The 144,179-nt window shown below is 41.9% G+C and overlaps 2 protein-coding genes across 7 annotated transcripts; one reads left to right on the top strand and one right to left on the bottom strand.

Annotated features, from left to right (window-relative positions):
- Positions 1-13,072: 13,072 nt before the first annotated feature.
- On the bottom strand, positions 13,073-28,012 carry pwwp2b (PWWP domain containing 2B). The gene is made up of 3 exons (XM_061837494.1): positions 27,420-28,012; positions 23,106-24,834; positions 13,073-14,582 (listed from the first exon to the last, which is right to left on the bottom strand). Exons 1-2 carry the CDS (start codon positions 27,557-27,559, stop codon positions 23,106-23,108), a joined length of 1,869 nt encoding a protein of 622 aa, XP_061693478.1. The 5' UTR covers positions 27,560-28,012; the 3' UTR covers positions 13,073-14,582.
- A 13,680-nt stretch (positions 28,013-41,692) lies between these two features.
- LOC133509485 (serine/threonine-protein kinase 32C-like) lies at positions 41,693-132,857 on the top strand. 6 transcript variants are annotated; one of them, XM_061836528.1, is made up of 13 exons: positions 41,693-42,078; positions 70,208-70,263; positions 97,492-97,575; positions 102,890-102,936; positions 110,313-110,486; positions 112,589-112,626; positions 113,829-113,918; positions 115,453-115,556; positions 116,075-116,191; positions 119,505-119,630; positions 120,753-120,881; positions 123,174-123,241; positions 130,284-132,857. In XM_061836528.1, the coding sequence occupies exons 1-13, from the start codon at positions 41,997-41,999 to the stop codon at positions 130,465-130,467; spliced, it is 1,299 nt and encodes a 432-aa protein (XP_061692512.1). In that variant the 5' UTR covers positions 41,693-41,996; the 3' UTR covers positions 130,468-132,857. The 6 variants fall into 6 exon arrangements, with proteins under 6 accessions (XP_061692512.1, XP_061692513.1, XP_061692511.1 ...); XM_061836529.1 differs by lacking the exon at positions 102,890-102,936 and having other exon boundaries at positions 97,492-97,643; positions 130,284-130,440; positions 130,547-132,857; XM_061836527.1 differs by lacking the exon at positions 102,890-102,936 and having other exon boundaries at positions 97,492-97,643.
- The last annotated feature ends 11,322 nt before the right edge of the window (positions 132,858-144,179 follow it).

The raw sequence follows: 144,179 nt of genomic DNA, 5'->3' as shown, positions 1-144,179 counted from the left end.
GCTGCTTTTCCTATCTAAAGGAAACATGTCACCTTTGCCTGGATACTGTTTACGCGAGACTACTGTAGCTTTTCAAATCCATATGTAGCCACCCACAGAGCCATCTTACCTTTTAACCACCCCACTTTTTTATGCAGCATTTTATTCCATAAGTGAGTCAAGGGAACACTATTCTTTTCGTGTGCTTTCTTTCTGTGGTGACACTCATACGCTGCGTCAAAATAATTGAAGTTGTTGTTGTTTTGCTCGACTGTGGCTTCAGAAAAGAATGTGTCTACAGCATGATGACAATGCAAGAGTGATGAGAGAAGCAAACAGGAAGTTGATGAAGACACTACATGAGAATACTGAAACAAAGCGCATTCCTGTGGGAGAAGATAAATGAATTACACAATTCATCATGATTAAAACGAAAGGAGATGACGAGACATTGTCTGTGTTATTATGTTATATCCCTCCACATGGATGCCCATCCCCCTTCAGGCCTTGCAGTAATCAGGCAGGCTGGTAAAATCGGGGGCAGGGCGACTCCCTTTCTTTGGGTCTCCAGAGCCCACTGACAGCTGCTCAAGGAGGCCTGAGGCTGCTGCTTGCTGGGCAAAGGCACAACCACATCCTGGGGGAGGAATCATGCATGCTCACGGCCACGCAGCAAAGCAGTTGAAATGAATGCATCAGCAATGTTGACTCAATCTGTCCACTTATGGAAATATTTGAGGAGCTGCTAAAGGGAGGAGAAGAACAACATGACACACTGTTTAAAGGTTTTTGGAGCAGTGTGAGTGACGGCTGTTTCTTGCAGGCCCCACACTCTCATTATATCGGACACATGGCCTGACCTACGATTTGTGTCATGTAAATAGACCACCGCACCCACATCACTGAAAAATGTATCAAGTCTCCTCCTGGATTTGCTTCAGGCAGACTGTTGTAGGTTGAAAAAGAGACTCTAAAATGAACTAAGAATTTTTAAGAGCTCACCCCCAAGCCTGTCATTTTTTTAACCTAATGATATGAGCTTTCAAAGTTCAAAGAGGTGCCTGTTTCAGCAGTTCTGTTAACTTTTGTTGTCACACTTCCTTGCTTTATTTTTAGGCCATTGTCCATTAAAATGTGATACATACTCAGACGGTGTCAGGTTGGATGGTGAACATTGGTGGAAAGCCATTTTCAGTTCTCTCCAGAGAGGTTTAAATCAGGGCTCTTCTGCAGTTTTATGTATCTAGTGTATGTATGCATGAATCACAACATTTTTTACAAAGCATAATCAATGTGGTGGCATGGTGGTTAAGGTGGAAAGTGTTGGCCTCACATTTCTGAGGTCCCGGGTTCAATCCTGGTCCTGCTTGTGTGGAGTTTGCATGTTCTCCCCGTGCCTGCGTGGGTTTTCTCCGGGCACTCCAGTTTCCTTCCACATCCCAAAAACATGCAACGTTAATTGGACACTCTAAATTGCCCCTAGGTGTGATTGTGACTGCAACTGCTGTCCGTCTCCATGTGCCCTGCGATTGGCTGGCAACCACTTCAGAGTGTACCTCTCTATCAAACTATTTCTAAGTAAATCTTACTTAGTCCAGGCTTTAAATGTATAGAAGTCTCGAAATGTTCCTGGTTGGGGTTGGGGAAAGTTTGTCGCAAATTATTGGATTTTACAGATTGACACAAAGACTCAACATAAATGTGATTATTATGTTTTTTATGCAACATCATGTCATAGATTTTGTTGGGCACAGTTAACTGAGATAAGTTTTAGTATATTGCGAGTGTGTGTGGATGCCATTCTTCAATATGAACTCTGTTTTTTTTTTTACCCAAGCTGATCTGAGCAAGCTTAGTTTTTCATAAAAGAAAAAGAGGTTACGTCTGCAGGTTTGGTTTCGCTGTGGATCCTCATACACAAATCAAACCAAGAGAGAAACCATACCCAGTATTTACTAGATAAAACAACTAGTTAAGTCTGGAACACGTACTATGTAAGACACGAACTGACAGAAACCTCACAGAAGAAGGAGGTGGAATAAGCAGTGGCGTGAGAAACGATTCAAAATGGGCTGATTTCAGGTTAAAAGCTAAACTAAGATGAAAAGTCTTCTTTCTTCATCCTAGGAGTATTTTTGAAAAAAAGCAATAGACAGAAAATGTGGAAAATGCACAATGTTTGATAATGGTGTAGTAGTTCTTTTTCCTGACTTCTGTGTAGGCAGCGTAGGTTCAGTTCTGTCAGTGACAGTGTGAATAGCTGTCTGTTTCTATGTGACCAAAGATAAGCAATTATAGCTAATGCACAGATGTTTTATTAAAAATACTATCCATCCATCCATTACCCAAGTCGCTTATCCTCACAAGTGTCACAGAGAGGCAGAGCCTATCTCTGCTAGCGTCGGGCAAAAGGCAGGCTACACCGTGAACTGGTCACTAGTCAGTCGCAGGGCAGATATCAACACCCTCACTGAGTGGGAATCGATCCCACGATGTCAGAACTAAAGTTAGGCGTGTGTACCACTACATCATCATTCTACACCTTCATTTAAAATACTAATAATTTTGTTGTAATGCAAGCCTTTTCAAAAGTAAGTCCATTTCTGAGTATGTGAAAACCTTCATAAAGGTGCTTGAGTTGCCGAAATAATCTAAATAATAAAGAAGAAACAGCTATTTGACTGCTTGGGCATAACTTTAGTTAAGCAAATAGTACAGCATGGCTAAAAATTTCAATGAGTCTACAGGACATGCATGAGGGTACTCAAATTATTCGCTGCCCCCTTTTGCTTCTTAGTTATTTGACCTCTTACCCACATTTACAAAACAAGTCAATATAGAGGCTGTTGGAAGGATGATAACCACTACGACGAAGATTTACAGAGAACGGATGCAGAGGTGGCAAAAATACACACTCTGTATTTAAGTTGAAAAGTACCAATGGTTTTTACTGTCAATTTTGATAACTTGGCATTACATTAAAAAATACACGCAAAATATGACTTTTTTTTTTTTTCATTTAATGCTGTGAACCGACTACCAAAAAAATGGTGGAGTAGACCATGAACTAATGTTTTGGGTTTTTTTTCAGACTGAGGATTTTTGAACAAGAAAATGTCACAGTATTTAGAAAGCCCCAAGACAACGTTTTTCACAAATCAATCTTAGAGTTGACATCAAAAATTATCTTCAAGACCCACCAAAATTTCCTGTAAATTTCACACGAAGAGTGTTTAATTAACAAGCAAGCCCATGTATGTAAAATAAAGCTCTGAAATCTCTTGGCCTCGAGCTGCAGGAATGTGTGGGTGTGTTCACTGACGGCGTTGGAGACAGGCTTTCCCCTATCAGTCAAATACATTCATTCAGATGTGCTCAGTGTCTGTAGTCAGCTTCCAAGCGAATAACATTTGCCGCTGTGATTATGTTATGCGTGTGTCCGTAGGCACACACCCTTGGGACTTTCACTGGGTGTGGGGCCACTCACTTACCACGACAAATAACTTCTGAATAAGCAAATTACATGTGTATCCCCTCACTTATACTTCCGTACTTGAGACTTCGTTCATTCACTTAGTCAACCCCATCACATTTCAGTTGTACAGTTGTAGAACCCTTGTCCTCCAGGCTTCTCCTGTCCTTCCCTCACAGGGTGTAGCGCTACAGCCCCAGGCAACATCTACATTTAATGTCTCCTAGTTCTAGATAAGTAATGATTTACTTTTTCCATCCTGTTTATAACTAGTGCTTTTTCATATGTCTTTGATTCTCTCTCCCGTCTACAAAATTTGTTCTGGTAGCTGCACGCCGGCATCGAGAATGTTCGGCTGAAACCAGGTCTCCTTATTACGAGGACTCAGCAATAACAAACACATAGATTAACGACAAATTATAATCCCAGATCGTCCATTTTGTTGGTGATTGCTCTTGTGTTGGTGAGGTACAGGCATGGAAGAGGTTGTCTGTGTGGGTTGTGCTTTAGAATGAGCAGGCGGGCGGACTGACAGCCCCACTTCTGCTTCCTCTCCCGTCTCCACTGCTACGCTGGCCGACAATCCATGGTGACTCCGGCGTTCTTGCTAGCTCATATGGAATGTTGTGTTTGTGCTGAGTCACTCGAGACTGCTATTTTTGTTGGTATCTGAGGTTAAGAAATTCCTGGCGGGTGTAGCAGTACAGTGCAGAGGCGTACATGAGCAAGGTGCCCCAAAAAAACAGAGACAAAACACACAAAAAAAGCACTGATAGGGAGACCCATAAACCGCTGCATCTGTGCGCGCTGCCATCATTTAAGCACGATAAGAGAGTATTTGTACTTGGTTTCTTGGATCACTGAACGAAAGCACATCGATCCTTTGACTTATGTTAAGCATTTGAATTGAAGGTCCACAAACAAGGGCAACATCTTTGTCAGTTATGTTTGGTTGGTGACCAGTCCAGAGTAATCCTGGCCTGAACTGGGACAGGCTCCACCATACCACAACCCTAATGAGGAAAACCAAGAAAGAAATCAAGAAATTTTAGCCAGGATTGTGGAGAGAACTCAGAACTCCATTAAAGCGAAAGTTTGACCGCTGGGACAAAATAATTTTACAATGTGAACTACATCTTCCTTATTTTTTAGGCTAAAAGATATTTTTTCCTTTTTCTTTTTTTTTTTTTGCATCCAATTGAAATACACAATTAAGTGCTCTGTCACACTAAATCAATTTTGAGGATCTAGATTTATTGCTGATGACTATTGCAACAAGCCAGTTAGCCGACCAGGGAGGAATGTTGTTTTGTGTAACCAAATCTAGATAATAAACATTCATCATTTTCAAACCTCAAAAGGTAATCCTTTTGCCATTCTGCAATGTGCACAGGCAGATCTGTTTGTACTAAAGTGCCATGGCATAACACTGCCTTCACAATGTCTGACACGGAGCAGTATGCTTTAGATTATCAGAGATTCTTTTCCTTCACCACACTCTTTCCTTTCCATCGTTCCAACAAGTTCATCCTTATGAACCTTATTCTAGCACATTAGGGTTTTAAAGTTTTCTGAAACATATACTGTCACTTTCCTGGACATAGTTTACTAGATTTGATGGATATAGTATATTTTGAGGCAACCAATGCCGCACAATGTACAGACGCTTTCCAAAAAAAAAGTGAATATTATGGAAAGGTTTATTTAATTCCACAATTTCATTTAAAAAGTTGAACTTTTTACATTATAATTATTAATATTATTTATTCATGATTATTACAATTTAGGACCACAATTTAAACAAGTCCAAGTGTTTATTTGTGCATCTTTACATCATATAGGCATCCAGTTCATGAAACCTACAAAATCAGGAATTCCAAAAAATTGAATACTGTACTGTAAATAAATCAGCCAAAATTTTGCAGGCCATAAAGATTTCAATCTGGGTGTCACACACTAATCCTCTACTAAACCATAAGCACCTGCAGAGGTTTCTCCAGGAGTCATTAAATATCTTCAGTTTGGTACAGTTGTCTTAGGTGGGTTCAGTATGGGGAAGACTGCACTTGACAACTGGCCAAAAGACCATTATTGGCAACCTTCATAGGATGGGAAGTCAGAAAAGTTCATAGCTAAGGAGTCTGGCTGTTCACAGAGTGCTACGCCCAAGCATAGCAATAGAAGGACAAAATGTTTCAGCTGGAGATGCACCAGGAAAAGAGATGCCGTGGGCTTCAGTGGATTATTAAATAGAGAAGATTCAAGACTCTTGCAGAGATCCAGAAAGAGTGGAATGAGGCAGGAGTCAGAGCTTCAAAAACCATGTGTCCCACAAGTCACTATAGACCTCGTGTACGTGATGTCACAGTTTGCACAGCGCCATATTGCCGGTCAATCAAAGCTGCTCGACATTGTGGGAGTCATTGAACCGGAGGAGAATTTTTACAATACCCGAGACCTGCTGTGCTGTTGGTTGTCACAAAAGACGAGACAGATATTCACAGAGCTCATTCTATAGAATACCAGCTGAAAATACTAGAAAAGATCAATGGATTTCGACATTTAAACGTGATGGATGGTGCCCAACCATATGCACACGCCTGTGTAGCGATCGCTACATTTCAGTAGGAATTATTCTTCTCAATCTCAAATTAATTTGAGAACAATGCGTATGTAAAAAAAAAAATATATATACAGTCTGTCACAGATATGCATCCGTGTACGGAGGAGCCGACTTGCTGTCCTCTTTTTTATTTTTTTCCCCAATCATAGTTAATGAATGCGAGTTTGTGTAAAACCAAGGGTCATTTATTTAAATATTGGTATTTGTATTGAAAAAAATCTGAGTGGCTCCATCACTCTGTGGGATTTATTCTTGATTGAGAACAGATTCAGCAACAAAGTACTTGTGTTCAGGCTTATATATACTTTCAAACTTTTCCGTGTAAATCTCGACGACTTACTCACCAGATACATGTGTATATCCAGCTCTCCAAGACAAGTGGAAGCAATTTCACAATTCAATTTCTTATCAGCAAAAACATCGACTTCAGCATTAAATACGGGTCCTCTACGCCGAGTTCATCTAATTTTTCCACGCACCTTCATTTATTTTCACCTTCTAAATGTCTAACAGTGTCAGACAAGACTCTGGGTGTCGTGCTCTAAGACATATTTTTGTGTTGTCTCCCTCCGAATTAGCATTGAACAATGCTTTGTTAGCAATATGGCGACGTAGACAAAAGTCACGTAATTTTATGACGTAGGTGCACAAGCTCTATATACTTCCCTTTTATCTATTTGTTTTTGGTATCATTCAGACGGATGTGAGGCCATCAGCATCTGACAGCATAGACTCTTCAGAGCACTGCACTTGAACTCAGCACCAAAAAAAAGCTAAATTCAACAGATACTTTTGAGTATCACACTGATGAATGCTATTTTTTTTTTTTTTTTTTTGCAAATATACTTTCAATTTGAATTTAGTTCCAGCAACACGTTCCAAAAAAGCTGGGGACAAGAGAAACATCAGACTGGGAAACTTGAGGAACGCTAAAGAAAATCTGTTTGGAACATTCCGTAGGTGAACGGGCAACTTGGAAACAGGTTTGTGTCATGCTCGGGTATAAAAGGAGCATCCTTGAAAGGCTCAGTTGTTCACAAGCAAGGATGGGGCGAGATTCAGCACTGAATGAAACAAGTGCATGAGCAAATACAGTGGTACCTCTAATTATGAACGTCTCTAGTAACGATAAATTCACGTTACAAAACGCCTACTTGGAAAAATATTGTCTCTAGTTTTGAAGGAAAATCCAGGACACGATAAGCGCTGGATTCACAGCCCCCAAATTCCACAGAACATAAACATCTTGTATCTTGGTTTGAAAGTGGCGTGATAGAGTTCCTCTCCCATTGGCTGTCACCGTAGCATCTTCTTGCCATTCTATTGGCTCAGAGCGACATCAATCTCTACCCATTATTCTTTTCATTCCCCCATCTTTCTTCACCATGGACCCCAAGAAACCTTTGTGGAATTAAGTTGTGTGAGACCGTTGATTTGTACGTATGTTTTCTCTCAGCTGTCAAACGTTTGCCTCCTCCGTCCCCCATGCCTTTTGGAAAGGATATTACTTTATAGGCTCAGGAACACTTTGGAAAACCATTGCCAGTCAACACAGTTCAATGCTACATCTACAAATACAAATTAAAACTCTAACATGCAAACTGAAATCTATAAGCATCCAATCTTCTCTGTGTCCAAGTTCATCTTAGATGGACTGTTGCAAAGTGGAAAAGGTGTGCTGTGGTGACCTGACTAGAGTAGAGTGACCTGCCAGCAGTCAAGATCCGTCTTCCACTGAAAATGTATGGCGGATTGTGAAGCACAAAATACAACAATAGAGACTCTGGACTGTTGAGCATATGAAATTTTATATCAAGCAAGAATAGGAAAGAATTGTAGATTATTTGAATTTACATCCTTTTCATGTTACCTCTCACACTGAGCCACCTATTGTGCCTAATTTAGGGAGGCAGCCATGTCCTTTGAATGTCATCTAAGGTTTGCCTTCTTCTCTTTTGCCTCCCAGACCTTTCCTGTGACAATCTTCTGAGACAGGCTAGGCTTCCACTAAAGTTAATTATGGCCACAGCTTGCATGCAGGCATATCATTAGCAGTAATTGCATACTGCATCCCTCTGCCATTTGCCGTTCCTTTTTGTTCCAGATTTATGCTGCACTGATTCATGAAGGATTAAGCACAATTCTCCTCATACAGGGAACGGGGAAGGGCAAGAAATAAGTGACTGTCCATGTTGCCTTGTGCAAGTATCTGTCTGTGTCCATGTCTTATTGACAGGAAATCGGGTCCATGACTCTCAGTGTGCTGTATTTAATTAATGTTGCACATGACCACAGAGACCACAGGAAACATAGGGATGACGGTGTTTGCTATCTATGTGCGCAAACATGTTTCTATAGAAATATAGATGTAGTGGAGAAGCTGTGCTGGTTCATATATGCTGAAAATTGATCTGTAACTTTTTAAGAATCCAAACAGTAAATACTGAAGCAGTACATAGACGCTCAGCACCTGCATGGAAATGGGGTTGTGCCAAGAACTGAAGTCTGAAGATTAGAGTCCACTCACTGGGCACAATATTAGGTACCTGTACAGCTAATTCAAGCTAATACAGTATGTAAACATTAACAAAGCACACTAAAACCACATCAAACTTTTACATGAGCACTTTGGGTGTCTGGCATGTTAACATCAAAAGGATTCATACTCTAGCCAAATGTTTATTTTGATGAATTGGGATTCAGATTCAATTTCCACTCAGTAACTGTGTAAATATAAGCATCAAAAGTCATCTGTGTCTTTATTTGTTATGTGATCTGGTCACTGGTTCAAAGTACTCTGCCTTTCACTTAAAGTCTGGTATGGAAAATTAATGGATGAATGGCTGGTTGGCAGCAAAAGAGACAACAAAGTGGTGAAAAACTTGAACATTTCACTTTGGAGCAAGCACAATCTTTTGTGCCATTCTAAGGGGTCCTAGTAATTCATAGCATAATCATGAGGATTCTATCCATCCACTTTTTACACATTAGGCTTGTGGATGAGCTGGAGCCTATCCCAGATGCCCCCCGCCACAACTGCTATGCTTGTACTGAATTTAATTTATCAGGGGTGTCAAACAAGAACATTAAATAGCAATATTAAGACAACATCAGCCAGAAAGCTAAAACTTAGGTGCAAATGGTCCTTCCAAATGGACAATGAGCCTAAACATACTGCCAAAATGGTTGAAAAGTGGCTTGAGGATATCAAAGTCAATGTCTTGGACTGGTCATCACAAAGATTGAATCCGAATCTCATCGATAATTTGTGGGAAGATCTGAAAAGCCATGTGCTGGCAGGGCAATCGACAGCAGTTTTTCCACGAATGGACCAGGATTCCAGCAGAGTACTGTCAGAAGCTTGTGGAAGGTTACCCAAAAGGTTTTATAACACTAAGTCATGGACTTCAAAGGAAATGCTATTCGATACTCAGGAACTGTATGTAAACTTTGAACCTCAAAGAAAATAATATATAATTATCTAAGGAATTCTCTCTCTCATTATTGTGGCATTTCACAAAATTAAATAATTTTGTTGATCCTGATTGACCTGAAACAGGAGAGGTTTCGTCTGATTTGGCTTCAGATAGTGAGACAAACAATTAAATGTGTTTTTGCACGATGTATGCTAACTTCTGGCTTCAACTGTATATATATATATATATATATATATATATATATACACACACACACACACATACATACATACATATATATATATATACACATATACACACACACACCTGGAATTTCGGCAGCAAAGCCTGAAGACATTGATTATCCATCCATCTATTTTTTTAGCCGCTTATACTCACAAGGGCCACAGGGGTGGTGGAGCATATCCCAGCTGTCAACGGGCAGGAGGCAGCAAAGCCTGAACTGGTTGCCAGGCAATCACAGGGCATACAGAGACAAACAACCATACTCACAATCACACCTAGAGGCAATTTAGAGCATCCAATTTATGTTGCATGTTTTTGGGATGAGGGAGGAAACCGGAGTTCCCGGAGAAAACCCAGGCAGGCATGGGGAGAACATGCAAACTCCACAAAGGGAGGGCCGCGATTGAACCCTAGTCCTCAGAACTGTGAGGCCATACACACACACATTTACAAACACACATCATCAGTTTACAAAACAAATGTGTTCTCCTATATTTATGTTGAGATTGATTTGATGGGGGATGCTTGTAATAGCCCTAAATAGTGAGGATAAATTGGAATGTTGGTATATTCTATTAAAATGAAGGAGAAAATCAAAGAAACAAAGTCGACTTGATTTCTGTCAGTGAGCCACAATAAAAGGGGGGGGGGGGGTTGGATAAGGCCTGATCTGGACTGTGGGCCATGGGTTCGATACATGCATTAGTCTATAGACAATATTGTTGTGACACATGGGTTTCTAGCATAAACCTATAAGTGAATCAGGAAATCATTAAGGCAAAAGCAATTCAGGACCATTTTCACTGCCCTAATCTGTTGTTAAAAATGCTGTATACTCCTGCCAGTAGCACAACATAATGTCTGAAAGAGAATTATTGCAGCTATTCCTTTGAGGGTGTTTTACCCATACTTTGAAGACAATCTAATCCAGTATGTCAGATAAAGAACGGTAAATCAAAAATCCCACAGATAACGAACAGCATTAGCCATTTGGGTATGTTAAGGACTGAAACTGGAAGGTGATTTGTTGCTTGTGGCTTACCATCACTGCCGCTCTATGTCTCCTAGGAAATGGTGTCAATGTTCAAATATGTATCAACAGCCACTGAAAATGAAGCTTGCCCATCTGCTCTACTCACCTGCACATAACTGTTCTGAGCCGAACAACCCACTCAGATAGCGAGGCATTGCCTGAAGGAGGCTTGACGCTATTGCTGCAACTAAACAAACAATGAGTGCAGTAATAAAAACACTGGCGCAACCAGATGGGAACTGTAACAAGAATTCTCTTTTAACTTCAAATTCACAGTGTTGCATTCCATGCTGTAAACACTCTCCGGGTTCTGTTTGATATTCAGGGATTTACCAGAGAATGACTTTTACAACAGGTCAAAGAGCCTTGATGTTCAGTGGAATATTCTGTCAAAATTAAGAAAAGGCAAATGTGCAGAAATTACAATCAATGCAGTATTCAATAATGGATAGATAACAGTAGATGAATGCTCATCATGTTTGCCTGGGTTTCAGAGTTCAAATGTATGATGAGGCCTCGCCTGTGGAGTTTGCATGTTTCCCCTTGATTCTGTGGATTTTTTGCAGATACTCTAGTTTCCTTCCAGATTCCAAAAACATGCCTGTTGGACAGTGGACTCCAAATTGTTTTAAGGTGTGAATGGTTGCTTATATGTGTGCGACCAGTCGTGTTTACAAAGTACAAAAGGAACAATTGTACATGTACTCTGCATAAAGCTATATCTGCTCACCAATATAGTCAATTCATTTAAGAACATTAGGACAATACCGCCTTTAAAAGATCCCAAAAATATTTAACAGATACTACCTGTTAGCCTATATAGTTGTTTGAAGCCCTTTAAAAATGCACACATTAGTCTGTTCCAAGGTATGCAATCTATTTTTATAATCTGTAAAATAATGGTTGTTGTTATGTTGTTATCTTGTCAAGCAAAATGGTAGCAATATATTACCATAAGAGCAACTTACTGTGGCCCCAGAGATTTTTCCATCTAACGGGGCTAGCTTTGTGCTCATAGTTGCAATGTATGTACACAGGAGCTATCCATTTTCTATAGCTTTCACTTTGGGCGAGAGGCAGGGGACATCTTGGATTGGAAATTGATGTGATATCATCGAACGTTAGTCGGACTGATCCCAATCACTCTACATTGGGTCCTCTGATTATGAGACAGTTTCAGGTCTTACGAGGTTAACTTAACCGGAAAATATATGCAAATCTGATCTACTGAAATCTCTCACGAGTAGTAATGTAGTTATAATTTCCCTAAATAATTGTATGGTCATCACTATTCGGCCTTAAAAACAACTGTGCATTCCTTCTTATGCAGTGTGATGACGTGCCGTTACACCACTCCACACTAGTTTGTGTGCCGTTCATAACCGCTGAACCTCATTTGTCTTCATAAGCAGAGGATCTCCAGTATCGTGATCAAATAGATAACTATTAAATCCTTTATCTGCAACTTTGGTCCAAAATGTCAAGTTTTGATTTCCTTGGTCTGTGTAGCCAATTGGTGGTAGTTTGTCTGTAATCACGCTGCCTAATAAACAGTGTACGAGACAAAAATCTGAACTCTCCCACTGGTGACTCAACACTTGCTATGATGCGACTTTGCTCCTGGAAAAACTGAGCAGAGTGTTACGAAATGCATGACAGGAGGAGATCAAGTCAGAGCTATGAAATAAGAGCCGGTTTGCAAGGAGGGGTTCGCGTACAGCTGAGACACTATCGCAAAATGCTTAGATCAAGAGATAGCAGGGCAGGGACACGTGGGTCAGCTCACCTTGAATAGAATGTCCACTGAGCTGCAAATGCACACACATGCCTTATGAAACTTGAATACCGCTATTTGTGGCTTCACATTAGCAAGCATGGCTGAGCATGGGCAAGGAGGATAGCTGATGAAAGAAGATACAGGAAAAGAAGAGAGCGCCCAAAATACAGCCTAAATGTACTCAGAGTGCTGATTTTCCTACAGTAATAAAGTAAGGGTTATGTAAAGGCTTTGATAATCTCCATATTTTTTTATTTTTAATGGGTTTGAATAACTACTGTATGTCATGCAAGAGTGAGAATTAACTCAGCTCAGCTTTAGTAGTTTAGGGACAGCAGTCTGGCGACATAAGAGCAGAGTTGTGCCTACATGAAGATCTGTACGGTGAAGTTGATTTCCACCAACACCATCTTCAATAATAAGAAATTTACATACAAAGGTGCCAAACTTATTTTAACAAATTTTGCATGAAAAAAGTTTTTCAGTCATGCTAAATGTTAACTATGAGCCAAGATAGCCACACCAATTCACAACAGCAATGATATTGCTTGTATATTTTATTTTATGCACTGTACATGTAAAAAAAAAAAGTAACCAATAACATTGACCAATATGGGCAACAGTTGATAGCCATGTTGCACATACATGGGACGCATTTCCCCTCTCAGGCATACATACATTTAGAATCTTGTGTAAGGCTGCCTGGAAAACTAGCCGGGCTTGATGGCAGTCAAAGCACAGAGCATCACAATGGTGGTCGTCTGCTTCTCTTTAAAAAAAAAAATAAAATAAAATACTTCTCTCGTTGGCAATCAATGAGCCGTTTTTCTGCCTTGATCACAGCTAAGCTTTTTGAGCCAAGCGGAAATTAGAAGGACTGGGTGCAGTTTTTTTCAACTGTGCTTAACAACAGCCATCTCTGCTTTAATCCTGCTCCCTCCCTTATTCAAACAGTGCTGCTTTCAACACTACGAGCAGTTGAATTCACAGTATTCTTACAGCATGTTATTTTACTCCTTCCAAAGTCATCATAAAGCTTCAACTGATACTGCATAGGGAGTGTTGACACATTTTACCCATTTCTGTCCAGTGAAAATGTTACATGGTACTTTTGTAGTGTGTGTGTGTGTGGTAGATGAGCGGACGTATACAGTGTACACAATGATCCAAAACGGGAAAGACTTGTAGACATGACTGAAATAAAAAGATTTTTTTCCTATCACCAAGGCCATGGATAGTCAACCACAAATATTTCCTAACGCCCCTGCTGCCTATCAGGGCTGTATCTCACAATAGTGTTTCAGACAGTGAGCTTACAGCAGGCCACCGAGGTACAGATAAAGTGCTTTTTTTTCTTAATGCAATGCTTTAAATAATTACAAGTGACGGAAAACAAGGAAAAGGAGAAGTGGACATATCTAAAGTTCAAAATGAAATGTAAGGGCGACAAAGGATGACGATCAGTATAAACATGCACTATAATCTAAGTCATGTCAGATGGAACACTGGTCACTCTAGAGTAAGAACAGTTAATGTCATCGGATGGAGCTGTTCACATTTTGTAGATGTTAAACAAAAGGGTAAGACTTTTTGAACCGTTATGTCAAATGTCCTTGTACAAACGATGGGTTGGTGGCGCTCACATTTTAGTCATGTCAGCAGCACACTAGGATGTTTTTGCAGCCAAAAAGATGGACTTTGAAAATATAATAAATACATTCTGGTTTTTATGTCGTTCGTTGTTAGGTTCTATCGAAATATGATTGGAGAAAGAAAAAAAACATACAGGAGTAGTCCCAGAAGACCATGAAGTTCATGGCTTATTTTTTTTTTTGTTCCCATGTCCTAACATCCCTCCACCTAGGCAGCCATTTTACAACAGTCTTGTGAAAAATAAATGAAAGAAGAAGGGGTTGGGGGGGACAGCATATAAATAGTCACTGAGGCAACCGCACATACTCCCTCCTGGGTCTTGATGACAGGGTCTGAGAATTCACAAAAAAAACCTTGGAGATCTCCCTTAAGCGCACAGCCTCCTGGACAAGACGAAGACAAAAAAAGAGCACAAAGTAAAGACGATGAGTAAACAAGGCAGGTTTCAGACTTTCCTTTGCTGGAAGTTTCAACATGTGAAACCTTGATCTGATAATTCAACAATAGTCTTGTGTTTTGGAGGGGGGGGAGGAAAAAAAAAAATCGAGTACACAATTTAAATGCTTGTTGTGAGTAACAGAATCAAATCTCCACAGAAATGCACAATTCTGTTATGTTTTTTTCCCGCTTGTACTTGATGAAGGAAACATTTCTATCAGTCAGTATGGTTTAGCTGCATCACCATAATACAGTACAGTTTGGAACAATAAACTCGAATCCATCATAGCTAATCAACCATTGAGAATACATGCAAATGAAGGTTACTGTCAGCTTAGTCCTGTCAGGGGGTCGCATCATTTGTTTGGCACAGGTGATTAGCAGCATGACGACTACACTACCAGTGCGAATGAATGTTGTAAAACTAGGTTTTAAATAAACAGAGGCCAACGGACTTCAATACGTGGCTAACTTACGCTTTGAATACAAACACAGTGGTACCTCTACTTTTTTAAATGGAAATTAATTCATTCCGGAAGTTATTCTGTAATGTGATTTTTTTGTAAGAAGAAGCGCATTTTACATGTGGATAGCGTAATCTGTTCCAAGACACCGTACACCCCACCCCAGCACCCAAAATAAGCATTTGAAGTACATAATGTAAAAAATAATAGAAAAATGATATTTATTTACCTTTGCCGTTGGGCGACTATGCAAAGAGAAGGGTGAGGACAAGCAAAAGGCATGGTGGGGGACGGAGGAGGCGGCAAACTGACAGCCGAGAGAAAACAGACGTTCGAACTTATGCATGGACACAACTTTAAAGTTTCTTGGGGCCTGTGGTGACCAAAGATGAAGAAACTTGCAAAAAAAAAAAAAAAAAAGTTGTACTTTTCCAATGTGCGTTAGCTTGTGACACTGTATGACAGTACTAGTGTGCAATTGAGTGTCCAAGGAAATCAAAAAGCATCATGAGTAAAGAATGACATCCCTCTTACCCAGTGGGATGCCAGGAAGATGCTACGGCGATAGCCAATGGGAGAGCAGATCTATCGTGCCACACAAACCAAGATACAGGAAGAGGATCATAGAGAAGAAACGTTCGTAAGTAGAGGTACCACTGTAAACTGTTGCCTACATTCATGCAGATCTCCACTACGGGCATCTTCTGATGATATTAATACAAAACTCGTAAGGAAACAGGAGTCTGGAATATTTACAGAGACACTAAAATATTTACAGAAAAGCTGACATCACTCCTATACTACTGGGTAGACTTTACACCGATCTGATTGGGCTGATCTTTATCAGCCGATATTTAGCATTTTATGCTGATTGGCTTTTATTTAATAATTCTCCGATCCGATCATTGGCTCGGCAAATTATGAAACAAAAGCATAAAATGTTAGAAATATTGGCTGAGGCCGAATGGCAGAGCTGATCAATGATGTGTTTGAAAAAGACATTTACTTTGCGTCGCCGTTGTGGACAGCACATTTGAATACAAAAGCTAGTATGTTTTAGCCTTGTGGCGAGTCTTTTGATGTTTACAGTAAATATCTGACGGCCAGTGAAGTTATTTAAAAAAAATGTCAGCAATGTGGAAGACAAAATGTAATGCCTGTATCCGGCTACAAAACAAATTTTCTCTTTCATGATTGTACCATGTCAGACTACTGCAATAAAAGCTTGTATACCACCTCATCCATTTTTTTATGATCATTGGAACTTCAATTCAAATGGGACCAGATAAATTCATAACCGTGGGGACGTCAAGGCATATGGAGACCTATATGTCGAAGGTGGAAGCGCACCGGCATCCAAGAGGAAAGACATTGACCTTGCAAGCCTGTGAATTTATGCTCCCTACCCAACAAAATGGACATGCTACATCTGACAATTTTGGACGTTTGTCCTGCTGTGTTTTACAGAGACCTAGCTTTGTGTACTTGTCCCCGATGGTGCTGTAATGCTTCCGCCTTCCATCTTGACTGGGGAAACTGCGCGTCATGGAGTTATGGAGGTCAACAGAAGGAGGCAGGATATGTTTATCAATGAAAAATTGTGTCCTGGCATCACAGAGCTCAGCATACACTGCAGCCCAGCTAGAGAATCTGTATTTTAACTGTAATCCATTTTACTCGTCTCGAGTATGATTCTTTCATTCTTGCCAGTGTTCACTTAAGTGAACACAAATGCCACACTGTGAACACTTGCTGAAAAAGAGTCAGATCCATATTGCCGGCAGTAAGATGGACTAATTTCTGGTGAGGGCTAGACTCCACTAAGGCTGCTCTTTTTCACAGAGTCTGTTCAAAATTTTTATTAACAGAATTTCTAGAGGGTCCGGTTTGATGACCTCAGTACCGCATCTCTGGCTATTGCAGATGATGTGGTTCTGTTGGCTTCATCATGCCATGATTGCCAACTCTCACTGGAGCGGGTCACAACAAACTGTGAACGGGCTAGGATAAAAACTAGCACTTCCAAATGGACTGTGGTCCTCAGTCGGAAAAAGGTGGCCTGCCATCTCCAGGTCATGGGGATGACATTCTGTCCCAAGTGGAGTACTTCAAGAATCTTGGGGTCTTGTTCACGAGTGAAGTAAGAATGGAACGAGAGATCGACAGCTGGTATCGGTGCAGTGTCTGGAGTGATGCAGACTTTGTTTCAGTCCATTGTGGTAAAGAAGATGCTAAGCCGGAAGGCTTAATCTATCTTCCTACCCTCAGCTATGGTCACGAGCTGTGGGTCGTGACCCAAAGAACAAAATCCTGGATACAAGCGGCCGAAATGAGTTTCATACATAGGGTGCCTGGGTTCTCTCTTAGTGATAGGGTAAGAAGTTCGGTCATCCGGGAGGGTCACAGAGTACAGCTGCTACTCTTCCACATTAAGAGGAGCCAGATGAGGTGGTTGGGGCATCTGATTCAGATGCATCCCTGGTGAAGTGTTCCGGGCACATCCCACTGGGAGGAGTTCCAGGCAGGGGACGACCCAGGACACGCTCGAGGGATTGTGTCTCTCGGCTAGCCTGAAAACACCTCGGGAACCCCCAGATGAAGTGGCTGGGGAGAGGGAAGTCTGGGCGTCCCTGCTAAAGCTACTGTCCCCATGACCCAACCTCGGATAAGTGGTGGAAAATGGATGGTTGGATAAATTTATCAGGCCATTTTATTAAGTGATGTAGTGCTGGTGACGTATTAATAATCAATTTACAGCTTTCGTTTCCTCTACGGTTGTCTTGCACAGTATATTAACATATTTTCCTCTACAAAGATGTACAAATTTGAGTGCTCTTTTACTCTTCAAAGTTAGCAAATCTGTGATGCTGTTTCAGTCAGACCTATGCGAGAGGTGGACTATTCCACCCAATAACTTTTCGTCACAATAACTTACACATAACAAGGCATCCCAGTCTTATTCTCCATCCGTCCTTTGTTTCGTTATCACGTTACTTGTCTAAAACTATTTTTTTTCACCGTCATGGAGAACAAATGTGAAACCACCCCATCCAAACAGCAGAGAGCAGTTAGGCTGGGATGCTCCACTTTGTGCTCATCATTAGCATGATAACAGCAAGGCCACACAATCCATTCATTTTCCAAGCCACTTATCTTCACAAGGGTCACAGGAGTGCTGGAGTCTATCCAAATTGACTTCAGGTGACACGATTCCTACAACTCAATGTGATATGCAAAATTCAAATACTGCAGTAAAAAGAAGTTAAACTAATTTACTATGTAGCCCAAAATAGTGACCTCCCAGTCAATTCAAATGGTGAGTCAGCAAAGCTCTATCGGGCATTCCTTCTAAATTACAAATCTTATATATTCAGTATACACTCATGTGCGCCAGCCGTGGCAAACCTAAGAACTAACGGGGGGAAGAAACATTATTTCAGTGATAAAGTCTTTCGGTCCAAAACTAAAAATGCACTTTGAGCAAGTTTTGACCAAAACATTTCAGTGACCGAAATTTTGGCTAGTCAATTGTTGGTTGATGTAGACACACCATATATATGGCGTTTGAGCATAGTTCTGCCTAACTCAAAACAGTAAGACTCAGTAGGTGGTGGTTTAATACACAGTAAAAAATTTTCCTAAATGAATCAAGCCTATCCAAATGGGATGTGAAACACGGACATGTATTTCAATGCTACGTCAGTCAGAGTTGATGAAATGTTGAGCAATGGCCATTGGTACACACAAGGTCAATAACATAATAGTTATAATACCTAAGAGCCAGCAGCCAACTGGATAGTTGCTATTATTGTCAAAAGTAGTTGTTTTTCTCTTTCACATCATACCCTTAATTTGTTGTTTAAATTTTACACATAACACAAACATTTAATACACAGTTTTATCTGCAAGGTAGCATTATTTTCACATTACTCATTTAAAAGTTAAGTGCCAAAAGGTCACATGCCATCAAAAAAAATGTTTTCCCCCCACGGTTTATTGCATAAAATAAATAAAAGTATCAGTGAACTGGTTTAAGTTTGACATCAATGCTATTTGTCTGTTGTGTGCAATAGCCAATGAAAGTCAAAAGGCAGAAAAATGAGCTGCTCTATTTCAGGTGCTACATACAGTGAAGAAGAAAAGTATTTGAACACCCTGCTAAAGTATTTCAACACCCTGCTATATTACAAGTTCTCCCACTTAGAAATCATGGAGGTGTCTGAAATTATCATCATAGGTGCATGTCCACTCTGAGAGATATAATCTAAAAAGAAAATTCCAGAAATTACAACAATTTGTGTTATGCAGGTGCAAATAAGTATTTGAACACCTGTCCATCAGTTAGTATTCTGACCCTCAAAAACCTGCTAGTCCGCTTTTAAAAGTCCACCTCTACTCCCATGTATTATCCTGAATCAGATGCGCCTGTGTGAGGTCGTTAGCTGCATAAATACACCTGTCCACCCCATACAATAAGTAAGACTCAAACTTGTAACATGGTCAATACCAAAGCGCTGTCCAAAGACAACCAGAGACAAAATTGTACAACTATACACGGCTGGAAAGGGCTACGGAGAAATTGCCAATCACCTTGGTGAAAAAAGGTCCACTGTTGGAGCAATCATTAGAAACTGGAAGAAGCTAAACAATCTCAACCAGAGTGGAGACCCATGCAAGATATCACCTCGTAGGGTCTCAATGATCCTTATAAAGGTGAGGAATCAGCCCAGGACTACACGACAGGACATAGTCAATGACCTGAAAAGAGCTGGTACCACCGTTTCCAAGGTGAGTGCTGGCAATACACTAAGACGTCATGGTTTGAAATCATGCATGGCACGGAAGGTTCCCCTGCTTAAACCAGCACATCTCAAGGCCCGTTTTAAGTTTGCCAATGACCATTTGGATGATCCCGAGGAGTCATGGGAGAAAGTTTCCTGGTCAGATGAGACCAAAATTGAACATTTAGGTCATAATTACACAAACCGTGTTTGGAGGAAGACGAATGATGAGTTCCATCCCAAGAACACCATCAATATTTGAAGCATGGGGGTGGTAGCATCATACTTTGGGGGTGTTTTTCTGCACATGGGACAGGACGACTGCACTGTATTCAGGAGAGGATGACCTGGTCATGTATTGTGAGATTTTGGGGAACAACCTCTTTCCCTCAGTCACAGCATTGACGCTGGGTCATGGCTGGGTCTTTCAACATGACAATGACCCAAAGCACACAGCCAAAAAAACCAGGGAGTGGCTCTGTAAGAAGAATATCAAGGTTCTGGCATGGCCTAGCCAGTCTCCAGACCTAAACCCAATAGAAAATCTTTGGAGGGTGCTGTAACTCCCTGTTTCTCAGCGACAGCCCAGAAATGTGTCTGATCTAGAGATTTGTGTGGAGGAGTGGCCCAAAATCCCTCCTGCAGTGTGTGCAAACCTGGTGAACAACTACAGGAAACGTTTGACCTTTGTAATTGCAAACAAAGACTACTGTACTAAAATAACATTGGTTTTCTCAGGTGTTCAAATACTTATTTGCAGCTGCATCACACAAATAAATCGTTAAAAAAAAAAATCATACATTGTGATTTCTGGATTTTTCTTTTTAGATTATCTCTCTCACGGTGGACATACACATAGGGACATGCACATTCAGACCCCTCCACGATTTCTAAGTGGGAGAATTTGCAATATAGGATGGTGTTCAAATACTTATTTTCTTCACTGTATCACGGTACTTGTTATTCAAGCACTCATCCACCCACTCAACTTTGGAAAATGGCTGAAGGAAAGAGTCTTGCAAAGCTCAAAACTTGTACTTTACATTACCTGTTGACCTCAGAGAAATCGAGGAATAACTGCATTTGATGCATTTTGGGATAAAATCGACAGCATTTCAGAACCACAACTGTGCTGTGTTTGGCACATTTGATGAAGGATAACATCATAAACTTTGAGGAGTAGAGCGAAACCTGGAGTTGTGCCATTATATCGATTACCCATGTTTCGACCAGCCGTAAGTACTTTTATGTACACGAGGAAATCATAATGAAAAGTAATATTAAAATAACATCAACACATTTGGACAATGCAAGCATGAGCAGCCAAAGTGGGTTGTTCAACTCAGGGATGAGAATGACCAATTCGGAAAAACACTGAAAATGTCTGTCGCTTGGGCTGGGGTGGGAGGGTGTGTGTGTGTGTGTGTGGGGGGGGGGGGGTTGTCGAGTTTCCTCCTGGATACTTTTTGCTCCTATCGGAACACAGAGTGCACAGCACTTTGCCGGGAATGTCCACTTTTTGTATGCGTTCGGTTAGACATGTTGATACCGTTTTCCATCCTATCTGCACAGTTACACTTTTTTCAAGCCATGCCCGTCTGAAACAGTTTTTGATTCCAGCATCCTTGTCAATTGCCGTCGCTCGATCTTCATTCTTTTTTTCTAACACTTTCGCCATCGTAAAACTTTGAACACCACGTCACTCAGTTTGCTCTATCTAAGTCCCACTTGCCATTATTTGGCTAACTAACAAGTTATACTGCGATTTCTGAGAACCGAGAACACATGCACATTGCAATGGTGAAAATTGATTAACCACTAACACGATTGGATCGTAATACTGTATAACTCTGTTGTCCAATCGAGTAATCTGCCGCAAACATGTTTTAATGTTTATTTCGCAAAATGCAAATATTTACACTACCGAGCAACTTAGAACGGCTATGATAGTCGTGGTTGTGCTAGCACTAAGCTGAACTTGCAGCTCGGAGACCACCATCGAGAGCCAGGGGCACGATACCCCACCCCCGAAATTTTCTCAACGGATTTGCGCTTATCTCGAGAATGGTCATTTTGGTCTGAAAAAGTTGGAAATTCGCTGATCGACGGAAAATTCTCATCCCTGTCAACTACATAGTTATCGGTATTCAGATTTAGGCCATATCTGGCAGGTATCATGATCACTATTGCGACATCATCAGTAAAGTAAAACTAACCTCTCTCATGATGGTCTCGCAAGCTATTTCAATATTCAAATTAAGGGGATCAACGATTCAATTAGAGAAAGGCTCATTTACATATTAAATATTCTTTTCATAAGAATCCAGTTTCATTTGCCTTGCATTTTGGACCATCTCAAATTACTTGGGGAAAAAAAATTGATCTGGGCATGTCCTAACCAAATTATCTTGAAAACCCAATAACATCAAAGTTTTTTTTTTTTTTTTTTTTTTTTTTTTTTTTTTAAGTGTGGTGTTGGACGATGACAGTTCATGCTTTTATTATGGAAAGTTTGACTCTGGAACAATTCAATTTCAATCATTTCCTAAGAGAAAACCAGCGTTGCATGCCCTGTGACTAACTAGTGAGGGCAACCTGCCTCTCCCCTATTGTGAAATGGGATAAATTCCATCCTCAATTTTAATTCAGCATTTATAGTTTTAGAAACACATCTCTTTTAGAGAACAGATTCAACTTTGGCATTATACCACATTGGTGGCAAAGGCACAATGATGTTTCAATACTGATAAGCAGTTATTTGGTTTTGAAAATTGTGCTCTTATACTTCACTCAACATTTGAAGAGCCCAACTATTATTGAATTTATTAAATATGTTTGGTTCTGCATAACAGACTCACGTCACATGGATTTTCATGGAAAATACCAGTGACGCGAGACTTGTTTTTTTTCAGCTCTTGAAATAAGTGCATTTCCATCATGTGACATTATAGTTGTAAACCTGGTGGAGTATTGCTTGAATAGTATAGCATAACAAATGCACTGAAACATTCACTGTCTGTCTGAATGTTTTTAGCTTGTCCTGTCAAACCTGTTTCATGTGTTTGCCTGAACTGAACAAGACCCGCTTGTAAAATGGATTCTTAATCTCAGTGAGGTTTTGCTGGCTAACCACACGTTTTTTGAGAATCGAAAAATGAAATATACTAGCATATGTTCATATAACCACACATAACCTCAAATGGTTTTCAACGTGTCAACTAACCTATGTGTCGCAGTGAGAAAGTAGAGATGTAATCTCTGGGCTCATGTGTCCAACAGCTTTGGCTGCCTCCAAGATGGCTCTCCGGTACATCCCTTTCTTTTTGCGGTTGAAACGGGACCTGAATAGCTCTCTGAATGGGGAAAGTTTGGCAACAGAGAGCTGGGATGTGGTAGGGGAACCAAACCACGCCACCTTTGCCTCGGGCCACTGGGCCTCGCAAGTGGCAGTTTCCTCTTTCCGGGTGCCGCTGATACTGAGGACACGTGCAGGCCACCAGGGGAAGCCATGGATTTTCCCCCATACAATATCTCCCACCGCCACAGCATGACCTTCTTCTGTCACACATTTTGTCATGCTGCGAGTGTGTAACCGCACAGTGAGTGGGGGCACTGTCTTGCAATCGTCCCGTGAAGGTATTGAAGATGAGGTTACAGAGAGGTCTTCACCAGGAGCCAAATCACAGAGCTCTGGTGACGTGCCATCAGAGCTGAAGGACTTCGACTCATCTAGGCTGTCACTACTGCAAACTGACAGGCTAGAGGAATCTGCTTTTCGCTTACGGAAATTGATGAGAAGGGTTAGGTCATTGTGGCCGCGCTCTGCTTCCTCTCCAGAACTCCCTGACCAACACTCCAAAGAGTTCTTTCCTTCCCCCGAATCCTCAGAGTGGGTGAGGCAGGGTCCTGGTGCCCTTGGACTTCGTCTTCTGGCATCTCCTACAAGTTCAGCCTCGTATTCAACAATGCTCTCGTCATGCTTCCTCTGTGGGTGTCTCAAGCGAATATTTGGAGATGGTAAATCCTGACACACTGTTGTGAACGGCCTTGTCAGTTTGAGTTTGGGAATGGATACTGTGAGACCAGACCGTCGAGCGTCTAAAATGTGTCGTTGCTCCTTGGTAGGATTAGAAGATAGCTTGCCATTGTCTCCCAAGCCATTATGCGCTAGCTGCTTGGGACAGAATGGTTTTACTGAACCGTGGACTCGCGACGGGATCTTCATGACCTCTCCTTTGCCCTGTGGAGTGCTGTAAGAAATTTTTATGACTGGACTATGGGGTATAACGTCACCTCCAGGGAATTTATCCGCTTCAACTTCACTTCTTTTGTCTTTCCTGAGGCGCTTGCTGTCAATGCTGGTGCTATTTTCCCGTCTCTTATTGTCCTTGGATGCAACTACATCATTTTTCTTTGAGAGCTTATTAGGTGTATCTTTGTTATCGCCATCATCGTCACTGTGTAGTGTATTCTCTTTTCTGGAGTTCTTTGTGTTGTTCAAACCATCTTTGCTGTCCTCATCACTATTCAAGGTGTTTTTGCACTTTTCACAAAGTACTTGCCGTGGCCGCAGACGGATAGTACTCATCGTCATCCGGCCAGGCTCTCGTGTCCGCCTCTTCTTTCTCTTAATGGGTCGGGGAGGGGGTTGTGGTACCCATTGGCTGTAGCTATGGCGTACCCATAATGGATGGGGGAAGGGGGCTCCTTCAAAATAAGGAGGGTAGAGCGTCTGCCCAGCTGGCACTGGTGTGGGAACTGGACAAAGCGGAGGCGCAGTGGGTATACTGCTTTCAGGGAGAGTATTTTCATCCTTTGGTCTCTGTGATGCCTGGCTGGGAGATTTGGAATCTTGCTCCTCACCCTGAACATCTGGTATTTCACAAGTTTTTTTAGATACTGCGAAGTCAACTGGTTTTGTTGCAAAATCTGGTAGACAGAAGAGTCCGGTCCTGAAATGATGAAGAGAGGAAAGAAGAATAAATTAATTACGAATTTAGTGGTCTTCCAGCATAAAAGTTAATTCAGCTTTGCCAAACCTTTGTTGTTTCACAGAGAAATTACATTCAGAGCTTGAGTGCTTTTATTTCACCACATCCATTTGCATGTGAAATAGTTCAAACATATATAATATTGGTGTTTTATCTAATCTGAAATAGAAACAGCCCAATTTACAGACGATATAGTATGGGTAGGTTTGAAAAAATAATTATAATTTAACAAGAAACCTATCGTATCATAAAATAATATCTGCAACACTGTTTCACAAAGAAATAGTCAATGTTTTCACACACATCATCGGCATCCTCAATACAGAGGGTTATGACGGGACAGTTTGATGATTTTAAGGTTAAAAATGGCACCTAATGAACTTGTATGTGCAGCGGTGCGAAAATACTTGTCACACGGCACAAGAAGGCAGTTACCATTGTACTCACTGTTTTGCATTGGCCCGTGTTAACAATTATACAGTAGAAGTGTTTTCCATACATATATTTTACTGTAATTATGACCAGGGAGTGCGGCAAGCATGCAATGAACTAGTTTGTGCAGTGGTCTAAGGATACGTCTTCACGAAGCACAAGGAGAAACACTCCACTAGTTTTAGTGTTTTTTTGTATAAATATTCACTTTAATAATAATTATTATGCTATGAAAATGACAGATTTAAAACACATTTGATTTTAGGTCTGTGAAATGATTTTGACATTCACTTGACGTGTGTAATGTGTTCCCTCTAAATGATTATGACTTTTTGTCCCCATATCATTTTAGTTTTGTAACTTTAGAACTATGCCAAGTTGTAACCAACTTGAAGTTTACTTCCTGGAATTTGGCTCTTTTCAGAACAGTCATTACATTTCTTTGTACAAATGTAAAGTTCAAAGGGGAAAAAAAACAAGGGGCATGTAGGAGCATCTATTTTACCATTTGTTTTACTTTGACTGGGCTAACTCTCCAACCCTTCTTTTTACCTGTATTCTGAAAATTCTTGACCAGCAGGGTTCAGGGACACACATGGAAATGTCAAACTATTTGGCAATGCATAGAAGATATTTTGTTTTTATTTTCATTCATATCTACCCGAATACAAGTGTTATTTCTGTGCTGCTTTCATGAGTGGACAAAAGTACCGAGGGATGTCTCGAAAAACCAAATCTCCTAGCCTCAACCTCTTAACAGCAAAATAAAAATAAAAACAAAAAAAACATGAATCACTTGGGATTCTGAGGTATACTCTTAATAAGGAATCAGGAGATTGTTTCTATTTATTTACACATCCCTGTCTACCGAGGGGGTTTTGTGAGGTGAGAGTATTCATTAGTGCACAATTAGGAAGCTGGGATCCCCTGGAGAAGAGGCAGTCACTCCTGAACAAAAGTCTCTTGATGCTTATTTCCCTCCATTGATGGAGCACTATGGAATAACATTATTCACCTTTACAGTGACTTCACAGGACGCACATTGCTGCCTGTGAAAGAGAACAGGCAGGGCCCGGTCAAGTATACCACAAGGACACAGTGTGTAACTCAATAAAACATCCTTTCACGTAGTACACATGAACTGGCCTATGTAGAGTTAACAAAAGGTAATGTTATTCGGACAAAGTCAACATATTTTATAACTTCAAGTCAAGACCTATTTAAAATGACTGAATGGTTCACAGGAAAAGCAATTTTCACATACTTGGGAGCAACTTTGTTCTAATCTGATTCTGCTCATCTATTAATAGTCAAATACCAGGCTCTTTATAAAGGCGCACAACACGAAGAAAAATGTTTGACACACACATAAAAAGAAGCAGAGAAAAAAATTACACATTGGTCCATCGCAGCAATTGTATGCCTTTATGGCCCTCACATTTCAAATGGGCTGCCTTTTACCTGTCAAAACATCAAGTTGATCAAAGAATAGACAAAATGTCTCTTGGAAACCAAGATAGATTAAATGTCAATGATCTGGGATTACATTAAATCACATTATTATTTTTTCACGTCTCCACAGTTGTATTAGTAGAATGATCAAAAAATATGGCTATTTATCAGCCAGGCTACAATACCTCAAATATTTGTAAGAGAGGTTCACCAAAGAGAATCAGTGATGGAAAAAGAAAAATGTTTTGAAAGATCACATATGTACTGAATGCCGATGATCAATTCCTTATTATTAGTGAATTAAAGAAGCTGATCTGTATGATAAGGCTAACAATAAGCTATAGATGAACTCACTGACATTAGCTATTATTCCTATGAAGCCATTCTCAATCTTAGTAAATGGAACGTCTATCTTGACAAACATATGACACCCTTGTGGTGAAAACACAGCATTCGGTTATATTATTGTCAGCTGTTATAAAAACACGACCATGAGCTAGAATGCTAGGAAGAGAGCTACAATGTCAGCTACAATAATCCCATGTATTTGTAATGAGGCCCAGGCGGCTAACTAGCCAGCATCCACGCTATATTAGCTTCGAGCTAAGTCAAATTAATGTGAGCCACAAATGATCAAAGTCAAGATAAAAAATGACACTCACTTTTTGTTGCAGTCAAGTAATATCCCCGTATAGCTCCTATCTCGATAGGTCAGCGTCACCAGTAGCGTATCGTTAACGATTTGATCGATTGTGACAGGTAGCCGAGAGCCGGCCAGCAGCTCCTCGGCCGCAGCCTCCATGTTTCCCGTGGTGAGGTGTCCGGCTCGGCGGTGCTCGATCCGGGCCAAGGGAGCCACGGTCGCGTCGGCTAAGGATCCGTCTCCCCTTCGCTATTGAAGCAGGAGGCTACAGCGGGGCATAAAATGACGCCATCACCCCTACCGAGTCAATTACAGCAGCAGTGCCACCGCTGACATCACACTGCCTGTGCAAGCAAGAGAAGCAAAAATCTCTCGAGACAAGCCAGGCCTTCCTTTTCTCTGCCTCACTTTTGCATGATCGCGGTCATTAGTGGCCACCTTTTGCCTCGAAAATGTCGGCAGCTTGACGAACGCTATGGGATTTTATTCATTGTGTTTCACGCAAAATGTATGAACATTTATTTAAGTAACATATAGTACACTTACTAGTTTGCTCAAGACCAATTAGCATTTTGCTCTAAAATCAACTTTTGACTCCATGTTTTGTCACACCTGATTTAAGAAAATAAATGGTGGGTCAAATAAGGTCTTAGTTACTGAATGTAAAGTTAGTTTATTATCATTTTTGTAGCCTTGTGGGTCTCTCTCTCTGCTCCCATAGAAGGTCAAAATGTCATTTTTGCATTTGTACTCGCAGACTTACCATAGATTTCCAATATTCACCCCCTTGGTAGGTTTATCTGTTGAAAGTATGACAGTATTAAAATACAGCAGCCACACACCAAGGTTTGTATAGTACATACTGGTATTCTTCATTCTGAATAGAGATCAATAAGTGTTTCCTGTGAATATTGCAAAAGAATTCAGGCCACTTCTGCAATTTTCCCATTTTCCATTAAGAAAAAGACAACAAAAAGAAGTTTCAGTTCAATATATGATGACTTCAGTGTGGATGCTTGTGTGAATCAATTAGGTCAGACGCCTTCCATATCCAACTGATGCAATATCCTCAGCAGCTCTGCCCCTCGGGTCTTTGCATGTTCTCTGCATCTTTTTGTTTTTTGTCCTAGGATGGCCATTAAGCTGCCTTTTCAGATCTTTCTGACAAGATATGGAAGACCAAAAAAGGTCAAAGGCCTTTCATAAAATAATTCATGCCAGTGATTTCCCACCAAGTTGCTGTAACATCAGCCTTGAGAGAGCAGCAGGGGAGGGGTGCCATGGGAAATATCTAATTTCACTTAATTTGCTCGGAAATTATGACTAATTAATTAAATCTTTTGTCATCCATTTATGCCAGTGATGTAGCCTATAGGGCAAAGCAGAACACTTTAAATGCTCTCCCATTAGATGGCAGAAGGTACAATTAACCTGGGTATCTACCTATTGCCATTCATAAGACAGAATAAGTCGTGACTTCTCTTGAGTGTATTAGCTTCGTGTTGCATTAAATTAGTATAGACACCTGCTTGTGAGTAAATTATGCTTAAATTGGGCTAATAAAAGCTGGGAAACACTGAATTATGTGTACATCAAGTATCATAGCCTTTCTATTGTGAGTTGGAAAGATTTAATACATGTGATTGATGTGGCCGCAGGAAAAATATTGTCTATCATGAACCTAAGGTGGTTTTACATACTGTATGTTTATTATTTGTTTTCCCCTTAAAAACAATGGTAAATGGCACAAGGAAGAGTGCAGGTTTTCTTTAGCAGGTGTAAAAAAAAAGCCCACTGGGTATCTCCAGTTTCCCACAGGCACTGAATAAAACCTTTGGATTTTGCCAAATATCTAGCAGGTTACAAACGCTGCACTTTTACTTTGAAGGGTTTTGTGATGTACTCGTTTATTTTACTGTTTACTGCACCTCTGTCAAGATTAAAACTGACATGTCAAATAGCCCAATATTCAATACACAGCGACACTAAAGATCAAGACATACTGATATTATGAATCAACAAATGTGCGTCTTTTGTAAGATTGTTATTGTATTTCTGGTTGCAGATTGTTGCAAAGGAACACAGATGATTCTGTGTTGTCCATGATTTAATATTTGTTATTTAATATGCCACTCTATGTGGAACATATATTTTTAACTTATGTACAAAAATATTATATAATAAATCTTTAGGTGGCCTGATCATAAACGTTTTATTGTCCCACATGCCCTAATGGATACATACTGGTCTACTTTAAGGCTCCATTGGAAAGCTGTCATATAAAGGAAGCGGAACCAATATAATGACCACTCGCACCATCCAATAAAATCCAATACTGGCACGAGAGCAGTATGATAAAGTCTTTTTCCAAATATACTCCAATTATCTTCTGTTGCAGCTGAGTATTTGTTTACACAAAATATCTTGGTTTGGTTGCATTTTCCGGTGTTGCTGTGTCATACTTGGAGTTGTTAAGAGTTGTTTCTGATATTTTGGTTACCTCATGTTTTTGCACAAGTAATGTACAATTCAGCATGTCCTCAATTTACGATAATTTTGTACATAAATTGGAGCGTTTCATAGTCCATCACTAATAACTCTACTACCATGTCACAATGAGAAAAACAAACACACAACAATACAATAATCCAAAAGTGTAATAATAGAACAGCACATAAATGTGCCATATACATTGTCTGGAACTTTTCAGAATAAATATAAATCTAATGAAATGAGGAAAACGTGACATATTGATATAAAGTATACCATAATCACCAGATGCTGATTAATAAATGTATTAATCTGTGGAGAATAAAAGGCATGTGTTTTGGTTGACAAATTTGGGTGTAATTAGTTTTGGTTTTACCAACAAATAAAATGATGGCAAAATTCTTTAACATTGTTGGCCCTTAACATTCACTACTGAGTAAATAAAAACACTTTCATGCCATATGTAAAAAAGACTGAAAACTAAAATCACTAAGTACTGTGCATGCCTTCTTGTGGCGTGTCATAATGTACTGCATACTTACACCGCTGCACAAACTGGTTAATCGCACTGTTCATAACCCCAAATCGCTCCAAATCACGGAACCCTTTAGAATCCCCTGGGTGCAGTTCTTTACTGAAGCTACTATAACTACGATATAATGAACGAAAATACAACAATATGCACTGGAAGAATATTGAAACACACCCTCTGCCAGATGATATCAGACTGTACTTTAAATGTAGGGCATGAATGGTACCAGCTCTATTTTAGCATTACAGAAACTTTTTTTTTTTTTAAATCTTGTGTTGGTTTATAGTGACTATTTAAGCGTAATTTGGGGGTTGTAGGGTTTGGCTGCCCCCTTGTGGTATGCAGTTGTCAGCTGGACTTTAGTGTTTATCCATTCAGATACTGCAAGTACAGTGCTTTTTTTATCTTCTATGAAAGTGCTCAACTTGGTTTTTCTATCCTTTGATTTTGAATACTCTTTTAGAAGTCTGAAGCTTCTGTGGGTGTGTCAGATCCAGCGTCTTGCAATACTCTATAATATGATGAAAAAGAAACATCATAAGACCTCCAGGCTCCAAATGCTTACGGAGATTGAGATTGTTCATCTTTCTTTGTATTAGGACACAATAATGGTGAGTTTCCAGGACAGAATATTGTGAAAGCAGGATGACATGAATAGCCCAGGATACATCAATACTTTTCCCTGGCTCAAGAACAGCATGTACTTGTTATCCAGTCTCATTGCAGACTATGTCTTTGTGTTACAAACCGCACACAGAGTCAGCTCACACACATGCAGCCATGCAGTGAATGATTCAGAGTGAAAGAGACTGCACCACTTGAGTAGGGGTGGTGCGGACGTTGCCTTGCACAAAAGCACACCAACTGTAGGCAGCAAGCAGAATGGCATCTCTCCAACAGCTAGTTGTCATTTTTCTATAGTGGGACTTACAGACTGAACTACCGCCATCCCATATTGTGTTCTATGTTCTCAAGATTCTGAGAGTTAGAACTGTCATATCTTGTAAAGTTCAACGATTAAGAACTATTATATTCTTTGGAATGAAACCGTTACCCTGCGAACCCTTGCTAATAATGTAATGAAGTTGCTTTTGATACTGATATTATTTTTCTGGATTACTTTAGTGATACAAAAAAAAATAATAGGGCTCCTTTAAAATCATTTGATTGGGTATAAGAATAATTTACAATAATTTTCGATTAACACAATTACTTAAACGGGCTAGAAACATGCATGTTTTTGTTGTTGTTGTTTTTTTTACCAAATGATACCCATTCAACAAATACATTGACTGTTAACTACAAATTTGGCAATATAATTAAGTAAATGACTATTTATCTTTTGTCGCAATGCTTCTAGTAATACATATAACATTGAGAAGCATCTTCTTCTTCTTCTTCTTCTTCTTCTTTTGGCTTGACCCAGTTTATTTTTGTTTAATAATACTGTTTTTGTAAAGCTGTTACATTTGTGAGTTGAACATAACCAAGTACGTGCCTTGTGCTCACATTAATTCTGGCAATTCGTTACTGCCAAAGCCAAACTGCTTGTTGCAGTCTCATTTTACGTACTCTTCATTGATTGGACTAAAGGAAGGGACAATGGCAGCACAACAGACAACTGGTTAGAGCACAGGTGTCAAACTCGAGGCCCGGGGACCAGATGTGGCCTGCCGCATGATTTTATGTGGCTCACGGAGGCAAATCCTGTCTATCAACTTGCATGATTTTTTTGTTCAAATCTGTACCAAAATTCAAATTGCCATATCATAAATGATAACGTTGAGATATTACAAGCATTTTTGTGTTACCAAACAACAATAGTTGGAAAAACCCATTACCCTTGATTTCTGATTCCAAAACTAGTTCATAAATTTCATGTGTAAATCTGATGAGGCGAAGAGTCACTGATGGTGTAGTGGTACACACACCTCCCTTTGGTGCGGGCAGCGTGGGATCGATTCCCGCTCATTGAAAGTGTCGATATCTGCCCTGTGAAGGACTGGCAACCAGTTCAGGGTGTAGTCCGCCTTTTGCCCGAAGCTAGCTGGGATAGTCTCCAGCTTTCCTGCAACCCTTGTGAGGATAAGCGGCTTAAATAATGACGTGACAAATATGATGAGGCGGTTTAAGATTTGTATTGTTTCACAGCCATAACGGCCCTTTGAGGGAAACCGTAAGTACAATGTGGCCCGCGACAAAAATGAGTTCAACACCCCTGGGTGAGAGCGTCTGCCTCACAGTTCTGAAAACTGGGGTTCAAATCCAGGCCCCGCCTGTGTGGAGTTTGCATTTACTCCCCATGCCAATGAGGGTTTTCTCCAGGCACTCTGGTTTCCTCCCACATCCTCTAAACATGCATGGTAGGTTAATTAAAGACTCATGACCATAGGTGTGAATGATTGTTGCAATTGGCAGATTCTGGACCCATTGCTGAATACAACATTCTTTATGGAGAGTGACGATTTAGTGTAGTAGGTGCCAACATATGACTAGGAATACTGGAACCTCAAAATAAGAGTCACTTGCAACAGGAGAGTCGGCAGTTTTGCATAAGCAGGGAAGTTACCTCAACAGTGCAGCACACTACTGTGAGGTTCTTCCCATAATTGTGTGTTCTTTACATGGTGCATCATGAAAAAGGAGCTAATTAGACATCTCATGTCAAATATGTTTTCATTTTTTTCAACTTTCCTGGGTAGAGAAATGGAACTGCTGCATCAGAATGTGCAAGTGCTCAAAATGTAATTTATGTGAGATATTTCAGTTAGAAAGGTTTGAACGCTTGAGTCAAGGTATAAAAAAAAAAAAAGAGATAACTGCTTAGGTGTACTGTAGCTTATATTCAAATCTTACAGTTCAGGTCTAAGTAAATTAACACAAGTCAGCAGATTTCCCCTTGGAGACTGCAGGGCTGTATTTTGTAATAACCTTGTCGGTTGTGAGATGAGCAGGGTGACTGCTCATTGTGCAGCAGCAGGCCTCTCCTGTGGAGGGCTGTCTTGGCCTTCTCACAGTGACCAGTCGTCACAGACAGCGTCTGGCGAGAGTGTGCTTCCATTTTGAAGCCGCAGGTTATCGATCTTTTTCATCTGGCTAAAAATATTTCACGGTTGTATCTAGGAAGACTCAACTGTGGGGTACATGACGTCTCCAAGGGAACAGAGGTGACACTAGAGAAAGAGGCCGGGGAGCTATTTTAGTGTCCACGTATTTTCTCTTTGCAGAGGGAGCAGATGGCAAGGACACACATTCATGGTGAGCCAATCTTTGCTCAATGTTAAGGTGGCTTTGACTCACCTGGAGGGGTCCCATATAATGGCTGATAGTACTCTTCAGGTAATGACTGAAGGCCCTCATGCACAATGTCATGTGAAGAGAAAACCATGGGGCACTTACTCAAGTTTGGTGCTTCAACGCTAACCACATTTCCTTGTAAAGCGGAATAAAGCATTTACAAAACACTTTTGCATGTTAAACAACAGTAAAATAACTTCCTTGAACAAAACGGTTTATACAGTGGTACCTCAACATTTGAAATCCATTCTGGAAGTCGTTTCATAACGAGAATTTTTCACAAGTAGAAGTGCATTTTTACATGTATAAGGTTCTTTCTTCTTCCATACTATGACAGGAAATGTTCAATTAGAAGCTCTACATATTTCACAGAGAGCCTTTTGACACCTTTGTGCACTGTAGAGTGGCCTGCTATCGTACTCCCCATAATTGCACCTCAAAACCATTTTGCTGGTGGTGTCCATCTACCAATCATCCAGAACCTTCCAAGTACCTCAGCATTGATCATTGCACACAAACAAAAATAATAATATATTATTAGCTATTATGAAAAAACATTATTATTGCTAGTATTATTAGTACAGTAATACAATAAATTAAATTGAAAATCAACTGTCATGTATTTCTAAATCCATTGAAAATGTTTCTTCTTCAGAGCTTGGTAGGGTTGGGCAAAAGATTACTTTATAGATGATTGCAACCCCCTGGGATCCAACAAATATAGTCACTGCTCATCATTGAATTTTTAACAGTTAATCTCTGAATGAACCTGTTTAGTCAAGGCATTGGACCATTCGTTGCATGCTTTTATTCAGATTCAGAGAAATATTTTCATTCCAACAAGTGCAATGAAAAAACAAGGTACAGACCATTCAGTACAAAGATAAAAAAAATATGTAAAATACTAATAATACAAATCAGATAAAAAAGACAGTCAAGATCAAAAATTTAAAAAATGAAATAAATACACACTTACTGAAGTTGTCGCATTGGTATATTTCACATATTATTGAGCGTGATTGTTTAGGGTTCCAACGGCAGTTGGAGAGAAACAGTTTTTCAGTCTATTTGGTCCTGTACCATCTGCCCGATGGTGTTACCACAAACCATTGATTGCCCCGGGTTGTAGAATTCCTTCAGGGTAGCACTGGCTTTCCTGAGGCAGTAAGAAATGTGAAGGTCTTCCAATGTGGTCAGTGGGTTCCCAATGACCTTCTCAGCCATATTGGTAGCCCCCTGGAGTTCCTTCCTGTTTTCCACTCTGCAGCTGGGAAACCACAGGCACAGGCCATTGTTGTTGTTCCTTGAGGATTCTAAGAAAGTGGAGTCTTATTCGTGCCTTTTTAGGGACTTGTTCAGTGTTCTTATTCCAGCTACTCCTTGATGTGTGGTCCCAAGAAGTAGAAGTCACTGACCCTTTACGCACAGGTCCCACAGATTTAAATGGGCTGAATGTCTGTTTAGTTTTTTTTTCCTGAAGTCTATGATGATCTCCTTTGTTTTGGATGTGTTCAGCAGCAGGTTATTTCTACACCACATGGTCAGCAGCTTCAGATTATCCATGCTAATATCTTCCCCACCTGTAATGCAGCCTACCACTGCGGTGTCGTCCACATACTTAAAAAAGACATTGCTGGTGTGGATGGCGGAGCAGTCTGAAGTGTGGAAATTGAAAAGCACAGGCTTCAGCATGCAGCCTTGAGGGGTGCCGGTGCTGGGTGTGAGGGGTGCGGAGGTGTTGGGGCCAATGCTGACACCTTTTTGAGTGTTCTGTTAAAAAGTTGTTAATCCAGAGGCATGTGAAATAAGGTAGATCAAGGTTCAGCAGTTTCCCTACTAGGCCAAATTGCAGGATTGTGTTAAATGCTAAACTGCAATCCATGAAGAGAAGACAGGCGTAATTACCTTGTTTCTCTAGGTGGGACACGGCATCCTCATCCATCCTTGTAAGCAAACTGGTATGGTTCCGAGCTGGGTGTTCTGAAAGTTATGATATGTCTCTTAACCAATTTTGCAAAACACATCATCACCACAGGCAAGAGTATGACTGGCCGGCAGCCGTTGAGGCTGGTTGTGCTTGGTTTCTTGGATAAGGGGACAACAGTGGTGGTCTTCAGGCAGGATGGGACCGCAGACTGCGCCAGTGACAAGTTGAAAATCCTGGGAAAGATTCCAGCAAGCTACTTTTTTAATACGTGCCCTGGGATGCGGTTGATGCAAAGAGCCTTCTTTTTTCTGTTATGCATGCACATTTTGACTCGCTGGGTAATAATTACACTTGGATGGAACGGTTATTATTTCTTTCCAAACATCCATCCATTTTCTGAGATGCTTATCCTCACAAGGTCCGCGGGAGTGGCTGATCCTATCACCGCTATCTCTGGGCAGGAGGCAGGGTACACCCTGAACTGGTTGCCAGCCAATCGCAGGGCACATGGAGACAGACAACAGTCGCACTCACAATCACACCTTGATTTAGATTTAGAGTGTTCAATTTACATTGCATGTTTTTGGGATGTGGGAGAAAACCGGAGTGCCCGGAGAAAACCCATGCAGGCACGGGAATCACATGCAAACTCCACACAGGGAGGGCCAGGATCGAACCCGGGACCTCAGAACTGTGAGGCCAATGATTTACAGCTGCTCCACCGTGCCGCCCATTATTATTATTATTATTATTATAAACACATTCAATTGAATACACTGTGGTGTTTACATAATTCACCCGCGGGACCTCGAGTTGGGGTGCGGGGTTCCGCACGGACTGTTTTTGTTGTTGCGCTTCCGGAGGAAAGGTTAACAGAGTTCCCGCCGTTATGCGAGTAGTTTGGTGATGTCGAACAATAAAGCAAGTTCTGTTTCTGTGTCCGACACTCCGCCTCCGACTCCTTTTCTCCGGCGCTACACTGGTGACCCCGACGTCAGTCCCGGCGTTTTCGAGACTGAAACGAACATGGCAACCGCCATCCTCAAATTGCCGGAGTTTTGGGAGACGTCCGCGGCAGCGTGGTTCGCACAGACTGAGGCTCAGTTCGCCCTCTGCGGGATCTCAGATGATTCCACGCGTTACTACCACGTTGTCTCAGCACTCGGGAGCTCAACGGCGGCCAGAGCAGTGAACTTCATCACCTCTCCCCCGGCCCGAGATAAGTATGCTGGGATCAAGGCTCACCTTCTCAAGGTTTTTGAACTTTCACGGCCGGAACGTGCCCGACGTCTGTTGGCTATTAATGGACTGGGGGACAGCAAACCTTCCGAACTCATGGAAATGATGCTAAACCTGCTGGGCACGGAAGAGCCCAATTTCATTTTCATGGAACTGTTTCTCAGGCAAATGCCACCGCATGTTCAGACGGCGCTCGCGAACAGTACTATCACTGAGCCCCGGGCCCTGGCCGAGGAGGCCGACCGTTTCTTCCTGGCAACCCAGCGCTTCTCCCCTGAGACGCTGGCCGCGACGCGCAGTTACTCACCTTCGGGCGCGGGGGTGGCATCCAGCAGGGGCCCCTTCGGCACCGACGGCCGTGCTGGCACAGGCTTGTGCTACTTCCATGCGCGTTTCGGTGCGAAAGCGAAGAGGTGCCGCGCCCCTTGCAACTACGACGCGTCGGGAAACGCCAAAGCCCACGCTTCGCAGCGGCCGTGAGCGTGGGCGCGAAGAGCCGGCTGCTGTTCGTCAAGGACAACCTTTCCGGGCGCAAATTCCTTTGTGACACCGGCACCCAGAGGAGCGTCCTGACGGCCACTGCGGAGGACGCCGCTGGCGGGACTCATGGGCCACCCCTACTGTCCGCTAATGGCTCCCCTATCCGCTCTTATGGCATGAGGACTGTGGACTTGTGTTTCGGGAGTCAGCGCTTCACATGGGACTTTGTCACTGCGGATGTCTCATTCCCTCTCCTCGGCGCTGATTTTTTTTGTGCCCACGGGCTGCTGGTGGATGTTAAGAGGGGCCGTCTGGTGGATGCACTGACTTTTTCCACGGTCGCCTGCGTCCGCAATGAGGCGACTTATGGTGGTCTCTCCAGTTCGCTATCGGACGGCACCAAGTACCAACTCCTCCTTGGTGAGTTCCCTGCCTTGACACGGCCCACTTTCTCCTCTGCCACGACTAAACATGGGGTCGAGCACCACATTGAGACCAAGGGCCCCCCGATCCACGCGAGGGCCCGACGGCTTGATCCCGAGAAGCTAGCAGTCGCTAAGTCCGAGTTTGCCAACATGGAGCGTCTGGGCATCGTCCGCCGCTCGGATAGCCCGTGGGCCTCGCCACTACACATCGTCCCTAAACCGAGTGGTGGGTGGCGACCGTGTGGTGACTACCGCCGCCTTAACGACGCCACTACGCCCGACCGCTACCCTGTTCCACACATTCAGGACTTCTCAGCCCACCTGGCAGGCAAAATCTTGTTCTCCAAGGTCGACCTGGTGCGCGGGTATCACCAGGTTCCCGTGCACCCCTCAGACGTTCCCAAGACAGCTGTAATCACTCCGTTTGGACTGTTCGAGTTTCTGAGGATGCCGTTTGGTCTTAAAAACGCGGCACAATCTTTCCAGCGTTTAATGGATTCTGTGCTCAGGGACTTGCCATTTGTGTTCGTCTATTTGGATGACATCCTCGTCGCCAGCTCCTCGGAGGATGAACATCTGATGCACCTCCGCGACCTCTTCGCAAGACTTGAGCAGCATGGCCTGATCATCAACCCGGCAAAGTGTGTTTTCGAGGTGCCCTCTATCCAGTTCCTCGGGCACCTCATAGACAAGAACGGCGCCGCCCCCCTTCCGGCAAAGGTGGAGGCCGTCTCCGCTTTTCCCCGACCTCGCTCGGCTCGGGGCCTCCGGGAGTTCCTGGGGATGGTGACTTTCTACCACCGGTTCATCCGCCGGGCGGCCCACATCATGCGCCCGCTCTATGAGGCTCTTAAAGACAAGGCCCCCAACCGGGACGTTGAATGGACGGCCGAGAGGATGGAAGCCTTCGAGGCTACGAAGGCCGCACTGAGTCGTGCCGCTATGCTGGCTCACCCGACCCACGGGGCCCCTGTCGCTCTCACTACCGACGCATCGGACTACGCTGTTGGAGCCGTATTCGAACAGTGGGTCGGCGGCGCCTGGCAACCGCTTGCCTTTTTCAGCCGTCAGCTGGTCCCCAGGGAGCGCAAATACAGCACGTTCGATAGAGAGCTCCTCGGGCTCTGGCTGGCGATCCGCCACTTCCGCTCCCTATTGGAAGGCCGTGAGTTCACGGCATATGTGGACCATAAACCCATCACTTTCGCCATGTCCAAGGTGGCCGAGCCGTGGTCCGCCCGCCAGAAACGCCAACTGTCGTTCATCTCTGAGTACACTACGGACATCCAACACATCGCCGGCAAATCCAATGTGGTCGCGGACTGCCTCTCCAGGGCGATCGTCGGCACTGTGCATCTGGGTCTCGACTACTCCCGCATGAGCGCAGACCAGGCCTCGGACCACGGGGTGCAGGCCCTCAAGACTTCTGACACGGGTTTGCGCCTGGAGGAAGTCGCGGTTGGTGACTCGGGCGTCAGGTTGCTGTGCGACCTCTCGGCTGACCAGCCTCGGCCGCTGGTCCCTGCAAACTGGCGAAGAGCTGTTTTCGAGGCGGTCCACAACCTCTCCCACCCCGGAAGGAAACCGTCCGTGAGGCTGGTGGCCCAGAAGTTCGTGTGGCGCGGTCTCAAGAAAGATGTGCAGGCCTGGGTCGACTCGTGCGTGGCCTGTCAGCGGGCTAAGGTGCATCGCCACACAAAAGCCCCCTTGGAGCCCTTCGCTGTCCCCGAGAGGAGGTTTGACCACGTCAACGTTGACTTGGTAGGTCCACTTCCTCCCTCGCACGGATTCACCTACTTGCTCACCATGGTGGACAGGACGACCCGCTGGCCCGAAGCCGTTCCCCTCTCCTCGACAACGTCGTCAGACGTGGCCCGGGCGTTCATCGGCACGTGGGTTGCACGCTTCGGGACACCGTGCGACCTTTCTTCAGATCGTGGCCCTCAGTTTACCTCTGAACTCTGGAACGCAGTCGCTGAGAGTTTGGGGGTCAAGCTGCACCGCACTACCGCCTATCACCCCCAGGCGAACGGTCTTTGCGAGCGGTTCCACCGCTCCATGAAAGCAGCCCTGCGTGCCGGCTTGACGGACGGCAACTGGTTGGATAAGCTCCCGTGGGTCATGCTCGGCCTCAGGTGCGCCCCCAAGGAGGACCTGTTGTCCTCATCCGCCGAACTCGTCTACGGCCAGCCACTGCGGGTCCCCGGCGAATTCATCCCGGACGCCACAGCGCCCTGGTCCGCAGCCAGGCAACGGTCCTCCCTGCTGGAGGCCGCAAAAGGGTTTGCGCCGGTTCCCACGTCGCAACATGGCACCCCAGCTGCCCGGCTGCCCCGTCACCTGCGCTCTGCGGATTTTGTGTTTGTTCGTCATGACGCCCACCGTGGACCTCTCCGCCCCCCATACGACGGGCCGTTCAGGGTCCTGGCGCACGGGGATAAGAGCCTGCTCGTGGACATTGGCGGCAGACCCGAGACTGTTTCCGTGGACAGGGTCAAACCCGCGCACCTGGACATTGCCCAGCCTTTGGGGTTGGCCCTCCCCCCGCGCCGGGGTCGTCCCCCTTTGCCCTGTGCCCCTGCGCCCGCCGGGGTACCCTTGACCCCGCCTGAACCCTTGTCCCGTGACTCAATGGACAGTGCGGCCCCGCCCCCATCGGCCCCTACAGTGCACACTCGCCGGGGTCGGGTCATCATCCCTCCACGGCACAAGGATTTTGACTATGGGTGAATTCTGGGGGGGCTTGTGTGGTGTTTACATAATTCACCCGCGGGACCTCGAGTTGGGGTGCGGGGTTCCGCACGGACTGTTTTTGTTGTTGCGCTTCCGGAGGAAAGGTTAACAGAGTTCCCGCCGTTATGCGAGTAGTTTGGTGATGTCGAACAATAAAGCAAGTTCTGTTTCTGTGTCCGACACTCCGCCTCCGACTCCTTTTCTCCGACGCTACAACACTACAAATACAAGATATTTATCATTCAAACTGACATTATTGTTTTTAACAAATATTTTCTCATCAATTGGAAGTCTGGTTCTTAAGAAGTATCACCATAATAAGTATATTTTTTTCAGTCTACTTTCAAAAGATAACCACTGTTCTGTTCAAGGCGGCACAGCGTTGTCTCGGGTTGCCTCACAGTTCTGAGTACCGGTGTTAAAATTCCGGGCCCCTCATGTGTGTGCATGTTCTCCCCCGTGCATGGGCTGCGTTGCTCCAGCACACTCGCGACCCTCGTGTTTAAAAGCACCTCAGAAAATGGATGGATAGATGTTCTGGTCAATGCATTTTGACAACACAGTCGCACACGGTTCGACAACGTTGACTGGAAAACGGTCAAGCCGCTCAAACAACTTTAACTTCCGGTTTTAAATTTCAGCATAAAACAATGAGTGACGAAAAACAAAGCTTTTTTATTATTTTATTCTTATTGTTTTTATTCTGTTACAAAGTCACGCGATCAATTCTGGAATAGCAAAGTATTTAAAATACAAAACAGGTATTATAAATATAACTTCCTCGTTTCATGGTCATTACTGTTATTTTACGTTACTTTTTCTTCTTTTCCTTTCGGCTTGTCCCGATATGGGGTCGCCATAGCGTGCCATCTTTTTGCATCCAAGCCTATCTCGTACATCCTCCCCTCTCCTCATGTCCTCCCTCACAACACCCATCAACCTTTTCTTTGGTCTTCCTCTCGCTCTTTTGCCTGGTACCTCCATCCTCAGCACCTATATAATGAGAATCAGATGTGATAAACTTCAAGTAATAAAACTATGTATATGACCCCCTGTGTTTATATTTTTAATTGGATTGAATTCAACAGCTTTTCAATACATGGTAACTTTTATTCGTAAAACTGAATCGAACAACTTCCGTTGTCTAACCACGTTGATCTTAACGCAGCTCTCACTGTAAAGTCCGACTACGGAAGAAAACCGAACGGAACCTACACCGGGAGGAGAGCCGAACGTGTCGTTGGAACTTGCTCAAACATTTTCACGCCGTAGCCGTTGCTCCCTTCTCCTGAGGCACCAACAAAAGATTTTCATTCGCTCTACTCCTACATTCGCCAGACTGAATCATAGTAACACGAACGAGTGGTATTTAAAAACATATTGCAACCCATTTGCTCGTGTTTACCATTTAAGAGTCTGCCACTCCGAGGTGTAGTTTCTCTTCAAGAGGCGAGGAATGCTATCGGAGCATCAATGTTTCACTGGGGAAAGTGGAAGAAAAGGATGGGAGCCAATAGTTCTTCAAAAAAACCCGTTTTCGACGAAAAGGAAGATGGTAAGTGACGGCAAAGTGGTCATAACTATCCTTTTGGGACTTTTTGCTCATTGTGCCTTTGTGAACGTTTTATGGACATCGGCTTCTATGCTGTCTTCCCACTGCAGTTAATTAGCCTTGGCTTGGAACGTTTTTCGCTACACTTGAGTTGTTCAAGTGTCTTTTCAAGGAAGAGAAACTGCTCAAGCATTGTTTTGTCTAAGGATAGGTATGGTCGAGTTTCATTTTTGCTTATACAATCAAAAGTGGAGCATTAGTCCCCAGGCACTGTAAAGAATGTCCACTCTTGAATTAACCCTTTGAGACAGGAACTCGTGGAAGACAGAGCGTTAGTTGCACAGTTAAGGCAAGATTAGTATACTGCATGGAGGGAATGTTAATTCACTCCAGCTTGTCAATGTAAGGATAATAAGCCTTTCACTGTCTTTTGTCTCACTCTTTCTCTCTCTTTGCAAATTTGTTTCAACTCGGCTATATTGGAGGCTTTTCTAGCATAAACTGCCTGTTTAAGGTTACACCACAGCACCTCAATTGGATTTAAATTCGGACTTTGACTGAGCCACTCCAAAGCCTTAATTTTGTTTCTTGGATCCATTCAAAGATGAATTTGTTGGCGTGTTTTGGATTGTAGTTCTGTAGCATGACCCAAGAGCGCTTGAGTTTGAGGGCACAAACTAATGCCCAGATGTTGTCCTTCAGGATTTTCTAGTACACATCAGAATTCATTGTTTCATCAATCACAGCAAGTTGTCCTTGTCCTGTGGCAGCAAAGTAACCCCAGACCATTACACTGCCACAACCATTCTTCACTGTTGGCATAATGTATTTTTTGATCAAATGCTGTGACATTTTTATGCCCAATGGGACGGGTCGCACACCTTCCAAAAAGTTCAGTTTTTGACTCGTGAGTCCACAGATTGCTTCTCCAAATGTCTTGAGGATAATCAAAATGATTTTGGGCAAATATGAGATGAGCCTTTGTATTGTTTGCTGACAGCAGGGTTTTTTTTTTTTTGCCTGGGAACGCTCCCATTTTTGGCCAGTGTCTTTCTTAAGGTAGAGTCATAAACTCTGACCATAAATGAGACCAGTGAGTCCTGGAGGTCTTTAGATGTTGTTCAAGGTTCTTTTTGTGACATCCTGAATGAGTCGTCGTCGCACTCCTGGAGTAATTTTAGTTGGTTTGGAAGGGTTGCCACTTTTCCCATTTTTTTTCCATTTGTGATTAATGGCTCTGACAGTGGTTTGCTGGAGCCAGAAAGTCTTGGAGATGGGTTTGGAGCATAACGTTTTCCAAACTGATGAATTTCAAGGACTTTTTTTTCTCATTTTTTCTAAAATTTATTTGGATTGTGGCATGATTCATTGGCTCTTGAGATTGAGATCTTGCAGCCTACTTCATGTTCTGACAGATTCTATTTAAGACATTTCTTGATTCAACAAGTATTGTGGTAATCAGGTTTGGGTGTGGCTCCTGAAAATGAACTCACCTTTCCAAAATTTGTGAATAGTCACAGTGACTTTGTGATCAAACAGGAGGGTGGGTGTGGGCAATTAACTTTTCACAGAGGTTCAGAAAGTTTTTGATTTTTTTTTTTTTTTTTTGATTTTTTTTTTTTTTGGCCTTAAAGGGCCACTGTCATGAAATGCATGATTTTTAATATGTTATTAATGAAAAAACGGCAGCTGACATGGACCCATGTGTTTTTTCACCACAAAACCTGATTTTGACGTATACAGCTTTTTGTAACTCCCGCCATGAAAATCCTCTGAAGGGATTTGTTTTCGAGAAGAAGCAGAAACTGACGTACATGGCAGGACCGCCCTCAAGTGGACTCGTTTGTTTCTATTAGTTTTACCTCCGGGAAGGTAGCTCGTTGTTCCTTCGTGTTAGCCAAAATGCCAGATTGTTGCATTGCTGGACATTGCTTGAACACTTGGGAGGATGGATTTACCCTTCATAAGTTTGCAAGAGACCCGTTTTTTGTGAAAAATGGATTGCACGGGTGCAAAGGACGAGAGCTTCGTGGGTTCCAAATGACAGTTAGGCGTGTATACAGTTACTAAAAAAAAAATAATAGTTTGGGGCGGACCACGTAATCCGTATCTCATAATGTAACAAAAGATCCGCGTACGTATGACAGCGGTGTTAAATATGTCTGTGTGCATCTGACGGCTTCTGCTTCGGCGAAGGCTGCTGCATCCGCCGGTCACTGCTTTGGCTGGGGTGGCTCATCTTCGGCGCCGAGGTGGCTTATCACAGTGCCTAGCCGGGGAGCTTTACGGTGTTGTCATCGCACGTGGTTGAGTGGGCCATTGGCGACAGGGTTGTTCATAGCCACTGCTGTTGTCCGTGATGAACAACACCGCTGATGGCGGCAGCGATAAACAATTGTTTATGGCGAGGGATGACAACGCTGTAAAGCGGCCCGGCTCGGCGCCTAGATAAGCCAACTCGGCGGCGAAAATGAGCCATCCCGGCCGACAAGGCCCGCGCAGAAGTGGATCGGACGGGAGGCGGTTTGGCCGTGATCGCATATTATCTAAATATCACTCAAAACAATAGGGTAATATTGCCCTGGTAACGTCACTCTCTTCTTCAAAAAGAGCTTCCGTGTCAGAAGGGGCGTGTTCGTCTCCCATCGTAGGGTCCACAGCGTGTTTTCAGTGGCGAATGTCTGGAGTGACATCACGGACAGGAGATGCAGTCTATATGGCGACCACTTGGATGTTGTCGAATGACACTTCCGCAACGTTGCCCCTGGATGACGCGCTCTCCACTCATTTATTTTTTCGTATAAACATTGAAGTGAATAATTTTATGTGTTTTTCATTAAAACGTCTATTTTAGAACGTTTATAGGGATGACACTTGACCTTTAATAAATTGATTTGTCATTTAAAAACTGCATTTTGTATTTCAATGGGTTGTTTCTGAGTGATATTAGAATTTGTTTTGAGGATTTAAAACCTTTGTGTGTGATCGATATTCCCCCCCTAAAGAGAAAAAAAATGAAATCAGGAAAAGCACAAATATGTTTTCACAGCTCTGTATATAATTATCTAAATGTAAGTTTTGTTTAAAAGTCACTGATGGTGTACTGGTACACTCACCTGACTTTGGTGCATTCAGCGTAGGTTCAGTTCACACTCAATAACTGTGTCGATAATGTACCCTGTGTCTGACTGGCAACCAGTTCAGGGTGTAGTCTGCCTTTTGCCAAAAGTTGGCTGGGGAAGGCTCCAGCATGAGGGCATGACTGCTGCACCACACCTGTAACTTTATATCTGTGGGCATGACTGACCACACCCGTACATTTTTCAAATGCGAGTGACTGATGCAGGACAGCTTGCAGCAAACATCAGTTGCAGGATGAGAAGGGTCTGGCTCAAGTTGGAGGCCAAAACCAAAAGTCAAAGAAATGTGACATTTAATTTTCATCTTAAATGTATACGTCATCATGTAACATTATATACTTGAGCGGTGTAAATGTTTTTCTGAGCAAATTAAAAAAAAGTGCTTTACTATACTCTTCAAAGTCTTCCAGATTGCATATTTTATGTTAAATTCAAAACAATTCACTCTGAGGATCCCCCCCCCCACCAAATCATCCTTTTTTATTTATTTATTTTTTTTTCACCAGTTTCATGCGTTTGGTGTTTGCATGTCTGTACATATTATGTTGCCTGCTTGTGAGCATACCTCAAGCTCTTCTTGGATGGACAGCTCACTCCCGAGCACCGGTGACGACCCCCCCCACCCCCTTTCACAATGTAACGTTGGCATGAGCCATTGTTGTTATTGTTGCCATGGTAATGGGTGTGTGTGTTAACATTGACCGGTGACACGTTTTCTGGTTCCCCCTCTTCAACAGTGTTTGTTATACAAGATAAAGTCCAATGATTGTACAGGAAGGGATATGGTGTTGTCGGAATAGTCGTGTAATGTTGCCACTGTCTCCCCGGCAATATTTTTTGGCAGCAGCCTGACATTGTGCAATTGTGAAAGACCAAAGTTGTTTTTTGTAGTGTGATCCAGTCATTAAAGGGACACCTTAATGTCATTACTCCATATCGATATGGTCATATTGCGTTTACAGCTTTTACGACTGCAAGTAGGAATAACCGATACAAATTTTTTTGTGTTAGTCCCCTCTATCATGCAGTATGAAAAAAGTATTTTTATAGTGAAAATATGTTAACTGTTAAATGTGAAAAGTTTCACGTGACACAGACACTCCTAACATTGCCTGTTAAAGAGAGCAATTTTTCAACATCCCCCCGTGGGTAGCAGTTCGGTGCGTTATGTACTGACGCAGAATGCAAAGTAGAAGTCAATCACAGATTTGTCAACTCTACAGTTTATGTCATATCAGGCATGTTTAAAAAAAAAAAAATCTCATCCCTACTGTCACGTCTCTGTAAATTTTGCACAATGTTTGTGTGAAAGAGACTTGTGAAACTGTATATGTGCACGGATGGTCCATCAAACCAACCAACCTCCCTCCTATTTAATCTTTGTGGAGCTTGGAGTATCTTTGATAGGGAAACTGCTCAGTACAATAGACCACACAGGTATACTGAAGTCTACCAGTTTTTATTTTATACATCAGAATCACATTTATTTGTCAAGTATGCAAAAAACACAAGTAATTTGTCTCCGGTAGTGGGAGCTGCTCCCGTATGATGACAGACAGACATTTGACAGAAAATAATTAAAAAAAAAAAACATGAAACCAAAAAACCCATAAAAACACAGTATGGAAGGTCACTGAGCAATTAAAGTAATATGGTAATACTGATATGTACAGTTTTTTTTAATGTGCAAATCATGCAGTGCACCATTTATGCGTCCTTGAGCAATTTTGAGGAGTTTGAAATGACTAATCGCAATAGTCTGGTACAGTGACCATTGTGCAAATGAGGCAGAGATTTCAAGAAATTTAAAAACACCAGAAGTGCTATAATTTGGACTACTTTTAATTGTGAAAATTGTGCGGATACTTCTCAAGCACAAGAGAGGCCAATATTGGTCAACAACAGATATGCAAATAGTAGCGTGGCGAGACTACTATTGTACAATGGGTCCACGAACAATGTATAATTGACTTGACAGAGATGTGACAACAATTTCAAGACACAATTAGAAATACGTTACAATGGGGTTGTAAGTAAACTGTTTAAGATGTTAATGGAAAAAGGGAAGAAGCTTTTTGAATTCCTGCTATTTTTATTTTACATTGTTTGATAGCACCTATCTTAGGCAAGGAGCTGAAAGAGGTGGTGACCAGGATGGAAAGGTCCAAGAGTAATTTGCATGCTTTTTTGTCTTAGTGCTGGCAGTGTGCAAGTCTTCAAGGATAGGCAGAGGTTTATAGACATTTTTTGCTGTAGTTTTGATTGTCCGTTGCAGTCTCAATTTGTCCTTTTTTCAGGCACCACTAAACTAGAATGTAATGGAGGAACACAGGACTGATTCACTGTAGCTGTAGCTGTAGCCCGAACCCTACGCGCCCCATGTAATCTGTTGTGAGGTGTATTCCTTACACACTGAACTGTGATACATTACAGCAAATTGTGCATTTGTTTCCTCAGCATTAATAGTTACCATACCTGTTAAAAAGCACTGTATACATACTGAGCTTCTGTTTGTTGTTTAACCCTTATAGCCGAAACATCTATGCTAATTTCTGTTAGTACGTTGCACACTTTCCACATAATGTTAGCTGAAAGGTAGCTAACATTCATCCTTTCTTAATTTTACATGTCAGTGTTAAAAACCACAACTGCAGTGTCAAACGTTTTGGCTCACCTTTGGAGAATTGTTTTCCATCTATCAAACTCCACAAACCCATTCTGAAGAACATAACACTAAATAGACAGAGCTACTTTAAAGGCAGGGTACCACAGTACCTCTTAAGACACTTATACAATGGGATGACGATGCTCAAATGATAAATTGCGCAGTTCTTCTTCGATACAGGTTAAACACAATTGTACACCCTCATAATTTAACTTTAGAAATGCACGAAGCAGGTAGTGATGAATTTGCACAGCAGATTAATTTTTGTGTCTGGGAGCTGAGTCACATTGCAAAAAATCAAACAGTAGATTTTGTTGTACCTACTGTTCTCATTCTTTTATTATTAAAGTTGACTTATTGCTGTTGATTTAGCTAGACAAATCTGGTCACATTTCAATATGACTTTTGAGGTATAAGCTTTTGAGAGGGCCCTTTTTGTTTTCTCAGGTTGAATTCATTTACTTCATGGGTCTAATAACACAAATCAGAGCTTCCAGCGGCGCACCATGCTGCCCTCACAGATATGGGTCATAACGTGACGTTTGCATGTTCTCCCCGTGCCTGCATGGCTTTTCCCCGGGCACTCTGGTTTCCTCCCACATATGAGAGATTCATTAATTGGAGCCCCTAAATTGTCCGTAGGTGTGATTGCGAGTGCGTCTGTTGTCTGTCTCTCTCTGTGCCCTGCGATTGGCCACTAACCAGTTCAGGGTGTACGCAGCCTCCTGCCCGATCATAGCCGGAAGGGCTCCCGCACTCCCGCGACCCTTGTGAGGATGAGCGGCTCAGAAAATTGTTGGTTGGATGTTTACTTCCCCAATTCCCTTTTTATCGTGTTGTCCTGGCCTGAGCACTGTTTTTTCTCATTTGACACATTATTTTGGAAGTTTAAAAAAAAAGAAAATTTTTTTTTAGGCTAATGAAGTTTGGGATAATTAGTTTTAGCTGTATCAAGTCAACCCAGTAATGGTAAACAATAAATTCTTAAATTGCACATTTGATTAGCTTGCTATTTGTTTGTTGTTTTTATTGTCATCATTTAGTTGTGTATTTGTAATGGTCCTTGTTAAAGCCAAAGGCAAAATTGTGGACAATAAACTTCCATTCTTAGTGTGTGTGCACTTGTGAGTGTGTGTCTGCCTGAATGTCTGAGTGTGTGTGACTGCTCTTCCCGTCAAGGATAAGTATATGAGACAATGAAAGCAGATTTTGTTGAGGATAAAGATAGCTGCAGAGAGATGGCTGATTACTTGCACTGAATGCTGAGACACCCACTTACTTTCATCTCTGTTACAAACTCCCAGTTTCAGTGCTTTTATTCCATGGCTGCCTGCAGCTACTGGCCTCTTACCGAGAACACCATAATTGGCTCTAGCCATGTTGCACAACTTGTTAGCTTTGGGTATATTATTAATAGCAAATTACAGTGTGACCAGTTTAAAACAAAAACCATAACAATAACCAAACCCTGACATAATCAGATGGGCCTGAGTTCATTGTTAAAAGGCTATCCATGACATTGTCTGTGGAAGATTAATACTTACAAATCCTGTATACAGTTGTGCCTTCAGATGCCAGTTTGATGTTTTCTCTGACCACGATTTTAAAGCAAAAGACTCGTGACTCAAATCATCTTTCTTCACTAAAATTAATACCAATGTCTTTTATCTGTTGTAGCTCCCAAAAAACATGTTTGTTTTTAAAAAGGAAAAATAGCACTCTATCATATTGTACTCAGTAAAAACATAACATAATAACATAATGACAGTAAATAGAATTTAAAGAATGCAACAATTTTCGCATCATGATTTAAATGCTACAATCCAATTGAACCCTCCGTAGAAATTGCGTCATCCGCGTCGCTGACCAATCAGAGGCCAGAGATCTGCATAAACCACGCCCCTTTTTTTGGACCCGCAGTTTTCTCAGACAACGTTGTATGGTCCAGTATAGCTTTTGGTAGCGTTTTATCGAGTATTTGGGTTCTTTAACAATAGATATGGTTAAGAGGTGTAGTCACAGACTTTATAATAGTGACGACAGGTATCCTGAAAGGCTAGTTGGTGGAGTTCAATTCGTAACCTTTCCTAAACCGAAGACCCAGTACGAAAAATGTCTTTGATGGATCAAACTTTGTGGAAGACCGCATCATCAACTGAATCCATCTAAAATCAACCGGAACAGAAGACCGAGTACGAAAAATGTCTTTGATGGATAAAATTTTGTGGAAGACCGCATGATCAACTGAATCCATCAACCGGAACAGATATGTTTGCACGAAGGTAAGCCCTATATTTGATTTTCAATACATGTCTCATATAAATGAATTAGCAGTTCTTCGCTTGCATAATATAGCGACGTGTGAATGATTGTCACACTTGATCTGTGTTGAGCGATATTTTGCGATGATCTGACTGCACAAACGTGTCTCTGTTCGGCGGCTCCCAAGCTAAGCTAAAGCGGACTTTGTTAGGACGAAGGTATGCCCTATATTTGATTTTCAATACATGTCTCATATAAATGAATTAGCAGTTCTTCGCTTGCATAATATAGCTACGTGTGAATGATTGACACGCTTGATCTGTGTTGAGCGATATTTTGCGATGATTTGACTGCACAAACGTGTCTCTGTTCGGCGGTGAGCTAAGCTAAACCGGACTAGCAGTCCTAAAAGCCTTCGACGTGCACCGAGACACCAAGACTGAAGGAAGGATGTTTGAGGACACTAAAGTAGTGATTGTCGTGCTCGGTCGGGACTACGTAGGTTCGGCACTAATACAAGAATAATTATTGAGGGGAGCGCGTGACGTTACACAAAGAAAACGAGAGAAACAACTCGTAAATCAAGCCTCGCCTTCTTTTCCTTCATACGGCGGTTCACAAACAGCTATACAGATACATATACAGATTTTGCACACACGTCTTTGGGTTATAATATATTATATTATGTGGCTTCTCGGTCTTCCTCTGACTCTGGAAAGATCTTGCGCTAATATCAATGGTTTCTCCGTCGATATGCATGTAAATAACATTGAAATACCCCTCGCTGAAATACTTGAAGCCCTGCTGTCTGCTTTTCAACGATATTTCACTTTTAGCTAAGAATGCGAGTGAGAAATCAGCCGGTAAATTGGACAGTCTCGCTCTATTCTTTTCTTGCTGCACCGCCCTTTTTGCTAATTGTTTGTCTGACTTAGGCGCACGTGGTGTGACGTCACTTCAGGAGGCGTGGTTAAGTGCCCTGTACGGAGGGGTCAATTCATTCCACTGCTGCCCCCATATGTGCCTTAGCCATAGGGAGGCAGTGTAACAGTCATGCGCCAACTGACACCAAGAATAGTATTTCTACTACACCTGTATGTCACTCAATAAAATGCTGTAATGTTAATCATTTTCCATACATGATAAAAATATATATACACTACCACTGTGCATTTGCGTATCTGTTGCATTTTAAACAGTGACTGTCAATGCTAACGTTGGCAGGTCAGTGATGTTTTGCATTTTTTTATTCTCTAAACAGACCTTTAAAAGCTAAGTTATGTGGTTGGATAAAAAAATTAAATGTATAATTTTTATGTTCATTTATTTTTAACTGGAAATGATATTAAATAAATTGCTCCGTTTGCACAACTGCTGCTTATTGTCAAAGTTCAAACCTACCACTGCATGTGTATCTTATTTTTTTTTTTAAACTGTCCTGTCCTAAGCCTATAGCATTTCTATAAGTCTTATTAGTGATGATGTGATGTGTGATTAGTGTACGGGTATCAGTTTTTGGTCCACTGCTACTTCATACTACAACAAGTTTTGGAAGTACTCACTTTATTTCAAACTAAAATGAAGAAAACTGGATAGAAGACAAATGCTTCCTTCATCTCCTTTCACCAAAACCCTCCACAGTTTGCATACATGATACATTTTACTCTTATTCCTTTGCCCACATTTGCCACGTATTTCACCTACTTGGCTGTGTTTTGCCACCAGATCATCAAATTCACCGTGTATCGCACAGGGACTACACTGAATAAAAACCTACCTGTATGTACTGATATGGTTGTCATATTGTCCTTTTCACGGTAATAAGCCACACATTTGACAGTATTCATAATTGAGAGAGACTCCACAGCTTGCTAAAATAATGGTCGTACTGTAGACCATTGTTAATCACACTGAGTTGTGCCATGTCAATTTCAACTAGCGGGTCTTGCGATACGGTGTCATACTCGGTGGAGAGACGGTTGTGTGTTGAAATGAATGGGTGCTCCCTTGCATTTCGCTGACATGATCCTCCACTTTTACCTATTTTTCTCTTCTCAATTTGGTATCACGTTATGTCTTGCAACCGGTGTCTTCCTGCTCATCAGCCAAATAGCTTCACCTTTGTGGCTACGCATTGGTGATGTAAGTGCATCGTATCACATACCCTGTGTGCTTTCGTCTTCGCAACCGTTTCCATGGCCAAACTGATTCACAGTTTTCCTTATCAATGTTTTATTGGTTTTTTTTTTAGCTGAAAAATGCGAATTTTGAATTACAAACATTGTAAAATACCAGTACAGAACTCCGACTTGGGGATAATAATTGGCTACGCTACGCATCTTTGCTTATGGGGGCTTTTACTGTCTTTTCAGTCCAAGCTCACAATGTTGCTCCTGCTGATGACAGTCAAAAAGCTATACTAAAAGACAGGAGCTCCTCTTGATGGAATTTTTTTTTTATTTTTATGTGTGCTCCTGCAGGGAGGATAAGATTAGAACAAACATCAATGTCAATTGAGATCGTTTGGCCAGACAAATTTCCATATGGATTCTTTACTGCCTGGAACCTTGGCATTTCACCTGTTCATTAAAACGAGCAAGTGTCCATTGCAGTGCACAATAAATTGAAGTCTACTACTGGGGGCAGTTTTACTTTCCAGAGAAGTATATTGCTTCTTTCAGGCTCTCTTCATTCCATTTGCACCATTGCATTTACAGAACTGCTGTAGATTTGTGGAAAACAAGGAAGAGAAGCAGCATTCCCACCAATTCCTCATGGAGAACCTGAATGGAACTGTAGGTATATTGTCTGCAACCTGATTACAAATATACAGTAATTAAATCAGCAAGAGTGACAACTCTAAATGCTCTATTTCTTATACTCATGGGCTTTACGCGATCAGATTTTTTGGGACCAATCACCTATCGAATCAAAAGATGGAGCAATGTGTCTATTTAAATGACCTGTTCATTTACTGTATATACTTATTTACTTAATTGCTCAAAAAATACACTTACAATAGATAGTGTATCTTTGATCGGTTAATGCCAATGAAACATAGTCACCAACAGAACAAATGAATGGTCTCCTAGATACCAGTAAATACATAAAGTAATTAATGTATCTATTTTTTGTAAAATTTTTGTTTGTTGGTGTGCCATGAATTTTTTCAATTGTAAATTAACTGCCTCAGCTCTTTAAAGGTTGGAAATTACTGCTTTGGTCTGATCATGTATTGTAATCATCATCTGTCAAACCAACATTACAGCATGACAGAAATAATGGGTGCTAACTACTGTTTCGGCGCCCCCTTGAGGATAAGTGGCTCAGATAATGAATGTATGTATGATTTAATTACTTTAATTAATTTACCCACAGTGAAACGTTAGAGCAGGGGTGCTCAATCCGTCTAGTGAGGCAGTTTCGGTTGATCGCGACGGTGTGCTGAGGGAAAAAAAAAAGACATCAGCCGTATTTTTTTTAACTTTAGCTCACTGTGCATGTACAAACAACGACAGTACAGAAAAACGCGCTGTCACTGAACCCCCCTGCCCCATTTTAAGCTCTCACTTAAGAAATCTTAATAAACATGAGTATGGATGCTGCAGTATAAAAGACAAAAATGTATCATTTTCATACGGAATGTGAGGTGGACTTTTTTATTTTTATTTTTTTACGATGTCATTGTCGAAGTGCGTTTGCCTCATCTGCCAGTGTAGTGAAATGTGGAACGGCCTCTTTGAACTGTTTATGGAAAATACAACACCGACATTCCGCCAAAAAGCAAGCTGAGAATGAGAAGAGTGAACGAACTAAATCCAAACTAGCCCCACAGAAGTCACGTTTCACACAATATACAGTTCAACAGTGAAAGCCGCCACGAAGCATCGTTTCCGGGTTCGTCACATTAAACACAAAGAGGCATAGCAGGCATGAGGATTTCGGCAAATATGGTAACCGATCTTTCGGTTTTGTTGATTTTTGTCCTGGGAAACGATTTTTCGGTTCCCATTGATAATGCTCATGGGAACCAGTTTTTACATGTACTTCAAAATAAAACCTTAGCAGGCATGAGCATTTTGTCTTTTACGCTTAGCAACTGACATGTTTGACTAGCGTTTGAGTGACCCGGATATGAATAACTCGACCTTGCGCATGCGTAGCGCAGAAGCGGAAACCGGTGCTGTTTGTAAACCACACTGACAAAGATGGGCGTTTTAATCATTAAAAATAAAGAGTTTCATGTAGGTTCGTTTTATACAGATTGTTGTATTTCGTTGAGAACTTATTTTACATTCCACACATGGGCGAATTTTATTAAAAGTAAGCCCAGAGATCTGGGAAACAGACTTTAGGTTCCGTGTTTTCTCAGGCTGGGTAACGACACGGTAACGGAACGATCGTTTCCGTGAAATGCTCATGCCTGCATAGGTAACCCGTTGTTCCGATCTTTTTAAAAATAAGGCGGAAATATCTTCAATAAAATCTCTGCAGCTGTAAAGGAGTACAGTTACACGGCGCTGTGAAGCCATGGCTGATGTGTGGAAGGACATCAGAGATGGTGAGTGTTTCTCACTGCAGTTGGACGAATCCACTGACGTGAGTGACAGAGCCCACGTGTGCATTTTCATTTGTATGGCATTTAGTAATCATCAACGTGAACTCAGATATTTACAAAAAATATTTGAAGTTAATTATGTTGTGTAATATTGGCTCATGCAGTAATGCAAGGAACAGAACCATGCATTTACGTATAAAGAATCCTCAATATACTTTAAAATAAATGTTTTATATTTTTGTAGTGAGTAGATCTTTGTGGTCATTCTATTTCATCATTGGACCCCCCCCCCCCATCGCTAAAGGCTGGATGCTTGAGAAGTAGATCTTGGGGTAAAAAAAGTCTGGGCACTCCTGCGTTAGACCATGAATTGGCAGAATACTTCCATGTTTATCCGCAACCACGAGCAATAGCTTGCCAGAATTAATGAAAACATTTATTGTCACGATACAGACATTGTACAATGAATTAATAATTAATAAAAGCAAGATAAAAAAATATATAAAAATAAATAAAAATAGGTGCATAAAATGTATTCCACTGATGTTGAAATTGGCATGCCTTCATATTAGTAGTAGCATGGCTAGAGGAAAAATTAAGTTCAGGGTAGTGATACCTCTTGGAAAAAACAGTTCTTCAGTCTGTTGAACTTTGCTTTTGCTCCTCTGTACTGCCTTCCAGATGGCAGGAACTCAAACAGTTAAGAACCGGGGTGTGTAGTCTCCTGATTGTTGAGAGCTCTGCTGAGACATCAAGAGGAGTAAGTGTCTGCTGAGAAGCGTATGGAGGGGAGAGGGAAGCCTACGATATTCTCTGCTGCTTTAATTGTAGTTTGAAGCCTTGCTCTGTCTGCCTCAATGTAGCTCACGTACCTTATTGGTAGACAGTACGTCTGCCAGCTCTCAATGGATGAGCGGTAAAAGACCAGCCTTAACTGTGGCTCATGGCTTGTAAACAGCCGTGATGGTAACTACAGTTATCTTTCTCAGGACTGAGGCATGTTCCCTTAATAACAATTCGATACGGCTCGAGTGCATCCAGTCACGTTTGAGTTGACAAGATAAAGCTCAGTGACGAAGGAACAAGCCACACAAACCACCTCTTCCAAGCCTGTACATCACCACCGCCAGATCCATCATCAACAAAATGGACGATCTGGATTTGCAATTTGTGGATAATTGGTTTGTTCCTGACTGCTGCGTCTTTCTCCTAACAGTGACCTGGCTTCACCTAAGCATTCCCGATGCTAGTGTGTAGCTAGCAAGGTGCACTCTGCACCGCTAGGTCACACTGAGGAATCCGGTAAAAACAGACGTGGAGGGGTCTGTATGTTTGTGCATGATGACTGGTGGAACAACAACATGGCTATTGACACTCTTCACCCGACTTTGAGTACATGTCGTTGGTCCTTTTACTGTACCCATTATTTCAATAGAGCATTGACCTCATAGTTCTAAGGACCGGGATTCCAATCCTGGCCCCCTCCTTTGTGGAGTTTACATTTTCTCCCCATGCCTGTGTGGGTTTTCTCTGAGCACTCTGGTTTCCTCCCACATCCCCAAAACATGTATTAACTGGAAACTCTCAATTGCCCTGAGGTGTGAGAATAAGTGCGACTGTTGTCTGTTTCTATGTGCCTTGCGATTGGGTAGCCACCAGATCAGGGTGTACCCCGCCTCCTGCCGGATGACTGCTTGGATAGGCTCCAGTACTCTCATGACACCTGTGAGGATAAGTGTTACCTGTATGTGCTGTGACAGTGAGAAAACATCAGTGTGAAGCTATTCTATTTACAGCAATGCCCTGCAAAGTCCCTCTTTAAAAAAAAAAAAAATAAATACAAAAAAATGCATGTGCTAAAGAGTCTACAATTTGCCAAAGAACACAACTAGTTTAGAGAGAATTTGAGGAACATTTTACAGACTGATGAGAGTGAAATTGTTCTTTTTAGGTCCAGGCGCCACATATAATTTGTGAGATGACCCCCAAACACTGAATTCAAGCGACAATACATAGTAAAGACAGTGAAGCATAGTGGTGCAAGCATCATGATATGGACATGTTTCTCCTACTATGGTATTGGGCCTATTTGTCGCATACCAGGGATCATAGATCGGTTTGCATATGTCAAAATACTTGAAGAGGTCATCCCCATGACATGAGGGTTTCAACAATACAATGAACCAAACACAGACACAACACGCAAAGTCTTTGTTCCAAACCTACCACAGTTAATGTCATGGAATGGCCAGACCAATTCCCGGACCTTAATCCAATCAAGAATTTGTGGGGTGACATTAAAAATGCAGTTTCTGAAGCAAAACCAAGAAATGTAAATGAATTGTGGAATGTCGTTAAGGAACCTCGGCGTGGAATAACAGGTGAAAGGTACCACAAGTTGGTTGACTCCATGCCACACAGATAGTAGTTAGTTTAGTGATTCAAAGGATTGGTAAATCTTAGAAACAAAAAGATTTCTAAAAAATAATTTTGAGTATGTAAAGTCAACGGGAGACTGTTTTAAAATTTAAAAATTATTATTATTATTATTTTTTTTTTTACCTACCCTTTCAACAAATTGCCCAATTGCACAGCCTTAAGAGTGTCATGAGTACCCGGTCTTGTTTTTCCGACAATCTACTGCACCTACTGGTAACTTGTTTGACAGCAATACAAAATATACTGAAAACGTGGTTTATTCTGATTCGTCACATTGGACTGCTATTATATGGAACACTACTGTACTACAGGAGTATTGGAAGGAAACACCTTTCAATATATTATTATTGTTCACGGTTAAATAAGTGAGACTTACTTCACTTGCAATGAAATCGGAACATTGCTGTTTCGTAGTGGCCATCCTTGTGAAATGACGTTGAAGGAAGGTGACTGTGCTCTTCACATCACTGGTAAAGGATAGTACTGAGTGGCCAGTCTATGGGTCCACCCACCTACATACTTGTTCTTTGAGTTTACTTGTGTTAAGGTTGCCCAGGGGGTTGAATTTACATTTGTAAAAGAAACAAGATTTAATCACATAAACAAAATCAGTGAACTTCAACACAAAATGGAATAACAAGGGTGTTGGAAGGCCCGTGTTTACATGCTGTAAATCAGTAATCACATTTACTCCCTCCCCTAACGATATTTCACGAACTCAGGGCTTCAAATTTAATTTTAGATCCAGGCTTGCACAAGCACAGCTAATAATCTTTTATTTGATGAAGTTGCCTTGTAAAGCTCCACTCTACAGTCCTCTTCACGTTGGCCTCCTTCTGTTGTATCTCTGTTCCCTTTTACCAGTTCAAGTACACAACTCACTTCATCTCGAGAAAATCAGATTCGCATCAGCCTCTGAAACCTGACTTAACAATTGGAAAAATCGATTCTTTGAGCTATCCATTGTGATCTTAGACAATGCCAATTTTGTATTAGAAGCTTAGAGAACACGTTTTATATATACGTATGTGTTTAAAGATCCCACTTTGAGGGAAACCCAAGTCTTGCATAATAATAGAGAAAGAGATTGGAATGTGATCTTCCATCTAATTGAGAACTTGGAATTTTTCTGATGATTACTCAAAAGCTGCGAGGAGTATAATAAATGCAAATTACAGCATTTGGCCCAGTACACGCATGCTTTGTTACAGAGCCTTATTGTGGCTGTCTGGCAGTGTGGGAGAGACTACACGTCTGAAACAGACAAGATGTAATCTATGGATCACCCTACAACAAATTTGGTCTTTCACAACTGCACTGTCAGAAAACTGTAACAAAATCTTGTATTCTAATACCACCTCATCCTGTCTTTTACGATCCCTCAGCTAACACATCTGGATACACTCCCATTGCGACAACAGCAACAATGGACTGTACCATGTGTATTAGGGCAAATGGTGGGGGGGGGGGGGGGCGTGTGCCCGTGGTCACCGGTGCTAGGGAGAGGACATTATAATTCAAGGATTGCTTGAGGTATCTTCACATATCGCTTTTTGAGCTATCACCTGATTGTGGTGGAGGGTTTCGTGTGTCCAAATTATCCTAGGACCCAAGTTTTCTGGGACTTCATATCTCTGGCAACCATAGCAAACAGATCCTAGGTGAAGGACCAGACAAAGCATGGCTTTAAGACTCCTATGATTAGTAAAATAATTGGATGTAGGTTTCCTTTGCCTGGATACAGGTCACCAAGGCCCACCTCTGGGGCCAGGCCTGGAGGTGGGGCTCGAAGGTTAGCGCCTGGTGGCCAGACCTGCACCAATGCGGCCCGGCCGGGCACAGCCCAAATGGGTAAGGTGGGTCCCCTTTCCCATGAGCTTACCACCTGTAGGAGGGGCCATGTGGGTCAAGTTGCAATGTGAGCTGGTTGTTGGCTGAAGGCGGGGATAGTGGCAAGGCCATCCTTGGCCACAGAAACTGGCTCGAGGTATGTGGAATGTCACCTCTCTGGCAGGGAAGGAGCCTGAACTGGTGTGTGAGGTTGAGCAGTTCTGGTTTGATATAGTCAGGCTCCCTCACTCGCTCGCTCGCTCCCTCAAGCGGGTTCACTCTGGTGGACAGGGTGGCCTCCCTCCGCCTTTGGGTGTGGGGAATGGGACATGACTATTATTTGTGCCTAAGCACCAAGCAGCAGTTCAGAGTACCCACCGTTTGTGGAGTCCTTGGAGGACTCACATGGGCAATGAGACAGGGACCTGGTAGAGCGTGATTGGGAGGACCCCCTCCCACCCCCCAATCACAATGCGAGTGGTGCTCTGTTGTTGTATTTCTGTGCTCACCATGGATTATCCATAACAAATACAATGTTCAAGTGTAACGGTGTCCAAAAGTGCCCTTGGCACCAGGACACCCTGGGTCACCATTTGATGATTGATTTTTGCAAACTTGTGGCAACATTTCTTAGACATTCTGATGAAGAGAGGGGCAAAGCTGTCAATCGATCACAAACTGGTGCTGATTTGGTTCCAATGGTGGAGGAAGATGCCGGTTCGACGTGAGTGGCTCAAGTTATTGTGAGCGTCTGCTGGGAACATCTAGCAAAATTCCCTGTCAGGAGTTTGAAGTCCCATCTCTAACAGAACTTCAGCCACGTCTTGGGGGAGGCGGGGGACATTGAGTTCGAGTGGACCATGTTCTACATCTCTATTGTTAAGGTGGCCGACCGGAGCTGTGGATGTACCTGTCGTGGTGTCATTCCATGAGCTGTTGGTGGACAGTAAGGAATTTGGGTTACCATCAATCTGAAGGAGTCATAGCAGGTCTTTTTGGCTTTTGGGACTCCTGAGGCTGCTGATGGCTGCCAGCTGGCCAAGCGGTATGCAGCTCTGGTGGTCGCTGAGGCAAAAACTCGGGTGTGGGAGGATTTTGTTGAGGCCATGGTTGACAACTTCCAGATGACTTTTAGGAAAATCTGGTCCACTATCCAGCATCTCAGGAGGGGGAAGCAGTGCACCATCAACAGTGTATAGTGGAGATCGGGCACTGCTGACCTCGAGTCGGGATGTTGTGAATTGGTGAGGAGAATACTTTGAAGACCTCCTCAATTCCACCAATGCCCTCCCATGAGGAAGTCTGAGGTCACCAAAGTGCCCTCTCCTACTGTATATCTAGGTTGTGGTTATAGAGGTGGTTATAAAGCTCTTTGGTAGCAAGGCGGCGGTGGTGAATGGGATTTGCCTGTAGTTCCTAAAGGCTCTGGATGTTGTGCGGTAGTCCTGATATGCCTCTGAAACATCAGGTGGACTTTGGGGACAGTGGCTCTGGATTGTCAGACTGGGGTGGTGGGCCCCTTTTTAAGAAGTGGGACCAGATAGTGTGTTCCAACTACAGGCTTAATCACACTCCTCAGCCTAAGGTCTATTCAGGTATGCTGGAGTGCAGTTTCCTTTGGGAAATTGAATCTTAGATTCAGGAGGATCTGTGTGGTTTTCGTCCTAGGCTCAAACCAGTGAATCAGCTCCTCACCCTCAGCAGGGTCCTAGAGGGTGCATGGGAGTTCGCCCAACCAGTCCTTGTGTTTTGTGGACTTGGAGACTGCTTTCGACCGTTTCCCTTGGGAAATCTTGCGGGTGGTGCTTTGGGAGTATGGGGTACTGAACCCCCTGCTACGGGCTGTTTGGTCCACGTATGACCGGTGTCAGAGTTTGTTCCGAAATGCCAGCAGTAAATGCGCATGTGTTTTTTCCAGATAATGTGGTTCTGTTGGCTTCATCAAGCCATGTTTTCCAACACTCACTGGAGAGGTTCATAACTGAGTGCAGGGTTCGCACGCGGCCCTGAAAGTCCCTAAAACCCCCTAAATTTTCGAAGGTGCATTTAGGGGCTCCTAAAAGTCCTTAAAAATCAGTCAAGCCCCTAAAAAGGCCTTAAATTAAAAAAAATCAAAGGGAGGACCTCTACCACCAAAATTCTCCCTAAAATATATATATATCTTTTATTTTAAAAAGATAGCGATCCGTCTGGCGTCCAAAACAGCCGGAAATTGTCAACGGAAGTCACCGTGTTGACAAATAGTCACCATCTTGTCTATATTCCATTGTTTGTTTCCGTGAGTAGGCATTTCACTTCATCTTCGTTACGACGTAGCGTAGTTCTTTCATCGATCCAACTTTTATCATGGGGAAGTGCATTTTTCAATATGCTTGGGTTGAAAGTAAGGAGTTCGGGAGCTGGGTTCGTCGAGATCCAAAAGATCGGCACATGTTTTACTGCCATCTGTGCAAGCAGAGATACCAGCTTGAAAAGATGGCCGTCAAAGCGCTGGAGTCGCACTGGAAAAACAGGACACACGCTGATTTGGCGAAAACTCTCATCTTCCGTTGGTATGAATCTGTTTCTAAAATATCAAGATAGTGAAGCATCAACTTCAGGCAGTGGTACTGGTAGTCATTGCGCACCTACAGTTGTCCAGTCATCGACTTCAACCAGCCGAAAGTCAGGCTTTATGAACGTTGTTCAATACACGAAGGCGGACTCGTTAAAGGCAGAGATCGTGTGGACTTTAAAAGTGATCTGCAGCCATTACAGTTACAAATCTTGTGAAAATAATCCGAAAGTGTTTGCAGTCATGTTCCCAGACAGTGACATTGCTAAAAAACTACCACTGTGGGGAAAGGAAGACTTCGTACCTGGCTACATTTGGCATCGCTGCCCACTTTTCATCTCTACTGCTTCAAAGCCAAAAAAGCCAGAACAGAGACTGACATATCTACGCTTATTGAGAAGGCTTACAGGCTGTGTGAGGAGGCAGAAGAAAAGAGGAATCTGAGGTTTATCACCAAGGCCAATGGACTCAGAGGCAGAGCAAAGGACAAGAGAGCCACTTTGGCACCTCTGCAGCAACAAATAGAGGAGGTACTGGGTAGGCTCAAGGAGTCAGAATAGGGGTGCTGAGACAGACATCAGTAGAAGACATTTGTGTATATAGTTGCAATTGTAGTTAGAATATGTTTCTCTGTAGACTGTTATGTGAAGACATTGACAAGGGTCATATCAATGAGAACTACCACAAGGGGCGACAGGTGATCACTGTCACAGGTACTGAGGTACTGGAACATTTGATGAACCAAGAACGGTTGATGGCACCATTGGGTGAGTCTTGATTTCCCACGATGGCCCTAAATTTTTCGTGTCGGCCCTAAATGTTTCGTGTCGTATCGAGTGGATTTCGGCAATTAGACGTTACATTACATTACACCCCTGTGTAACGATCACTTAATTTCAGGTAGGAATTATTCTTCTCTATCTCAAATTCCCAAGAAGTATTTATAATGCCAAGTTGGCTCATTTGAGAACAATGCGTTTAAAGAAAAAAACAAACAAAAAAAAACGACAAGGAGACATCTCCAACGTACAAGAGGCATGCTGCGGCCACGCGTTAATCTTCGGTAAACCTCTCCCCGACAGACTTTTTTTTTTTTTTTTTTTTAATATGCATTGTTCTCAAATGAGTCCAATGCAATTTAAAAAAAGAAAATAAACCGTCAGTCACACAGAGGTTTACGTAGGTTAACGTGTGACCACAACACACTTATGTGTACGGGGGCTGAAGCCTATCCCAGTGGTTTTTTTTTTTTTTAAATATGCATTGGACTCATTTGAGAACAATGAATATTTAAAAAAAAAAAAAAAAGTGTGACGGAGAGGTTTACTGAAGTTCGTGTGGCCGCAACGTGCTTCCTTGTATGAGGAGCCAACTTGCTGTCTTTTTTTTCTCTCCAATCATAGTTAATGAATGCGAGTTTGTGTAAAACCGGGGGTGATTCATTTAAATATTGGTATTTGTATTGAAAAAATCCGAGTGGCTCCATCACCATGTCAGATTTATTCTTGATTGAGAACAGATCCAGCAACAAAGTATTTGTATGCGTCCAGACTTTCCTACGCTTTCAAACTCTTCTTCCGTGTAAATCTCGACTGTCACGAACGAGGCTCGAGGGCGGACCCAAATGCACGACTCCAGAGGCAAGCAGGTAGTGTACAGAAAGCCTTTATTCGGTCCGTGGTCAATGATCATCGAGTTAGTTAGGAAAAGCAGCAGTATCAGAAGAGGTAGGCTTACTAGGATGGTCAGGGAACAGGGGAGGGTCGGTACACGGTAGGTCAGGTATACGGGATTGCGGGAACGAGGCATGGGAATCAACGATCTGGTGGAGGACTAGTTGTCCCCCGTGTCCTATAAGTACTGGGTGTAATCAGCCGAAACCGGGTGTAGGTGTGTGGCGACTAATTGGCTGACCACACGCAGCCTGGGGAGGATGCCAGGTGCATGACATCGACGATTTACTTACCAGATACATGCGTAGATCCAGTTGTCCAAGACAAGTGGAAGCCGATTAACAGTCAACTTTTTCGGCAAAAACATCGATTTCGGCATTAAATATGGGTCCTCTATGTGTCTCTCATTTTTCCATGTACCTTCGTTTATTATCACTGTCTAAATGTTTAACAGTATCGGACAAAACTCTGGGCGTTGTGCTCTAAGACGTATTCTCGCGTCTTCTCCAACCAACTTAGCATTGAAGAAGAGTTTGTTTGACCGGCACTTCCGGCCAATGATGTGATTTGATAACGTAGGTGCACGAGCTATATAGCAGGAGCCTGAAGGATTTTATTTTATTTGTATTCTGTGATGGTAAATTGGATAGACTCATTAGTCCAGGGCCGGGACTCAGATATGTAGTCGCAGGTGTAAAATCATGTTGTGATGTAATGTGATGTTTTTTTTTAATGTATTTGTTTGTTTGATATCCCCTTGTGCCTTTATTACATTTGTCAAGCAGAAGGTGTAAAATGTGGGTGTGGAAGGCAGACATATAACCACATGACATTCTGCCCTCGTTGGTTGACTCAGCACTGAGAATGAGTTACTCTCACAGACCTTTCATGTGGATCTCTTTATTTTAGTTCATTTATCACTCGAGATCCATTGCTGAAACTGTTGCATCCCTACGGTAATGATTTGATTTGATGAATAATAATTTGTACTGCTGATGAATTTTTATGAGTGCTCTTTTAAGGAGCCCCGTAACTACACTACAGTGGTGTTGACAAAAAAAAAGATAATCGCTGTTTAGTCATTATCGTGACTTAAGTAAACAGAATGATCAAAAGTGGCTTTTAGCACAGGCACTTTGTACTTTGTACTTACATTGATGGGAATCTTTTTTTTTTTTTTGAAAAAATAGATGCAAAAATGTCTGGTTAAGGAAACACCACCATAACAACATCACCTTTAACAGTGATGAAAGTCCTCCGGATTTTCACAGAATTCCGGATTTTTAAATTTTCATGAAAATTCCTCTGGAAAATTGAGGAAAAATTGCATAAAATTAATCCAGAGATTAGTTGACAACAATGAACGAACATGCGTTTGAGTTCGTTATTTTGCCATGTTGAGGCACTAACACCAGTAAGAGTAATGCCCCTCCCCTCCCATTCTCTCAAGATTTCACTTATTTTGTGTGGTCTTGAAATTAATTTACATGTTTATTTCATAAACGTTAACTAAATGAGCTTGCTCCAAAACAACCGGTTTCCACCCGGAAATGGGAAATGCAAGTTAACCGTACTGAGCATGTACGGAGCATGTACGAAAGCGCATGTTCAGAACTGCTTCACGTAATGCGAGAGCATTTACGTTGAAAGTCATCAACAACATGAGAAAGGAAAGGAAATTAAGTTACATCAGTGCTCATTGCTTCGATCGCGATTGTGAGTATAGACCGTTCGTGTTTATTCTTTGACAAGCCAGTGCATTTAACTTTTCTTCAGGTAAAGTTTGTCAGATCAAGAATTTTTATTGATGAAAAATTTTAGATACCGTTTTATATCATGTTCTACTAAGATGAGTTGAAATTGGAAATGATCATTTCTGAGTTTTAAATTTTAGTTTTCTATTTTAGTAATATATTTGTTTTATTTTTAATTTACAATTATGTTATATTAATCCAGTAAGTTATTTTAAGGCCATCCCTAATCACACCCGCAACTTTATCTGCGAGCATGACTGACCACACCTGCAGACTTTTGAAATGTGAGTGACTGTGTGTGTGTGTGTGTGTGTGTGTGTGTGTGTGTGTGTGTGTATATATATATAAATCTCAAAATATTAAAGGCAACTCATACTATTAGTATTACTAGATCTATATCTAAGATAGTGAACAATGTGGTCGAGTGTATCAGTACAACGTGACGTAACAAGTTTGAGACTTAAGCGTTAATAGTAATTACTACAGATCAGTTTCTTTCACATGTTTTGCTGTACGGTGTAGAAATTGTAGCATATATTTTTGTGTATGTCCTATATCTATACTATAATATGTATAATGTGGGGAAAAAGGATCATTTTAGATGTCTTTTTTCTGAATAGTTCACTTAATTCATTTGTCTTGAGATAAGATGGCATATTTTAATGACAAATGTGATTTTGTGCTATCCAGTGTTAGGGGAATGGGGGGCAAAAAAAATCTGGGCTTGGCCCTTGGGGAACTTCTGCCCAATTTTTTTTTTTGGGTCAAGACTTAGAAATTTTACTTTCAATTTTTGTCTGAATTTTGTTCACAGATATTGGCAGAAAGCACCACAGCCATCCATTTTATCCAAAATTTCAAGGGGGGGGGGGCATGCCCCCGGTCCCCCTAGTGGTCGCATTTGTGTTTTAAGGAATTTTCACGGAAGTCCACTTTCATCTCTACATACAGTGCCAGTGGGAAGTGTTAGACATTCCAGCATCTTGAGACTTTGATTTTTCTAATAATTCAATCTTGTATTGTGTAAGAAGCACCTCAGAGGGGGATCTGCCTGTCAATGACTGCTGCTTCTAATGTAGAATAACCCACAATATCCCACATCACAATCCGAAACATGTATAGCTGAGGATTTTTGGGATTCATGATGCATTGAAGATCGGTGGAAGGTCACAGTCCTCATTCTTCGAGCCCTTTGATGCCATCTCTGAACTGCCTGGAATATCGCTGCAGCTAATGGAATTGGTCGTGCAAGAAAATATCCCTACTAAGAAGAAATACCTGCAGCTTTTTGTCTTTGTTATCCTTGTAGCTACTCATGACACTCACAAACCAGTGTGGTTGCCTAATGTAAACTTTTAAAATAATGCCTTGAAAACTTCACTCTTTTTGAGGCTTCATTCTTATAAGGCCATGTGTTTTGGTTTTATACAGTGATGGTCTGATGAGACGTTTCATAGCATTGGAGTAGAAAGTGCATTCCCTAATTGCAGAATAGGAAGGTATTTCCAGTAAGGTTTTTGATCACTTTCCACAACTCATTTATACTGTTGGTTTGCATTCAAGGCGTACAGTAAAGAAAGTAAGTATTTGAACACCCTGCTATATTGCAAGTTCTCCCACTTAGAAATCATTGAGGGGTCTGAAATTTTCATCGTAGGTGCATGTCCACTGTGAGAGATAATCTAAAAACAAAAATCCAGAGTTCACAATATATGTGTATATATACATCATTAATCATCATTTAATATGTAGATATATATTAAATGATTTATTTGTGTGATACAGCTGCAAATAAGTATTTGAACACCTGTCTATCAGCTAGAATTCTGACCCTCAAAGTCCTGTTAGTCTGTTTTTAAAGGTCCACCTCCATTCCATGTATTATCCTGAATCAGATGCACCTGTGTGAGATCGTTAGCTGCATAAAGAAACCTGTCCACGCCATGCAATCAGTAAGATTCAAACTTGTAACATGGCCAAGACCAAAGAGCTGTCGAAAGACACCAGAGAGAAAATTGTACAACTCCACACAGCTGGAAAGGGCTACGGAGAAATTGCCAAGCAGCTTGGTGAAAAAAGGTCAACTGTTGGAGCAATCATTAGAAAATAGAAGAGGCTAAACATGACTGTCAATCTCAATCGGATTGAAGCCCCCTGTAAGATATCAACTCGTGGGGTCTCAATGATCCTTAGAAAGGTGAGGAATCACTCCAGGACTACACGACAGGACTTAGTCAATGACCTGAAAAGAGCTGGGACCACCGTTTCCAAGGTGACTGTTGGTAATACACTCAGACGTCATGGTTTGAAATCATGCATGGCACAGAAGGTTCCGTTGCTTAAACCAGCACATGTCAAGGGCCGTCTTAAGTTTTCCAATGACCATTTGGATGATACAGAGGAGTCATGAGAAAACGTTTTGTGGTCAGATGAGAACAAAATGGAACTTTTTGGTCATAATTCCACTAAGCGTGTTTGTAGGAAGACGAATGATGACTTCCATCCCAAGAACACCATCCCTACTGTGAAGCATGGGAGTGGTAGCGTCATGCTTTGGGGCTGTTTTGTGCACATGGGACAGGACGACTGCACTGCATTAAGGAGAGGATGACCGCGGCCATGTATTGTGAGACTTTGGGAACAACCTCGTTGCAACCTTGAGTGTACAACTAATGTTGCGTGTTTTTGGGATATGCGAGAAAACCCACGCAGGCACGGGAGAACATGCAAACTCCACACAGGCACCTCAGAACTGTGAGGTCAAAGCTTTACCAGCTGCGCCACCTTGCTGCCATTATATAATATATAACAATATAATAGTCATCGTGTAATTTCCAATGCGAGAGGACGCTTCACATCATATCAACAAGACAGTTTTCAGTAACCCCCCCCCTTTAGTGCCTCTCGCTTCCTCTGTTTGTGTGTGTGTGTGTGTGTGTGTGTGTGTGTGTGCACATGTGTGTGTGTGCACATGTGTGTGTGCGTGTTCGACGTGCCTCCTTTCTCATTTTTGCAGTCGTTCACTCGCGTCCACTTATCAAATACAACTTTTCTCAGCCCCATCTTCTTTTCCTCATGGGCTCATTGATGCCCTTTGTCACATGGCAATTTACCACCACCGGGTAGTTTCCTGGTCCCGTTCCAATGTCCGTCACTGTCACCATCATTAAATGCGCAGTGCGCCTTTCTCTGTTCACCTCTTTAAGTTCCACGAGCCCTTATCTAATATCTCGCTTACATCTTTCATAGTCTTTTACATTTGTATTTATATTTACATATTCTCTGTCGTTGTCCTATAACGTCATCGTCAGTTTGTCTGAATTGCGAATTCTACCCAAGTTGTGCTTTTGCCATTATTTTAATGCACACTTGTTTCTTTTTGTCAACATTAAGCATCATTTGCTGCTCAATTTCAATGTATATTTAATCTTTAGTTGGATTATATTCAGCACATTCATGATCAAATTCACCATCCATGATAATTTCTTTAATTTAGTGATCATTCTTCTTCAACTAAACCCAACCAAATTCCTATCGCGCAACAAATTAGCCTATACTATTCAGTTTTTTCATCCTCCACATTGTGACGCCCCAGGCTCAAACCTTTTTAAGGGATCCCATCCTCCTTAGGTGTAACAGGGAAACCTCACAGTGCAATTGTACGTCTACTATATACGTCAGCTACGACGGGATATACAACTTCTCTTTATCTCTTATTGTCTTTATCTCTTATTCTCAATAACTCATACTAGGCATGAACAATCTGATACCAATGACTTCTCAAATTTAGGCAGTTCAATATGCAGAATTTGAGAGTAAACAGGCTTCTGTTAGTACAGACGACCACCCTCGACTTGTCCGTATAACACTCCTGTGTTTCTCATATGTCTCTTGTTATCTCATCTGTCGATTGCCAACACTCATCTCCCTCCCTTGACTTACGGTTGGGGTGACCAAATTTTAGCGATTTGCGAGTTTGGACCCTACGCGTGTTCACAAGTCGAGGAAGATATGACCAATGATTAGAAAAAGTTAACAGCAAATGGATTTATTACAAAGGAATGTGCAGTACAGACGTCCGGGTCTTATCTAGGTATCTGCTGCACACGGGACGTGTGTCTTCTGGCAGGATAGCCAAAGAAGAAGACGAAAGCTACCCAGTAACACAAGGTTTTAATATGTATGGGTTCATGGTACAAGTGATTTTGTATAAACTCTAGTCCAGGGCAAACCCTGTTGAAGGAAAAAATGTGACTCATGGAGGTTTGTGTGTGGTAGTGTGGTACTTCTAAATAATCCCATGAGCAAATTAGTCTGCAGTTTTAAAGCACCATGCATGTTAAATGAATCAGGTAACCACCTGGTACTTCTAGCCATCCATTTTCTTCACCTGTCATGGTCATTATTGTTGTGGGTGAGCCAGAGCCAATCCCACCTGACTTTCAGCAGGCAGACAACGTACATTCGAAAAGACAGAGCACATTCAGACTTACTTTCCCATCAGTTGAAATGAGTTCAATTACGCTAAAAAGCCTCAGAAGCCGTTTTTGGGGATGTGGCAGAAAGCCGGAGTACTTGCATTGAATTAGTTGTGATAGTTGTTGTGCTGTACGCGCTCAGGTTTTTTGCACCAGATCACCAATTTAAATAAACTGATCACTGATCCGACCAGAATATGTACAAGGCTCAGCAGCCTCTCATACTATTCATACTGTTAAAGTAGCCACATGCTATCCTTTGTCATTCATTTCCCCCTGCCTTGTGGCAATCTGAAAAAAAAAAAAAAAAAAAAAAGATGTCAGGCTTTGGTTCTTTGTGCTGAATCGATTTTCATGTGCGCTGAGTGTGTGCGCAGTGGCGCAGTTTAGAGGTAACATTGGTCAAGACTACATAAAATAAAGGACGTCTTTCAATATCTATGTATTTCTACTCATAAAAAATTTTACGCGCGTGATTTTTCGTGCTCAACTGTGCAGATTTGCGAGTGCGATGACGCACGGGCGCATAAGCAGTCAAGTCCAGCAAAACACAAACATGAAACTTAGACAAAGTCATAACGTGCAGTCCTATACACGTGATTGCAACTATTATTTACTTGGTACTTGATACTACCAACGATAACAGTGAGTTTGACTTTGTTAAACTATGCAATAAACATCTTCAACCTTAAATATGCAAAAATGTCAGTGGTACTAATTTTTATTACTCTTTATTTTGACATCATATGGTAATGAAATTATTTTCCTTTTTATTGCAGTGAACTTTGACCACTTTCAAATATTGCGGGCCATTGGGAAAGGCAGCTTTGGAAAGGTAATGTATCCTCAAGCTTTTTCATCATGTATTGTGTGTCCACTTTTGATTTATAGTAGTTTTGTTTTGCTCCTGGCAAGCACAGTACTTATTTCTGCCAAGGAGTAACGGAACATTGCATTCGACTTCCCATCACATTAATCTTAAAGCTTACAAGTTATATTATTTTCTGACTTCGAAAGACTAATTCATAAATGTCACTTAGAGGACAGTCAATTTTCTTTTCAACCCATGCCAGCAAACCTGCTGGGAGTTTTGACCCATATCTACTTTTAATTACAGGGCAGCACAGTGCTGTCTGGTTGTGCTGAATCAAGCGCCTAAGCTCCTACGTGTGTGTGAGTTGTATCGTGAAAACAAATGACAGCATTTTTTTAAACTGTCCATTTTGCTGGTCACATAAATATTTGGGACAAATGCGTATAAATTTGTTGGAACAATTTTTGAATGAGACTTAAGAAGTAAAAGTAGTGTAAATTGTGGTGCTGTGTGTGTTAACACGATTGAGCTCAAGAGATTATTGTTGTTTGTCTTCATTTGTAATCCTAAATATTGTAGCAAATATTCAAGCTTTTTGTCATCTGCGTGCTTCTGCACATTCATTCCATTTTGCTTTTCTCTAAACACAATCACCCCCCCCCAGCTCCCCCAAAATATGTCCCTCTGTTGTGGGAAGTCATTGCCAATGCTGAATACATTACCATGCAAAATTATGTTAATGTGATGTAATCTTTTGTTCCACCAAGCTGCTGTCACGTTCCTCCTGACACAGAAGGGAATATGCTGTATGCGGACCACCAAGGAGACCCAAGTTGGGTCTTCCAAAAATGTATAAATCAGGATATAGGATACGTGTGGCATGGTGTCCTAGTGGTTTAGTTAAAAGCGACATCACATCAGAAGATAACGTGTTACTCCAGCAGTCTAAAAATGAATAGGTTAGGTTAAGTCAGTGCTTCTCAAGTGTTTTCTGTTACCACCCCGAGGAGGAAAGAAGAAAAAAATATGCGACCCCCACCCTTAGCTCCCACGAGTACAGCTCTATATGACATTTTATATAAAGGGTAATCTAATCTAATCCTTGAGCATTGAAGGAAATACAAAAGAGAGCTATCGATCAATTTACAATAAAGAATACATTTATTAATGTTGTTAATCATGTTCTTCGGGGTCTCACATGCAATGCGATCCCCCAGGGGGTTGCACCCCACCGTTTGAAAAGCATTGGGTTAAGTGAAGACTCTTAAGTGACCCATTGGTGTGAACGTGAGTGTCAAATCTTCACAGATGTGATTGTCTAATGATAAATCCAGATATGCTCAAAACTAGCAGGGCTCATGATTCCTGTGACCTTGAATAGAAGAAGCGGTATCCAAAATGGATCGATGATGGGTCAAAATGGTATGGCACAACTCTTCTGGGAAGCATTTTCCATTCGATACGAAACTGACATTGAAGCTGAAAAGATCCAGAGAGATATTTTCACATCACTAAAAAAATAAAATCCAAACCAACAATCTGTGAGTTGATAAACCTCCCCGAATTTTGGTTGAAGAAATTTACTGAAATTGTTAATCCCAAAGAGACTTTGTTCTAAATGATGGACTTTGTCACCCATTCATTTCCAGAGAGTAGACAATAGAGCTTGTTACTCAAATTTAGGAGTTGGCTTCATTGGCATTTATTAGTAAGTATTAACACAGTCATGTTTGGTTCATGCAAACTTTCATGGTGAGACATGCAAACAGAGCAAATAATATTCTGATATACCCCATGGCAGATGAAACGTCCTAATAGTTTGCCATTGTGGGAAGACATCTTCGTCTTCTCTCTTCCACCAACAGTGTTGTCACATTTGTGGATTCTGAATCATCGAATAACAATGCTACAGTGTCGAATTTTCCCTTTCCAAAACACCCTGTAAGTAAGTGGTCTATGGAGATGAGGGATGATGAAAAAAATCTTTTTTACAATATAGTTCTTAATACATTAAATTTTAAATTCTGAGTAGATAATTCATGATTATTAAGTAAATATTTTTTAAAATCACAAAATCAGTAGCAAGTACAGTGTACCTTGACCTAAGAATTAAAATTGTCTCGTGACCAAGCTCATAATTCAATTTACTCAATCACATCAATGTTCCCCAAGGAAAATAATTTAAATGGCATTATTCTGTCCAGCCCCCAAAGCACCACCATTTCGATGCTTTTACTGACTACAAATAACTGTATTTTATGAAAACATATTACAAAATGACATAACATTTTATTAAACAGAAGGAAAAGAAATCAACTAAAGTTAAAAAGTATAATTACTGCATGCTGAGGAAAGCCAAAAGTCACAACAACTGTAGTGCTGCTTGCCTTTCAGGGATATCCCCCAGTGAATTGACATCAGAAGCTCAAGTCCGCTTGGCCCAACTCAAGTTAGTCTGCGTGTGAGCGTCTGGACATGGGTAGTTTTTTTTCTTTTTTTGCCTAGTTTTTGGCAAAGAGAGTACAAGAGTACAGGTATTGAAGAATCTTTGTGCAACAGCATAGTACATAATTTCACGTATGATAGAATAATTTACAGGATGTTTCATAGGACTGTTAATATCTTGACTTTTTATTAAGTTGTCATTTTGCTGGAAGATGCAGGTTTTTGTACGGTTGACTCTGGGTTGCCCAGGAGTAGTTACCTGCTAACATTAGGCTTAATAAACGTGGGTTTACTTGATAAGGACCTTATAACGTAAAAGAAAACGACAAAGAAACTGTATACAATCAGCCCGAGCACAAACAGACGTGTCTTACCAAACTGACGTTCTGTGAATGGCGGGGTGCGGATTTGATGGAGTAGGGATTCTGGAAATATTGCAAACGTTCATTTTCTGTTTGGAGCTTGAATGTTGGGAAGTTGGGTGGTCTGTAATGAAACACAGCAGTGTAATAAGTTAAAAATAGTGAGTATTAATGATGTATTGTTCACAAATGAAGCTGGGAGGTATACTAACCTCTTCTATTTCTATGTGCAGGTTTTGCTGACATTGTATTTTCTCTGTTCTTCACCCTCTTCCTTTTTAGGCCCCTCTTTTTACATGCATCTTTCTTCCATCTCTTTGTCACAATACATCTCAACACCCACCTCTTAAAAACTTCCGCAGGCTGTAAAGCTCCCAGAAACATCCTTTAATTTGATAGTTTGTGTGAAAATATTCAAATTGTCCTCAGGGTTCTGTTACATTTTATGACCCTGGCATTTGAAACTTTTAAAGTAGTTGCTCTGTGGCTATTGTCAGCCTCTTTGGAAAAAAAATAAAAATAAATAAGAGTAAAAGGAAAATTGGCTGCCAATTCAAATATTTCTTGACATAGTAGTGGCATAATGATACATTTGGTTCAACCATACTCAGGAGTAAAATTCTATTGAAACCGTTACGTTGTTATGAAGCAATTACACAAGTTATAAGTAAGGTAATATTTTGAAAAAAAGACAACACAGCATCCATTCATGATTAGGTTTTTTTTTTTTGGCCACTTTTCCTCACTAGGGTTGCGATCATGCTCCAACCTATGCCAACTAACTCCACTGAAATGGTTGCCAGGATATCGCAGGGCACTTCTAAACACCTATGGGCAATTTAGAGCCATCAATTAATCTACCATCCATGTTTTTGGAATGCAGGAGTAAGGCAGAGTACCTGGAGAAAAGCCACACAGGCAGAGAGAGAACATGCAAACTCCAAAGCGGGTGTAAGGCGAGTGTGTTAACCAGTCACGCACCATGCACAGTGTTTTCTTACTGCTTTACGCGGCTTTGCGATTACACAGATTTTTAAAAAAAATTTTTAGCTTGTTTTTTTTATTAACGTATGATTGCACATTGTGTTCTGTATCCTGATCCACTAAGGGAAACCCCTCATCATGTTCTGCAACCCAATTGGTGAAGGTACTGCAGCGTTTTGGTGCAATCGCTTTCTATAAAGCCGCGACACGTTGTGCCATGGCAAGGGTCCCGGAATTTAAGACGGCCACTGAAGTTATTGGCCATCATTATCAAGGAATAAAGTGTTAGTGCATCCTCCTCCTCTTTTTCAAGATTTGTGTCCACATTTTCCTCTTCAACACAAGAGAGCCGCACTGCGATGAGGCAACCTGAACGCATGCTGTTCTGTGCAGGACAGTTGGAATGGAAGAGATTGATTGATCTTCATCGAACTGCACTGAGCTCGGATGCACACATCCGGCAAAGAGGTTCAGGAGCCGCTGTGATCACCTGCCCTAAATAATGGGGGCGGCCGGTGGGCCCCGTGGCATTTCAGCGCATCCACACTAAACGTCGCCCTTCAGCTCTCAAACATAATCAAAGGTGGCATGTATGTTTATGAGAATTTTCTAGGCCAGAAGCAAAAAAGTGCGCCAACATTGATCCATCGAGATGTTTTTCACTCGCAAGACACCTGCACCAAGGACGCTACAGCAGAGCCGCGCCAACTGGCTATGGGAACTGTAAAATACGCCTGAGTCGCTGTTATAATTTCTTGTGTGTCCAACCTCATAGATTGATCATTAAATTGAAATTTATTTCTAAAAACTGTAATATTTTTCTTTTTATAGAAAAACGTAAATTGGGTTTGGCCTCAAACAGGTTTTGATCTTTGGTTTCATTCTATAATACAATCGTGAACTTTTTATAATCCCTGACGGTTTGAACTTTGAGAGTGTTTAAATCAGAGAAATCTGAGAAAATGTTAATGCCTGTCTGAACAAAAAAAAAAAATTGTAAAAGAAAAAAAACATACTTTAAATGAGAAAAAAATGTAAATACAAAAACTAAATAAAAACAACTGTAAAAAAAAATACACTGTATATGAAAAAAAAAATCCTCTAAACGAAAAATATATAATGAACCAAAAAATATGACCAAACAAAATCAACTTCTACAATAGAGTTCACTGAACGTGGGTATTTTTTGGAATGTAACCCCTTCGTTAACTGAGGGAACAATGTATCTGCTTTTATTTACATTCATACTTTCCAAGTCCAATCTTATAGGTCCTTCATTTATTTTCAAGATACAGCATTGCATGGCCTTAATAGTTTAAAAAATAAATAGCTTCACTGTCCTCCTCCCTCGGTTTTGGAACATCCTTTCTCAATGGACCTTTCTGATGAGGATCTTTAGCTCCGCACCCTTAGCCATGTCCCACAAGCTTACAAAATGGCGATTGAACACCACATGTTTGAATTTGATTCTGTATCGGGTACTACAGATAATATTGAGCTATGTTTTTTGCCAAATGCGGCAGACTTGTCCAAGAGAGTTCTACAGAGAGGTCTCAACTATTTCACACAAGGATATACACACGGAATTAAGATTTTGGACAGAGCAGGACGCAATGTCAGAGTTACAGCGAAAAGTTGGTGATCGATGCAAAAATATTTGACGCCTCACAAACTTTATATTGAAATCAAACAGGATAAAATAGTGGAATCCTTCTGCGCATGTAAAGCAGGGTGAGTACTTTTTACTTGAAAAGATCCCGAGTAACATTGTAGTCGTAATCAAACCCAGTGCTCTGTCTTACAAGTCTGATGTGTTACAAATAGGAAAATAGATATTTCTCTTGCATGACAAGTATTTGAACACCTGCCTGTCACCTACAATTCTGACCCTCAAAGACCTGTTAGTCCGCCTTTAAAAAGCCAACTCCACTACATGTATTGTTCTGAATCAGATGCACGTGTGTGAGGTCGTCAACTGCATAAAAACACCTGTCCACACCATACAATCAGTAAGACTCAAACTTGTGACATGGCCAACACCAAAGAGCTGTCCAAAGACACCAGAGACAAAATCGTACAACTCCGCATGGCTGGAAACGGCTACGGAAAAATTGCCAAGCAGCTTGGTGAAAAAAGGTCCAATGTTGGAGCAATCATTAGAAAATGGAAGAAGCTAAACATAACGGTCAATCTCAATCAGAGTGGAGCCCCATGCAAGATATCACCTCGTGGGGTCTCAATGATCCTTAGAAAGGTGAGGAATCTGCCCAGGACTACATGACAGGACTTGGTCAATAACCTGAAAAGAGCTGGGACTACCATTTCCAAGGTTTGTTGGTAATAGACTAAGACGTCATGGTTTTTAATCATGCATGGCACGGAAGGTTCCCCTGCTTAAACCAGCAAATGTCAAGGCCTGTCTTAAGTTTGTCAATGACCATTTGGATGATACAGAGGAGTCATGAGAAAACGTTTGTGGTCAGATGAGAACAAAATGGAACTTTTTGGTCATAATTCCACTAAGCGTGTTTGTAGGAAGACGAATGATGACTTCCATCCCAAGAACACCATCCCTTCTGTGAAGCATGGGAGTGGTAGCATCATGCTTTGGGGCTGTTTTGTGCACATGGGACAGGACGACTGCACTGCATTAAGGAGAGGATGACCGCGGCCATGTATTGTGAGACTTTGGGAACAACCTCGTTCCCTCAGTCAGACCATTGAAGATGGTTCCTGGCTGGGTCTTTCAACATGACAATGATGCAAAGCACACAGCCAGGAGAACCAAGGAGTCCGTAAGAAGCATACCAAGGATCTGGCGTTGCCGAGCCAGTCTCCAGACCTTAACCCAATAGAAAATCTTTGGAGTGAGCTGAAACTCCGTGTTTCTCAGTGACAGCCCAGAAACCTCTGATCTCGAAAAGATCTGTGTGGAGGAGTGTCCCAAAATCCCTCCTGCAGTGTGTGCAAACCAGGTGAACACCTACATGAAACGTTTGACCACTTGCAAACAAAGGCTACTGTACCAAATATTGACATTGGTTTTCTCAGGTATTCAAATACTTATTTGCAGCTGTATCACACAAATACATCGTTAAACAATCATACATTGTGATTTCTGGATTTTTCTTTTTAGGTTAGTTCGTTTGTAACACACTTGGTGTAGGGCTCAATGGCCAAGCACCGAAAATATAATTGCTTGCCCCCTCCATTCTCTACCTATCCCCCTGTGTTCCAGCCATCTCAGTAAATGGTTTCTAGGAGGTGTAGGACACAGCTTTCTCCACCACAGGGCACAAGTTATAAAAAAAAAAAACAACATACGAACCGCTCAACGATCCAATAACAAGATGGCGCAATGTTTATTTAAATGACTTGTTCATTTACTGTATATACCTGTGTACTAGCCTAGCAAGGTCGTGTTAGCACTTTGTTGCCAGTCACATATTTACAGTTGTAAGTCAACTTACAACCATTAAATTTTACCATTTTTGTCATCCATCCATCCATTCATCCATCAATTTTCTTAGCTGCTTATCCTCACGAGGGGCATAGGAGTGCTGGAGCCTATCCCAGTCGTCAACGGGCAGGAGGCAGGGTACACCCTGAACTGGTTGCCAGCCAGTCGCAGGGCACATAGAGACAAACAGCCACACTCTCAATCTTACACCTAAGGCAATTTAGAGGGTCCAATTAATGTTGCCTGTTTTTGAGACATGGGAGAAAACTGGAGTGCCCGGAAGAAAACCAAAAAACAGGCACGGGGAGACCATGCAAACTGCACACAGGTGGGGCCAGGATCGAACCCGGGACCTCAGAACAGTGAGGCCAACGCTTTCCAGCTGATCTACCCTGCCACCTCGTTTTTGTCAGCAAAGAGTAATTTTAAGATGAATTCCCCTTTTTAAATTTTAACTGGTTTCCAGGGCTTCTCTAAGGCTGGAATTCAAATGAATTTACAAATCACCTTTTAGAAATACTAAACAGTATGAACATGATAAGCCTTGAATTTTATGCGCTTCTCTCTATGATTTCATTCTGTCATTGATGTAATGCCATTATATCCTCTTGATATGTTCCCTTCTGCTTAAAAGTTATTTCAAAGTACCACTTAGTGTTTCACATAAATTACAGGTAGGGATAGACACGAGGCAAATTAGCTTCAATTGCTTTGAAAGCAGTTTTCTGCTATTTGTCTTTTCCCTGAAGGGTTGTGAAATTATGGATTATTTGCATAATTTATAAGGGAAATATTCAGCCTGAAGTAGATATTGCCCTTTTTAATCTAAAAATGTGTACATTGTAAGATCTTTGTATTAAATGTAGGTAATCATTATTTCATATGACTTTGTTTGTGTCCATTATGCAAAAAGTGTAACGCGGCAACCAACTCCACCGCCACCACAGTCACAATTTATTTGACAAAACAGACACGCAATGAAAGCAATGCCGACTGAAGGAGAAAAAAAGGTCCCTGGCGAAAACATGATGATTAGAACAGAAGGGGAGGACTGGTCATTTCAACAACAAAATCCTTTAAATTGTATCAGGATGAGACCAATACAGGAGACCGTAATTACTTCTGAAGACACACTGCGTCTCACTTTTTGTGTACATGTGACATTGTTTTTTGAACCCAAGGTTTTATCTACATTAGAAATCATTTTTCTTTTTTTAATTTCAACCAGTTCATAAAAAATTTGGATTTAGCAAAAGTATCTGAATCTCCTCTACATCCCCTCTCGTGTGAACATGGCCTTAGTTTTCTACAGAACATCATTTTATTTTGCCTTAAGTGAATCATCTTGTCTTCCTGTTCTCATACAGTTATTGCAAGCAGTAAATGTAAACTTTTTCATTTCTAAAAGCTGAAATATTTTTGGCTGACTTCATGATAAGGGTGCCATGTTATGTCATGAATCAGCCATCGCTTATAAGCAAAGTATTCCTGCCATTCTCTGGATAATATTCGCCCAATCCTGAAAGTCTGTTTGCCTTACTTGTCTCCCTCAAAGTTTTCCCGATTTCTTCATCTGTGTGTGTGTGTGTGCATTGGTGTGTGTGTGTGTGTGTGTGTGTGTGTGTGTGTGGTGTGTGTGTGTGGTGTGTGTGTGTGTGTTGTGTGTGTGTGTGTGTGTGTGTGTGTGTGTGTGGGTGTAAGCTTGCACAATTACATTTCATCAACCTGACCTCTGGCTACACAATTCTTTTCCAATTACTGCTCACTGACGATGTGTGTTAAATCCATTGTCCTAACATGAATCTCAAACTTAATTGGAGAATGATGGCTATCATCTCTCACCTGCTTATATTTCTGTGGAATAGAATCTATATGTAGAGATAAGACTGATTTTCTTTCTCTTCCCTCCACGCATTTCTGGGAACTTTCCTGACCTGTAACACAAAAGAATCCCACACTTCTGAACTTCTGCCTTCCCTCACTTGAACACCCTTTTGGTCCCCACTACAAGCATTTGTTTCCACGGATCTGAGCCTTCATTATAGCATAGCATTCATTCCATGCTGTGTAGCTGGAAAAGAGAGATCTGTCTTTCTTCAATTCCTAAAAGTATACCAGCATTGTGTTCAAATAAGATTTCACAATCAGTAAATTTGTAAATAAACTGGGAAGTGATCATAATTATTTCAGAATAAAAAAGATACTTTTTGAGATATTTTGTCAAATCTGTGCCTTGGCTCTATAAAGGATGGGAAACACTGTGTTCTAGTTTGGGGAATTGGTTAAGCAAAAGATGGAAGGAGTAAAGGTAAGAAATGCCGGCCGTGCCTTTGAAACCAAACATTAAATAATTTCTTCATTGTGGCTATTTACAGAAGAGTCAAAAATAGTAGTTTGGGACTCTGACCAAAATTATAAAATATTCAAACCTACAAAAATAGAACTTCTTTTATCTTATTTTTAGATTCACCTGCGCTACACACAAGGATGGAGAGTGTCCAGGTCAGAAGGAGTGGTTACAAATCACAACAATGTATAGCCTGGCACACACAGAGCGATGCCGGCGAAACTAACTGAACTTTTGCAGTATGGTTGTGTGGGGTTTTGCAGCTAGCTTTCATGAATTGCTTACTCTTGGCCAGTGGTTTTGCTGCAGTTCTTAATTTGAATTTCAAGGTCACAGATGTTACATTCAATCAAAAAAGCAAACAAAAATGATTGTGCCTTACAATAATACTTGGGTAGTGTTTAGTTGTAATTTCATATGTAAAGTACCCGTGGCTTTAAAGCGAAACAGTGAAGAGCAGACATATTCAATGTACAGCTTGGTGGCCAACTGCAGCCCGCTTTCCATTTTTTTAATAGCCCACAGCATCTAGTAGAAATAATGTTTGACATGGCCCGCATTTTTAAACAGACAACACGTCTGAGACAGACAACACGTAATGCCCAGAGCTGACTACAAGACAAATTTGCTTTTTCGTGATTGTAGTGTCAGGCTACTGGAATTAAATCTTATATTCCGATACCACCCCATCTGTTTTTTTACGATCATTGAGCTTTGTCTTCTATCCATCCATTTTATCAACTCAAATGTGACCGTATACACTTGCCACCATGTAAAGGACAACAAAAGTGGATTGCGCCGACTGTATAATAAGGATAAAATGGTGAAAAAAATTGATAGTCACTGGTGCTCGGGAGAGGATGTTTGTTCAAGGCTTGCTTGAGGTCTGGTTTTGTACTTTTAATACGATACGGCTCACAAGCCCCCTCCTGGAAGCTGTGACTTTGTTGTTGTGGAGTGGTTTGTGTGCCCCAGTGATACAAGGAGCTAAGTTGTTGGGCCCTACATGCGCCTGCTAGGATCACGCATGACAAATAGGTCCCAGATGAGAGACCAGACAAAGACTAAGATTTCTATGATGAAAAACAAAAATGGATCGAGGTTTCTCTTGCCCTGATGCAGGTCACCGGATTCCTCTTCTGCAGCAAGGCCTGGAGGTTGGGCTCGAAAGCAAGTGCCTTTTGACTGGACATATGAGGCCCGGTCAAGCACAGCCCAAAGGGTAATGTGGGTCACCTTTCCCATGGGCTCACCACCTGTTGGAGAGGCCAATATGTGTTTTGTGCATTGTGAACTGGGCAGTGGCCAAAGATAGGGACCTTGGCGATCCGCTCCCCAGCTACATAAGCTGGCTCTAGGGACATGGAACATATCCTCTGCTGGAGCAAAGGAGCCCGAGCTGGTGTTTGAGTTTGAGGAGTTCCAACTAGATATAGTCTGACTCACCTCTACACACAGCTTGGCTTCTGATACATGTCAGAAAGAGTTTCAACTCCAGCCTCTGATGGAACTTTGCTCATGTTCAGGGGGGCGCGTGGAGTGAGTGGACAATGTTCTGTGTCTCCATTGCTGAGGCAGCTGACCAGAGCTGTGGCCGTAAGGCATCATATCAAGTGGTTTGGAACATTGCAAGGGCCAAAAAGCCAAACATTGAATTTATTTAAAAAATTCCTCATTGATGTCGCTGAAATCAACTTGAAAACAAAAATCTCAAACAAATGATATCAGACCTTCAACTGTCCCGCCACATTAAACAGAGAATATTGGACATCAGCATGGCTACTGATTGACAGTTGCACTTAGACCTCCAATCATGGTAGTATTTTAGTATTGCTTTAGATGATAATTGTGTCATACAAGACAAGACTTGGTTGAACTGGTAGTTTGACTGTGTGAGAAGGCACACTTTTTTTTTCTTTTTTTATTACTGGCCTGTGGTCGAGGGACGCTGTAGGAGTCAGTTTTTCTCATCATGTTTGGTGTGTGACATAAATTTGGCTAAGCAAAGGTATGTGTGTGAGGAGAGGATGATATTCATGTGTATGATATAGCCCTTGGATGTGTATGATGTGGCTATTTGCTGTAACACAGTAAAAAAATGTCTCTTCATCTCTGACTGGTTGGCCACCCTTGCTCTAGATTGTAGCATGCAAGCTGCAGCATGTGTTTATGATTCCTGACTTCTTGGACTCTTGTGCCTTACGCAGTACGAACAACAATTTTTGTGAAACAGCAGACAAGCCCGAAGCGGGTCATCACCACTCCCCCACCCCCTCAGTAGTTAACAACCAAATTATCCAAAACTGACTTTTCAGTGGAAGAAGAAGCCAGTAGTACAACTACAGGTGGGCACGGTGCAGAGATGAAAAAATAACAAAATATTAGACCTAGCATTTTATGAAAATGTTTGGTATACCACATTAAAGACTTTAGTCCTTATGTATTGAAAGCATCGTTGATTCTTGTTGTTGCTCACTGTCAGAAAATGATTGTGTTGACTTTGTAATTTACATTTTAAGCAACTAAGGGACACTTGATATGTGAACAATCAGCAATCAAGGGTTATTTACATACAATTTGATATGTGAACAAATGAGTGGGATTACTGCGATATAAGTGCGTAAAGCCTCCAACAGGCAAAAGCTATTATGCATACAGTGTATACAGCAAAAATGATGAGACCTAAAGTAATAACGGTCACCGCTCATTTGATTCTTATTTAAAGCTTCGTTGCAAAGCAGAAGGAAAAAAAAAAGTCTTCTCATCTGCACAGCGGCGGGGGCCTCTCCATCTGAATTCCCAGGCTGAAATGCAACCATAAATTGAAAGTCTACATAGATTTCCATCTTAGGAAACTGAGAAACACTGAAACAAAAAGTGGTTAAAATATTTCATGTGAAAGCTGATGTTTAGCGGTCAAGGTACATCCATGTCCCCTTTACATAGAACATCTAGTTCGGCTTTTCTCAAGCAAATATGTAATCTGCTGTGAGTGGAATGCCAAACAACTGTGCTTCAGTTCTTATTTCAGGCGCATTTCTCTTCTCTCTCCTCATGACTGTTAATTAAATAATTGCGCTCAGACAAATTAAAAAAAAAAAAATACTTAATGCTTCAGACATCAAAAGTGTTAAAAGCTGCTGTGATATAAAATTCCATGTATTTGGGTGCCTGGCTGTGAGAGTAGTGATGGCAAACACCACTCTTTTGTCCAAAGAGAAAATCAATTTGTTTTTGTGTGTGCACCCATGCCTGTCTCACCACTTCTAAAAGGGTATTTGGGAGAGGTAAAAGGTAAATAGGCGCTTTGTGCAGCTGGTGGTCAAAGATGACAGCCAGCATTGTTACAGGATCTCCTTGCAGCCCAGCACTATGCTCGACACACATCAAGAAACACTACCTTTATTTTTTTAATTTTGTTACTTCAGTATCTATTTTACTTTGTCCTGAACATCAACAATAATAACATTATCGATTCACTATTCCTCGTGCAGCACGCATCAACTTTGACGCTAAATACATTGTCATCTGGACTGTATGTAGTTCTTTCGGCTTGTCCCATTAGGGGTCGCCACTGCGTGTCATCTCAGATGAACGCTCATATTTGTTTTGCATTGTAACTTGCAGTAATAAGATGCAATATGTAAATACAGCTGCTCAAAAGATATTTTCAGTGTTAACCCTCCACTGCATCAACCCGCAGATTATCCTTGTTATTTATGAATTTACCTATTGATAAAAATTCCACATTGTCTAGTTCACAAATATACAGTATAGCCTGTATTTTGGAGCAGAAACTGTCATCTAACAAATTTCTCACTTTAGGGGCTTTCCCATTGTAGTAACCTTTACAGTAACTTCACAAGCTACCCTGGTAGCCTGAGTTTCTCCTGTGTCCACCCAAAACAAAAAAAGGGTATGTGTGTGTATGTATATGTTTAAATATATATATATATATATAATATATATATATATATATATATATATTGCCAGGGTACTGAAGCTTGATTTTGGATTCTTTCGTTCCCCCTGAAGGAAAGGGTCTTCTGAGAGCTTTTGGGAACTCTTTAAGGGGTGCGTTGTGCTGATGAACATTGGTTGGTTCGTGGCTCTCTGTAAACATTTACTTTTTCCATCCAGCAATTTGAGTTTCTTCGTCAAGTCTCCCAGAATAATCGCAAGCTCCGAGTTCATTTGGTGCGCTTAACTGATAACTTGCAGTTTGAACTGTGCTTCGTTAGCATGCCTCTTTGTTGGTGCCATTTTCGGGTGTCCTTCGCAAATACGATGTTGTTTCACAAAAAACATAATATATACCTGCTGGAGAGGGTGTGCCTTTAGCGTCTCTCTTCCAACTTGAATATCCTTTCCTGCCTTTCCTCTACATAAGCAGCGTGTTGGCAGGAAATGCTCCCAGTCAGTCAGGCGGAGTGCTTGTCAAAGTCACACAACAACATTTATAGATTTTTGAATTCGGTGCACACATGAGCCACGCCATATTGTAAGGCGCCCCGTCCATTTTGAAGAAAATTTAAGGCTTTTAAGTGAAAATACAGTAGGTATTTTTTTTTTTTCGCTAGTAAATAATTTGCAAAATGGTATGAATAATCATTAATGATACTTTTAGATGGTGGTGGTACACATATGCAATTGTTTTAAATGTATGTCGATAATATGTTTGTGATAATGCCTTGGTCTGTTTTAGTCGACTTGGTTCTGATTAGATTTAGTTAGCTTTGAACAAGGTTTCCTCTGTCACATGTTCATCTTATCTGCTCATTTGATTTTGTCTCCACCTCTTCTCCTCAGCCTTCTACCTTGTGTCAACAAATCCACTCCCTGCAGCCACTCTCGTGCCTTGTCCTTGGTCTATGAGCTCCGTTCCCACAGTAGCGACTTAAGTCGAATTTTAACTTAAATCTGATTTCACATTAAAGTCAAATTTACCATAACTCCTGGGATTGCCTTCAGCATTCCCGTGATCCTTGTGAGGATAAGCGGCTCAGAAATGGATGGGTGTTGGTACTGTTGGAGGTCGCTTTTTTCCTGCTCGTGTTCGTTTAATTTCGGGTAGTGAGAATGTTGGTTATCTAAATAAAGGCTGGAGACGATGAACATTTTCTTCGAAGAATTTACTTACAGAATCTTCCGGGCACTTATGAGTTACAGACAATATCAGTAGAGAGCATATCAGAAGTGCGAAGGTACAGAGAAAGCACACATCCTTTATCTTGCCAGAAAGGCGGACTATGGGTGATATCAAACCTGTGGCGTGAGTTTGGGGCTTTCCACTTTAAGGGTTTCTGTCTCAACCGGTTCTAGATGGCAATGGATTATTACAAAGTGTCCAGTATGCAGTTCATCAAGGTTAGCCTACGTGCAGAGATGCGCTCAAGGAAACATCTGCCTAGGGCTGAGGACGTGAGGAAATTATGTAGTCATGACTAAATATGAGCATAAGACATACTTCAATCCCCCATTCGGACTCGAAAGAGTCCAACACTTGAAATGAACAAAATTAAAGAAAGGAGCCAGCGTCGTCATCGTCCGGAGTGGGTGGTGCATCAGGCATGGGGCCTTTTCCTCTGGGATGTGTCGAGCTGGGGCACAGTCAACTTCCTTGTCGAATGATGTCATCAACGGGTGCTGGCCGGCACTGGAGAAGACGTGGTTTTCCGGTTGTCGTCAGGTAGAGTGATCGCTGAACCTGAGGCGGATCTGGCGGGTCGCGTAGTCGAGAAGTAGAACCACGTGTCCCCCTTTCTTGCAGGACGTGCTGCTGTGATTGTCTGCTCCGTGACCTGAAAGGGACCTGTACACTTACGTTCAGACTATTTATGTTTAGTTACTTTTAACCACACAGATTCACAAATATTCATTTCGAGGGGAGCATCTGGTTGTGAATGTAGTGATTAACCAAATGTTTTAACACTATGCTTGCTGTTTCAGATTTGCAGGGTTATGGCTCTGGCCATTCCAAAAAGGAAACTACTATGACTAGTAAAAACCGGTAACCTGACACTGTTTTAATCATGTCAGTGAAATCCTATTGAAATTACCTGAACAGGGGCGTCTACGTCCGGATCGTGGACTCCCTGTGGTGGTTTCGTTGTAGGTATACTGTTATACCTGGGACTGGGAGCCTGGAATTCTTTCTGCTTGCACTTCTTTAGAACCTGTTTCTGTGGGTTGGGTTACTGCAAATCCAGATTGTAGGCCATCGTTGCCTTTGAAGTAACATCCGTCTGTAAAAAGAATCAAGTCCGGGTTGTCAAGAGATGTCTCGTAGAGTCCAGTGCAGAGTGAGTTTTCTTCCGTCGTTTTTCGTACACAATGCGGTTCTCCTCCGAGCAGACCTTAAACCATGTTTACCACATCATGAGTAAAGAGAATATGTGGTTGTCTTAAAATTGCTTCAATTTTCCTCCGTCTTCCACCGTTCATGGTGAAAGCTTGACTCGTGACATACTGGATGGTACTGTGTGATGTTTGCACAGTCAGCGGGCGATGAAGAACAGTGTGAGTAGTCTTCTGAATCACTCTGGCTAGAGCAGATGCGAAAGAAGCGCAAATTGAGTGTCTTTGCTCGTATTTTTCCAATGGAGTTGATGCATACAGACAAACTTGTCGACTTCCTCCTTCCCCTTTCTGATAAAGAGCAGCAGAAACACTGCTGATCTTTTTAGACAAGTCAAGATAGAACATGTGACTGTAATTAGGAATCGCAAGAGCTGCGGCACTGGAAAGGTGTTGTTTCAAAGAGATGAAGGAAGTGGCTGCTTCCGTGGTCCAACAAAGACTGTTAGAAAGATTGCGCATACCTTGTACATTGACCATTCATCGGAGTGGGGGAGTGAGTTCAGAAAAGTTTGGAACATGATGTCTGGAGTAGTTGCAGTTTGGAATTTGGACTTGGAACACTTCAGTCCAACAGAGGCCAAATGAGAAAGCAAAGACCTAGTGGCTTCGAGACAAGAAGTTACAGATGGAGCCGCCAGCAAGAGGTCATCCACATACTGCACCAGGAGAACCCCATGAGGCAAATCAAATGGAGACAGCAACTGACGACGACAGTCATTGAAGACTCCAGGTGAAAGAACAAAGCCTTGAGGCAGGTGATTGTAGGAGTAGCAAACACCATTCCAAGTGAAAGCAAAAAAAATTGCTTCATTGAAGGGTGAAGCAAAAGAAAGCATTAGCCAAGTCAATGCAAGTGAAATGAGTGTGGGCTGATGTAATTTGGGACAATGCCGAGTGCGGGTTCGGGACGGGCAAAGTGTGGGTTAACACGGCCGCATTAATTGCTCGCAGGTCATGAACCATGCGAAACTTTCCAGTGTTTTTCTTTTCAACAGGCAAGATGGGTGTGTTAAAATCAGAGCCAGGAATTTCACACATCACTCCTGCTTTGAGCAAGCCGTCAATCGTTTCCGAAATACCAATCATCCCAGCCTCTTAGTGGCAGCGACTCCCTTTTCTCTTTTCAGTCGGGCTGCTTCTTGTTCAGGGCGATGGGTGCGAAGGGAGCGGTCTTGCTTTGCTTCATGTTCAGTAGCGGTTCTCTTAAGTTGATTTCTGATATTTTATGGAACCTCTTGGTGTCTGTTTAATTTTGCCTTCTACAGTCCGAGCTGAGTCAAACGTGTGAATGGGTCAGCTCTCAAGTTGACCACTTTTTCCAATCTGCCTTCTAATTCACTAATGGTGGCGGTCACTCCAGCAGCCAAAGTTTCCGCCACTGTATTCATGTTTGATGTCTGTTGTGCACGAGTGAGAGACGTTTGATCGTCTACATCTACGTCAAGCTGGCCCACGATTACATTCAATACTGGCGCCTGAAATTAATATAAAGATTTCCTGGCTTTATGGTAAGGTGACGGTACAAATGGGTTAGTTGGAGACAACGCCCAAGGCCGTTTCTCCTCCAAGTAAGGAGGCGGTGCACAGGGCAATTTGGGTGTTGACGGTACCAGACCAACACTTTCTTCCTTGACAGCCAAACGGGACAACTTTAACACCCCATTGCCATCATTCTTGCTTTCGCTTTCATTTTCACAACTTTCTTAGTATTCTCCCTCACGTTTCTACCTTTTGAAGACAACCTGTTAATTTTTTCCACTTCTAACTTTAAAGCCGCCAATCTTAACACAAGCTTATTCAATTTCTTTCATTATTGTCACCAAACATGCAGTCGAAGACAATTCCTCATCCATTCTTTCAACTATTCTTTCTTATCTCGTTCTTTTTCAGACAACCTTCAAACACACACACATCACATGCATTTGTCACTTGTTCACTTAGCAACACTTTTTGCAAATCGAATGATTCACTTTCCCTATGAAACTGTCCCTCCATTTTGTTTTAAATCGAATCCCCCGCCCCTCTTTTTTTTTTTAGTCAACAGGTCTCTCTACTTGGAACAGAGAGGCAGATAAGTGACAAAGCAACAATAACGGAGAGAGTGGGCCTCCTTGCACAGTCACGCCATCAACTCAAAGAACTCAGCCTTAAAATTGCAAATATATAAAAAAAACAGGAATGAGAACAGCAAACGTCCAAGTAGTGTTGATGTCGCACTCACACACACATACACACTTGCCTCACCATGCTACAATCGTGTGTGCATGCGCGCAAAACACTCAGCCACGATCCAGCAGATGCCGAAGGACGCTCCCTTTTTTTTTTTTCTTTTAATTGACCCCTCCGTACAGGGCAGTTAACCACGCCTCCTGAAGTTACGTCACCCCACGTGTGCTAACCTCAGACAAACAATTAGCAAAAATGGCGGCGCAGGAAGAAAAGACTAGAGCGAAATTGTCCGATTTACCAGCTGATTTCTCACTCACATTCTTAGCGAATAGTAAAATATCGTTGAAAAGCAGACAGCAGGGCTTCAAGTATTTCAGCGAGGGGTATTTCAATGGTATTTCGACGGAGAAACCATTGATATTAGCGCGAGATCTTTCCGGAGTCACATCGACGGAGAAACCATTGATATTAGCGCGAGATCTTTCCGGAGTCAGAGGAAGACCGAGAACCCACATAATATAATATATTATAACCCAAAGACGAATTCGTCATTGACAGTTTCCTATTTTCGTGTTACCTATCACACTTGCAGAATCTGTATGTGTATCTGTATAGCCGTTTTTGAACCGCCGTATGAAGGAAAAGAAGAAGGCAAGGCTTGATTTACGAGTTGTTTCTCTCGTTTTCTTTGTGTAACGTCACGGGCTCCCCTCAATAATTATTCTTGAATTCGTGCCGAACCTACGTAAGTCCCGACCGAGTACGACATTCACTACTTTAGTGTCCTCAAACATCCTTCCTTCAGTTTTTGTGTCTCGGTGCACGTCGAAGGCTTTTAGGACTGCTAGTTCGGTTTAGCTTAGCTCATTAGCCGCGAACAAAGGGACACGTTTATTCAGTCAGATCATCGCAAAATATCGCTCAACACAGATCAAGTGTGTCAATCATTCACACCTAGCTATGTTATGCAAGCGAAGAACTGCTAATTCATTTATATGAGACATGTATTGAAAATCAAATATAGGGCATACCTTCATGCAAACATATCTGTTCCGGTTGATTTTAGATGGATTCAGTTGATCATACGATCTTCCACAAAGTTTGATCCATAGACATTTTTCGTACTCGGTCTTCTGTTCCGGTTGATATTAGATGGATTCAGTTGATGATGCAGTCTTCCACAAAGTTTGATCCCATTGAAGACAATTTTCGTACTGGGTCTTTGGTTTTGGAAAGGGTACGAATTGAACTCCACCAACTAGCCTTTCAGGATACCTGTCGTCACTATTACAAAGTCCGTGACTACACCTCTTAATCAAATGTATTGTTAAAGAACCCAAATACGCGATAAAACGCTAACAAAAGCTATACTGGACCATGCAACGTTGTCTGAGAGAACGGCGGGTGCAAAAAGGGGCGTGGTTTATGCAGATCTCTGGCCTCTGATTGGTCAGCGACGCGGATGATGCAATTTCTACGGAGGGGTCAATTACCACTGGGTATCGTCATACCCTTCTTAGGCCATTTTATTAAGGTTATCTCTCAGCTGGATTACGATTATTATTATTAAAGTTATTTATTTATTTTAAAAAATTGGTCAAGCCTCTTTATTTTACATTCATTTGATTTCGAATGAGGAATTCTAGTCTCTAGAATTCTCCGAAAAGAACGGGACAACCTCCCGGTCCAGAAATTTTTCGACTGGCCCTCAACCTACTGGTGTGTTTGGCAGTCACGGGATTTACAACCTTTTTGTGTCGGCACAACCTACGAGCACAGGGCTCGTCTAAACCCTTTCTAGAATGGTAAGACCACACACACTAAGGCTTTTCAACCTCTACTCATAGGACTGTAATTGCGCATTTTCACTGTTCATCTGGGTTATTCTTCTCAACCTATTTTTATCGTGTACACTTACTCCTTTGATTTCGAATGAGGAATTCTAGTCTCTAAGATTCTCCGAAAAGAACGAGACAACCTATCGGTCCAGAAAGTTTTGGACTGGCCCACAACCTACTGGTGTGTCTGACAGTCACGGGATTTACAACCTTTTTATGTCGGCACAACCTCCGAACACAGTGCTCGTCTAAACCCTTTCTTGAGTGCTACGTCCACACACTCTAAGGCTTTTCAACCTCTACTCATAACTATACCACCCAATGTTTCCCCTACTGTTCAACCAGCCAGAGACTAATTTCACAATGTCACAAATTCAAACGTGACATGGACCTCAACCCCAGTTAACAGACAGAAGATCACTTTTGGACGATAAATGTCCTCTTACCTTATCAATTGTTGGCTGGCCGATGTTCTGTCTGTCAACCAACACCTCAGTTCGAAAACTCGTCGGGGTTACCAATTGTTGGAAGACGCTTTTTTCCTTCGCGTGCTTGTTTAATTTCGGGTAATGAGAATGTTGGTTATCCAAATAAAGGCTGGAGATGATGAACAGTTTCTTCGAAGAATTTACTTACAGAATATTCCGGGCATTTATGACTTACAGACAATATCAGTAGAGAGCAGATCAGAAGTGTGAAGGTACAGAGAAAGCTCACATCCTTTATCTTTTCAGAAGGGTGGACTATGGGTGATATCAAACCTGTGGCGTGAGTTCGGGGCTTTCCACTTAAACAAAGGGTTTCTGTCTCAACCGGTTCTAGCTGGTAATGGGTTATTACAAAGTGTCCAGTATGCAGTTCATCAAGGTTAGCCTACGTGCAGAGATGCGCTCAAGGACACATCTGGCTAGAGCTGAGGACATGAGGAAATTATGTAGTCATGACTAAATATGGCCATAAAACATACTTCAGTATTTCATATAAAAACACTAAAATATCTTAAAGTAAAAAATATAAGATGCTTCACTTACTATTTGGGAAGGGAGGCTGGGATGTTGAAGAATGAAGTCAGGCTGCGCTCAGCTATTGCTAAGTAAGCAAGTGCAGGTAGCCGTTGCTCGTGGTAAATACCTCCTCAGCGTCCTCTCCTTTCTGCTCTTTCAAAGTTAGAAAAATACGCCGTGCCAAATACGCCATGCCCTTTCCCTTAATGGACATGATATTAAGCCTAAATTGATTAGGATCCTCGATCCATAACGTAAGTAATCTTTCCATCTCTGCAACGATCGTAGAACGTTGCTTCGTTTTTTTTCTTCACAAAAAAAAGTTGCTTCGTGATCACTGCATCCTTCATAGGGACCAAACCCTTCACATGCTTTAAAATACAGGCTTTGTCCTTAATACAGTGATGAAAGTCCTCCGGATTTTTAAATTTTCATGAAAATTGCTCCGGAAAATTGGGGAAAGATTGCCTAAAATGAATCCGGATATTAGTTGACAACATTGAGCAAACATGCGTTTGAGTTCGTTGTTTTGCTTTCACGAGTGTAGCTATGTTGAGGCACTAACACGAGTAACAGTAGCGCCCCTCCCATCGCATTCTCTCAAGACGTCTCTTATTTTTTGTGGTCTTGACATTAATTTACGTGTTTATTTCATAAACGTTGTTAACTAAACAAGGCTGCTTCAAAAAACAACCCGTATTCACCCGGAAACAGGAAACACAAGTTAAACGTACGGAGCATGTACGAAAGCGCATGTTCAGAACTGTTTCAGGTAATGCGAGCGCATTTACCTCGAAAGTCATCAACATCATGAGCCATGTCAAAGGAAATCAAATTACACCAGGCAGGAGTGCTCTTTGCGTCGATCGCGAGGCAGTGTGACGGCGTTAAAAAAAAAAAAAAAAAAAAAAAAGACTATCATCCACCTCGTCACTTGATTCAGGTGTGGCCATTATGTTGAGCGCATGCACATAAACGCGCTTTCTAGCAAGCCGCCCTCCTATTTACGGTAGTCCGGTCATGCGTGCAACACACACACACAACAATACGTCACGATTGCCGACAGGAATCTTTGTTCCAATGTATCATTAGCTTGTTGCCACGAACGCCGATTTATGTTGAACTAAACTTTCAGCATTTTCAAAACATTGCAAGTATAAAGCATTCGTGTTTATTCCTTGACAGGCCAGTGCTTTTAACTTGTCTTCAGATCAAGTTTGGCAGATCAATTTATTGATTATTGATGAAAATTTTTAAATACTGTTTTATATCATGTTCTACTAATATCAGTTGAAATCGGAAATGATCATTTCTGAGTTTTAAATTTTTGTTTTCTATTTTAGTTATGTATTTGTTTATTTTATTTCTAATGAGTTATTTTAGTTATGTTATATTAATCCAATAAGTTATTTTAAGGCCATCCCTCATCACACTCGCAACTTTATCTGCGAGCATGACTGACCACACCCGTACATGTTTCAAATGTGACTGTGTGTATCAAAATATTAAAGGCAACTGATTATACTATTAGTATTACTAGATCTATATCTAAGATAGTGACCAATGTGGTCGAGTGTATCAGTAGAACGCGACGTAACAAGTTTGAGACTTAAACGTTAATAGTAATTACTACAGATCAACTTTTTCAACATGTTTTGCTGTACGGTGTGGAAACTCTAGGATATATTTTCGTGTATATTCTATATGTATGATATGTATAATGTGGGGAAAAGGACAATTTTACATGTCTTTTTACTGAATAGTTCACTTGATTCATTTGTCTTGAGATAAGCTAGCATATTTAAGCATATTTTAATGACAAATGTGATTTTGTACTATCCAGTGATAGGGGGATGGGGGGCGGGGGGGGGGGGTGGGGCAAAAAATCTGGGTTTGGCCCTTGGGGAACTTCTGCCCAATTTTTTTAGGGGTCAGGACTTAGAAATTTTACTTTGAATTTTTGTCAGAATTTTGTTCACAGATATCGCCAGAATGCACCACAGCCATCCATTTTTTTCAAAAATTTCAAGGGGGGGGGGCATGCCCCTGGACCACCCGAGTGCTCGCATTTGTATTTTCAGGAATTTTCACGAAAGTCCACTTTCATCTCTATTAATAATAATCACCATGGTCATCTGACTGAAGCCCAAGTCTTTATGTCCCTCATGTCAATCGGTGTTAATCTTTTCTCTGCTGTTTTTTTTTTTTTTTTTTTTTTTTTTTTTTTTATAATGTTAAGCTTCTGTTCCACGGTAAAGAGAAAACCCAGGTTTCTTCTTTTGGGCCATGATGTGTAAAAAGGTGGACGAAAAGGGTAAATAAACCCCCAGCGCACAAACACAGATAAGTCAAATGCATGAGCTAAGTAGAAACACGATGGTGCTGGGGCCATAATGGCGGACAAGACTCGGGTGTCGTAAAGTCGAAACGTTTTAGGTCGAAACCATATTAAACCGAGAACTCCCTGTATTTAGTTCCCTACTTTCTTTCACACTGTTGACAAATGTGCATTTGCCTAAAAATAACCCGTCTTTTTTTTTGTAACCTTAACCCCGTTTGGCTCCAAACATTTTAGAGGGATTTGCTTCAATCTTTCCTGTGCACTGTTTCCAGTTTTGATAAAAATGTCTCAATTTATATGCAAATGGGTTTGAAGACCTGTGAGAAAATCTCCCTCACATTTCTGGTCCCTAAATTATTGGTTTCTCCTTCTCTAGATTAACACATTTTAATGCACGGAATTGCATATACAGTAGTCTCTTTGAATATATGAATAAATTATTTTGTTTCAAGTTTCATCATTTTTAGAATGTTGACAGGTGTTTAGGAATTCTAGGCAAGACAGAATGTGGTCAACCACACTTACCCAAATTACCATCTGAAGAACATATCTACAGTGAAGGCTTGCATGTGTCAAACGGACCTGGAAAAGCTCCTACATGCTTTTATCTCAAGTAGACTTGACTATTGTAAAGGTCTTTTGATTGGACTCCCTAAAAAGAGCATTAAACAGCTGTAGTTCAATCAGAATGTTGCAGCTATCTTATATCGTCTGACCAGACTTATACTTACCGAATACAAATCTAGTAGAGCTCTGAGATCGACTGACCCAGGTCAAATAGTGGCGCGCAGAGTCCAAAGCAAACATGGTTATGTTGGACACAAGTGGAATAAGTTGCCATCAGAGGTGACAAAAGCCCCCAATGTGAATGTTTTTAAATCCAGGTTGAGAACTGTTTTCCTCATGCTTTTTAAAGTATTTGTACTTAATATTTCTTGCACTATATGCTGATTTTAATTATACTTTTACTTTCATGTTTTTATCCATCCATTTTCTGAGCTGCTTATCCTCACAAGAGTAGCTGCAGTGCTGGAGACTATCTCAGCTAACAGTGGCAGGAGGCAGGGTACACCATGAATCGGTTGCCAGCCAATCGTAGGGCACAAAGAGACAGACAGTCCCCGGAGAAAACCCACGCAGGCACGAGGGGAACATGCAAACTCCACACAGGCGGTGCAGAGATTTTTAACCCCGGTTCTCAGAATTGTGAGGCCATTTCTCTAACCAGTTGCCTCACCGTACTGCCCATGTGATTTAGTTTTTTGTCATTTTAATTTTAAAATTTTTTCCTTCGCCTGTTTTAAATTCTTTATTTGTATTCTACTCACATTGAGTTACCTTGTGTATGAAATGCCCTATATAAAGTTTGCTTTTTTTTTTTTTTTTTTTTTTTTGCTAACGATTTGACTAAAGTCAGCATCTCATGTTCTAATCCTCATGTTCCAATTCCTGTTAGAGCTCTAATATATAAAATATCATGCTTGGAAAACATTTTGCAAGTTCTCTCACAACCTAAGAACAAGGAAATGTGAAAAATTCAAGCAGCAGGACGCATTACCTTTCCCCTTAAATAAATACGGTAGATATTCCGGTTGCCAGTAGGAATGTGATATCATGCTCGTTACTAACAAAGTCATCATATAAGAATGCATTCATTGGCAAATTAGCTGCACACAAATACTGTACACTGTAAAATAAATATGTGGCTGACCATTAACTTCGCTAGCTTTATTTTTATGGTTGAAGATGAACAACCGGGAGATTCAGGAATTGAGAAACGCAAGATATTGAAGGATAAAAGAGGTGCTGAAACCCAATCGACTGAATTTTAGATCCTGTGTATATTACAGTTGAAATATTTTATCTGCTAAATCAACTAAAATGGTATCAGGCAAAGAATTTGAAAGTATATGGTCAATTAGATATGTCATATTTTTTTTTGTTTTTGCTCAGTGGAATAGATTTGTCATTTATTTTTATTTGTACTATAAAATAATTGTTTATATTGTACTCTCGAATGAAAGTAAGAGTAGCTTTTCCAATAGTTATATCATCTTTACAGTGAATTACTTGAACCTTGCCCAATACTACTTAAACTCCCTTTGCTATGAAGATTTTTAAAATAATTTCCGAGCCAGTGAAATGCCAGAGTTCGTCTGTAATTTGGATTGTTGTTCAACCAACTACTTGACCCAGGCATGGAAAATGATTTTTAACATAAATGGCTTATCGCATATATCTTGTGAAGAGGTTATATTTTTTTGTAACCAGTAAAGAGGAAGGGCCTTCAATATTTAGTTTTCAGCATTTGAAGGTTTTTTTTTTTTTTAAGACTCCCTTCAAGGACGGTGCTGTGCAGATGACCTTGCTCGCATCGAGAAACTGGGTCTGTGATCACTGCAATGATCATTTTGCTGTAAGAGGTGGCTTGGAGCTGTGCGATGTAATGCTCTGGGTTCTAAAGAAACTCCACTTTAAAGAAAACTACAGATACTTCATCAACTGATGAAGCATTTAAGTGCAGTGGAGATTTGACTTAAGGTATGAGTAACCAACATTTACAATTAGTACTGTATCCATGTCCACTTTGAGCAGCTCTCTCATGCAGATAATGCATAAGCTGCCTGTTCTTATTATCAAACCTAAACATAGAGAAATAAATATATAATTGCTCAAATTAGCTTGTCTATTAAATACTGTATTACATTTTCTAATTGTAGTTATGTCTGTTGGCTTCCTGACTCTAAAAACAATGATTTAGGGTGTGCAACTTACAATTCTGTCTTTCTAAGTCATACTCACACACTATTGAGGGTCACACACCATGTTTTTACAGGTTATATTTTTAAACTTGTTTTCAGAGAGGAATATTTCATTGCTAGTATTGTATTTAGTTTTTGTTTGTGAATGTACAGCACTTTGAGTTTATTTTTTAATCTGTATAAAGTAGAGGTTTTCAAAGGTTTTTTTTTGTCATAACGGGGGGCGTGGATCGTCTCAGCACCCCACCCCTGCATTAATTATCAGTGCCCCTCTCCCCCACCTCCACCAGACAAAATTTAAAGTAGGAGCAGGGGCGTGGAAAAACTTCAATCTCCCAAAAGTTGGGCATGCCCAAAAAAAGTTTGATAACCACTGGTATAAAGGAAAGGACACCCACAGTTGTTGGTACAACTCTTTTTTTATTTTTTATTTTGAATGCCCGCAGAACAGTAAAACACAAAAGTACAATGAACATGCTGCTGTAGGTTACTGCTCCCACCTAGACACTCACACGTAGACTCATTTATATCTAAAGCCACCCCATCAGGCTCCGTCTCTTAAAGGCACTTGCATGTACGGAGACACTACATCGTGTACAGTTTTGTTTAAATTAACTTAGGGTAACACCTAATTGCATCGTTAGGATTTTATTAGAGCAGGCTTTTTTTACATATTGTGGGTAAATATTAAATGTAGCCCTGCTGTAAAATAATCTGTGAAAATTAATGTAGTTGTAATCAACATATAGTCATACCTGCATCATAAATTGCTAAATGACACCTATATTGAGGCTGTCACTATTGAGTTTTTTTTACATTTTGTATTTATTTATTTTTCCTTTGACTGAATGTTTCAACTGGCAACTTTCTCACTTTCCATCAGTAAGAGTGCAGTATTCATTTTGAAAAACTAATGGTGGTGTCTCTGAGGATGCTGTTAAATCCATATTTGTGAGCATAAACATTTGTCTTTGGCATCCCCAAGCAATATGTAGAATTTTTTTTGTACCTCTCAGTCAGCTACTGTATGTTCTGTTATTGTGCATTGAATTGATTACTTACCATTTCTTTTGCTCCATCCATCCATTCTCTCTCTCTCTCTCTCTCTCTCTCTCTCTCTCTCTCTCTCTCTCTCTCTCCATTCTCTCATGACTTCATTCTGTCACTTGTACTGCAGGTATGCATCGTTCAAAAGAGGGACACAGAGAAGATGTACGCCATGAAGTACATGAACAAACAACAGTGTATAGAAAGAGATGAGGTCCGAAACGTCTTTAGGGAGCTTGAGATTCTACAGGAAATTGAACATGTTTTTTTAGTAAATCTCTGGTGACTATCTCATGTTTTTTATACTTTCAATGTGGAATGCAATTCTTTGTCTGTTATTTGCATGTATGTCCGGCCAAAAGAAGATTTCATGGGATGGATATTTGATCTGGAGCCTCAAATACGAGTAGATACATTCTTTGTGGATATACCGCACCTGGAATTGCAAGCACTTCCTTTGGCACAAAGAGGAAGAAAAGAAAAAAAGAAAAATTATTCACAAAAATAAGTATTGACTGATAATTTGTACAAGATATAAATTTGGGAAGCGTGCATAAACACATTTGATTATTACTCTGCTTTAAATTGACCTGAGCTCTCCCTCGAGTTAGATAAGTCACTGAGTAGCGGCAGCTTTCATTATTCACCGCTCATCTCTGCGTGGGACATATTTCCAAATGTAATTGGGGACCTAGCACGCCATTCATGGCATATTGCACAAAGCACTTAACTCTTCTGTAATTGGTAGCATGATATTGCGTGCATCCATCTTTTCCAGACTCTCAAAGCAAGAATATTTTCTCTCACACAGCATGCATGATGGCCTCAAAATGTGATGTTGGTGACGAGATATGGGGAGAAAAAGCATTTTGTCTAATTGTGAGTGGTTGTACCCATCTTGAGAACCAACTGCATTACATTTTAATCAGTGTACAGTATTGCGCTTCTGTATATTTTTAGAGTTCGCGAATGTTTCATTGCCAAAGCTGTGTTCTAGTTTGCCATATGCCCCGTGATGCTCTCCTTACGCCTACTGCTGCAGCTGCAAAAAAAAAAACAAAAAAAACAAAACCCATATATATATCCATCTAGATATATGATATATATCTATATAGATATGTATATAACAAAGAAAATAAGTATTTGAAAACCCTGCTACATTGCAAGTTCTCCCACTTAGAAATCTTGGAGGGGTCTGAAATTTTGATCGTAGGTGCATGTCCACTGTGAGAGAGATAATCCAGAAATAACAATGTATGATTTTTTTTAAACGATTTGTATAATACAGCTGCAAATAAGTATTTGAACATCTGACCAAATCAATGTTAATATTTGGTATAGTAGCCTTTGTTTGCAAATACAGAGGTCAAATGTTTCCTGTACTTGTTCACCAGGATTGCACACACTGCAGGAGGGATTTTGACCCACTCCTCCACACATAGCTTCTCTAGATCGGACAGGTTTCTGGGCTGTCGCTGAGAAACAGAGTTTCAGCTCTGTCCAAATATTTTCTATTGGGTTTTGGTCTGGGGATTGGCTAGGCCACGGCAGAACTTTGATATGCTTCTTATGGAGCCACTCCTTGGTTTTCCTGGCTGTGTGCTTTGGTCATTGTCATGTTAAAAGACCGAGGCACGACCCATCTTTAATACTCTGATTGAGGGAAAGAGGTTGTTCTCCAAAATCTCAAAATACATGGCCGCGGTCATCCTCTCCTTAAAACAGTGCAGTCGTCCTGTCCCATGTGCAGAAAAACACCCCAAAGCATGATGCTACCACCCCTGTGCTTCACAGTAGGGATGGTGTTCTTGGGATGGAACTCATCATTCGTCTTCCTCCAAGCACGGTGAGTGGAATTATGACCAAAAAGTTAAATTTTGGTCTTGTCTAACGATGAAACTTTCTCCCATGACTCCTCTGTATCATCCAAATAGTCAATGGCAAACTTCGGGCCTTGAGATGTGCGTGTCCCATGCATGATTTCATGCATTTCCATGACATCTTAGTGTATTACCAACAGCCACTTTGGAAACAGTGGTCCTAGCTCTTTTCAGGTCATTGACCAAGTCCTGTTGTGTAGTCTTGGTCTGATTCCTCACCTTTCTAAAGGCTCCGTCACACCATGATGTTCTGGTCAACGTCCTCTGAACATTTCAATCGTTCTATGTTTCAGCGTTCTCAAACGCGGATGACACATGTGGCGTGTGATTAACGTGTCTAACGCATGACTTAAAGTGTGTCTGACACACGAAAAGCGTGTAACAGCGACCAAATAAGATAGCCCTAAGAACCATTAGCGTGTGCAAACGCGTCATTGTGACGCGACGAGCGATTTGTCAACGGAAGACGAGTGTGTTGAACGTGTGACCAATGGGTGAATAACGACAGAAAAGCGTTTTGCTGGCATAGAAATTTTACAGTTTAACTGGCACTAAAACGTTGGAAAGTTCATAGTCACTTCAGCTGTTGTCGTGAGTTAGAACAGTGAGCATCATGGTGCGGACTTCAGCAACTAGTGCTGCTAGTAAGAAAGCTAATCCTCTTTCATCACGAGCAATGTGATTGGAAGAAAAACAACAGCAGGAGGAAGAGCACGTCCGCAAAGTCACGCACCATGTGACACCCCCGGGGACCCTAAACACCTTGCAAACCCCAGTGAGGACGGTCCGACAAAGAGACAAAGGAAGGAGAGAAAGGATTGCAGGATCATGAACCGGGCTGTTGAGGATAGTCTGGTGGAGTTTTTCCACGAAAATGAATTGCTGCTTTCTGGATCTTCCATAGTAGGTGCTCTCTACTGTAGCTTAATATTAAATGGATCTTGCTTTTACAAAGCATCGGTTTATATACCCATATGCGTGGAAGTTCGGGAAAAGCTTGAATGACGCTCAATGGACACCAAACGATGTTCGTTTCACTTTGGTTACACGCTGTGTGCGCTCGGGGATCGTTCAGTGGGCGTTGACAGGTTGCCAGTGAGTCGTTCACTGCAAAGCGAACAATTAAGTAACAAACAAGTAAAGCTAGAGTTACGACTGACTAACGATAGGCAAACGCGTGCAACGCTCGGTGAACCTTAGTAAAATGCTCCACGGATGTTCTTGAACGTTCTGCAGCGTTTAAAATTAAACGTTGAGGAATGCTGGTCTCGGTGAGAACATGTTCAAAACTTTTTTTACGGACCGGCGTTCTCCGCCGATTCCCAGCGATCATTGACGTTCACTGGTGTGGAAAAAACGCTACTCTGAGGCTATCCCGGCGACCATGGGCGACTACCAACGTTTCCTCAAACGCTATACGACGCTGGCCAGAACGTCATGGTGTGACGGGGCCATAAGGATCATTGAGACCTCACGAGGTGATATCTTGCATGGGACTCCACTCCGATTGAAAGTGGCCATCATGTTTAGCTTCTTCCATTTTCTAATGATTGCTCCAACAGTGGCTGTTTTTTCCCCAAGCTGCTTTGCAATTTCTCCGTAGCCCTTTCCAGCTGTGTGGAGTTGTACAATTTTGTCTCTGGTGTCTTTGGACAGCTCTTTGGTCTTGGCCATGTTACAAGTTTGAGTCTTCCTGATTGTATGGGATGGACAGGTGTCTTTATGCACCTAACGACCTCACACAGATGCATCTGATTCACGATAATACATGGAGTGGAGGTGGACTTTTAAAGGCTGGCTAACAGGTCTTTGTGGGTCAGAATTGTAGCTGATAGACAGGTGTTCAAATACTTATTTGCAGCTGAATCACAAAAATAAATCGTTAAAAAAAATCTTACATTGTGATTTCTGCATTTTTCTTTTTAGATTATCCCTCACACAGTAGACATGGGCCTACAATGAAAATCTCAGGCCCCTCCCTGATTTTTGGGAGAACTTGCAATATAGCAGGGTGTTCAAATACTGTAATTGCCCACAGGTGTGAATGTGAGTAAGAATCGTTGTTTATATGTGCCTCTGGGATTGGCTGGTGACTATTTCAGGGTGTATCCACCCTTTCGCCCAGAGTCAGTTGTGATAGGCTCTACCATACCTGTGGCCCTAGTGAGGATAAGCGCTACAGAAAATGATTGAACTGAATTGATTTAACTCCAAATGTGTGTTTCTTTCGGCTTGTCCCTTTCAGGACACCACAGCGTGTCATCTCAGATGAACGCATGATTTAACTCCATGTACTTTGAATTATTCGGTAACAGTCAGATTGCCCAGAGGTGACCGAGTTTTTCTAAGCATGTAAAAAGCACCAACCATTCCTGATTTTGCTTGACCAATAATGTCCATCCATCCATTTTCATGTTGCGCTTCTGCTGGAGCCCATCCCAGATGACCAGAGGTGGGATACGTCTTGAACTGGTCACCTGAGAACAAATATGAACAACTATTCACAATTATGAGAACCTGAACAGAATAAGCGGTTTTGGAAAGGGATGGCTGGATTTTTAAATATTGTTGCAAAAAGTCTCTGAAATGTCTGCCTGCCTGCCCATTAAGTATGAATTTTACCCCAAATAAATCTTTATCTGCTTAGTTCAGAAAACATATATATATATTGGTTCACCATTTTGCACTTCGTAACCAGAATAAAATATCCCCATACCAAGTACAGTATCTCCATCAATGACTTGTCAGCTCGAGCTGCAGTACTAGCAAAGATTAGAAATAGCTGAAAGGGTCGGTGTGTAGTCCGCTTTTTGCCCAAAGTTAGCTGGGATAGGTTCCAGCATTCCCGCTTACCCCTGTGAGGATCGAGCTTGGAAAATGGATGGATGGTACTAGAATTAGCTTTTGTTCTAACAATGTTTCACTAAGTTGTGTGCCAGGGGGATAATTTGTGTTCGCCAATGTCATGCACCACACTGCTACAATTATTTACAAGTGTATTTCAGTGACTTTGTGATGAAATACTCCGTCCACCAATGATAATGTAATGAAACCTCTGTGGGCACTCACTCTAAATGACATAACAGCATTAGCTTATGAACGTTTACTTGATTGTTGCCTGTGTTTATGTTTAAAGAGACAGTGTTCCCTCATTTAACCCAGGGGTTATGTTCCAAATAATATGCGCGTTGTGATTTATTTTTTCATCTTGTTTTTACTTTTTTTATATATTTTTTTCCTTCCAAGATTTGTTTTCTTTTACATGATTTTTTTAATTTTTGTTTTTTACTGCATTTTTTTTCTACAATGTTTTTCTCATTTATGCTGTTAAACCCTTAACCACAAACTTTAAAAACTTTTCTCAGACTAGCATTAACATTTCCTCACATTTCTCTCATTTAAACACTCAAAGTTTAAACCTTCGTAGATAAAAAATACACTTCTGTAATTTAGAATGAAACAAAAGGTCAAAAATTGTTCAATGTCAAAACATGTATTCCTTCGATCAGTTTTTCTCTACTTGATTACCTTTTTCCTATAAAAAGAAAAAAATATTAGTTTTTAGAAATGTTTAACATTATGCTTTGATGATCAATCTATGATGTTGGGCACACAAGAAATTAATAATGACTCAGGTATATTTTCCAGTTCCTCCGGCTGGTAGGCACGGCTCTGCTGTCACGTCCTTGGTGCATGTGAGTGAAAAACATGGCTACTGTATGTGTCATTGTTGGCACTCTTTTTTTCTTATGGGCGAGGATATTCTTATAAACAGACATGCCACCTTCATTTATGTTTGAAAACTGAAGCTGCGACCAAATGCCCGCTGCCTGCCGTCGGTACTTAGGGTGGGGGAATGTGTCGCAGTGTAAGCTACAATAAGTAGATAAAAGCAACCTGTTTTGATTCAAATTTTGTACTACTTTACAAGTCTGCAGGATTTGTTAGTAACCTTATACTCTTTGTAATGTGAACACACAAGCATCAGATACTGTACACTGTCACATTTGTAATTGCATTGTGATATTTGACTCATCCAATTGGTGTGAGCAGAATGACTGCGTTCATCAGGCTTCAATCCAAAATATTCCATCCTTGTCGTGGCATTAGTCTTTGGAACTAATTCCGATGATGCCACTCAATTCTTTGTGACGGTGAAGCTACTGGTTCGTCGTGAGAAAATCTATCTTTGTGCACGTGAGCACCCATATTTCAAAAGCGGCCATGCTCGTGCACACATACGCACATGGACAATCAGACGAAAGGTCCCTTCACTATTTCAGGTTGGCTTAGAGACCGTGTTGGTTTCATGTGTGCATTTGCGTTGCATAATTTTTTTTCTTTTTTTGTCTCTAACGAGCACCTGGGAACCTTGTATGCACCCCCCACCCCCCGATCAGAGAATTAGATGAAGGGTCCCTGCCCTTCTCTATCTCTGCTTGGCTTGGATACAATGATGGGTTTCATGTGTGTGTTCACATCACAGAAGTTTTTTTTTTCTCTCTAATGGGCACCTGGGGGGACACCCTGTACGCACACACTTTTTTCTTTTTTTTTTTTTTTTCTTTTTTTTTTTTTGCCATGATCAGAGAATCAGATGAAGGCTCCCTGCCCGTCACGATCTCTGCTTATATTAGAGAGCATGATAGGTTTCATGTGTGTGTGTATCCACATCGCAGAAGATTTTTTTTTCCTAATGGGAAATTGTGCATCCTGTATGCAGCTCCTTTTTTTTTATTATTATTATTTTTTTGCTGCGATCCCCTGCCAAAATGCCACCTAGTGAGGGGGAAGTGGAGACTGCATTCAGTACAGTAGTCTTTTGTTAGCATTCACAGGCATTGAATTTTGGCGGTTCCACACTTTTTAATGTATTTCATGTTTAACTTATTTATGTCCCAGTTTTAATAAAAACACTTGAATATGTATGACATTATTGTTTAGTCTGCGTTGCATTTCATCGCCTTTAGTTAGTTACTGCTTGATAGCCTCTGCCATACAGGTAATGAAACAGGACTTATGAAGCCTGGGCTTCATGTTACCGTTTCCTTTATTTTCTAACTGCTTCGAATGTATGAATTTATCAAGTGTGAAAGTGAAAAGCCGAAAGATCGGACAGATTTCATGTTTATAGACTTTAGTGTTGTCATTTCTCTTGCTAAGCAATTGGGGAGGCCAGTAATTGTTAATGGATGTGCATTACAGTCGCTGGAGGCTTGGGGATCTCTCTATTCTCAAAAGGAAACATGAGAAACACAGGCTTTGATGTTGTTTAAGAAGTACTTTTCTTTAGACCATTCCAGGACGGAGCCAAATACACAGCTGTAGTCACCGTGAAGCCAGGAATATACCAAACAGTTGTCACAGGGAGTAAAGATTCCTACAGTAGTGGAGAAGAGAAAATGGGAGGGTTGCTTAAGCCAGTGCTGGGAAAGTATTTTGGAAATCGGATAGATTCAGATGAAATAGGATTTGTAGGGGTTTCCTCCATCTTTAACCCATACACATACATTAAACTCTGACTTTCATAGAGATGTCCTGAAATGTGTTGGGCTTTTGTACTGGTATCTGCAGTTTCAGAGCAAATTCATTAAAAGGCTAACCGGTGAATCCCATCAACCGGGTAAAGGCTGCCTTAAACAGGGGTGATGTCACGTTTACGGCCCACTTTAATAGCCACGGCCAATCCCTCACTGCATGACTGTGTGGAGGAGTCAAAGTAATAATGACAGAATTTCCTCGGAAGTGGGAAGATCGAATATTTTGTCCTCCACATGTCATATCCAGAATTAATGGCATATGGGAAAACTTTTTCTTTCTCTCAAATGTCTTTCAAACCCACAGTCACCTTTCACCATTCTGTGTTCACTGAAGTATTTTCTGTTCTGGGGGGGGATGGACAGAACCGAAACTTCACTCCTCATCGCCCAATGGATGCTGTCTTTGTTGAAACATTAATAGGGCCGCAAGAGTAACAAGTATAATTTCAAGAAGCGCTAAAATATATGCATTTTTAAACAAAAATGGCAATGTGAAGAAGGTTAGGATGCCTTATTCCCCATTTTCTTGTTCATCCTATCATCAAAATCCAATTGCGCGAGAGGAGTGGAGAGGATATATGTGCTGCGTCCTGTTCAGGCTCCATTAGGAATGTTGATTTCAGGCTTGGGTGAATCAAGTCTTTTTTTCAGAAGTTTTGAGATTGTGAAACAGGAAGACTTTCCACCATCAGTCAGAATTCCTAAGATGGTATTTAATTGTGAATCATTTGCATATAAAGTACAGTGTATTGTCCCTCACACTGTATACAGCTATAAATTAGAAGACTTGTTAAGTGACCCATTGTGCTACTACTTTTAGAGAACTATTTGTGGCTCATAGCAGTATAAGTAGGATAGTCCTTGTAAAAGCAGGCCACCTGAAGGTATACAGTAGGCGGTACTTTTACAGACACTGTGTACAGACAGAGTGATCACTTCCAACTAACCCGTCAACTTTATATAGGCCACCTAAAATTTGCAGACTTAACGCAGCCAACAGTAGCACAAATTCTTTTTTTTTTTTTTTGCCTGAAAACTGTTCTTCTCTTCCTCTGATCTTCTAGCTTCATGTTCCCTCCCTCCCTGCGCTCATTTGTCATCATGGCCCGATTATTTCAGCCCATGTAGTCCTTCCAGCCAGATAACCTTACTCTTTATTTTTTTCTTGCTGAAACTAGCCGCCCAATCAAGTTCTGATCTTTCCAAGTGTCCTCTTTCTTTTTGTTTTTCGACAGACCTCCTTAAACTTCATATTGCTGTCAGGCATTTACCCCTTCACAAAGATGTTGACTTGTCTTGGGTTTTGATTGACAATCTAACACTCCATAAATGTTGCTTATAGTTAAATACTGTATGCAACAGGATAAACACAAAGTGGCATTACAAGAGTGATTAGATGTAGAAAGACTGGTACGTTTCTTCAGGGCCAATACCGATTATTAGTAGTCAAGAAGCCTGACATTGATTTGCGGTAAAAGGGAAAATATGGAAAATTTTGAATAATACAAACTTAACTTTGTTTAGATGCCATTAGGTATATGTTTAACAGCTTTCAAGATCTCTAATGTTAACTTATTTTTTTAATCTTGGACAATATACAGCACATCTTTGTTTTCTCCCAGATAAATGAAAGCTCTCTGAATACTAAATACCCTAAATTCCCTGCTTTTCCAAAATTGCATTATCACTGAATGTCTCTGTTATCCTTGTTTTAAGTCAATAAATGTAAGGCTTTCCAATGGCAAGCAGTATTTCATATAGAACTAAATAAAACTTGAAATAAATTAATATTTCCTTGAAATGTACCCATTTTTAAATTGATGTATGGGGTTGGGGGGTAGATGCACATATGAGTCATAATACCAAATATCAGCAGTGATAATCAATCAGGTAATCGGTTTATCCCAGGGTTATAATAGTTTGGGATGTTCCATTACATTTATTTTTTTTTATTTTATCTTTTCACTTATTAAATTGTGAGTTTTGTTTTTTAAAGCATGTTTGTTAGTTCGTGTCACTTTTTATTTTTTCAAAATGCTTAATTTGTGTAATTATTAGTTTCAGTATGTTATTTTAATTCAGTATATTTAAGTTTTACATTAAAAAATATAAGTTGTCTGAGAACTTGTGAAAAATTACCATTTAAAAAAATGTAAACTTTGTAACAGATGAATAACCACTCACATCTGAAAGAGGTACTGTATATTGATGCAATAAGTGCAGTGAATAACCCTGCTTCGAAAGTCAGATCAGATCCATCACAATGTATAGTAAAACAATTCATGAGATCTATGGCCTTTTTAAGTGTTTTTGTTTAAATTACAAAGAAAGTAAATTTCTTACTTTCATGATTTCCGTTTTGTAGCTAAATTGCCAACTTAGCAAGTGTACTTTCAGACTTGTGACTGTTAGATTGACTTGACCTTTCAGCTTGTCCCTTTCGGGGTCGCCACAGCGTGTCATCTCAGATGTTTGGCACAATAAGCTGCTGGGCAATTTCTTCGTAGCCCTTTCCAGCCGTGTGGAGTTGTACAATTTTGTCTCTGGTGTCTTTAGACAGCTTTTTGGTCTTGGCCATGTTACAAGTTTGAGTCTTACTGGTTGTATGGGATGGACAGGTGTCTCTATGCAGCGAACGACCTCACACAGGTGCTTCTGATTCAGGATAGTACATGGAGTGGAGGTGGACTTTTAAAAGTGGACTAACAAGTCTTTGCGGGTCAGAATTCTAGATGATAAACAGGTGTTCAAATGCTTATTTGCAGCTGTTATCATAGAAATCAATCATTTAAAAAATTCATAGATTGTGATTTCTGAATTTTTCTGTTTAGATTATTTCTCTCACAGTGGACATTCACCTACGATGAAAATTTCAGACCCCTCTAAGTGGGAGAACTTGCCATATAGCAGGGTGTTCAAATACTTATTTTCTTCACTGTATGTTTTACGGTCTTGGAGAAGGCCTTCAACAGTGGACCTCGATGAGTCCTGTGGGAGGTCCTTTGGGCGTATGCGACACCGAACCCCCTGTTACGGGCTGTTTGGTCCCTTTACGACTGCTGTCAGTTTGGTCCACATTGCCAGCAGTAATTCAGGCTCGTTTCAAGTGAGAATTGGAGTCCATCAAGGCTGCCCTTTGTCACCGATTCTATTCAGAACTTTTATGGACAGAATCGCCAGGTCCAGCCGAGGCATAGAGGGGGTCCATTTTGGTGGCCTCACTATTGCATCTCTGATATTTGTAGATGATGTGGTTCTGTTGGCTTCATCAAGCTGTGATCTCCAACTCCCACTGGAGTGGTTTGCAGCTGAGTGTGAAGCGGCTGGGATGAGAATCAGCACCTCCAAATCTGAGACCGTGGTCCTCAGTGGGAAAAGAGGGATATAGCCTCTCTTGGTCAGGGATGAGATCCTGCCTCAATTGGATGAGTTCAAGTATCTTGGGGTCTTGTTCATGAGTGAGGGAAGAATGGAGCTGGAGATCAACAGGCACATCTGTGCAGCGTCTGCAGGGATGTGGACTTTGTCTTGGTGGGTCATGACCCATAGAACAACATCCTGGATACAAGCATCCAAAATGAGTTTCCTCCGCACTGGGTCTGGGTTCTCCCTTACAGATAAGGTGAGAAACGCGGTCATATGGGAGGGGCTCAGAATTGAGCCTCCGCTCCTTTGTATTGCAAAGATTCAGATGAGGTGGCTGGGGCATCTCATTCAGACGCCTCCCTGGTGAGGTGTTCCGGGCATGTCCCAGTGGAATGAGACCCTGGGGACAACCTATGACACGCTGGAGAGACCATGTCTCTCTGCTGGCCTGGGAAGGCCGTGGGATCTCCCCAGAAGAGCTGGATGAAGTGGCTGGGGAAAGTCTGGGCATCCCAGCTAAAGATACTGCCCCCGCGACCCGACACGGATTAGCATTATTAGAAAATAAAATTTTTGTTTCCTGTTGTTTACAAAAATGGCATTCAATATTAGTTCAGCAGTATTCAGTATTTCATTCATTGTTTATTATGATGATCTTGGTTCATCCTTAATTAGGTGACCTTTCTTTTTGACCAATGTCAAAATGTGGAGGCAAAATCTCATTGAATGTGGGGCAATGCTATCACGAGTGCCACAGCAGAGGAAGCTGTCCTGTTAAGTTGCCCCTGTGAGTCAGATAGTGACCACAAGGTGATAAAAAGGTGACAGTGAGGAATGCTGTATCCTGGGGCCAGCCATCTGTTTGGAGCCTCTGGTACAGGGAAGATGATCTTGGGTTCTGCTCTTCTTTATGTATCATACAACAACTGGCCAAGCATTTGTATGCAGGAGGAAATGTAATTTTGAATTATTTAATAGCAACACAAAGCAGAACCTCCCATTATCTGTCCTCTCTGATGAAAGTCAAGGGCAAGTCAAAAGCTTTCAGAATAGAAGCCAAACACTGCTTTGAATGATTTTTTTTTCTTTTGAGCCCAAAACATGTTTGTCCTTGGATTCATTTTCATTCTTTACAAAAAAAAATAACACACAGTTCCTGGTTCATAGATGCAGGGCATTGTACCTGAAGAGGTGTGACCAGAATGTGAATACCAGAGATATGCAGTTGCCTGCAACACATCCCCGTAGCTCAGTAGTTACAGCACTGGTTTGGTAAACCAGGGGTTGTGGGTTCGTATCCCACTGGGGCCTCCACTCCCTGAGAAGGGTTGCGTCAGGAAGGGCATCCGGTGTATTAAAAAAAGAAAATTGTCCCAAACATATGTGTGTTCATCTGAGATGACACGCTGTGGTGACACTGAAAGAGACTTACTTTTTTTTGCAGTTGCCAGCAACTAGAACATAATCTGCAATTTAAGTCTTTAAAAGAAAAGCAATTTGCAGAATAAAAATATGTACTCGTCACCCCTCTTCAAACTGGGGAAAAAATATATTCTGCTTACTTTTCCAAGATTATATGTTGGATTTTGTGGTTACCAGTTTTACTTTTGTTTTTTTTAACGTGTGTGCTTGATGGATTGGTCAGTTTATGGAGCAGAAATCATGGAGTGAAGCATTTCAAATCCCCACTCTCCCACCGAGAGCCTGTTTAATTTGATGTGCATGGTTAAGTAAGCCTGATTAACAAAACAGTCATCTGTGAAGCAAAAGCAGCTTCCAATTAAGTCACTTCATGCAAAGATGGTCTCCATTCTGGCTTTAATTTAACAAGCACTTCAGCTTTTTGCTTTTCACTCAATTTAAGTGAAATGTTACAAGCATATTGCAATGTTTAAGTTTTCTCTGCCCGCAGTCTAAGGTGTATACATCCACAAATGAAAACACACGTTAAATGCGCATCTTGCGTTCTGTCTTTGTGGGATTAAAAACAAACCAAAAAAAAGGGATTTATTTTCAAACAATTCAAGCTTTGCACACGCTTTGTTGTTATGTCAATGCATGGTGCGGGTTATTGCCTTTTTCGTGTATAGCTCGTTTCCTCTAAAAACCCAGCTTGGATCTAATACTGTGTGCTTCTCCTTTGACAACCAAACACGCCACCCCAGGTACTCATTCCAGGATGAGGAGGACATGTTCATGGTGGTGGATCTCCTACTCGGAGGAGACCTCCGTTACCACCTGCAGCAGAGTGTCCCCTTCAGCGAGGATGCTGTTAAACTTTACCTCTGTGAGATGACACTTGCACTAGACTACCTGCAAAGCCAGCACATCATCCACAGGTATGAATTCAACGCATTTTAATTTCACCTACGTACTGTACCTGCCGTCCTGCATTTTTGTGACAAATATTGTGCACATGCATTCATTATTATTAAGTATAAACCAAAATTTTGAGTCAATGAGAACATGCTTTAGGATCAATATTTACTGTATTCATGACTTCCATTGTTGATGCACTAGCTTTTTCCTAAAACCGCAGCCTCGCAGATCTCAGCCAGGAACAATGTGTTGACAGGAGCGTATAGGATGTCAGTGGAATGAAGGGAGCAATAACGCTTAAAATAACTGCTGGCAAATTGAGGTGGGCAGGCATGAAGTTAAACTAATCCCAGCTTTAAGCAACCCATAGAGGTGGCGAACACAGCATGCTATCTCAGTAACCTGAGCCTGGGATTTTTCTTTTGGAAGTGTCAAGTGATAATGCACCGACAGGTACACAAATAAATTTGTGGGTGGATGTTCCATGTCATAATTTTATCTGGACGAGGCAGTTTTCCAAGTTGTTTGAGGGGAAATTCTGGATTAAGAATAAAACACGTTTCTCAGAACTGACCTGATTCAGGATGTCTGTTTAGGAATAATTATGCAGCTGTTCAAATTGATGAAACAAAACAGTTATTCACTAGTAATTACCAGCAATTGGAAGATTCCTATGCTTTTTTTTTCTATAAATATATTTTCACTGAACAGTCTTTTATGTGTTCAACCATTTGTCATCCGCAGTCATGGTGTGGGCATTCAGTGTGCAGCCTTTGTTCAAATATGCTGAGCACAGCGTTAATCGTCAGCCAATGAAAGAGCTAGTTCCCTGCAGACCCAGATTTAGAACCACCAAAAAGAGTCTGAACCTTGTTCAAAACACTCATTTGGGCTACAGTGTACTGAGTGTCTGCGGTGTGTGCCTGTACAGAATGTGCACTTGTCTGTGTATCTCCAAGGGAACGTGTTTACTTCATGAGCTTTGCTATACATTTGAATCCAATTCTACATCAGGATATGATTTACTGGTGATTCTTCCTTTTGCAGCATGACTGGCAGCTCTTAAGAGTAAACTCTGCACACCGAGCCAATAGACAATTAATAAAAACACTTTGACTTTATTTCACGTTTTTCCATTGTAATCCACTTCTGTTTTTGTCACGGTCTTCACTCTGTCCCGTAATCCAAACCATGGCCACCCTGAGCTACTCGATTTTGTTCCACACTGCAGCTTTCTGACAGGAAAATACCATACAATTATTTTTGTTGCACTAGCTGAGGGAAGAAGGTCTCTGGTCTCCTAGCAACAGTCAACTGCTGCTGCTATGCCCAAGGAGGCAATAGTGGTTCTTTTACTAAAGGAGGAAAAGGGCTGAGTCCCTCATGTGTAGTCTCCATCAGGATTTTAGCGCACCAACATCTTGTCTCATAAGATTTCCTCATCCAGGGTATTTCTGGCTAAAGAGAAAACGGGTTTCTTGCTTGCTACAAAATGCCGTGCTTGTTGAGGGACTTTTATTCATTGGATATTAGTGTAGCTTGTCTTTAGAAGCCCTCCTATGAATATGCATGTGTGCCCCTCCTGCTTGCTGCACTATGACAGCACAACTTCCATTTTTTTTTTCTTTTGGCAGATATTAGCATTTAGTTCTTGGAACATACAGTAGGATGTCTATGATCCACAAATGCTTACGTTAGCCAAAAATTTGTTAATCACTGCTAAAATATGAAGTGGCTGAATATGTCAGTAGTTTGGTTGACTGGTATCGAGCATGTGCTAACTAACCTGGACAAGTCTCCATGTATTCTTCTTTTGCATTCTGGAATGGTTTCAATTCTGAAAAATGACAACTTAATCCCAGTTATCTTTTGATGGTCATGCTCACACATATGCTGGGAACGTGTTGCAACCCCTTACAGGTTTTCATGTACGCAACTTGTAATTCCTCCACACATGGACTCTCAATGTTCCCTGTTTACCAGATCAAGACCAGGATCAATAACAGCACAATAATGTATTACTATATAGAAACATACTGTATACATTCCTGACATAGTACAGTATTTCCTTTATGCACTGAATAATTTAATTTTGCGTTGTATTTGTCTTCGTCTCCTCCAGAGATGTCAAACCAGACAACATTCTTTTGGATGAACAAGGTAAGGATGCCATCTTTGTTTATGAAACTGTTTTCTCTGGTTGCTTGCTTCCAGTTATCAGGTATAGAAGAGGGGTCACCAACTTTTTTTGAGGCTGAGGGCTACTTCGTGAGCACCGACCGTATGAAGGGCTACATGACTTGTTTATGCAAACTCCCAAAATATCGCAACTCCTTATACTTTACAAATATATAAATACTTTATCATATATGACATTATTTAGAAAAACAATGTATGCAAGTCAGAGTCAAAATTTATAGCACATATAATAATAATAACGATTTGTGACCTGTGCTATTTTCAGAACATGCCTCGTGGGCGCCTTAAATGGTCCTCGCGGGCAACCATGCACTCGAGGGCACCGCGTTGGTCTCCCCTGGTATAGAGTCTTCCTTTGTAGTCTAAATACAGTACATTAGAGGTGCGTTGATCATTAAATAATGAAAATAGCTGCAGCTGAAAACCAGTGATTTAATGTCTAGTATTTTCATGTAACAGTTTAAGTAATTGGATTTTTTTCCCACAATTTAAAACTGTAAAATAATGTAATTCTTTTACCGTTATGTAATAATAATGTAATAATGTTTTACTCTTGTTGTTATTTTTGACTCTGACATCAAGGATTAAAGGAAACTTTACACACCATTTCAAAGCCTTCAGCAACTCCTGTTTTTTTGGGGAGGTTTTTTTGGTGGGTGGTCTTGTCTCAGGAGTTTACCACCACCACCGAACCAAAGAGCGTTGACCACAACTCTAGAGTTAACCACAGAGGAATTTGCTGCTCATATTTACTAGGTGGGAAAAAGGCATACACAAATGGCCCTGCTGGCACTTTAGTAAATGAATCTAGAACAAAGTCTGGACTGTTCAGGTTGTTTTAGAAGACATTTATCATTCAAGCAGGCTAAAACACTGCAACAGTAAAGATGCTTAGTTAGGACAGGATAGTAAGTAGTCTGGCGTAACGAAGTTTGGTTGCATGATCTGTTGAACCCTGCTAAGATGTGAGAAAAAATAATCTTCTAATAATCTTGCCATGAATTCAGTGCCCTGAGAATGAACTGACCTGGATGGATGATAATATTCACAAACAGGTCTGATGCTCATAACAACAAGAAAGATTAATGTCCTTCAGCTTTGATTATTTTTCACGTCAAAATTATTTTGTAAAGAACATGTGGCTTTTCTGGTTGTTCCCTCAGGCCATGCTCATCTGACAGACTTTAACATAGCGACAATAATAAAGGATGGAGAGCGCGCAACGGCCTTAGCAGGAACCAAGCCGTACATGGGTAACATTACAGTGTCATTGTATGATTAATATATTGCTTTGTCCTGAGAAACACAAACAGCGCTCAGGGTTAACTTTTAATTCTTCAGCTTTCAAAAAAATTTTAGACACTGGTCTCTCCTTTTCAGGGAAGGTTAGAGGGAGGCTTTTTTCCATTCTAGCATGATTGTACATTGCACAAAAAGGTCCATGAATACACTGGAACCTTGGATTATGAATTTAATACGTGACCTCATTTATAACCTGAAATTATTTTTCTCATTGAAATGACTGGAAAAGCAATTGATCCATTCCAGCCCAAAAATCTAACTATACTTACCGTTTTATCACTGTGTGGTTAGAAATAAACTGTGCAGGACAGAAATAAGTGAAAACACACTATTATAAAGAAATAAAGAAAAATGTATTGGTATTTAACTAAGGAAGGGAAAAGACAAGTTGGATTATAGCTACTCACTCATCTTCCTCAATATCAGGAAATTATGATTCAAGAGTTTTTTCTTTTGTTTGTTTCTTTTCTAATTCATTGGTTGATTGTGGTTTAAAAAAAAAAAAGATCCCAGGAAGCTTCTTTTTCTGTTCAGAAAAAAATTCAGAAGGTGCCACATCCCAATTTCTTCGCTGCACATTTCTTGATCACTTTTTATTGCCTCATTCATACTGTTACCAGTGAGCACCTTTTCATGTTGTCACTTTAATAATCTGAAGAGCATAAAAACTCCAACAATAATGGTGCCTACCTTAGCTCAGCGACTGTTGCACAAAGTGCAGATCTTTCCGCTCTTCTACTTAAACTTCCCAACAATATCTTTAAAAGTTTTCTTTTTTATACTGAGTGCCATTCTGTATGTTTAGCCCATTTGATTATATATATATATATATATATAGATATATATATATATATATATAATCTGAACGGAGGCGGAACTTCCACATAGAACTGATTTCTGTTTTACGCTGCTTAGCAGACAAATAGTTTTCAGTGTACTTCAAGCATTATGCAGTCACTGATCGCTATTTAGAGCAAGTAGAAGGACAACCAAAGTAGATCCTTCTGTTCTTCCATACCAAGACCTTTCCCAAACCAAAGGTAATGCATAACTAGAGGTAAATTTGACACTAAAATTCGGAATATACAGTAAACCGAATTGTTCATGGACAGAGGCATTCGTAACCCAAGGTTCCACTGTATTGGGTACAGATAACTGGCCTCAGCCACAATCAAATCAATTACCTTTGCTCTTACAAATGCTTTTCATTAAGGACATCCAAGTTCTGACAATCCAGGCATTGTGATGAGCAGAATCATGAGATGTTGGATTTACAATTTTACACTCTATATTTAAATATAAGAAGAATTACAGTATGCAGTGCCAATAATTATGTAGCAAGGAAGCTAATGTGCAACAAGCGGCTGCAACAAAAGTTGCCAAAGTCACAGGTCCGCTGATTTCTTCAGAAACTCTTACATTATTGGTGCCTTCTGTGCATTTGTAGAAACCTGAACTCTGTTCACTGTCTGTGTTCCCTCTCAGCGCCAGAGATCTTTCAGTCCTTTATGAATGGAGGAATGGGCTATGCCTTTGAAGTAGACTGGTGGTCACTAGGGGTGACAGTCTTCGAAGTTCTTCGGGGATGGGTAAGGTATTAGATTCAAACACTGAATTTTTACTCCATGCACACGTACTTTATGGATATTTCTACAACATAAAACAAGTCCCAGGTGTTTTAATAACATAGCAGTGACATGCTTTGTCAAAATATCCTAAGGATTAAGAATACAGTATCGTATTTTCCGCACTATAAGGTGCACCACATTATAAGGCAGACCTCCAATGAATGGCCCATTGTAAAACAGTTTCCATATATAAGGCGCACCTTTATATAAGGCGCACCTTAATATAAGGCGCATAGAATAGACGCTACAGGCTGAGGTTAACTTGTACATCAATTAGATGGAGCTGCACTAAAGGCTCAATATTGATCCATATATACGACGCACCAGATTATAAGGCGCACTGTCGGCTTCTAAGAAAATTAAAGGCTTTAAGGTGTGCCTTACAGTGCGGAAAATACGGTATTCAATCAATTTTCCCCAACATGTCCTCTTTAATGCTACTTTCACAATTCTTCTTTTCAATGATGTCATGCTTCCAGAGGCCTTATGATATCCATGCCAGTAACTCACTGGAGTCTCTACTCCAACTCTTCAGCACAGTCAGTGTCCACTACAGCCCAGCCTGGCCCAAAGATCTGGTTTCTCTCATGAGGAAGGTAAGAGGTAGACATTAGAAATTACTTGTGATTTATGTTTATGTCTAAGCAAAGCAAATTTATTTGTATACCACATTTCATACACAAAGTAACTTAATTTGTTTTACATGACTAAAAACATTTCTATACAAAGAAATAAAATATTTAAAACAGTGGAAATACTTTAACACGCATGAGAAAAAAGAAGTTTTTAACCTGGATTTGAAAGCATTCACACTTGGGGCTGACGTAATCTCTTTTGTCAATTTACCAGTATCCCATTTTTGTGCAGCACAATAGCTAAATGTGGCTTCACCATGTTTGCTTTGGACTCTGCCCTCCACTATTAGACCTGAGTCAATCGATCTCAGAGCCCTACTGAGTTTGTATTCCATAACCATTTCTTTGATGTATTCAGGACCTAAACCATTTACTGATTTATAGAGCAGCAGCAGAACTTTCAAATCTATTCTAGAGTTGACTGTAAGTCAGTGTAAATACTTTAGAATTTGAGTTATATGCTCAAACCTCTTTGTTCTGGTCAGACCCTGAGCTGTAGCATTCTGAATGAGCTGCAGCTGTTTAATGCTTTTTTTTTGGGGGGGGGGTGGAGTCCAATCAGAAGACCATTATAATGGTCAAGTCTACTTGAGATAAAAGCATGGATGAGTTTTTCCTGGTCTGCTTGACACATGCAAGCTTTCAATCTGGATATGTTCTTCAGATGGTAAAAGGCAGTTTTTGTGATTGATCAGAACACCAAGGTGTTGGACTTGGCCTTTGGTTTTTAAAGGTATTGAGTCCAGATATTTAATAACTCTTCTCTGTTCTCTTTCATTTATTGCCAAAAACAATTATCTTAGTTTTGTTATGTCGTTGTTGATGAAAATTTTGGCTCAAAGTTATATGCTTTAGACAGTGAAACAACAACTCAATTGAACTGTAGTCATATGGAGACACTGCTAAATATAAATGTCATCTGCATAGATATGATTAAATTAACATTAAAAAAATTGACCCAAAGGTAGCATATACAGTGGTTACCCCTACTTATGAAATTAATTCGTTGCTGAAGCAGTTCCATAATGTGAATTTTTCATGAGTAGAAGTGCTTTTTACATGTGAATAGCTTAAGCCATTCCAAGCACCCCACCCCCCACCCCTCAGCCAAAAAAATAAGCATCCAATGTACATAATGTAAAGAACCATAAAAATTGTTAATTTCCCTTTGGCTTTTGGCAACTCTGCGAAGAGAAGGGTGAATGACAAGCAAAAGCATCGTGGGGGACGAAGGAGGAAGCAAATGTTAGACAGCTGAGAGAAAACATACGTACAAATGTACGCATACACACAACTTAATTCCACTAAACTTTGTTGGGGCTCATGGTGAAGAAAGATGAATAAACTTGCAAAAAAACACAAACAAAAAAGTTGTTCTTTACCAATATTCACTATATTACATCAACGCACATTTTTTTACTTAATTACATTTCTGGAGCATTTAATGGTGTATTCGACTCTATAGTGATCTTTTATGTCACTGCATAGAGGAACAAAAATATCCATTTTGTCTTATAATTAGATTGTTTGTGTTCCTTGCATTCCTCTTGATTGAATAGACATTTTAGAATTTATTCATGTACAAACATCCATTTTTTTATTTTGGGTCATCAACAATGAACCATCATAAACAATCTGAATGTAAGACATTAAGCTTTGAAAAATCGAAGCATAATGAAAACAAAATCAAGTCAAGGGAAGGTTGAAAGGAGGAGCATAGCAAAACAGGCGGATAAAAGGCCTATATTAGAGGTCGCAGTTTGGTTTGGGGGAAAAAAAAGAAGCAGGAAGCCACAGGAAAGGAGGTTGCAGGTTGGGTGGGAGATCGATGGGAAATGGGTAGGCTACAGCTTGAGGGAGACTGAATGGAGGCCTTCAGGACAAGGGAGAGGAGAAACAGTAGGCTAGGAATCTGAGATGGAGGCAGAGAAACTGTGGACTGTATGTACACATTTCTTTCTTTGTATTTTTTTGTGGAGGGGTTGATCATTGGCATCAAAACACACCCTTTAACCTCTTCATGGTGCTTCATATGTGCTTTCAGGTGAAAATCGTCTGTTTCCCTTCAGCTCTAAATTGAATTTCTGTTCAATGTTTGAATGAAAGAAAAGTACTTTTCTTGGGGATATTTGTTCATATTTATTTTAGTTTAACAATAGTCTGTCATTGTAAGACATTCATTCATTCATTTTACGTACCACTTATCCTTACTAGGGTCACGGGTGTGCTGGAGCATACATACCCCAGATGCCAAGCGATGTATATTATTTGCCACTACGAGTGTGCACACGCACTGTGTCTGCGTAAATGTTCTGGATGGGGTGTTGGTCTTTTCCACTCTGCTGCTAATCGATTACTCTGTCTCGACTCCAGCGAGTCAGACTATCTGGCCCTGCAGGAGGAAACTGTACAGTATTCAAACAAAACAAGGGGCAAACAAGCACACAAAGTGTTTTTAGTATCAGCCAAAGCAAAACACTATTATTTTTGTCTATATTAACCGGGAAGTAAAACACTGAAATATCAACTAATATTCCCTATCTCAACGAAGATGGTCTTGTCTTGTTTAGATACAATTTCAGGCCCAACTAAATGAAAGACTGGTTGGATTAACACTGCCCCCTGTCGGTTCGTGCATCCATGTGAGCTGAAACGTCACTTCTAATAAGTTTAAAGTTCAGTGGAAGCCTAGTTATTGAGGGCTTTTGCAAACTCTTTGCAGCAAGGCATCTGTTTAAGAAAAATAGGGCAAGTCACTGTTCATGGATTTATGTGACAGTTTGGGAAGGGCTTTGGAGCGTTTAGTCTCCAAATGTTTGATGGGTGCACATCCCGAATAAGAAAAACACAGTCTACCTTGCAACAACCATACCCACAGGTGGGAAATCAAATTCATACCTTATTCATGGAATTGAATGTGTTCGCTGTATTGCATTGCATTCTCTATTACACTTTTGTTGCAATGTTATAAAGTTCATCAGATTTAGAAGAATTTCAGGATAGGCTGCATGACACCCAGCATCTTTGCAGTGTTTTTTACTTTCACTTGGAAAATCTTAAACTTGCCATCATTTGTTCTCGAATTTTAGAAACAGAGAGCACCACACTGGTTGAGGTGTACACAACACACCAATGCAAAATGTGGTTGTCATGAACAGTGTGTTTTTGGCGTATTTTCACTTTGAGTCTAACCAAAACAAGTACACCCTTAGCCTTTATTGATTTGGAAACTGCTGTTACTATAGCTAAAACGATGTGTGTGTGTCCCCACCAGCTACTTACAGTGAACCCTGAACATCGTTTCTCCAGCCTGTCTGACATGCAGACTTCTCCCTACCTCGCAGACATCAACTGGGACGCCATTTATAAAAAGAAGATGGAAGCCGGATTTGTTCCAAATGTGAGTTTAGAGCAACCCAACACACCCACACACACACTAATTTTTTTCTGCTCATTAAGAAGAAATAATAAACATGTAAACTGATTGTTAACACTTATTGCTATTACTATATATATTGTGGCCAATACAGAATGTTTTGGTACCTTGGAGTCCGATACAGTAGTGTTCAAAATAATAGTGCCTAATGTGACTAACCAGATCAATCCACATTTTCAGATTGTTTTTTTTAATTCCTACATGTCAAATATGTTACCAGTAGGTGCAGCAGATTCCCAGAAAACCAACAAGACCTTGCATTCATGATATGCATGCACACTCTTAAGGCTGTGCAATTGGGGAATTTGTTGTGTGTTGGGTGTGTTGAGAAAAAAATAGCAGTCTACCATTGACTTTATAAACTATTTTGTACGAACATTTTTGTTTTTAGGATACACTAATCCTTTGAATTACTCAGATAATATTATTTGTTTGAGCACAGTTTGTTTGTTTTTTATAACGCCTCCACATCTGTGTGATATGGAGTCAACCAAATTATGGCACCTTGGAGCTCTTATTCCACTCCAAGATTCCTTAACAACAATCCACAATTCATTTACATTTCTTGGTTTTGCTTCAGACACAGCATTTTTTATGTCACCCCATAAATGCTCGATTGGATTAAAGTCTGGGGATTGGTCTGGCCACTCCGTGACATTAACTTTGTTGGTTTGGAACGAGTCATTTTCCTCTGGCTTTCAATGAGAAATGCAGTTTCAACAGGGGCTGGCTTCATCCTTAAAAAGGGGCCACATGATTCACACCAGTTTTTCACAGAAATGATGACTTCACTAATTGAATGCCACACTGATGTTTTTTTCAACGCACCCTTTTCAACAAATTCCCCAATTGCACAGTCTTAAGTGTGTGTGTATATCACTATTGCTGGGTCTTGTTTGTTTTCTGGGAATCTGCTGCACCTACTGGTCACTTGTTTGACATATAGCAATCAAAACTATAATGAAAACCCTGATTAATCTGTTTAGTCATATTGTAATGCTATTATTTGGAACACTACTGTATCAGTGTTATTATTATTATTTTGTTTCTAATTCGCTGCTTTGGATTCTTGCTTCCATCAAATAGAAAGGTCGCCTTCACTGCGACCCTACCTTTGAGCTGGAGGAGATGATCTTGGAATCACGTCCCCTTCACAAGAAGAAAAAAAGATTGGCCAAGAACCGTTCTCGAGACAACAGCAAAGATTCACAGTCTGTGAGTACTTTTTTCTGTCAACTTGTTACTTCTAACAGTTTAAACAGTTAAGTGTGGTATTCTAGACCAAAAAGCTTTTGTTTTCATCCTTCTACATCCCTTTTTCTCCAATGATTAAAAGCATCCCCACAACACATTCATCTAATTTAAGACGTCTCTTCAACTTGAGAGGTTTAATAAATAAGTTCCCAAACATTCCCATTCCAAAATATTAGTTCGGAACATATAGGGAAATATTTTCTGCATTCCTCAAAAAATTGTCAGTTCCAAATTTTGACACGTTTTACAATCAATTATCTGTATTTTGACAATAAAGTTTACAAAGGAAGAAATATTTTTCAATTTTACCTTGTCCTTCCACATTTCTTGACCGTTTTGAACCATCCGCAGCTTTCAAATCAGTTTAAGAACATCCTCATGCAAAGGAAATTGCATTATGTAGTTTATGATTGTTGGGCCCATGATCAATGCTTTTTTTAAAATAATGGGATAATCTAACAAAAAAAAAAAACAAAAACAAACAACAGCTCATAAAATCTATAAAAGGTTGTTTCAAAACTGAAGGTCAGTTACTTGTTTTTGGAGAGATCGTAATCTGTTTCCAGATTATTGTTAATGTGCCCTTGAGCAAGGCACCTCCCCCCAACCTCAGCACAGGAATGCAGCTAAATTTGTACGGCCCATTACTGTTGCATCTAACGTTGCATAGCTGTATGTTTCATAGGCCACAAAAATACAATATAAATTGCGTACATTTAATTCTCCATTGTGTATGAGTATATACAGTAGAGGAAAGAAAAACTGTTTTCAGTTCGCACTAGTTTGATGTTTTATAATCTCATTTGTCTTTAAGCATTGCAATCCAAGATTTAACTCATTTGAACTATACTTTTCACCCTTATTTTACAGTTGACATGATTTATGTCTCGCACAGCTTCCTCTGGAGTCACAGTCTTATGCAACTACTTTACAGTGATGTTTTGCAAATGTAGCCTTCATTGAGTTTTACAGTACCTTATATTGTCTTTTGTGTTATAAATTATTTTAGCTTTTCAGTGATGCAACATATTAGACTTTAGATACTGTATTTCTTAAGAGTTGGTGAATGAGGGCGGTATTCTCCGTTCAGGTTTGTGGCCTTTGTGTACACGCGTGGGTTCTTTCTGGTTATTCCGGCTTCCTCCTCGAGTCTTAAAAAAACATACGCCCACTGGCAACAATATAATGATTTCCAACATACAATATGTCTAAAATTTATGTCAGTATGTTGCAAACTATAATAATAAACATCTCCATAAAGTCTTCCCAGCAGTGCCTCAATCCTCTATATTAATGAGTAAGTAAGTTTCTTTCGGCTTGTCCCTTTCGGGGTCGCCACAGTGTGTCAACTTAGATGGATGCACATGTATGTTTGGCACAATTTTTACGCCGGATGCCCTTCCTGATGCAACCCTTCTCAGAGAGTGGAGGCCCCAGTGGGATACGATCCCACAACCCCTGGTTTACCAAACCAGTGCTCTAATCACTGAGCTACGGGGCCCTCTGTATTAATTAGTGTATATTCTTAATTCACTTCAGGGTCCTTAACCTTGGATATCATTTTCATCATCATACATAACCTATAGAGTAACTAACAAATTTACAATGAAATTAATACACTCCCCAAGAGGGGTTGCGTCAGGAAGGGCATCCGGCTTAAAAACTGTCCCAAACAAATGTGAGCGTTCATCTAACGGGACAAGCCGAAGGAAACTTTTTACAATTAAATTATTATAATATAAAACAGCAGTTGTAGATTTATTTTTTTCCAGATGTCTTCAGCCTTTATTTTTTGTCTCTTTTTTTATTTTTTAAATCGCTCTTTTTTTTCCCCCACTTTGTCTGTTCTCATGAGACAGTAATGGTATTAGTGATACTAACGTCACCCCAGTATGCACATATTGTACTGTATCTTGTAGTCACCATGTGCACACCCAGAAGTACAGCTGAGCAACTTGGGAGTGTGTACGCATATATATATATATATATATATATATATATATATATATTTGTTCTCATGCTGGGTTATTACCAAGGTTATTAAATTATGGATCCTTCAGTGCGGTTGTCATGGCCTGAAGAGCCTTTGGAAATTTGATCTTCTGTTCTTCTCTTGGGGAAAGCATCCTATTTGAGTAAGACAATTCATCCCCATTTGAGTGAAATTGACATTGACTTTTGTTTACGCCAGTAATGAGGATGATGAAGTTTAAGATGGATGCACCTGATGTGTTGGATTTTGCTTATGTACAGGAGAACGACTATCTACAGGAGTGCCTTGAAGCAGTGCAGCAAGAGTTCATGATCTTCAACCGTGAGAAGTAAGGAAAAGCTGTGTCAACAACTAACTGAGGATGACTTAACCCCACTTGGTGAAAGTAACAATTGTGATTCTTTGCTGCCAAGTGGTACAGTTTGGTTGTGGGTCCTGGTTTTCAAAAGAGAAAAAAATACATGAAATGACATACCGTAAGAATGGAATTGCGCCCCTTGTAAATGTGGGTGAAATATGATCTGTATCTATGAATTTTTGCCAACACATCTGATCGGCCTGGCACATGCGCATCTGCACAAAAACTGTAGTTGTGCTCATACAAAAAAAGCTGCACTAAATGAAAACTACAGCAGGGAACATGGATAAATGAGAAAAATGACTGCCGACTGCACAACATGCCGTAATGCAGGGTTACAGTGCCTTGAAAAAGTATTTGCTCCTTCCCTAATTTCAGGTTTTTTTGCATATCTATCACACAAGGGTTTCAAATCATCAAACCAATTTTAATATCACTGAGACAACACAAGGAAATACAAAATGCAGTTTTCAAATGACAATTCAATTTATTAAGGGCCAAAAAAAAATCAAAACCTTTCAGAATCTCTATGAAAAAGTAATTGCCTCCTGAACCTAATCACGGGTTGTGCCACCCTTGGCAGCAATAACTGAAATCACGTTTGTGATAGTTGGTGATGAGTCTTTCACCTCACTCTGGAGGTATTTTGTCCCACTCTTCTTTGTAGAATTGTTTCAACTCTGATATCTTGGAGGTTTTTTTTTTTTTTTGCATGAACTCCCCTTTTAAGGTCACACCTCAGCATCTGAATTGGATTTAAATGTGAATTTTGACTTGGCCACTCAAAAACCTTGATTTTTTTTTTTTTTTGGGTGGGGGGGGTGGGGGGCATTTAGAGGTGTACTTGGTGGTGTGTTTGGGATCATTGTCTTGCTGCCTGAATGTACTGATGGCTGGAGGTTGTCCTTCAGGATTTTCTGATACACAGCAGAATTGATTGTTTCATCAATCACAACAAGTTGTCTTGGCAGCAAAGTAGGCCCAGACCATCACACTGCCACCACCATTCTTCACCGTTAGCATAATGTTTTTTTTCTTTTTTAATCAAAACTGTGCCATTTTTACACCAGATGTAATACGCCATACACCTTTTGAAAAGTTAAATTTTTGACATGTTAATCCACAGAATATTTCTTCAAATGTCTTGAGAATCATCAAGATGTTTTTTTGGGAAATCTGACACGAGTCGTTTTATTCTTTGCTGACATGAGAGGTTTTCACCTGGGAATTCTCCCATGGATGCCATTTTTGCCCACTGTATTTCTTATCAACAGTCATCAACACTGACCTTAACTGAGGCCAGTGAGGCCTGCAGGTCTTTAGATGTGGTTTGAGGTTTTTCAGTAACCTCCTGGATGAGTCGCCGCCACACTTTTGGAGTAATTTTAGTTGGATGTCCCCTCCTGGAAAGGTTTGCACTGTTCCCAGTTTTCTCGATGGATAATGGCTCTGACAGTGGTTCACTGGAGCCTCAAACCCCTAGAGATGGCTTTGTAACCTTTTCCATATCAATGGCTTTCAATCACGTTTTTTTTTTCATTTCCTCTTGAATTTCTTTGGATCATGGCACGATGCCTTGGTTCTTGATCATGTAGCCTACTCCACTTTCTTTGACGGATTCTATTTCAGACATTTCACGATTCAACAAGTATTGTGGTAATCAAGTTCATGTGTAACTTGTGAGCTTGAACTCACCTTTCCCAAATTTATGTATGGATGATATTAAAATCAATCAATTGGTGATTTGAAAGCTTTGTAATTAATGTGCAAAAAAAAAAATGGGGATGCGGGTAAATACTTTTTCACAGCACTTGTATATAATGGCAGCCAGGACAAATAGTCAGTTTTGTCTCTGTTGTCCATTTGGAACTCTCCCAGAAGCTTTGAAAAGCCAAAAATATTCATATCCAAACAGAAGTAGAACTTTTTGACAAGGCAGATCAGTTCCCCGTTAACAGATGCAAAAATGAAGCATACCAAGTAAAGAATCCTGTCACTACTGTGATGTTCTTGGGGTGCTTTGCTACTTGCGGCACAGGTTATTGTCACATCCCATCGGAACGAGAGTAGGACCCAAATGCAGGAACTCGGAAGACGCAAGGTAGTTCAAGAAGAGACGCGTTTATTATATGCCGAGGTCGGGGATCGAGCAGGCAGTCCGGTGCAGCAGCGGTAGTTGGGACGTCGGGCGAAGAGAGCAGATGAGCGGACAGGCAGGAGTCAGTACACAGGGGAGCAATCAACGCAGGCAGAAGTATCAAAGGAGTCAGGGTTACAAGGTTGGTCGGAGAACGGACGAAGGTCGGTACACACAGGTTCGATCAGGGATACCGGAGCACACGAACGGGACATGAAGATCATACGAACTGGCGCCGGCCAGTTGTCATCGCGGTCATATAAATCCACAGCATAATCAGGCTGCATGAGGCGCAGGTGTGCACCTTCCAATCAGCGCACCTGCGCGGACACCCGCACAACTCGTGCTGGAGCGGCAGGATCATGACAGTACCCCCCCCCCCCAAAGGCACGGCTCCCAGACGTGCCTAAACAAAAAAACAGACAATAATTAACACAGGCAGGGATGGGCGGAAGGGGTGTCCGGAGGAGGGCACGCTCCCCCCTGAACCCCAGACTGGTGGCCATCCAGGCCACCAAACACGAGGCGTCCGGGTGGACAGGTCAGGAGGACGACCCGGACGCCAAGCACCAGGGTCCCCACGGGGCGATTCGGGCGGACGACCTCTGTGAGGAACCAAACGTCGAAGCAGGAACCAGAACGAGGCAGGGCACTGCTCCAGACAAGAACCTCCCACGCCCAGGTATTGGTCGCCACCGAGGCTTGGTCAGTAGGCAGCCGTGGATTGGTCACCAACGAGGCCAGGTCATGAAGCGGCTGGGAGCCATCTGGAGCGAATAGGATGATGGAGAGAATGACCAGAGCCATGACAGCCACCATTACCATCCCGAAGTCTCTCCAGCTCCGGGGTGGCTCATCAGAACTCCCCAGCTCTTGTCGGACAGGAACGTGAGAAGGCGGCTACCCCATCGCCATCGCCACCTCCTGGACAGCAACGTGAGAAGGCGGCGACCCCATCGCCATCGCCACCTCCTGGACAGCAACGTGAGAAGGCGGCGACACCATCGCCACCTCCTGGACAGCAACGTGAGAAGGCGGCGACACCATCGCCCCCTCCTGGACGGCAACGTGAGAAGGCGCCAACACCATCGCCCCCTCCTGGACGGCAACGTGAGAAGGCGGCGACACCATCGCCCCCTCCTGGACGGCAACGTGAGAAAGCGGCAACACCATCGCCTCTTCCTGGACGGCAACGTGAGAAGGCGGCGTCAGTGTCACCGTCGCCGCCTCCTGGACGGGAACGTATGGGCGTGGTTCTCGCCGACAGAGCATCAGTGTGGAGCGTCCGCGGGACGGTTGCCGTCGAAGCAGGAGTGTGGAGCGTCCGCGGGCCGGTCGCCACTGGTACTCCAGAGCACGGACGAGAAGCGGCTGTGGAGATGTCGCCACCTCCTGGACAGCAACATAAGGCGGCATCGGGTCGGTCCCCACTGCCACGTGAGCTTGCAGTGCATCCGTTGAAACAGCAACGTGGGCGTGGCGCGGTGGCGAATCCGTTTCCAGGGCAACGTGAACGAGAGTCGGCAGAGAGTCAGTCGAAACTGACACGTGGGCGTGTCTCAGGAGCGGGTCAGTTCTGACTGCCGCGTGAACTCTGCTCGGAACAGCCAAAACCTCGACGTGGGAATGGCGAGGAGGCGGGTCAGTTTCCACAGCTACGTGCGCTTGGCGAGGTGGCGAGTCCGTACCCACTGCGACGTGCACTTGAGGTGGCGAGTCCGTTCCCACTGCAGCGTGCACTTAGCAAGGGGGCGGGTCGGTTTCCACAGCTACGTGCGCTTGGCGAGGTGGCGAGTCCGTTCCCACTGCGGCATGCACTTGGCAAGGGGGCGGGTCGGTTTCCACAGCTACGTGCGCTTGGCAAGGTGGCGAGTCCGTTCCCACTGCGGCGTGCACTTGGCAAGGGGGCGGGTCGGTTTCCACGACAACGTGAACCTGAGCAGGCGGAGAGTCAGTCGAAACTGACACGTGGGCGTGTCTCGGGAGCGGGTCAGTTCCAACTGCCACGTGAACCTGCATCAGCAGCGAGTCCGTCGCCGTTGCGACGTCAGAGTAGCTCGGCTGGTTCGCCAATCCTTTCCGGACCTGGGCCATGAGAGCCGCCAATTCCGCGCTTTGCCTCTCTATCTGCGCCCGCATTTCGTGACAGAACGCCTCGTGGTTTGGCGGCTCCTCCTCCCTCTGGGCTGGAAGCTTCGCCACCAGCTGCGGGTCTGGCGGTCTCACCGTTGCCGGCGAGGAGTGGGAGGACGGTGTCTTCGTTGCCGTGCAGCGAGAGACACCAGGGAGCGCCCGGCCGGGGCGTCTCCTCTGGCCGCCACGCGGAGATCCCGGGTAGATGGCCAAGCGGGTTCCCTCGTACCGATTGGTGTACTTGGATCTACAGGGCGAAGTCGCTCGGGTGCTGGAAACGCGGGGAGGCGGAGCAAACTGACTGGGATGAAAGATCGGACGAGCAGATTCATAATCAGAATAATCGGAGTCGTACTCCGGCAGCCGGTCATACAAATCACGGTCCTCCTCATACTCCGAAAAGTCAGAGTCCAGAAGAATATGAGGAGCTGGACAGGTCGTGTTCGGGACGTATTCATACCTCGCTGGCGGACCGTAAGACACGGAAGTGGAGGACGTCAGGGAGCCTACCCGGATTGGACAGGCTTGGTCCTCCGGCAGACGGTCTACCTTGCGTCGGTCCCGGCCGGGTCTTTCCTGCTGGGTCCTGTATTGGCCAGTTCGTTCTGTCACGTCCCATCGGAACAAGAGTAGGACCCAAATGCAGGAACTCGGAAGACGCAAGGTAGTTCAAGAAGAGACGCGTTTATTATCTGCCGAGGTCCGGGATCGAACAGGCAGTCCGGTGCAGCAGCAGTAGTTGGGACGTCGGGCAAAGAGAGCAGATGAGCAGACAGGCAGGAGTTAGTACACAGGGGAACAATCAACGCAGGCAGAAGTATCGAAGGAGTCAGGCTTACAAGGTTGGTCGGAGAACGGACGAAGGTCGGTACACACAGGTTCGATCAGGGATACCGGAGCACACGAAAGGGACATGAAGATCATACGAACTGGCGCCGGCCAGTTGTCATCGCGGTCATATAAATCCACAGCATAATCAGGCTGCATGAGGCGCAGGTGTGCACCTTCCAATCAGCGCACCTGCGCGGACACCCGCACAACTCGTGCTGGAGCGGCAGGATCATGACAGTTATCTTGCATTTGTGCACAGTATAATAGAATATTGGGACTATCAAGAATCTTGCAACAGGACAATGACCCAAACCAAACAGAAAAATGCCCCAGAAATACTAAGAGCAAAACATTAAACTGTTCTGACATATGTCACAAGGGATCCATTCCAGACCCACCTGCCATAAATGGAAAATCTGTGATACGGTGAGCACATATTAAATATTTGTGTATAGTTTCAACGCTAACTTAAATGTATTAAAATACGGTTTTTAAACTTCCCTTTTCTGTGTCTGTTTCTGATCTAAATCTAATTGAACTTTTGTAGAAGGAGCTGAAAGATGGCATCTGGACAGAGCCCCCTTCAAATCTGGCACAGCTGCATTTTATATCAGTGATTGCCTCCAAACCTTGTGCAAAAAATATTTAGCTAAAGGTTACATCATTTTTATCGAGGCTTTATTTTTTTTTTAATATTTCTGGTGAACCACAATTCAAAAGCAACATCTGATTTTAATTATTCCCCCTACCCCCATTTATTGACTATGTCAGATTCAAATTATTTTTATAACCCCAGTTTTTACACCATTAAAAGAGAAGTATCAATAATATTATCCTTGTGTGTAAATTTAAAACTGTTGTCACTTGACCATGTAGTTGTTTAATTGCATGTGTTATGCAGGTCCTGTTATGCATTCAGTCTACGTAAACAGTGATAGGGGTCAATTGAAACTAAATTCTTAAACATAGTTACCTCTCCTGCCTCCCAACATTTGAAATCAGTGTTTTCCTCTGCAATCATGTAAAGTTTAGAAAATCATTACCACTGCTCTCACCGTTAAATAGCTGAGTAGTTGAATAAAGCTGTGGAAAGAGGAAATGATTTTCATCCTTTGACTGACTATACTGCTCTAGTCAGCGAGCGTCCGTCCTAGAATTATAATGGCACTATCAGTCTTGTACATCATCTGTTATAAACCAGTTTATATCTGGTTTTTTTTTTTTGTTGGTGTGGATTTCGCTCTACCGAATCACAGTCTTGTACCTTATATTGTCCTAATAGGATTGTTAAAAAGTTTAATAGTAGTCCAAACCGGTCTTTTGAGTCATGCAATTTATATTCTGCTGTTGCTTTCAGCTAATTAAGAGAGTAATTATAATATTAGAAGCTAGTGAAATGTCAATAAATCACAGTTTGCTGAAGGGGGGTAAAGGAAGACTTCTTCCAAAAAGACAATTACATTTTCTTCAGAAGGAAAAGGAACTAAGCAATTAAGAAATTCAAATAGTTTGGAAAAACAGTTTTGATTCAATCCTCCAGTAACATTAAACTTGAAATTATATTCATATCTCTACAGGATACTGTGGTAGATCATGAATTCAGTACCATCAATTATTAGTTGAATCTCCTCCCTTTTAGGTTCAGTGTCTCGTAAATTATTGCTTCATTTATTATCATCCTAGTTACGACACAGCCGCTTTATTGAAATCCTTCTTTATCAAAAATGACTCATTTTGTCCTAATTTGGGGATTATTGATGAGTCCCATTTGTAATGTGGTGCAGAAGCTCTCTCATTAAACTTTCAACATTCTTACATTCTACAAATATGTCTTGCATTCTGGATCCTAATAATAGTCTGTCAAATATTTCATGTAAGTTGATCATTTCAACTTTTTTTTTCTTTTCGCAGGTTGAAAAAGCGGCAAGAAGAGGGTCATAGTGAGGCTGCAGGTGACGACACGAGTAGAGATGGCGATGCGGAGGCCGGCGGCACTGACGACGATACTGGCGAACCCGAAGTGGAACCGGAGCCCGAGTCCTCTTCCAAACTGAGCATGTGTGGCTCGGTGTGCTCCTCCCCTGGCAGCTGCTAGTGCCACATCATCTCACAGGATGAAGATCTTTCAGTGCAATGCCAATATATATATATATATTTTCCCCTCTCTTTTGCAGTAGCCAGGAGGGGAGGAAGCACACAGCAGCAGGAACTGATGCACTGCAGGACTCAATTTTTTTTTTTTTTTTTTTGTAGCACGCTTCCCCGGTAAGGCAAGAATGAAGCAGATTCTCCACCTCCTTGTTCGCCCTTCACAATGCTCCAACTTCTATGCAATGTTACAGTTGATTCACAGCATGACAAACAGTATCACACACTAGGAGATGAGGCAGAATGCTCGGCAAACATGATGACATCCTGAGCAAGAGACTTATTTTGGTTGCTTTGGTGGTTTTAGTAGAGATGATTCTCCTCTCCTTCTCTTCAAAATGACGACTGAATTATTCAACATGCAGAGGGAATTTTATAGTTTTTAGCCTGTCTCTACTTCACTCTTGCCCTCGGCCTCTCGTGTCAGGAATGCTCTAATTCAGAGTAATTGTTTTTATCTCATGTATTGGCATACTGTCATTGCTGTGTATACCCACACCTTCAGAAAATCATTCCCCTTTATGCAACAATGTTAATCTTATAATTTGCATTATTCATATTTAAACCATGAATGTTAGAAGTCAATATACTTTACAATATAATTAATATATATAATTATATATATATAATATAATTTACCGTACACCCACTAAAATGTATTAATTACTTCTACATAATCAGTGAACCTATGTAAAGATCCATTATCTCGGACGTAGTATCCTATATGGTCTGACTTAAGGTAAGTCGCTTCTGGGAGTAAATACCAAAAATTGAAAATTGACTTTGCTTTTCAAAAATTTTTTTTTTTTTTTTTTGTAAGATGGCCCTCCTGCAGTGCTCATCCTGGGAATTAAACTAGTTGTCAGTAATCCAAAATTGTTTTCCCAATGAAACAGTAACGTCATAGTGATCGTGGTGCAGTTCATACTGGACCGTTGTTTTTATTTCAAACATGAGAACATGTAGCAGTGATCCTTCTGTTATAAAATGAAAAAAATAACATGTAAATAGCCTAGATTGTGTATTTAAAAAGGTTCACCACAGTTTTATGTGGGGCTGCAAACGCGACATGTAAACGCAACTAAAGGAAGAGTTTTGTGAAGTCAATCCTTCGTATTGCTTCATTCTGCTTCTAGCTCCAAGTGTGCAGGCACATCTTGTAGGCAACGTAGGCCAAAGCTTTTCTACCATTTGCGTAACCATTTCTAAAAGTGTGTATGAATGTATCTTTCTTCTTTGTCTATGAAATGGATTACACAGTCCAGGGTCTAATCATATCGCCAAGATGTGGAACGCGGGAATTTAATGACATGTACAAGCTAGGATTTAGTTTAGTTTGGCGTAAGTTAAATCCGAGAGTGTTGAAGAATTGGCTAAAACTTGCAATTCACTGTCAAACCCTCTCTTTGTTGTTCTACGTTATCCACAAGCACATCTAAAGGTGATGTAGGAAATTAAAATTGGTTTATGGTATGGAAATTTCAATGCATTTACTATTTTTAACAGTAGTCTGGTAAGTGTCTTAACAATGGAGTCTCTAGGGTCAAACACAGTTCATCACAGGATATGGGAAAACCTTTGGATTTGTATGGGATATAATTGAATTAAACCAACTGAATTTAGGCAGAGGAGGGTGAAAATGAAAGTGTGTCGCTGCTGTGCTTCGTGACATTTAAGTTTCCAACGCTGGGAGGCATAACAATACATGTGGCATGCTGAGTTACCACCGTACTGGCAGTTTTTTATTGGTTTGTTTCATATTAGTGGCCTAAAAGTATTTCTCATCCAAATATTTACTGTAATTTTAAAATTTCCAGGTTATGAATGGCAAACAATTAACTAGCGCTGCAGTGTAAAAATTCATGATCATGTGGCGTAAAATGGGTACGCTCATTACTACTGGTGTGCTTAGCTTTTTCTTTGGGTGTTTTATGGCTTTAAATTGTTTTCCATAAAAATATTTACTCTCAATATTCACGATTCATGATGATATGTGATGACCTCTGTACAAATTTGTGTCAGACAACCTCGGAACCGAATCATCTATCCATGAACCCTTGTGGTGTCACAAGATTGCAAGTTTGAATCATTCTTACTTCTCATGCAGTTAATCCTTTGATACCTGCTGGTGTGGTATCCTGACCTATGACACGATGTTCTTCAGAACCTCTTTGAGGCGAAGACCCCCCATATTTTGTAATTTCATCAAAGTTCTATGTTTGGGGTGGTTGAAGTTTGACGTTCCGCTGTCAATTTGTCCTTTTAAAAACAATGCATTTCCCAGAATTTTAGATTTTAGATTACTAGTTTTATTAAACAAGACAAAATGTAGCATTATCCAAGTCTGTCATGTACTGTTTTTTGTTTCCCTGCAATCTTTTTTTTTTGTGTGTGTTTCTTTTGCTTGTAGCTTTTCAGTATAATCCTGATTTTGCCAAAGCCTGGAGCCTGAGCTGTAATGGCTGATATGTGCATGCACATGCTTTCGATGATTGCATACCTCAATACTCGCACCATCATTGACCCCAAGTGCAACTGACCTGCATGACTATTTCTGGTTGTTTTAGTGTACAGAGGCGCATAAACCTGGTTTAATATCGTTGTATGGTATGATTTGCATTCTGGGATCCTGTAGGTTGTCTTGATAGTTTTAATGGTCAAACAGCAGTCAGAATGTCTCTTCCCCCCCTTCAGGCTCTTACTGAGGTTCTTTACTTCTTATTATGGCGACTGCAGTTTGACTCTAGTAAACAAATACTGTACAGGCATCTTTGACAAGGTGAAGGAAATGAAAGCAAGCACGCCATGTGCTATAAACAAAAAGTTGCACCTCCATTTATCACAAGGGATCCATTCCAGACACACCTGCCATAAGTGGAAAATCTGTGATACGGTCAGGTCATATAAAACATTTTTATATAGTTTCACCGCTAACTTAAATGTATGAAAATATATATATTTTTAAAACATCCATATTCTGTCACTGATCCTCACTCGTGTCGTGGGGGTGCTGTAGCCTATCCCACTTGACTCTGGTCAAGTGGAAGATGTACACCTTGAAAAAACCCACACAGGCACAGGGACAACATGACATCTTCGCATAGGCAAGGCTGGATTTGAAACCTGTTCCTTAGAACAGTGAGGCAGGTGTTCTACCCAGTCATCCAAAAGTCATTTTTTATTGAAGCATTGTAAATTTAAGTAAAAACGAAAATTTACAAGCATAAAATTTACTCCATAATCCAAAAACTCTGCTTGGTAGTTTAATTGAAGACTGAGTTGTGTAAATGTGGCCGCGAATGTTTGTTTGACTACATATGCTCGACTGGTATGGCCCACTTCCTCTCACCCAAAAACACTTGGGATAGGCACCAGCACCAATGCGATCCACGTGGATAAATGCAATATAATAATTAGCAAAACAGTATAATAATTAGTCACTTCCTTGCAGATTAAATTTCTTGCGTGGTTTTTGTGGAACATACAGTAAGTCCTGCGTTAAATGCACGTTTACATAATGTCTTTTTTGGCATTTTAATCAGAATCAGCTTTATTGGCATTGTAATATGTTTTCAATACCGTCCAGTATTTACATTTATATAAGAAGCTGTAAACCCTAAAAGAAAAAACAAACAATCACAGTCTATTCCTCCCCCACCTCAAAACAAGATACTAGACCACAATACACAGTGGTTTACTGTTCATTGTGTTTGGGTATGTGTCTGTAATTTTCAAGTGCAATAGATTATAGAAGTCGTATACATAACACCAAAATGTAGCTTTGCTGGTTGTACTCACACAAAATGTGAGGTGACCTGGCAGGTCATCGCCGTAGAGGGAGTGCAATGAGGGGTTCCTTTCATTTCTTTTCACGCACGATTAAAATACAGAATAATTTTGGTGAAGTTGATGAAAAATGTTCTATGCACCATCTAACTTTATGGTGAATGCCAACAATTTGTAAATGGATATCTGATTTTGATGATTAGGTTTAGCTTTGAATAGTAATCTCTTGTTTTTGGATATCTTTGATTATTCCCAGATGGACATTGCTCATGTTCTTTTTAAGTGTCAATGTTTGGATGCTCGTAGGTGTTTTCGAAGCACTCTGTGCTCGTATTTTCCCAGCCAAGCATGTCTCCTAATTTGCCGTGGTCCGGTCCATGCCCTCAAGGTATGCAAAACTCAGTGTTTTAACACCCTCCAGTACATTTTGAAAGTTGGTGCCCTGTTGGCATTACGATGCAATTTATGTTATTCCTTCCTTCCGTACAATCCTACAATGCATTCTTTTGTGCAGGAGGATTTTTACGAGGAGTTTGGGGCAAAGTCTTGTACTGTAAATTTACTGAAACTGCTCGTATGTTCAAAATATGCTGCTTCAGCTGCTTTCGGAAAGAAATAAAACTCCTTCCCGGAAGGTGTCCTTTGGATGTTTTTGTCTTTTTTTGTCAAGGAATAAAACATCTTTCAAAGACATGAGTGGAGCTGAGTCAGTCCCATCCCTCAGCCTTATTTTAGGGAGGTAAAGGTTTTAAAGAATAGAAGCTACTCATTGCTGCTAGGGACAGTGAACTCCAGCAAACCGTAAGTCCCATCCTACTTAGCTGCACTAGTGAGTTGATCTGAAATTCATTGAGAAGGTCCAGCTTGTTTAGTGTGAATTTTATGTATGCATGAACTCATTCACAAATGATTATCATCGGTGAATAATAATGTCCTTCTTATAACCGCTCTTCCACCCCTGTTGGAAATGAAATGTGAAACATTTCAGTTAATTTCATTCTTCTGCCCATCAGTGCGTTGTCCTATCTAATTATCAAACGATATTCATAACAATAATAGAAATCCTGTAAACACTTCCCGTGTTTGGGAATTTTATTGAAAGACCGATTGAAATAAGTTTGGTTGAATCCAGCCAATAATGTTGAAAAGCATTTTCTCCAATTTCTCTCAAGGTTTGTGAAATTTGTGCTCGTGCACTACATTGGCTCACACCCTGTGCATCTCCCGAAGGCTAAGCCCACTTGCTCCATAAAAGCAGTGATGCCTGTGAGTACTTAAATGTCTACTGGCATCCTTAGATACATTTTAAAATAGATATTATGAAAACTACATATAATATTGTTCACTTCAATGTCCATACGGGAAAAAAAATGAGCAGAGAGCGTGTCGTACATGCGCAATGTTGCGGAAGTCTCACTCGACATCCCAGTGGCAGCCATATTGCCTGCGACGTCATTTACGGATTTTCACACTGAGACAGTCGCCATTGAAAACAGGTAGTGGCACCTTCTATGGGAGATGAAGAACAGAGATTTTTGTATTTTTCCAATGCCCCTTCTGACACGTAAGCTCTTTTCGAAGAAGAGAACATCTCACAATCAAATGAAGTTACCGGGGCAATATTACCCTATCGTTTCGAGTAATATTTAGATGATATGCAGATCACTTCTAACAACAGACTCCCCGACAGACGGACAAGGAACTCGATGAAATATTCAAAATGACAGGCGTATAATTGTTCGATTTCCTTACTCTCAAGTCTTGTGTATGTAGCGTACTCCGGAGGACCCATGCTGGGCGAAATAACTACTTCAGGGGTGCCCAGATACCGGCAGCCGGTGGGGGGGGGGGCTCCTTTCTCCTCCTGCACGTGGCCAAACCACTTCCACCCCGATCCACCTCCGCGGTGGCGATGAACAGCGCCGGCCCCAGTACACACGAATCTGCCAGTGTGGGCGTCTGCAAATAAATGTCACTTCCTGCTTCTCCAAAGCAAATGCCTGGATTTTCATGTCGGAAGATGCAAAAATCCATTCACGACAACATCATGACGTGTGGTGAAAAAACGGATGGGTCCATTTCGGTTGCCTTTTTTATTATTAAAAACATACTAAAAATCATGTTTTATGTGTTGGTGGACCTTTAAATACATTGTTTCCTTCTGTTAAGATGACTATTGATTGTAATGTATACAAACTGGAAAAGTAAGTAATGCAAGGCTCCTCATTTTTTTCAGGGATTAAAAGTTCCAAATCCTTTTAAATCCCTTCGTATTCATCTGATTCAGGAATTGTGCGGTGTTCCGGGCCCTCCAGGATGTCCACAGGCTTTCCTCTATTGTCCATTTGGGAGCGCCACTTTGGATCTTCAATGGCCTCCAGGAGTGTTGCCAGCTCAACCTCCAACTTGCCAACAGCGTCCTCCACTTTCTGCATTATACAGAGGGTATATTTGTGTGCGTACAGACTCAATAATACATTAATAAGCTGTAGTATAAATAATGGAATCATCAACCTTGAATTATACAATCGCTTGATTCAAATGAATAATGCAGTTCTTCGGGCAAGGTCAGATGAAGTACAAGCAGTTACTGTATTAATGAGTTTTTGGAGACTTAATGATTTCACAAACTTCAGCCACATTCTTTACTTGAAAATAAATGGGGAGGCTTTTTTTGACAGCACAGAGAGAGCTTACACTAAAAGTGGGGAAACAAAACATTCTTAGTCCTGATGTTCTCAAATAACTGAGTTGAAAGGGACTATTTTTTTAGACCTTCACCTTCTCCACTCCATCCAAGCGGTTATGAATACTTGTGTGTTCTTGACATGCACTTGAAGACACAGCTCGACGCGACCGCTCAGAATCTGCCTCTGAAAGTGCAATCAGGACACAGAGTGGCACGTATGAAGGAACACAGAATCAGACACGAAGCTGCCAACTGTGAATCAACTGAACACAACACTTACACACCAGTTGTGTCACATTTGACCTGTTTTGAAATTAATCAGCATTCTCATTTAAATCTGACTTCCTTAAGGACACAGGCATTTTCTCTTGTGTCTCATACAGTGCAGACGCTTTTTTTTTTTTTGCTCTTGCTCTGCTTGTTTGGCTCTGGTGACACTTTTTTTTTTCTTGCTGGTAAGCGTGTTTTTCTTCTAAAATATTTTGTTTTTAGAAGCAGCGACTCCTGGATACTTTTGAATCTGTGGGACTGTATTTTTGTGGATTATCAGTTGTTTCATCCTTATGTGAGCGTGGCCTGCCACAAGCCTGGTGTTAGCAGCGAGACCAGCCGTCAAGATGCCTCCCTTCTCAACTGAGGACTATCATGGACTACTGCTAAGGGTGTCAATTCTGGAATCGAAAATCTGCCGTCTTGAAGTTTATGTGGATGTAAATGGACAGTCGAGGTATGAAACCACTCTACAGATGTCTCAAAATGGTGAGCAGAGGTGTGCTAACAGACAGCCACCTTGCTCAACGACGAGAACTGACGTGAACTGTGGAAAGTATAACGGACACCCCAGCAGTTGTCTCTGGAATTTCCTGGGAGCAAAGCCCAAACATATGGGACATTTAAAAAGGAAGACAACAGCACCAGGAGATTACCGAAGAATCTGGCTGGCCTGCGTTGCGGAACGCCTCAACACCAAGTGAGCGGCCATGGATGGTCGTTACAGCGAAGAGCAAGAAAAAAAAAAGAATGTGATTCAGTGCAAAATATTGACGTCAGACATATAGTAGATTTGAGGCACTCTTACAAGACCCAGGCCAAGAATGCTCATTCTCCACCACCACTGAAAGGTATGAAATTAAATCATTCAAGAAAAAATTGGGACCCCAAAGATTAATCGTTGGTGATGGAGCCATCAAGAATGTGAAGTGCTTTTGCAGTGAGAAGAACACCAAAGTACTGTGTTTTACTAATGACACGGTGTCTGATATCTCTCAAAAAATCCTGGAGATCACTGATCAGCACCCAACTATTGTCACGGACGAGACTCGGGGGTGGACCCAAATGCACGACTCAGGTGAGTGGTAAGCAGTGCGGAATAAGCCTTTATTCATTCCAATGTCGGTTACCAGGGAGTCAGTCCAAACAAGCAGCAAGATCAGTAACGGCAGGCTTACGGGGTAGGTCGGGAGACAGGCGTTGGTCGGTACACGGGAGGTAGACGTCAGGAGTACGGTAGTGCGGGAACGAGGCATGAGAGGCAACGATCTAGCAGAGTAATAGTCGTCCCCCGGGTCCTATATGTACTGGGTCTTAATCAAAGGTCATGAGGCGCAGGTGTGCACCTTCAGATTAGCTGGCCACGCCCAGCCCTGGCTGGAATCCAGGAGCATGACAGAACCCCCCCTCAACGGCCGGCTCTGGACGGCCCAGGAGCATCAGGGTGAGCCGCGTGAAAGTCCCTGATGAGGGAGCGGTCCACGACGAAGCGGGAGGGGATCCAAGAGCGCTCCTCCGGGCCATATCCCTCCCAGTCCACCAGGTACTGGACCCCCCTTCCTCTGCGACGTGAAGACAGCAACCGGCGCACAGTGTACACCAACCCGCCGTCGACCATGCGGGGGGGGATTTGAGCGGAGGAGCCAGCGACGATGTGCGATTCGGGCGAAGTCTGCTGACGTGGAACGTCGGGTGCACCCTCATCGACCTGGGCAGTTTCAACGGGTTAATAACTTTGGAAACCGGGAACGGGCCAACGAACCTGGGAGCAAGTTTGCGGGATTCCGTCCGCAGCGGGAGATCTTTGGTGGAGAGCCACACTCGCTGTCCCACTCTGAGCTCAGGTGCGGCCCTCCTCTTGCGGTCTGCTGCGGCCTTGTAGGCGCTGCTCATGCGCAGCAGTGTCCTCCGAGCTGCTTCCCAGGTCCGTTTGCAGCGTCGCACCACGGCCAGGGCCGACGGAACTGTGGATTCTGTGACCAGTGGAGGAAACAGGGACGGAGGATACCCATGCACGACATGGAGTGGAGCCATACCTGTTGAAGCGGAGGGTAGAGAATTGTGGGCATACTCCACCCACTTGATGTGCTGGCTCCACGTGCTCTGGTCCCTGGATGCCAGACATCGAAGACCGGTCTCTAATTCCTGGTTAATCCTCTCAGTCTGGCCGTTAGACTCTGGGTGATGACCCGATGTCCGACTTGCTGAAGCGCCGATGAGGTTGCAGAACTCCTTCCAGAAACGGGCGCTGAATTGCGGACCCCTGTCCGAAACGATGTCCTGGGGTAGACCGTGGTAACGGACGACCTCGTCTAATACCAACTGGGCTGTCTGCTTGGCCGACGGGATCTTCGGAAGCGGCACGAAGTGGACCATTTTGGAAAAACGGTCCACTATGGACAGCACCACTGTGTTCCCTTGAGAAGGCGGCAGTCCAGCGCGATGTGTGACCACGGACGAAAGGGGATGGACAGGGGTTGCAACTCACCAACAGGCCGTAGGCGGGAAGTCTTATTGGAAGCACACACCGGGCAGGCGTTGACGAACTCCCTTACGTCCTTGCTGAGGTTAGGCCACCAGAACCTTTGTTCGACCACTGAACGTGTCTTCGCCATACCCGGGTGGCAGACCGTCTTGTTGGTATGGGCCCAATTGATGACGTCTCCCCGCAGAGATGGGATGACGAACAGGCGGCCCGACGGACAATCCGCGGGTGACGGTGTCTCTCCCAGAGCCTCCTTCACCCGCGACTCGATCACCCAGGTGAAACCGGCCACGAAGCACCCCACTGGCAGGATAGTAGCGGCGTCTGAATCCGTACGCCCTCCCTCGTGGATCCGCGAGAGTGCATCCGGCTTGCCGTTTTTGGAGCCTGGGCGGAAACACACCTTAAAGTGGAAGCGGGTGAAAAATAGGGCCCACCTGGCCTGACGGGCGTTCAACCTCTTCGCCGACTTCAGGTATTCAAGGTTCTTATGGTCCGTGAAGACAACGAACGGCACTTGCGAGCCCTCCAGCCAGTGCCGCCACTCCTCCAACGCGCTCTTGACCGCCAGCAGTTCCCTATCTCCCACGTCGTAGTTCCTCTCTGCCGGGGTCAACCTTCTAGACAGGAACGCGCACGGGTGGATCCTTCCATCCCTGGGACTCCTCTGCGACAAGACTGCTCCGATTCCTGAATTCGATGTATCCACCTCCACCACAAACTGGTTATCTGGGTCCGGAATAATGAGAACGGGCGCAGTAGTGAAACTTGCCTTGAGCCTGCTGAAGGCCTCCTGGCAGGTCCCGGACCAGTCGAAGAGGGTATGTGGCGAGGTGAGCGAATGCAGAGGAGCGGCGACGGAGCTGAAGTTCCTTATGAATTTCCTATAGAAATTGGCAAATCCCAGAAACCCCAGTATGTCCCTCCTGTTGGTGGGGTAGGCCACCGCAGCACCGCGTCGACCTTCCCGGGATCCATCCGTATCTCTCCCTCAGCCAGAAAGAAGCCCAGGAAGGACACGGATGCCCGATGGAACTCACACTTCTCCATATTCACGTATAATTGGTGCTGCTGCAGACGCCGGAGCACCTCTCTGACTTGTTGAATGTGAGAGGTTAGGTCTGCTGAAAAGATGAGAATATCATCCAGATAAACAAAGACAGATCTGTTCAGGAACTCCCGAAGCACGTCGTTAATGAAGTTCTGAAAGACGGCCGGAGCGTTAGTCAGTCCGAAGGGCATCACCAGATACTCATAGTGCCCTGTGGGGGTGTTGAATGCCGTCTTCCACTCATCCCCTTCCCGAATGCGCACCAGGTGGTAAGCGCTGCGCAGGTCGAGCTTGGTGAAGATCCGGGCTCCCTGGAGGAGTTCGAATGCTGTAGAGATAAGCGGCAAAGGGTACCTGTTCTTGACTGTGATGTCGTTCAGGCCTCGGTAGTCAATGCAGGGTCGCAGCGTGGAGTCCTTCTTCTTGACAAAAAAAAAAACCCCGCACCGGCTGGTGAGGATGAGGGGCGAATGAGTCCGGCTGCCAGCGAGTCCTCGATGTAGTCCCTCATGGCTTGATGCTCTGGTCCAGTTAAAGAGAACAGTTTCCCTCTGGGAGGAGAGGTGCCTGGCAGGAGTTCAATCGCGCAGTCGTATGACCGATGTGGCGGCAGAGACTTTGCTTTAGATTCAGAGAAGACCTCCCGTAGGTCATGGTAGCAGGAGGGCACTGCGGTCAGGTCCAGGGCGGTACTAGGTTCTGTTAGCCGAACCGGCGCAACTTGAATACCCCTGTCTCTCCGGACAGCGACACAGCGACTGAGACAGTCCTCTCCCCAAGTCTTGATCTGACCCGTGGCCCAATCTATGTGCGGATTATGTTCTTTGAGCCACGGGCTGCCCAAGATGATGTCGCTACTACGTGCGTCGAAGACATGAAAGCTAATACGCTCCGAGTGAGCGTCCGGAAAGCTCATACGTAGCGTCTGAGTGCGATGTGTAACCCGACAAAGGAACTTGCCGTTGGCGGCATAGGCGTGACGAAAACGTTGCGTGGGAAAGGTTGCTGCCCCCAGCTCCTCGACCACGCGGGGATTTATCAGATTTGCTTCCGACCCAGAATCAATGAAAGCCGTCACAGAGCATGAACGGGAGTCCGTTCCCAAGGTGAGGTGAAGAAGGGACCTCCCTGACCCCGTCGCGGTGTACCGCACACTCACCTTGAGTAGCGATCCTGATGTCAGAATGCCCTGGTCGAGTCGGGCAATGGGCGATCAAGTGTCCCAAACGCCCGCAGTAAAAACAGCGTCCCTCTCGTCGCCGACGTAAGCGCTCCTCCGCTGAGCTGCCAAGCCCCTCCACTTGCATGGCTTCCAGTGAAGCTGACAACACGGGTGGCCGGGAAGCGGAAACAACCAAACTCCGACTCTCCCTCTCCTCCTCCCTCAGGCCCTCCATCTGTCTCTGCACGGTGAGGCGCTGGTCCACCTTGAGGGCCAATGCGATGAGGGAGTTAAGCGCTGGCGGAAGATCCATGGCCACGAGGTGACCATGGATCTGTGGGGACAGTCCCTCGTAAAACGCGTCATGGAGGGCTTCCTCATTCCAGCGGCTCTCGGCAGCCCGAATCCGGAACTCGATGGCGTAGTCGGACACGCGGCGACGCCCCTGGCGAATTGTCATGAGTGACGACGCCGCCTGGCGTTCCGGAGCCGCATACTGGAACACCTGGGTGAGCGCGCAGACGAAGCTCGCCCATGAGCGGCAGGTCTCCGAGTTACGGCTCCACTCGGAGGTGGCCCATGCCTCCGCCCTCCCTGTCATGTGGGAAATGATGAAGGCGATCCGGGAGCGGTCCGTGGGAAAAGCGGAAGCTTGCAGCTCAAAGTGGAGATCGCACTGCGCCAGGAAGGGCTTGATGTTACCGGAGTCGCCTGAGAACCGCTCTGGTCGAGAGAGCGGAGTGATGGTGGCACGGGGAGGCACAGGAGCGGCCGCGCTAGCTTGGGAGGCTAGCCACGCTTGCAGCTGGGTGCAGAGCTCCTGGATCTGGTGAGTCATACCCTGGAGAGCAGCCTCTTGCTCACCCAGGCGTTTGCCCTGCACTTGCAGCGCACGGCGAATGGCTTCAGAGTCGGCTGGGTCCATGTTCTTGGGTAGATCGTGCTGTCACGGACGAGACTCGGGGGTGGACCCAAATGCACGACTCAGGTGAGAGGTAAGCAGTGCGGAATAAGCCTTTATTCGTTCCAATGTCGGTTACCAGGGAGTCAGTCCAAACAAGCAGCAAGATCAGTAACGGCAGGCTTACGGGGTAAGTCGGGAGACAGGCGTTGGTTGGTACACGGGAGGTAGACGTCAGGAGTACGGTAGTGCGGGAACGACGCATGAGAGGCAACGATCTAGCAGAGTAATAGTCGTCCCCCGGGTCCTATATGTACTGGGTCTTAATCAAAGGTCATGAGGCGCAGGTGTGCACCTTCAGATTAGCTGGCCACGCCCAGCCCTGGCTGGAATCCAGGAGCATGACAACTATGAAATCTGTCATTATACACAGATGGATGTTCTCAAGCAGCAATCAGAGGTACTGATGCAAGATTTCATTGATCTCCTAACAAAAGTGCAAGGAATGGATGCTGAGGTTTTATAAATCTGCAATAGATGTTGGCTTCCCCTCTTCCAGCCTGTATGCAATGTTGGGTCTGATGGATAGGATGAAGACTATTGTCCACGATGGAGTCCACCCCATACCACGCCAAGATCTTCCTCCCATCCCCCCTCGCCTGAAACCACCGTCCACAAAGAAACGAAAGGCCCCTCCTCCACCCATGAAGACTATCTGTAAATCTCACTGATATTTACCGGGTCTTTTCCAGAATAACTCAGACCCCTATGGAGATCAGGCATTTTTCATCCCTGTAATTACAAGGGACAGAAAATTGGTCAATGATGGGCAAGAGACTTAAACCGGAGTGTAGGAAAGCCAAACGCAAGTGAAGAAAAACTAAACTCCGAATTGACTATAACCTCTACAGACAGTGTCTTTGTTTTTATTGAAATTAAATGGACTTTTTTGACAAATTTCAATTAGGTTTCCGAACTCATCACAGTACAGAATCTGCTCTTATCAAAGTGCTAAATGATATAAGGTTGGATACTGACTCAAGAAAGGTGTTAATGTTGGTCTTGTTGGATCTCAGCACAGTTTTGATATGATAGAGCACAATATGGTTTAGGTCCTACCGGGAGGAAAGGAGCTACTTTGTGACCATTGGAGGTGCTCGGTCTCAGCGAACGGCAATGACCTACGGGGACCCTCAAGGGTCGGTTCTTGGACATCTCCTGTTCAACCTGTATATGCTACCCTTGGGTCAAATTCTTCAAAGCTTTAATTTTGATTATCATAGCTATGCAGATGACACAGTTATATTTAGCAGTG

The sequence above is a fragment of the Syngnathoides biaculeatus genome, chromosome 12 (genome assembly GCF_019802595.1).
Source record: "Syngnathoides biaculeatus isolate LvHL_M chromosome 12, ASM1980259v1, whole genome shotgun sequence".
In the NCBI taxonomy this organism is placed as follows: domain Eukaryota; kingdom Metazoa; phylum Chordata; class Actinopteri; order Syngnathiformes; family Syngnathidae; genus Syngnathoides; species Syngnathoides biaculeatus.
Note: the sequence above shows the minus strand (reverse complement) of the source record. Positions and strands in the feature narration are given on the sequence as shown.

Bases quoted from the DNA above. Each gene is read 5' to 3' on its own strand.
- pwwp2b (XM_061837494.1), bottom strand. From the start codon at position 27,559: ATGGAGGCTGCGGCCGAGGAGCTGCTGGCCGGCTCTCGGCTACCTGTC. The intron at 24,835-27,419 runs GTGAGTGTCATT...TCATCATTTCAG, and splicing joins TTACTTGACTGCAACAAAAA to GACCGGACTCTTCTGTCTAC.
- LOC133509485 (XM_061836527.1), top strand. From the start codon at position 41,997: ATGTTTCACTGGGGAAAGTGGAAGAAAAGGATGGGAGCCAATAGTTCT. The intron at 42,079-70,207 runs GTAAGTGACGGC...TTTTTATTGCAG, and splicing joins TTTCGACGAAAAGGAAGATG to TGAACTTTGACCACTTTCAA. The intron at 120,882-123,173 runs GTGAGTACTTTT...GCTTATGTACAG, and splicing joins ACAGCAAAGATTCACAGTCT to GAGAACGACTATCTACAGGA.